Source organism: Siniperca chuatsi, linkage group LG7 (assembly GCF_020085105.1).
Source record: "Siniperca chuatsi isolate FFG_IHB_CAS linkage group LG7, ASM2008510v1, whole genome shotgun sequence".
Lineage (NCBI taxonomy): Eukaryota > Metazoa > Chordata > Actinopteri > Centrarchiformes > Sinipercidae > Siniperca > Siniperca chuatsi.
Window position 1 is genome coordinate 31185753 of NC_058048.1, and position 118749 is coordinate 31304501.

The 118749-nt window shown below is 42.9% G+C and overlaps 2 protein-coding genes and 2 long non-coding RNA genes across 4 annotated transcripts; 1 reads left to right on the forward strand and 3 right to left on the reverse strand.

Annotated features, from left to right (window-relative positions):
• Nucleotides 1-3235: 3235 nt before the first annotated feature.
• Nucleotides 3236-5058, reverse strand: LOC122879252. Its single transcript, XR_006378664.1, has 3 exons — nucleotides 4687-5058; nucleotides 4138-4332; nucleotides 3236-3368 (listed from the first exon to the last, which is right to left on the reverse strand). It is a non-coding gene; the product is annotated as an uncharacterized LOC122879252 (long non-coding RNA).
• On the forward strand, nucleotides 3236-55758 carry col4a4 (collagen, type IV, alpha 4). The gene is made up of 46 exons (XM_044203155.1): nucleotides 3236-3371; nucleotides 6340-6382; nucleotides 12630-12701; nucleotides 20949-21083; nucleotides 21326-21370; nucleotides 21468-21584; nucleotides 22128-22196; nucleotides 22951-22986; nucleotides 23867-23929; nucleotides 24467-24502; nucleotides 25100-25141; nucleotides 25438-25518; nucleotides 25852-25896; nucleotides 26131-26193; nucleotides 26500-26544; nucleotides 27055-27108; nucleotides 27423-27483; nucleotides 28700-28804; nucleotides 29148-29303; nucleotides 29410-29499; nucleotides 30454-30614; nucleotides 30718-30790; nucleotides 31537-31643; nucleotides 32172-32355; nucleotides 32526-32594; nucleotides 32688-32795; nucleotides 32888-32956; nucleotides 34030-34179; nucleotides 34816-34977; nucleotides 35846-36013; nucleotides 36096-36239; nucleotides 36562-36669; nucleotides 37368-37546; nucleotides 37995-38058; nucleotides 38239-38313; nucleotides 38613-38720; nucleotides 39741-39848; nucleotides 43247-43318; nucleotides 44454-44582; nucleotides 44717-44824; nucleotides 44903-45058; nucleotides 46115-46363; nucleotides 46635-46751; nucleotides 47983-48171; nucleotides 49654-49937; nucleotides 50676-55758. The coding sequence occupies exons 1-46, from the start codon at nucleotides 3325-3327 to the stop codon at nucleotides 50913-50915; spliced, it is 4986 nt and encodes a 1661-aa protein (XP_044059090.1). The 5' UTR covers nucleotides 3236-3324; the 3' UTR covers nucleotides 50916-55758.
• Nucleotides 25160-27416, reverse strand: LOC122879251. The gene is made up of 3 exons (XR_006378663.1): nucleotides 27253-27416; nucleotides 25780-25874; nucleotides 25160-25497 (listed from the first exon to the last, which is right to left on the reverse strand). It is a non-coding gene; the product is annotated as an uncharacterized LOC122879251 (long non-coding RNA).
• A 1480-nt stretch (nucleotides 55759-57238) lies between the features above and the next one.
• Nucleotides 57239-104185, reverse strand: LOC122879250 (tumor necrosis factor alpha-induced protein 2-like). The gene is given in 16 exon segments (XM_044203156.1): nucleotides 57239-61459; nucleotides 61462-61585; nucleotides 62780-62901; nucleotides 63039-63194; nucleotides 63726-63848; nucleotides 64703-64838; nucleotides 66117-66233; nucleotides 66321-66421; nucleotides 67531-67641; nucleotides 68287-68401; nucleotides 69621-69739; nucleotides 70392-70658; nucleotides 71001-71278; nucleotides 89204-89442; nucleotides 90802-91313; nucleotides 104011-104185. Coding segments are annotated over 15 exon segments (2670 nt in total). The 5' UTR covers nucleotides 91278-91313; nucleotides 104011-104185; the 3' UTR covers nucleotides 57239-61273.
• Between the last annotated feature and the right edge of the window lie 14564 nt (nucleotides 104186-118749).

The following is a 118749-nucleotide window of genomic DNA, read 5'->3' on the forward strand; positions in this document are numbered from 1 at the left end:
CAACTGTTGACGGTGTTTCATTTAGTTTCATTTCTAATGTGAATGTTTTCATTTATATTTTTTGCCTTTGCTGTCATTGTCTCTTGTGATCATTGTCCTGCCCAGTGAGTCTCCCTGCTGTAAATAAAGGTTCAGTCAGTCAGTCAGTCAGTCAGTCAGTGTCCCTTGGAGAAAACATTGATTGTCCACAGTTTGTATCAAAAGTTCCCAGAAAACCCTGTGACAAACATCTTTCTGAAAAACATTTCCATCAGTATTTCTCTTCTTTCTGCAGAGGCAAGCCGCTTTTATTTTGGAGCAGCCGGGCCTGCGGACCGGAAGTGTGTGTGTGCACCCGCAGGTGTTTGCTGCCGTGTGACAGGTATCGCGTTGCGTGTGCAGCGGAGCGCTGCGGGTCCCGTTCGGCGGATAAAGTTGAGAGTTTTCTGTCTGTGTGTCTCTGACATGAAAACCGCGTGAAGCTTCAGACTGAGCGCGAGACCTTCAGGTAAGGTAAGGTGTCTGTGACTCACCTGAGCTGCTTGTTTTCCTGCTGTGTGATGCTTAAATCAGCTGCTGCAGCTGCTGATGACCTGCTGCTGAATCCTAATCAGCTGTTTAGCCGTTAATTAACTCTTAATTAGCTGTTATTACCTGCTGACGTCAGCAGGTTCACTAACGGTAATGAGCCGCTGATGAAGCTGAAGAGGAGGAGAGAAGTAACGGAGTACTTCAGTCCAGTGTGCTGCTGCTGCTGCTGCAGTGCTTCATCCTGCAGACTTTAAACACTGTAAAAGTTCTGTACAAGTTGTTAGAAGTCAGAAACAGAAACTTTAAATCAAACTTTTCTCAAACAGAAGTGAGTCCTGACAACTTGAAAAGGCTGTTAACTCGTTTATTCAGTCTGAAATGTGATCAAAACTGTTTGAGATCCTTTACTGAAGCTGAACTACCACAGTGTAAAAACACTTCAGTACAAGTAAAAGTCCTGGATACTTAAAGTATCCAAAGTAAAAGTACTTGTCGTGCAGAAAAGAAGGAGTATTCATACTGGTGCATTAACATTTAAGCAGCTGTAACTAGTTTATATACTGTTGGGTTGTTTAATATGAATCATATTGATATAAGTTGACCATGTGTGTACAATCTTAACCTGACAGTAAGTGTAGTGGAGTAGGAGGACAGAGTGGCAGAAAATACCAAAGTAAAAAGTAAAATATCAATACTTTAAAGTTGTTCTTGTGTAGTGCAGTACTGCAGTAAATGTGTGTTCCACCTCAGTCACTGACTCATTAACGCTAATCAGCTTTAATCAGGTCACCTTAAAGTCCACCTCCACTCATGTATTTTACTCTGTGATGTTTGAGCTTCTCTGTGCAGGACGATGTTTGCACAGAGTTTGTTTTCACATTCATCAGCTGAGCGAAGAAAGTTTCCCCCATGCACACCGAGTCACTTCATGCGGATCAAAATTCGAGACGGGCTGAAATCTGATACTGGAGGAGGTTGGAGACTTCAACAGATGTTGAAAAGGTGTAAACGCATCGTCTCTCAGAGGCACATCTGTAATCTTTCCTCCTCCCACGGTGTAACTGAGTCAGTCAGCCATCTGAGGAAACATCCACTCGCTGTCTGACGTTCTTAATGCCTCCAGTCTGTCCTCTGTCCTCGCCATCACAGCCGCTACAGTTTCACTTAACTGAGTCGTTTGTTCTCATTAAAGAAACAACGAAAAACAGCTGCAGACGTGTTACATATACGAGCAAATACAATTTGATCCCTAATCGGTTTAACCACTGAATGATCTGTATGGGTGAGAGAGCGGCGTGAAAATGATAAAACGTTTGTTTCGCTCATAGTTCATAATTTCATTCCTGTGTTAGTGTTAGCATATGGATAGCTGTTAGCTAAACTAAGACGGTGCAGTCCCTCATTCGTCCAGGAGTGTTCTATCATAGAAAAGGTTTCAGTCGTAGTCGTCTGGACACTGTTTTCAGAATCAAGACGTTTCGGCTCCCATCCGGAAGTCATTCTCAATTGTGAAAATGGTCTGAGAACTCAGAAATTTAAGCTACTCTGTGTTACATAAGCCCCGCCCTCAGGAAGGAGTCTTCCTGAGTATCTGCTGTTTACTCTGCCTAGTTTCACCTGAAACTGACCTAATAGTTTCCATGATGGCCCAGTAATCAGTAATCAGGCCTATTGTTTTCTGGCTGCACCTCCCTCATCACTGTTAAGTACCTGATTAGCATGTGATTGGCTTGACCACGGTGTTAATACACTGTGGTAGACTTTGGGCAGATTGAATCTCAGACCACCATTTCTGTTCAAAGAGGGGTTTTCTTTTTTCACAAAAATGGCTTCTTTGACTCCTCTTTCAAACCAGCTCTTCTCTCTACTCAGAATCTCCACCTCGCTGTCTTCAAATGTGCGGTTTGTAGCTTTTAGATGCAAACGCACGGCGCTCTGTAATCCTGAGTTAGCGTGTCGTCTGTGCTGATAAAGTCTTTTGTGAAGCGGCTGTTTGGTCTCACCTATGTACCGTTCTTTGCAGTTTTCCTCACTGCACTGAATGGAGTAAACTACATTGCTCTGTTTCTGTGTGGGTAACTTGTCCTTAGGGTGAACGAGTTTCTGTCTTAAAGTGTTGCCTGGTTTAAAGAAAACAGGAACATCGTGCTGTCTAAAGATCCTTTGTAGTTTTTCAGACAGTCCAGATACATGAGGGATGGAGACATCTTTCCTTCTTGGTTCTGTTTCCCTTTTGTCCTGTTTTTTGGCTCTTTTAACTTTGTTGATAGCCCAAGTAGGATAACCACAGGCTGAGAGAGCTTTCTGGACCTGCCTTTCCTCCTTCTTCTTACCCTCTGAGCCGGTGGGCACTTCTTGGGCTCTATGTTGTAATGTCCGGATTACACCCAGCTTGTGCTGGGTTTTACAGTCAGTTTTAACTAAACTGTTATTGTTCTAACTTAGCCGCTAAAGGTCAGAAGTTCTTCTTCTGGTGTTTTTGTCAGTTGGCAAACAGCTTCAGGTACATCAGCACCTCCTTCTGGCCCGGAGGAGGGTCGGCCCTGATTTACAAGCAGCCAGAAACAGAGACGCAGATATGTTACTCGAATCTTTAATGAGACGTTTGAAGCGACGAGGGGAATGGGGTCTTTTTATGATCTGATGTTGTTTGTTCAGATCGCAATATTGTGTCTTCAGTCTCAGTTTGTCTTTGCGTCTCTGCAGGACGACCACCAGCGTCAGAGTGTCCTCATTGGCTGTGAACCAGCTGGAGGCGGAGTCAGAGTGACAGGGCCGTGTAGTGGGTGGGACTTCCTCTGAGCAGAGGACAAGATGCTGCTGACTTCCTGCTCCACCCCCTGCAGCTACACCTGGCTCTGGTAAACAAAAAATAAAAAAACACATTTACAAACAAACATAATATAAAGTTAAGCTGCTCAGTGTGAAATAATGTCTTCTCATCCCGAAACTATCGTTGGCAAGAAGCAACACGTCAACAACGGAATTCAAAGTTCTGTTGGGAATCTTGTAGGGCAGGTTTGGTTATTAGCAAATATCAAATATGTTTATTAATATTAATACAATTATTAATATCTATAATATTATTAATAAGGATTAATAATTACAGGGCACCACCCTGGGATCAGGGACATATAACCAATCCATGAATACAGTCTCAAAAAAGGGGGTTGTCCACTTAGAAATGCCAATATTTAATAACTATTTTACCATAATAAGGTGGACAGTGAAGGATGAATCCGAGCACAACCAGCTGTTATTATACACAAATAACCACAGGCAGCTGCAGGTACGATATAGTTTATTTAACTTTAGCACCGAGCAATAATCAATAAACTTCAGCCAATAAGCCGCTATTATCTATCAATAAAAGCATACAACAATAAGCAATCATGTGATGCAGGTTCGACAGCAAAGCTGATCCTTGGGAGGAAAACAGCAGCGTCGACAGCGGTTATCCTTTTCTCTGTGAAGAAAACAGTATCTTCCTTCTGCAGGTATGAGATCGCTACAGTGTATAACGATCTCCTTCAGGATCTAATAATGTTTAAACACAAAAACAGTTTCTCTTCCAGCGAGTTAAGACCTTCACCTAGGGAAATTAAAGTTCAATGTTGTTTCACCTACTGTAGCAACTTGCGTCGCAGTGGAATGGCCGTGGCGAAACTGACGCACTGGAGTTTATAGGCTTGGAGACGTCATGCAGTTTCCTGCGTCCAGTAAGAACCCAGGATTTGGATTCAAACTCAAATCTCACACTTAGGTGTTATTACACAGACCGGAGGGGTTTTGTCGCTGTTACTTTGTTTCAGGCTTTCATTTCTACATGTTAAGAGAAGATATGGGGAAACACAAGGTGATATAAAAAGACATAAATGGGATTTTAAAATAACATGCACAATAATAAGCTAAAATGTAATAAAACAGGAGAATAAAGGTCTTAAATAAACGCTGAATAAACTCTTAAGCCTTCGGAGCCGACCAAAAGACCAAAACAAAAAGATAATGAGGACCATTCAGAGTTTAGCAGGTGAGACTAATAATGGGGACGTCCTCTTCCCACGACAGTGACAGATAAATGTCAACATGCAGCGGTGGAAGAAGTATTCACATCATTTACTGAAGTAAATGCAACGTAAAAACACTACAAACTATTTATTAAATAAAGTTACCTACCAAACAAATCCATGAGATGTGAACGATCAGTAACATCAGTGATGTAAGGGAGTGGGAAGTGTATGAAGATGTTAAAAGAAAAGACAAAACAAAGTAACCAAACCAGGCGACGATGGGGGAGCTGAGAGAGAGAGGGGCAGACTGAACTGGCCAGCTTTATAGGCCTGCCAGCTGGTCAGCCCAGGTGAGCCGGCTCACCTCATCTGCTCTGCCTGCCCACTTCCTGCAAGGAGACAAGAAAACACAAGCAGGCCAGGCAAAGCAGAGACCCAGGAGGGGCCGTCAAGGCTTCATGTACTGAAACTATCAAAAGTAAAGGTTTCAGTCGTAGTCATCTGGACACTGTTTTCAGAATCAAGACGTTTCGGCTCCCATCTGGAAGTCATTCTCAATTGTGAAAATGGTCTGAGAACTCAGAAATTTAAGCTACTCTGTGTTGCTTAAGCCCCGCCCTCAGGGAGGAGTCTACCTGAGTGTCTGCTGTTTACTCTGCCTAGTTTCACCTGAAACTGACCTTCTTTTGTTTCCATGATGGCCCAGTAATCAGTAATCAGGCCTATTGTGGCTGCACCTCCCTCATCACTAGTGATGAGAGTGATGGATTTTACACAGATAGCACAGGGAGCACAACATAGGAAGAGCAAGGAACGGCAAATTAAGAAATTTAACATCATTTTGAATAAGAAGAATCTAGGAAAGGACCAGCACAACAGGAGAGCAGGGACTGAACAAAGGGAGACGTGTGTTAACAGAAACAATTGGATCAAAAAGTGATGAGGGAGGTGCAGCCAGAAAACAACAGCCCTGATTACTGATTACTGGGCCATCATGGAAACAAAAGAAGGTCAGTTTCAGGTTAAACTTCAGCAGGGTAAACAGCAGAAACTCAGGTAGACTCCTTACTGAGGGAAGGGATAAGTAACACAGAGTAGCTTAAATTTCTGAGTTCCCAGACCATTTTCACAATTGAAAATGACTTCCGGATGGGAGCCGAAACGTCTTGATTCTGAAACCTTTTCTACGATTAAACATTCCTGGACGAATGAGGGACTACACCGTCCTATCAAAAGTAAAAGTACTCATTATACAGAAAATGACCCCATACTGTTTTACTATTATATATTATACTACTAAATCGTGTGTAGTTGCATTACGTACATATGTAAAATCTTAATCTGCACAGTAACTGCAGCTGTCAGATACATGTAGTGCATATATATCCCTCTGAAATGTAGTAAAGTAGAAGTATGAAATAACAGAAAATAGAAATACTCAAGTAAAGTACAAGTACTTGGTTATTTTCCACCACTGTTGACATGACAAACTCGACCACAGGGAGACGAGGTACTTTAGTCACTGCTGATTGGCTCGAATAAAGTGTTTTTAAACTGATTTTGACCAATTAACTGTGTTTAATGTGGATCAGTCACCTGATCTGTTTAGTAAGGTCAGTACCACGCATCAGTGCATCCCTGATGAACATGTTTACTGTACAAATAAATGCACTTTTTCATTACCATCCTGCAGGATGTGGCCACAGACCCGTCTCAGCTGATCGTTATCACTGATTGATCACTGATCAGTATACTCTGTTGGTCCAGGTGATAAAACAATAACCCGTGCACTGACTCACCTGTCTGCTTCCTCCTCCAGGTGTCTCCTGATGATCCTGACAGCTCCTCCAGCAGCTCTCGGGGTGAGCTCATCTCTCTCTCATTTAATTAAATTAAATTTAATTAAAACAAGGAGTTTTTAACCGATTATGAAGCAGTCCCCCTTTAATCCTGATGCATGTAAATGACCTACATAAGCAAACGAGACCATCAGCGAAATCAGACGAAATGATTTACGGCACGCAGACCGGAAGAGCCTATGTTTACATTTTCCCAGGCAAAGTTTGGTAGTGAGCCGAACGTTAGCCAGTTAAAAGCAAGCGGAAGGAGATTTTTCTTTAGAGAATTGTATTTTTGGTTATGGCTGCTACTAGGTCAGGATCAGCAAAGAGACAAAGGGACAGTGATAGAGCATGGGCAAGAACACGAGTTCACCTTGGTCGGTCATTCAACGGATTTTGTTTTGAGTTGTGGGTTTTGGAAGGATTCAAACTGATCCTGAATTGGCCCTCTTCCTCCGAGACAGGTATGTAATATGTCTTTTTTATTTGGCTGTGTACAGTCCATGGAGGTATCGGTCACGGTGGACATTACTCACTTTATGTTGGCCTTGCTACCGAGCTATATCTTGCTGTTGGTTTATTATAACATAACTAGAGGATGTTGATTTGTTGATTTTCTTACCAAGTAACCGAATCTGTTAGTTACAGGCTGTGTACATGTAACCCAGGTATATGAACGGTGTATACCAAAGAACAACACAGAGCTGTCTCAGGCAAAGAGCAAAGCTTCATTCATAGCCGTCAATCTTTATACACAGTTACACCCGCACATTAGAACGATCTCATTGGTTATGACAAGTCGTACCACTAGAAAGAATAACATATAACACGACTTTTCTGGGAAAACCACCCCATACACATTTTTCACAAGTTCGTGTGCTGAAACACATTACTGTCGTATCTGTCTGCATCCTTGTAGCTTGTACCTTTACACAATGTCAGTATGCTCTGACTGTGTCAGTGTGTTTTCGGTGTTTTTCTACCACAATAGCCACAAACAGATACATGACCTCATCGCTGTGCATCCTGCAAACAGCTGTTTGAAAAAGAAAAATAGTATTAAAAACAAGTTATGTCTTTCTTTCACTCGCTTCCAAAACAAATGCATGCGCTAGCCAGATCAAGATCTTTGGTTTCTTCACTGGACTTTTATTCTGAAGGTGACGAGGTTTCTCTCTTCCTCTGAAAGGCTTCTTCAGTCTGCAGACAGGAAATCCTCGGTATCAATGATCCAGTAGTCCAATGATTTATTTTCAGTCAACAAAAACTAAAGACATGTTTCTCCAGTTTTTGTCAAGCATTTTTGATTTTTGTCTTCTAAGCGTTTTAGGCTACAGCTGACTCCTTTGTTGTGTACAGTTTCCATGGTTACAGCCGTCGTTCTTGTCACAGTTTACTTGTTGACACGCAGTGTCCATGTGACTCTGCAGAGATTCAACAGACTGACTTTCCTCAGTGAATCCAGTTCTCATCACAAACTCTAAAGCCCTCTCTCTCTGTTGTTCCTACTCACCTAGCATTAGCATTAGCATTAGCATTAGCATTAGCACAGCTACCTGTTCTCTCCACTGCAGAGCTGCTGATCGTTCAGAAGCTGATTCACTAAAATACTGTTGACTGTCTGAGTTTAGCATGAGAGGAGAAGCTAAAACGTTGGATAACGTAATGATATTTCTTTAGCGAACATCTAGAGGAAGATTTAGATGTTTGATAAATCAACTTCTGAATATTTCTGATGTTTTGGGTGTCTGAGGAAACATCTGATTCTGCAGATGCATGCAAGTCGTTGAATAAGTTAATTCACATTATTGTTTGGTTTTTATTTGTTGACAATTTTTTTTTTATACATTTCGTAGTCATAGTTCACATTGTCAAAGGTAGTTTTTATTTAGTTTTCGTCTCATTTTCGCCGTGAAAAAAGTTAACAGCAATGAATATTTTTCATCTTAGTTTTCGTTGACGCAAATTAACACTGAAGTAAAGTTTATTTTCAGGTGAAAATGTGACAGTGATCGGACAGGTGATGTATTTTGATGCTGCAGCTGCTGACATGGGTAACAGCCCCAGTTTCATTTCTGCAAACTATACAGTAAATATTATCATATACGGTATAATCTTATCTGATTCTGTTGTTGCTGTTGTTAGCTCCTGCAGCTTTTACCTGCACTATCCAGCAGCTCAAGGCCGATTTGATTATGGGTCAGGTCAGGTCTTATATTAATTGGGTCGGAGGACCAGGATGAACAGATGATGTAGAGATGACCCTGCAGAGGTGTAGAAACTTTTCTCTTCAGTCTCGCCGTTCTGCTGAGGTCGTGAGGTTCAGTCTGTCTGTGAGTAGCAGCGTCGTCGGCCAATCAGCTGCTGCGGCAGCATGGTGTCCCAGATAGAGGCATGATGGAGGGATTGTGGGAGGATGGATGGAAGATTAATGGATGATAGTGGGAGCTGGTGTGAGCGTAGATGGAGGACTGATGGAGGTTGGAGGAGGATGGATGGAGGATGTTGTGAGTTGGATGGAGGATGTCGTGACAGCAGATAGAGCATGATAGAGGATAAATGGAGGACTGATGGAGGGAGGATGGTGTGAGTGCAGACTTTCAGGACAAAGTCGTGACAGCAGATAGAGCGATAGCCACATTCCTGCTGCTGATAGCCACGCCTGACTGATAACCTGGTTTACACAACGCTGCAGGAATGTGGCTGCTACACAAACACTGCTGCATGCTGGGAAACTCACCGTCTGGGGCCCACAGAGAAAAAAAAAGCCACACTCAGTGTATCAACAGGGACACTCAGTGTGGGATATACGAAAGGGGGACAGTCAGTGTCAGGTCCTTTTTTAACAGTGGTTCCCTCCTTGTTTTGTCTGATGTAACCCCACAACACCATCAGATGAACTCCAGTACCTCTTCGTCAACACCACCCATTATGTTCCAAATGTATTCATTTGAACTGATTTGTGTTTAACATTATCACTTACATAAAAGTGGATTATTCTTAGTCATGCAAGACGCAGTGATCTGAAAATGTTATAATTACATGCCGTACATTGTACAGTGCACATGAACAAAGACACGTGTGTTTTGGCCTCAGCTGTAGCAGTCTGTGTTTTGTGTTGAACTGAGTTTAAAGCTCTGATGGTTTGATTCATATCTAACGAACAGAAGCTGCTTCACATCTGTCCTCATTCAGACTGTTCAAAGAGTTTGTGGGTCACAAAAAATGGTGTATGATTGTCACTGACGTTATCTGATACACACACACACACGCACACACACGCACAGTCAGCTGTCTGCTTCCTGAGAATCTCTGAGATGCTTGTCTGTCTCTGCACGGTGTTTACATTCCTCACTGTCTGAACACAGAGAATACACCATAAAAACAAAACACACTGCTGGAGAAAATACACTCGAAAACACAAAACTCACTCTGCTGCAGTCTGAACAAACAGGAGAAAATACACCTGGAAACAGGTCAGCTGCTTTACTGGTCCTGTTCACGATGGCAGCAAACTCAGCAAGGTAGATCATACATCTTTCTCTCTAGCCACATCCTTCAGTTCTTCCTGGAGGATTGTGAGGTGTTCCCTTCAATGTGTTCGTGGTCTGCACATCATTCACAAAAAGCAGAGATGTACCTTCTGATTCTGGTCGTGAAAATCACAATGACAAAAAAAACAACCCTAGTGGAGTCCAGCACCCATTGAGAAAATGTTTGACTTCCTGCTGAGAACACAGCTTTCACTCTGGTTATGTAAGGACAGAATAACTCGTAGAAAGGACCCCAGAACACCATACTCCCACTCCCACAAGATACCACGGGCGACACAGTCATAAACCTTTTCCAACACAAATATAGACTGTATGGATAAACTCCCATGACCTCTCCAGGATCTCTGCAAGAGTAAAGAGCTGGTCCACTGTTCCAGGCCAAAGACAGAAGTCACATCACTCCTCTTGAATCTGAGGTCCACAGAAGCTGCAGTCCTATTGTCTTCCTGATACCTGCCTGCTGCTTCAGGAGTCCAATGGTCAATACAACCTGAAATGACGCCTTCTTGACATTATCTTCTAGGTTGATGTTAGCCTATATGCATAGGCTAACATTTATCGTTACGCACATACACACACACACACACACACACATAACGTTACTATTGTGAAAAGAGGACAGCTATAAGGATAGGCTACACTCACTGAACAGAGCGCATGTGTCGCTGCTATTTCAATTTGCAAACGGTATCTTTATCCAACTAAATTCTCAGATCACTGGCTTATCCTTCATCAACTACCGTTCTCAATTCACTAGTTAGCGAGCTGAACTGAACGTTCAGCCGTGTTTCAGTTCTCAGTGAGCATTTTTCCGGTGAAAAGACGTTCAAAATAGGTTCAAAAGTGAACGTTTTTTTCACCGACTATTTGAAGACATTGATTGAACGTTCACATTTAGACCACATTTCACCAGGATTTGCAATAGTGAAACTCTTCATCCTCTACAACGTGCAAATAATAGCCTATCGTCACTTTGGAGCCTAACTAAGAAACCACATCCAAATTCCTCAGTTGAAAGCCAGTATAAGTATAAAAACTTGCCTCACATGGGACTCAAACCCCAGTCTCCTGAGGGAAGGTCCTGTGTTTAACCTTAAAGCGGATATGGAAATGTTTTCGCTTTTTAATATTACATCACCTGACTTCCTAAGGCCTAACTCCTCCCAATACCCCAAGTCCTGGTTCATATACCTTCGGAGTAGTCAAAGCTGTGACCAATAAGCCTAAGTACTTGAGTTACAGCAGTAAGCGCAAATCTTACATTAACGTACACAACTTCTCCCATTATGATGTCCTGGAAGCTTCTTGTTGGCAGCACACAGCCTGTAGGGTTCCATATTTATGATATTTTATATGAAACATTAAATGCGTTGAAATTACGTCTTCATGTAGACCACATTTCGCCTACCAGTGCAATATGACTTTGGAGAAATACTTTAACACTAATCAATATCGTCTCTGTCAACCTACAACTGAACAATAGAGGACGAAAAGAGGTCTTAGTCGTTCAGACTGAATATCACCTAGTTTTCAACTACAAATCAACGTTCAAATCCCGGTTGGTGCTCAGTGGGTTCGGTGAGTGGGACTACGCAGTCGGAGCTTCGGACAAGCACTGAACGATTCGCTGAACAAATCTTTTTTAATGAATCTCTACAAGATTCTAAGTAGAGAGAAGAGTCGGTTTGAACGGGGAGTCAAGGAAGCCATTTTTGGTAGGTCCCTCTTTGAACAGCAATGGTGGTCTGAGATTCAATCTGCCCAAAGTTTACCACAGTGTATTAGCACCTTGGTCACGCCAATCATATGCTAATCAGGTACTTAACAGTGATGAGGAAGGTGCAGCCAGAAAACAATAGGCCTGATTACTGATTACTGGGCCATCTTGGAAACTATTAGGTCAGTTTCAGGTGAAACTAGCTAATCAACAGATACTCAGGTAGACTCCTTCCTGAGGGCGGGGCTTATGTAACACAGAGTAGCTTAAATTTCTGAGTTCCCGTCCCATTTTTTCACAATTGAGAATGACTTCCAGATGGGAGCCGCAACGTCTTGATTCTGAAAACAGTGTCCAGATGACTGCGACTGAAACCTTTTCTACGATAGAACACTCCTGGACGAATGAGGGACGACACCGGCCTTTTTTAATGAACTGATGCTAATGATTCAGTTTGGCTACACTGGAAAGAACTGCTTTGCCCATCACTATGAAGCAGCAAGAGAGGGTCAGGAAGGGATAGCTGTAGCCAATGAAGAGAGAGATTTAGGAGAGGAGGAGGATGAGTCCAGCTAGGGCAGAAGCAACAGGTGAGATTGACGATGTAGAAGCAGGGCAGGTCAGAAAAGCAGATTTCTCAGGAAAAGGGGCCTCATTTCTTTTCTACATGTACATATGTTGTTATTATAGTGGAGCACCTTATACATGGTATAATTTAATAATTAAATTATATAATTAATAATTTATTTAATAATTCAATTATACCGCCACCATCACAAATAGAATCTAATTCTGTGGGAAACACTGATGTGTTGTTTGTCAAGTGAAGAATTTCCTCTAATGGGACAATAAAGAGCTGAAGTGAAGTGACGTCATGTTGATGAAGTATTCAGGTGTTGTTGTTATGATGATGCAGTGATGTCATGGGAATGTAATGATGATGATGTGATGTCATACCGATGTCATGGTGATGTTTGTGTTCCCTCTTGGTTTCCAGGGTGATAAGACGGAGCCCTGCGCTGGTCGGGACTGCTCCACCTGTCAGTGTTTCCCAGCCAAAGGAGCAAAGGTGAGACCACGCCCCCTCACACACAGCAGCCAATCAGAGCCCAGTTGCATCATGACATCATCACAGCTGCATACACTTTCCTCTGTTAACAGACCTGTGACACCTTCACTGTCGGCTCGTAAACCAGAGCAAAGACACACACGCAAAAACACAGACATAAACACACACACACTCTGTAATAACGAGCTGCTGGATGGAGGAGTGTTGGTGAGGAATGTGTTGGTGTTAAATTAGCAGCTGTTTACCTTAAACTGAGTCAGCAGATTCCACACACACACACACACACACACACACACACACACACACACACAGCAATGTGATGTCACAGTTTTACTCCTCCGCCTCCCTAAACTCTGAGCTTCTGGTTCCAGAAACATCTTTTATATAATGTTAACAGATAAAAACAAAATGATCCAGTGACCCACAGTCCAGAAGGTTGTCATGGTAACACTGTTACTAGTCACAACATGGTCCAGATGTTTCTGTACACAGTCACAGTGTGGTCCAGATGTTTCTGTACACAGTCACAACGTGGTCCAGATGTGTTTGTCCATAGTCACAGTGTGATCCAGATGTGTTTGTCCATAGTCACAGTGTGATCCAGATGTGTTTCTCCATACTCAGTGTGATCCAGATGTTTTGGTCCACAGTCACAGTTTGATCCAGATATTTTGGTCCACAGTCACAGTGTGATCCAGATGTTTCTGTAAGCAGTCACAGTGTGGTCCAGATGTGTTTGTCCATAGTCACAGTGTGATCCAGATGTGTTTGTCCATAGTCACAGTGTGATCCAGATGTTTTGGTCCATACTCACAGTGTGATCCAGATGTTTTGGTCCACAGTCACAGTGTGATCCAGATGTTTTGGTCCACAGTCACAGTGCGATCCAGATGTTTTGGTCCATAGTCACAGTGTGATCCAGATGTTTTGGTCTGTACTCACAGTACGATCCAGATGTTTCTGTACACAGTCACAACATGGTCCAGATGTGTTTGTCCATACTCACAGTGTGATCCAGATGTTTTGGTCCATAGTCACAGTGTGATCCAGATGTTTCTGTACACAGTCACAGTGCGATCCAGATTTTTCTGTACGCAGTCACAACATGGTCCAGATGTGTTTGTCCATAGTCACAGTGTGATCCAGATGTTTTGGTCCACAGTCACAATATAGTCCAGATGTGTTTGTCCATAGTCACAGTGTGATCCAGATGTTTTGGTCCACAGTCAGTGTGATCCAGATGTTTTGGTCCATAGTCACAGTGTGATCCAGATGTTTTGGTCCGTACTCCCAGTGCGATCCAGATGTTTCTGTACACAGTCACAGTGCGATCCAGATGTTTCTGTACGCAGTCACAACATGGTCCAGATGTGTTTGTCCATACTCAGTGTGATCCAGATGTTTTTGTCCATAGTCACAGTGTGGTCCAGATGTGTTTGTCCATACTCACAGTGTGATCCAGATGTTTTTGTCCATACTCACAGCGTGATCCAGATGTTTCTGTACACAGTTACAGTGCGATCCAGATGTTTCTGTACGCAGTCCCAATGTGGTCCAGATGTTTTTGTCCGTACTCACAGTGTGATCCAGATGTTTGGTCCGTACTCACAGTGTGATCCAGATGTTTCTGTACACAGTTACAGTGCGATCCAGATGTTTCTGTACGCAGTCACAATGTGGTCCAGATGTTTTTGTCCGTACTCACAGTGTGATCCAGATGTTTGGTCCGTACTCACAGTGTGATCCAGATGTTTTGGTCCGTACTCACAGTGCGTTCCAGATGTTTCTGTACGCAGTCACAACGTGGTCCAGATGTTTTTGTCCATACTCAGTGTGATCCAGATGTTTCGTCCGTACTCACAGTGTGATCCAGATGTTTCTGTACACAGTTACAGTGCGATCCAGATGTTTCTGTACGCAGTCACAATGTGGTCCAGATGTTTTTGTCCGTACTCACAGTGTGATCCAGATGTTTCTGTACACAGTCACAGTGCGATCCAGATGTTTCTGTACGCAGTCACAACATGGTCCAGATGTGTTTGTCCATACTCAGTGTGATCCAGATGTTTTTGTCCATAGTCACAGTGTGGTCCAGATGTGTTTGTCCATACTCACAGTGTGATCCAGATGTTTTTGTCCATACTCACAGCGTGATCCAGATGTTTCTGTACACAGTTACAGTGCGATCCAGATGTTTCTGTACGCAGTCCCAATGTGGTCCAGATGTTTTTGTCCGTACTCACAGTGTGATCCAGATGTTTGGTCCGTACTCACAGTGTGATCCAGATGTTTCTGTACACAGTTACAGTGCGATCCAGATGTTTCTGTACGCAGTCACAATGTGGTCCAGATGTTTTTGTCCGTACTCACAGTGCGTTCCAGATGTTTCTGTACGCAGTCACAACGTGGTCCAGATGTTTTTGTCCATACTCACAGTGTGATCCAGATGTTTCGTCCGTACTCACAGTGTGATCCAGATGTTTCTGTACACAGTTACAGTGCGATCCAGATGTTTCTGTACGCAGTCACAATGTGGTCCAGATGTTTTTGTCCGTACTCACAGTGTGATCCAGATGTTTTGGTCCGTACTCACAGTGCGATCCAGATGTTTCTGTACACAGTCACAACGTGGTCCAGATGTTTTTGTCCATACTCACAGTGTGGTCCAGATGTTTGAGCTTGCGTTGGAATCAATTTAGTGAAGAACCTAAGTAACGTTCAACATCATTTAATTCAGGAGCCAATCAAAGAGCTCATAAAACATCACATGACAGTCTGCTGTCACTCAATCAGCTGATCAAGTAAACACCAACATTTTTCTGTGCAGACTGTTGTCCAGGCCACAAACAGTATATTTCAGTGTGTGTGTGTGTTTGTTTGTACAGCTGGGGGCAGCAGACAGGCAGAGAGGATTGTGGGAAGGCGTCTGTCTCAGTGATTTCACAGTTCTGTGGTTTCAGAGAAAGAAGGACAGAGAGAGGACTAACAGAGATCACAGCTGTCACATCTCATCACACACACACTCAGCACACACACACACACACACACTAACACACATCTCATCACACACACACTCAGCACACACACACTAACACACTAACACACATCTCATCACACACACACTCAGCACACACACACACACACACTAACACACATCTCATCACACACACACTCAGCACACACACACACACACACACTAACACACATCTCATCACACACACACTCAGCACACACACACACACACTAACACACATCTCATCACACACACACTCAGCACACACACACACACACACTAACACACATCTCATCACACACACACTCAGCACACACACACTAACACACATCTCATCACACACACACTCAGCACACACACACACACACACTAACACACATCTCATCACACACACACACACACACACACTAACACACATCTCATCACACACACACACACACACACTAACACACATCTCATCCCACACACACTCAGCACACACACACACACACACACTAACACACATCTCATCACACACACACACACACACTAACACACATCTCATCACACACACACACTAACACACATCTCATCACACACACACACACACACACACTAACACACATCTCATCACACGCACACACACACACACTAACACACATCTCATCACACGCACACACACACACTAACACACATCTCATCCCACACACACTCAGCACACACACACACACACACACACTAACACACATCTCATCACACACACACTCAGCACACACACACACACTAACACACATCTCATCACACGCACACACACACACTAACACACATCTCATCACACACACACTCAGCACACACACACACACACACACTAACACACATCTCATCACACACACACTCAGCACACACACACACACACACTAACACACATCTCATCACACACACACACACACTAACACACATCTCATCACACACACACTCAGCACACACACACACACACACTAACACACATCTCATCACACACACACTCAGCACACACACACACACACACTAACACACATCTCATCACACACACACACACACACACACTAACACACATCTCATCACACACACACACTAACACACATCTCATCACACACACACTCAGCACACACACACACACACACACTAACACACATCTCATCACACGCACACACACACACTAACACACATCTCATCCCACACACACTCAGCACACACACACACACACTAACACACATCTCATCACACACACACTCAGCACACACACACACACACTAACACACATCTCATCACACGCACACACACACACTAACACACATCTCATCACACACACACTCAGCACACACACACACACACACTAACACACATCTCATCACACGCACACTCAGCACACACACACACACTAACACACATCTCATCACACACACACTCAGCACACACACACACACACACACTAACACACATCTCATCACACACACACACACACACACACTAACACACATCTCATCACACACACACACTAACACACATCTCATCACACACACACACACACACACACTAACACACATCTCATCACACGCACACACACACACACTAACACACATCTCATCACACGCACACACACACACTAACACACATCTCATCCCACACACACTCAGCACACACACACACACACACACTAACACACATCTCATCACACACACACTCAGCACACACACACACACTAACACACATCTCATCACACGCACACACACACACTAACACACATCTCATCACACACACACTCAGCACACACACACACACACACACTAACACACATCTCATCACACACACACACTCAGCACACACACTAACACACATCTCATCACACACACACACTCAGTACACACACACACACACTAACACACATCTCATCACACACACACTCAGTACACACACACTCAGTACTCACACACACTAACACACATCTCATCACACACACACTCAGTACACACACACTCAGTACTCACACACACTAACACACATCTCATCACACACACACTCAGCACACACATCACACACACACTAACACACATCTCATCACACACACACTCAGCACACACACACACACACACTAACACACATCTCATCACACACACACACACACTAACACACACCACACACACTAACACACATCTCATCACACACACACACTAACACACATCACACACACACTAACACACATCACACACACACTAACACACATCTCATCACACACACTAACACACATCACACACACACTAACACACATCACACACACACTAACACACATCTCATCACACACACACACTAACACACATCACACACACACTAACACACATCACACACACACTAACACACATCTCATCACACACACACACTAACACACATCACACACACACTCAGCACACACACACACACTCACTAACACACATCACACACACACTAACACACATCACACACACACTAACATGTGCTAACACACATTAACACTCTCACACTTCACATCACTGATTCACACACCAACACAAGCAGCACTAGAGTCCAGTTAGCCGATCGATATTGATCATCGGTGTTGATTTATCTCACCACAGGTTTATCAATAACAGTCGCCCTTTTTGTCACTTATAATCAGTGCACAAACATGTAATAACTGTAGTTGTGAGGACATTTTCGAGTGTTTATTAATGTATAACTTTATTAATAACCAACTGATAACAGTATCTGCTGTATGTAGCGTTGATGAATAATAACTCATTACAACACGGCCAGTCATATTTAATGATATATGATTACACACATCAAAAAGTTAACTTACTCATTTTCTTCTGGAGGTTTTCAGCCTCATCTCATGGCCTTCATCGCACCTCTGATCCAGGTGTGCGACCCGTGTGTGTGCGTGTCCGCAGGTGCAGTTACTTGATAAAAGTAAAGAGTTTCCCCGCGGGGATCAATAAAGTCTCTGATTCTGAAAACAGTCACATGACGGATCCATCAGAGCCGTGAACACCGTGACGGCCGCTTCATCCTCCAGAACTTTAATTAGTTCGATCACTTTAATCAATCTCGCTTTTTACATAAAACCATCAATTTATTATTGATTATTGGCAAGGAATCTATCTACATTCTCACTTATAGAGGAAGACGTTTTATTTTTTCTTTCTCTCATTTCTTCGTTGTTTGTTTGTTTCTTTAAGACTATATAACTGTGTGTGTGTGTGTGTGTGTCTGTGTGTGTGTGTGTGTGTGTTTGTGTATTCGTGTGTGTGTGTGTGTGTGTGTGTGTGTGTGTGTGTTTTAGTGTAATCTGATGTCGGCTGATTTAAAGGAACTTTCCATCTGATTTAACATCCTGACTGTCTGAGCTGCTGTTCAAACACACTACCTCTGTGTGTGTGTGAGTGTGTGTGTGTGTGTGTGTGTGTGTGTGTGTGTGTGTGTGTGTGTGTGTGTGTGTTGTTGTTGTTGTGTCACACTGCCCTCTTGTGGTCAGATCACAGCATTACATGTCAGAGCATAATATATATCTATATATATATATATATATATATATAGATATATATTACAGTTTTTTACAATCGCTATGACAGTTTTTTTTCGATACATTTAACAATTTTCCTAAACTCTTAACGCACCAACACGCCTAAAACACACAACTGGCAAAATGGTTAATTTCATGCTCAGAATCACACATCGTAAACTAAACCCCCAAAACTGATTTTCAAAATACAATAACAAACTAACACATTATACACCGCGTCTAACAAAACACTGCAAACATGTTTTACAATCAAATAATTATTCCAAACAGTAACACATGTTCTCTTCCAACAGCAACATTTAGTCAATCATAACACAGTGACAGAGAAACACTATCAGCAGCTGAAACGACAGAAACTGCAGTGTTGTGTGAGTCAGGTCTGCCCTGATACAGCAGACAGCTGTTATTGATCACAGATTGAGTTTCTTCTGAAGCCTCTACATCGTTGTTTCGTTGGGTTTAGTAAATGCAGGCATTTTGTTCCTTGTGCTGCAGAAATTCTTTATAAAATAAATAAAAGTGGCTTTATAAAATGTACAGTTTATGTAAAAAAATAAATAAATAAATACAGACAGAGAACTGCTGCAGTGAAGACTTTATTTGCAAAAGGACATTACTGCAAGATATACAAACAGAAAAAGAACCGGAATTATAATAAAAAAACAAAGTAATCTTCTGATCTGCCCACTCTTCTGCATTTGGCCACATGTTCTCATCCACATCACACCTGATGTCTTCTGCAAGGCATCATGGGAAGAATCTGTTGGCGTGCCTTATCCGCCCCGGCAGTGATCAGCTGCGATTTATATATTTGCATAATTGCAATAAGCTGTTTCTCATTAGCAGTGGAATAAAATACAGGGAATATATTTGTGTTTCAGTTCACAGTTTGAACAGCTGTTCGCTTTGACTTTAGCCTATAGAAGTTACGTTCAGAACACGATGTTCTCTGTTCTGACATGCAGCGTGAACGCGTTTGTAAATCTGACTGTAAAGTGTAAAGTTGTTTTGGTCTTGGTCAAGCTCGTGTGTAAAAGAAGTTCAAGCATTTTAAATCGGTGTTAACTGTGTGCATTTTGTATCAAAGCAACAAGACGTGTGTTAATTGTACAGCCTACAAAGACGGATGCTGTGCTAACGCGTTAAGAGTTTAGGAAACTTGTTAAATGTATTGAAAAAACTGTCGTAGCGATTGGAAAAAGGTGAAGCAGCTGAGTCAGGCAGCCATGATGGATCCACCCGTTCTACCATCAGTGTTTGTGATTGGTGAATTTAAAGACCACACATTAAGAAATTAATCAATATGGCCATATGGCAAAGAAATGTATTTTTTTACATATCAGTTGATACAATATATATGATGATATAAAAAACAATATTTCTGTGAGTCTATTTTTCAATACAAAGATTCCCTTAAGATTTAAAATTCACCCCAGTAGTAGATTCAGAACCTGAAAAACGACTGCGAGTTATCTGAGCTGCAAAAAATGTCTCATTTCTGAGTGTTTTCACTCAGTGTTTTATCTGAGGCTTCAGGTGATAAACTGAGTGTGTTGGTTTCTGTCAGGTTTAATCAGGTTCTACCCGTTTTGTATCAGATTCTGTCATATTTGTTTCAGGTTCTAACACATTCGATCAGGCTCTAGTAGTTTCTAGTAGTGTTGTTTGTGTTCTGCAGGGTCCTCCAGGTCCTCTGGGGCAGCAGGGCCCTCCGGGGCCCCCAGGCTTTCCAGGCCCCCAGGGGCCTCCAGGAGAGAAGGGCCAGAGAGGAGACGAGGGGCCAACAGGAGCTGCAGGACCCAAAGGAGAGTCGGTGAATAAACATGGTTCTATAATAAACACGATGGTTTGTTCTTTAACTGTTTTATTCTGACCTGAAGACAAGATGGCCGACACTCTGATGTGTACTGATGGTGTTTGTTTTCCTGTTAAAACGATTAAAGTTATAAAAGTCTTTGTTTCAGGTCTTGCAGTGCCCATGTGGTATATAACCCCGACGTGTAACCCTGTAACTTCAGTTTAACACTTGACGCTGTTTGTGGTTTGTTGTTTCAGGGACTTGTCGGTGTTCCTGGTTTTCCAGGTTTAGAAGGACTCCCGGTAAGAAGCTCCACCCCCTCAACCTCTCAGCTGCTCTGATTGGCCCAGGCGTAGCGAGGTCAAAGGTCAGACTGTGAGCATGTGTTTCTGTGTTCAGGGTCACCCTGGTCCTGCTGGAGGTCCTGGTTTTCCAGGTCTGGACGGATGTAATGGAACCAGAGGGGAGAGAGGGCGTCCTGGACTTCCTGGAGAATTAGGACCTGATGGAGAACCGGTCAGAGACGCTGATCGATCAAGAACATACACTGAATAGAAATGTCTCTGTGTTTCACACAACAACGAATTATTTAAAAATGAAATTATGTGTCAATATCCACACAGTGTTTTCTATGAAAGTGAAATCAGGAGAAACTCTGTAATAGTATTATAAATATTTTATAAAAAGTTAAATAAAATATAAAATAAATACAAATAAATTACATATAAATAGTTTAAAGTTTGTACCGTCATCATGTCATCAGAGCATCAGGTGTGTTTGTTGGAAATATTCAGGTTTTAGCTTCAGGTTTTAAACATTATTATTAAATTTTTAATAGTTCTTCCTTTTTATCCACCAGACTCCATAGGAATTCCTGTTGATTTTAGAACTCTTGTTCTAGAGATAAACACCATCAAAGCATTCATACATAGTAGGAGAGTTTATCTCATGTAACAGTACTGTGTACAGATGTATGAGTGATACAAAGTACACAGTGTACTTTAGTATATGAACTGTAGTATTATGTAATCACCATGGTAACAGTGTTTTATTCTGCAGGGTTTTCCAGGACTGAAGGGATTTCCAGGAGATCCAGCGGTCTACTTCATACAGTACCCTGGAATACCTGTAAGTACACCTGTACTATAAGTATACTTGTTCTGCAAGTACACCTGTACTGTTAATGCACCTGCCTGTGTAGCAGCAGGTAAATATCAGGATTGTGGTAACTCATGTGTAATTATATTTATGTATCACATTAGCAACAGCTAGTTAGCCTCAATAGCTAGTGTCACAGCTCACACTCTCAACAACTATTGGATGAATTGTGTGATGTCACCTGTGATGTCACTTGACAGCAGGGAGAGACAGACCAGATTCAGACTAAAACCTGTAGGACTGCAGTTATGTGAGTTGTAACTACTGTCTCGATAAAGTGATTAAACTTTCACAACGGTGAAAATTGTCCATCTCAGTTTCTCAGAGTTCAAGGTGACGCCTTCAGATGTCTTGTTTTGTCAGACCAACAGTCGAAAACCCATAAATATTCAGTGTACTGAGATAAAACAGTGAAAAACAGAAAATATGAGACTTTGGCAAAACTGAAACTATGGGATGTTTACCATGATTTAGTCAAAAAAATGACTTAAATAATTAATCGATTATTAAAATACTTTATAGACTAATCAACTAACCGTTGCAGCTCCGCACTCCTGCAGTTCGGTGTGTGAGTTATTGTTACAGTCCAGATCATGGGATGATTTGAAGCTCTTAAAGTTTGTTCACCTTTTTTCTGATACCCCTCTCCGTCACAGAGTACATTTACACATCCTACTGATGTTGCTGATGCTCTCAGTGTAATCGTAGTCTTTGTGTCTGACAGGGAGACATCGGGTCCAGAGGACTTCCTGGTCTGCAGGTGAGAACTAACCAGTGTCGGACAAGTTATATATAGTACTTTCTAGTGTTGGGGGTAACGCGACCTATTTCTAAAATATCTTTCTTATCTAAGGTGTTGGAGAAAGTTATTGCCTCTCAACTGATTACCTGTATGAGTGCTAACAGTATTTTCGATAACTTTCAGTGTGGTTTTAGAGCTCTACATAGTACTGAGACGGCCTTAACTAAGGTGTCAAATGCTTGCTGCAGACAAAGGTGAAAGCTCCATTCTGGTTTTGCTAGACCTGAGTGCGGCCTTTGATACAGTAGACCACTCCATCCTTCTACAGCGTCTTGAAACCTGGGTTGGTCTAAAAGGGTCTGCTCTCAACTTACACTCCTGTCTGTCCAACAGAACCTTTTCTGTTGTTTTGGAAATTCCTCATCTTCTGTTTCCCGTTTCACGCATGGGGTTCTTCAAGGGTCAATCCTGGGTCCGTTGCTGTTCTCCATTTATATGCTACCTTTGGGTCAGGTCATTACTAAACATAATGTACAGTACCATCGTTATGCTGACGACACTCAGCTATATGTCCCGTTACAAGCCACAGCCTAACCCAACTTTCGGCCTGCCTTTCAGATATCAACTGCTGCTCAAAACTTCCTCAAACTTAACGATGACAAAACTGAAATTATGCCACACCCAGTGCTTTCAGTCAGATAGTCTGCAACCTTGGACCCCTATCACATAACATTAAGCTAGCTGCAAGAAATTTGGGTGTTTTATTCAATTCTGGCCTTGGTTTTGATGACCAACTATAAAAGGTTGTTTAGTCATGTTTCTTCCAACTTAAGTTGGTTTCAAAAATCAGATCCTTCTTATCCTTTGAGTTTTTCACGTTTTAAGTGTCTGTCTGCAGGGTGAACATGGTCTCCCTGGTCCGAATGGACTTCAGGGTCAAGCAGGACTGGATGGAACCAACGTGAGTCACAACAAACACAGAAAGTAGCCTGATATATAATAATAATAATAATAATGTAATTTACATAGTTAAGACTTGTAGAAGTTACTCTGGGACTAAATCACAAATTTAACTTCTACACAGTTTCAGTTATATAAAGTAAACAGTAACATGCAGGTTAAATACAGGCAACTATATTCATGTAAGTGCATAAACATACACACAATATGCACATATGAACATAAATATCCGCCGTGCAACTTCTGTAAATTCCTTAAAGAAACAACTTCAGATTTGCCTTTTTAATCTGTGTAGTTGTTTGTATTGAATCGTACTGAAAGTTTTATTTTTTATTTAATTTCATTCTATTTCAAACGTTATTCTTGTTGTAGTTTCATGTTTTTGTTTGCCACCAAATAATGTATTTCTTTAAATGTTTTTTTATATATACAGTTTGATGTGAATAACTTTGAGCAACTTTGTATGAATGAAATGTATTATTATTATTATTATTATTATTATTATCTTTTGATAATATCTGTCTCTCTCTCTCTACAGGGTATCCCTGGTCTGCCTGGTTCCAGGGGTCCACCTGTAAGTATTATATATACATATAGAAAGTATAACAGCAGGTATGATTTTATTGTTTGTTCAGGCCTTTATTAGAAACAGGTTTATATCAGAGACAGATTTTTATTTCTAATTTCTCCCGTCTGTTGATGATATTTTAGTAAGAAGTCTGGTTTTAACTAATCTTTTCCTCCATGTTGTCTTGATAAAATCAGTATAATAACAACAGAGTCATGTCATACTCAGCACTCACTCGCTGATGAACTCCAGTAACTTCTACTTTACTGTTCTTCACCAGCCTTTATTTGTTCATCCTGCTAACAGTTTGTGCTATTATTGAAGAGTTGGTCATCATTGGAATACCAGCGTTTATTTTAGAATTGATTATTTCTAATTTAGTTATGAAAATGACAAAAAATTAAAAACACTGATAAAACGCTCAACAAACGTTTTCAGTGTCATCTTCAAACAGCAGACCTTTAATCCACAGTGATTACAGATGTAGACTACTACACAGCCATCAGATTACTGACTATTGATTATAGATCATAGTGTTTGTAACTGATAACATATATAATAACAGGTGAATATCTAACAGTTGTTGATGTGTTTGTGTTTCAGGGAGAAAAAGGTCGATCTCTGCCCGGACAGAAAGGAGACGAGGTACAAATATTCAGAATAATAAACTGTTTTCTTCTGACCACGCCCCTCTCCGTGACATCACTGCAGGGGTTTTACCTCTGACAGCTGCGGGAAAACACCTGCAGTGACATCACTGAAGGGGCGTGGCCAGAAGAACAACAGTCAGGAGACTTTAAAGCTTCCCAGAGCACTTCACTTTAATGTGAGCTTTTTCTGTAGTAGTAGTCCTCTGCTGTACTGTGGCAGTATTGCAGTATTGTATAGTACTGTGTAGTACTGTGCAGTAGTAGTACTGCAGTTCTGTCTGTGGTCCACAGGGGGATCAGGGCCCCCAGGGGCCTCCGGGGCCGTTTGAATATGTCGACCCTCCAGAAGACCTGTACATCAAAGGAGAGCAGGTGGGTGGAGCTTCAGTGTCATACAGCCAAGCAAATGCTTCATACTGTCTAATAGTGTTCTACTGCGGTTCTACTGTAGTTTTATTTTGGTTCTACTGTAGCTGTACTGCGGTACTGCTGTAGTTCTAGTGCGTTTCTACTGCGGTACTGCTGCTGTTCTACTGTGGTTCTATTGTAATTCTACTGTAGTTCTGCTGTAAGTGTCCTGAAACTCTAAACTTGTTCTACTGGAGATGTGATGTTTGTGTGTCCTTGTCCTACCGTACTTAGTCCATGGCTGTGCTGTACTTCTGGTCCTGTTGGTTCTAATGTTGGGTTCTGTTGGTTCTTCAGGGTCCTAAAGGTGCTAAAGGTGCCTGTGGAAGTCAGGGACTGCCGGTAAGTTTAGATATCAGATCAAACCACTAGAACATCTAGCTGAAGGAACACAGGGTTCAGAGCTGTCCGGGCAAACTTCAGTCTGAACGTTTTTGGTTGATAAACTTTGTTCTGCATTTAAACATGACTTGTTGGTTTGTCATCAAATGAGAACAGAATATAATTGATCACATATTGATTATTGTGAATGCTGGACATTAAGAAGGTGGAGGTCATCTGTGTTTGCGGTTTCAGGGTTTGGACGCTCTCCCAGGCATCAAAGGAGAGAAGGGGATTGTGGGATTTCCTGGACCCAGGGTGAGTAACCCCCCTATCTTCACATTATTGATCAGTATTGATCAGAACTATCAGTCTGACTGACTCCCACTAAAATGTTCCCATGAGCACAAAATAAATTGATTACATTAATTTTGTTGTGGTATTAAGAAAGTTATAATTAACAACCGAATCAGTTTACAGGATGAATGTTCATCTTTTGAACAGAGTGTAAACGATTTACAGTAAACTTCACACTCAGAGTTACTCAGGTCATCCTGATTAAAGTGTTTACATGAACCCTTTATGTTCAGACACAAACACGTGTGTGATGTGTGTGTGTTTCAGGGATTATCTGGTAACACTGGGCTTCTCGGAGAGAAAGGCTTCAAGGTGGGTCGACAAAACACAAACTTCCACACTGCAAAAATGTAAAAACTGACAAAATAATAATGAAAAAGAAAATAAGGCAAGGAGTTTACTCAACTTGAGCGTTTTAAAGTAGACAAACTTGCCCATTCCAGTGCTTATCTTTCATCACTAAGTGGTCAAAGCAGGGGAAGTGCAAGTGGTGAAAATTATTCCATTTTACCAAAGATAAACATTGGAATGGACAGACGGACCTTCATTTACAGGACAATGTGTGTGTGTGTGTGTCTGTGTGTGTGCTATATAGTATTTCTGTATGTATTGGGATTTTAATCTGGACTCCTGCTAAAAGAGATCCAAATAAACATTAATACTGAAGCCCAGGGTCAGCAACAATGTCCTGATACAATAAATACTGACTGTGATGGACCTGAAGAAGACCGTCACCTGAATTTTCCTCCTCTGATATACATCTGCCAGCCAATCAGAAACCAGGATTTTCCCAGTTTTAATGGTGTGTGTGTGTGTTTTCAGGGGATTAAAGGAAGTCCAGGTCTCCCAGGTCTGATTGGACGAGAGGGCGCTAAGGTCAGTCTGTTTGTCTGTGATGTAGTGCAGTAAAAACATGCAAGTTCTATCTCTGCTGTGTAACACCATCAGCACTGTGCTGACCAATCACATACAGGTAAATACAGGAACCAGGAAGAATAGCTGTAGCATGTAGTAACTCACCTGTAACTCTGACACCTGAGCTGTTTGACTGCAGTCCTCTAATGTCCTCTAAAACCTGTTTTATTCTCTGGAATGAAACTGACGTGTGTTTAAAGTAAAGGACACCGACCAATGAGAGATGAGCTCCTGTCTGTGTATATACAGTCTGTAATGAGCCTGTCTGTTCCCAGGGCATGATGGGAGACCCAGGTCTTAAAGGCCTCCCTCAGGACGCATACATCACACACACAGGTATGGATCAATACACACTGATCGATCAGCTGAGTGATGATCAAACAAAAGATTCCGTCTTTGTCTGCTTGGTGTGATCTCGTCACTCTGATATGACGTCATCACTGGTCTGATGTCATCACTGTGGTCTGATGTCACCTCTCTCATAGATGACATCAGACCATACACGATGTACACGTAGATCCCTCATTGGTCGCTGCTGTTAATTGCAGCGATGCGTGTATAGAGGCAGGAGATCGATCCAAAACTACAATCATCATAACTCGCCGACTTTTCAACCGATTTTCAAGCTGTTTAGTTTGTTACAAATGCCAGAGATGTATTTATGATACAGGATACCTGGTTAAATAATAAATGCATGTTTTCATACCAAAATACTTTATCTTATGCAAATAGTAACAATAAAATAACTATAATATATAAAAAGAACTTACCCTAAGTAGGCTAATTAGTTTCTAAGTATATTCTTTTTTCTTTCTGCACTGTATAATGGCCATGATCTTATTTTGTTTATATTTTGGAGATAAATAAAAACTTCAATAATAAAAAATACACGATTACAACAAACTCTGAAGTTACAAGATTAAGTACATCGCTGGCAGGCTTCACAGTTCTGTTTTTATGTACATTTATTGTGAAATATTAATATTTTCACACATTTACAAAGATTATGTATACAGTGTATCAGCAGGCCTGTGCAGAGCTGCAGTGTAACAGCTAGCTAAGTTACTTTTGTAGCTACCATTCAGGCACATAAGCTGTAAACCATGAACAGCTGTAAACAAAACTTAGAGTAGATCATTTAGGACTAACATCCTTAACACAATGATCCACAGAGCTGATTGATAATAATGATTGATGTCATTTTGAGCATCTTACTGATACATTACACTAATAAAAATATTCATCTTTTTTTTCTTTTCCTGACATAAATTAGCCTAATTTAGTATCAGGACAGTCACTTAACGTTATGTTGTTTTAAAAGAAGGATCACTTATTGTGATATATCAAATTCAACACAATCGTAACGGTAAAATATTGTAAAATAACTTCTCATCTGTGAAATATTAGTCTGAGGTTTTCTACTATGTGAACTGACCAGAACCTGAGAGGCATCTCACAAGCCGGCTGCAGCATCCAGGTGTATATATCTATGATCTCTGTGGTATGATGTCATCGCTCTGCATGATGTCAGCTAAATGCACCTGTCTTCCAGGTGACGTTGGAGACCCCGGAGCCTCCGGACTGAGTGGCCCTCCCGGAGACATGGGGCTGATGGGAAAGCACGGCCCCCTAGGGGCCCCCGGCAGATCCATACCGGGTCAGTACCTGCAGCCCACGAGCAAGGCAGCGTTATACGTAGTGATAGTTAGTATGATTGATGAACATACAGCAGTGACAGTGAAGGTTCGATTATTTAATCTTATGTGAAAACATAACAAGCCGCTGATGTATAAATGACAGGAACAAGAACATCACAGTTACTATAAGAGAACATACAAACACACATGTTTATAAAATATAACCAGTCCTGTGTTTGTTGTGTTTATTATGGGTTATAAATGCAAAGGACAAAAGTTTTACGTTATTACATTTTACAGTTTTCATGTTATAATCAGATTTAAAGTGGTATGACAATAAAGTTCTCTGTTGTTCCTCTTCAGGACCGGCAGGTGTTGTGGGTCAGAGGGGAGTTCCAGGATCCAAAGGGGACAGAGGTGATCCAGGTCCAAAGTTTAATGACAGACTCACACCTGGAGAACCTGGAAAACCAGGATGCCCCGGACCCAGAGGACAGAAAGGAAAACCGGGGACTCCAGGTACAGAACACTGTTTCTAACTGTTGGTGTTACACCTGTGGTTCTATACCTGTGTGTTCACACCTGTCTTTCAGACACATCATTTCCTGTTGTTGTCCCGCTTCAGGTAGTTACTGTCTTCCCGGGACCCCAGGAGAGTCTGGAGAGCTAGGTGAACAGGGGCCCCTGGGGGCCCAGGGCTTCCCAGGGTTTAAAGGTCAGTGTCTGGACATATTGACTAACACCTTGATTGATCGATTGATGTTTTTATGGACCAATGAAAAACTGAGGGGGTGGTTACATCAGAGCTCACAGCCAGTGATGTCACTGTGATGTCACATCACGGAAGAATCTTTATTTCAGCAACATGTTTCAGTGCAGAGTGTGTAGAAACACATAAATCAACTCTACAAGACACCTCTAACACGGAAACGTCAAAATGGTGGTTACACAGAGGATTATGTCATGGCACAGGTAGTAGTAATAATAATAAAACTTTATTCATATAGCACATTATATCACAAAAAGATGCTTCACAAAACACATAAAAAGACTGATGCAACAAACAAACAAACTAATACAATTTATTGTAAATAAATTGACAGTTAATACTGTAGGTGATGTTAAAATAAAGTAAAAGTTTCTAGGTTGAAAAAATGAGTTTCAAGTTTTGTTTTAAAAGTTGTAAGTGTGGTTCACATTCTCAGACCTATAAAGAGACTGATCCAGACTCAGGGTCCATATGAACTAAGTGCAGCATTACTGTAGGCTGTGGTCCAGGGCCAAGGAACAGTTCATGTGAGAGAGTCAGCAGAACACAGTGATCTGTTAGGAACATAAACTGTGAGGAGGTCACTGATTTAGTCTAGAGAGAGGTGGTGGTAGGTGGTGGTAGTACTGGAGAAATGATTTGTTGATGTTCTGCAATCAAAGGGACAAATTAAAACTTTTGACTGTGACAATTTTGTGGAGGCAAACCACCCTCTTTGCTTTGCATCAAGTGGTTCTAAGCCTCCACGTCATCTATTAGACTCATCGAACAAACAACTTGCCTGGTGTTATCCCTACATCAGGTTTAATAGAAAGAACAGAGGCTCCAGGATGTTTCCCTGAGGAACTCCACGTGTTATTGATTTATATCACTGTTATTAAATCTACCTGTGTGTTTCAGGTAGCCATGGCGACTGTTCTTGTGGCCCCCCAGTTGTTCTGAGGGGTTCCCCCGGCCCTCTGGGTGACCTGGGATCTCCGGGGTTACCAGGGGTCCCAGGGGCCCCGGGGCTGAGAGGAGAGAAAGGTTTACCTGGAGACACAGGAGAGCGCGGACAACAGGTGAGTCACCAGACAACAGGGTCAGAGGTCATATCAGCAGCCAGATGAAGCACGGAGTCAAGAGTTCACTGTTTGCTGTTTTGATTGATTGATTTGTTTGCAGGGTCTTGGTGGATTTCCAGGTGTTAAAGGGTTCAAAGGTCAGAAGGGAGATTTCTTTGTGGTGGATATTAAAGGTGAGTTTAACCATCAAACACTCATCTCTCTTGAACTCTACACACCAGGCAGTACAACAGTTATGTCAAACTCTGCCTCAGTTTTGTGTGTTTTGACCAAGAGTTTGTTTCTTGCATCCTGTAGACCTTCCCTCTTGTTTTCTTGAGTTGGTCTTAATATATAAACGATTTATGCTACAATGATTGATTTTAGTTATTTATTTAATTCAGGTGAAAATTAATTTTTTGGCCCCTTGAATGTAAACTTATTTTGTTTAATTGTACTTTATATACACCTTTACTGTATATGTTTATGTAGTTATTTATTTATTCATATGGTTTTGTTTGTGGTTCGGTCGTAACTACATACAATTTGTTGCAGTTCACATGATCACCTTTACACTGATCATATTACATTTATAAAGCAGTGCGTAGAATCCATACTAAAAGTTAAAAAAGGTCAAAATGAAAATGGTGTATGTCAAAAATAACTATTATTGCACACAGTTTTTTCTTTATAAATCACAATAAATTCAACAAAAATGTGGATGAGCGTCACATCCTTCCTGCTACACTCGCACCATCAATAAGAAACGATCAATTCACACTCCCTTGTAATACTGATATAGAGGTTGATGTGAACTGTAACAACTGACCAAACAGAAACTGAGGTGCTTGTGATCAGGCAGTAGTCAGGAAAATGAATTAATGTGTGTCATGATGTCATGTCAGTCTATCAATGGTTCTGACTGGACTTTTGTCTCCAGGTGACAAAGGAAACAAGGGCCAGCAGGGCCCTGCAGGCAGACAAGGATTCTCCGGGAGAAGAGGACTCGATGGGCCCCCAGGGGCCCCTGGACACCCCGGCCCTCAGGTCAGTCAGACACTCCAGGTGAACTCACAGCAGGTGTAAATGTGCTCCGATGTCGCAGCCATGTGGAAGTAGAACCGGACAGTGTAGTAAACGTATAGAAAGGGTGAAATAAGACTCTCAGGACGGAGGAGTGGGTCTGTCCATCCAGAGTCGGACAGCTGAACTCTGATCCTATCCAGTGATAGCTGTCTGTACATCCATGGGTACACTGCAAACAGGAACTGCTAACAGCTAATTCAGCATAGCTAACTAACTTAAAACATGACAACATTATACTTCCTGTTTACATCCCACATCATGGGAACTGTAGTTACAAAACCTAGAGCATGATTATTCCCCTAATAGAAGTAAGACAAAAAACAAGACTCTAATATAGATAGATAAAACATCAGGATGTTTTGTGTTAGGATTGTAGCTGGTGGAACTCTGCAGCCTGTAGCGGATGTTGGCAGGACTTCACACTGTTACTGTTTTCTGAATGACGTCACCGGTCTCTCATCTATAAGTCACTTTTCTGTTTCTTTTCAGGGTGAAAGTTTCCCCAGTTCTCCTGGAGAAAGAGGCCAACGTGGACTCTCAGGACCAAAGGGATTAGCAGGACCTTCAGGAGCCCCAGGACCAAGTGTAGTTGGAGCAGTAGGAAAGCGTGGGGCCCCTGGGGACCCGGGACCTCCAGGACTCCCTGGCCCCCCAGGGCCAAAGGGGGTTAGAGGTAAAGATCAATCTGAAGCCAACTTTAAATTAAGTAAAATCTACAGAAAACAACTGCAGCAGGGTTAGGGTTCATGATTCTTTCCCTGACTCCTCCATTAAATTCTCTATAGCTCCTCCCATTTCATGTTTGACTCCTCCTCTTCTTTTTGACTCCTCCCCTCCCTGCAGGTGATACTCTGCCCTGTGTACCCAGAAACCCCGGCGCACCTGGACAGAAGGGAGACACTGGAAATACAGGTAAACACCATCTGTAACATACAGTATGTCTGTCTGTTCACCTGTCTGTCTGACTTCCTGCCCACCTGTATGTTCATCTGTCTGTTTCTCCAGGTTACACAGGACTCCCGGGTCCTCCAGGTTTTCGTGGCATCACTGGACCTGATGGACCTAAAGGACACAAAGGACAGTCTGGACTTCCTGGACCGCCTGGACGACAAGGTACCAGAAGTCTCCTGTCACACCTGTACCACACCTGTCCTTTACATTATCTATAGCATTGTCTTTACATGTTTTCTCACCTCCTCCTGCAGGACCTACAGGTTTTGTTGGAGATACCGGAGAAGAAGGACCCGAAGGCTTCAGTTATAGTGGAGAACCAGGTACAGTCACCTGTCTGTCTGTGTGTGATGTGACTCACACTGTCATCGTACTCCTTTTATGAATCAAAAATGGTTACTGTAAACCTGAATCTTATTTCAGTAGTTTTACACATGATCCAAAGGTCCAGATGACACCAAAAACGTCTGTTTTGACCCGTTTCTCTGAACCACTGATTCGACATTAAAACGTGTTTAAGGGTGTTTTGTAACTTGTGTTGTTTAGTCCAGTTGAATGAGACTCTGGTTGGTTTTCCTGTTGGTACGATTGGTTTGAGCAGAGCACAATAATCGCACTCGGACCAAAACAACCGCACAGAGAGCTTTTAGAGGAAGTGGTCTGGGTCCGGTCACAAATAAATTCTGGAGCGGTTCATTTGTGGTGGGAACTTGATCCAAAGTCTGAGTACAGTGCGGTACTGATCTTACATCACTCAAAGAGAACCTGATACCACTTAAACCATTGATGATCTTGAGCCTAAACCATTTATATGAACCTTTTACTTTACTAAAGAATTACCCACAGACTTTACTTTAACTACAAGTTTGTATATTTTGTTTAATCAATGCAAAAGCAAGTAAGCAACAGGAGTAATTACTGAATAATGGAATAAATGCAGATCAAACCAGAAAAAACAAATAAATGCTAATAAGACATCACAACTCAATGACTGGATGACTAGTAAAATTTGGACCATTAATCACTCACTCGATGCAATTAAATGACCAAAACCCAACAACAGCCGAATAGCTGTAGCAAACACCATAGCAGTTCACTCACAGTGAGTAAATCCTTAACAATAATTGACCATTAACCAATCACTTCATGTGTTAAATGTTTAAAACTGGCTTACACTTGAACACCTGCTGGTCTCAGGCAAAGGACAAAAAGAGTCCATAAAAAGTGGAAAAATGGTCAAAATCCTTTAAAGAAAATGTAAAAAGGTAAAAGAAAATTGTCTTCCTCGGATTACGTGAGTAAAACTGAAAACATTTTAAAAATGTAGTCTTCGATCATCTTATCCTTCTGGAATCATCATCATTTCATCGTTTTCTTCCTCCTGTGTCTGTACCAGGCTCTCCGGGACTCCCAGGCTCCTCTGGACTCAGGGGCCTAGCAGGAGACTCTGATGTCGGGCCCTCAGGACCCATCGGCTTTCCAGGGCCACCAGGCTCTCAGGGACCTAAAGGAGTGCCTGGCTCCCCCGGGAACAACGGACAACAAGGTGATTTACTGGACCTGAGATGTAAAGCTAAACGTACCGATCCATGAAAGTCTTGTTAACTTTGCAAAGAAAAATTAATCAGTTCGTCGTCTGCTGGCAGTCATTACATTCTGTTTTCAAGATGGTGAAAGAAAAACTGTTCTCTTTTGGTTTTAGCGCTTTATATTTTGGACAAGTAGAATTGTACTATGCGAGCTTCCTGCGTGGGTGTTAACTCTTCAAATACATGATGTTTCTGTGCTGAAATGTCGTCAGTTTGAGTTCAGTTCTGTTTGAAGCGGCAGGTGGCCCTGCAGAAGGCAGCAACATGAGGGGGTCATTCAGTGTTTCTCAACCGTCATGTCAAGTGTGTTACAGACAGAATCATGTTTAATGAGCGGCAAAGCCAATATGTACCTGTAACACCTTCCAGTTACAACCTGTTGATCTTCTTTAAAATGTGTCAAAATAATAATTAAGATGAATTTGATTTAATTGAATTGAATTCAAAGCTACTTTACCACAAAGGTAAGGGAGAACACAAAGCAGAAGGTGGAAGTAAAGGACTGATTGGGAGAAGCAGTGAATGAGTTCAGGATGTGTTGAACTGCGTTGAATGAAATCAGATTCATATATTTACTTCCTATGTTTGTCCAGGAGTCCCGGGTCTGCCTGGGGGCCCTGGAGCGAAGGGCCAGAGAGGACATTGTGGGGCCCCAGGTATAACTGGCCCCCAGGGGCCCACAGCTGACCTCTGTGATGCAGGACAACCTGGTTCCAGGGGCCTTTTTGGCCCTCAGGGACCCATTGGACCCCCAGGTAAACTTAGTCACTAAGGTAAACCTTACTTTACCTTACTTTACTCATCACCTCACGCAACGTATGCTCGTACAGCGGTTCGTAGATATCTTACGAAAAGTAATGCACCATTTTTCGTGGATAATCCTACGAATGTCCAGCAACCAGCAACAGGCGTACCGGACCTTCGTCGTCATGGTAACAACAAACACGTGGTTAACATTGCGAACTGGTCGTAGTTTGGTTAGGTTTAGGCACCCAAACTTCTCGGTTAGGTTTAGGAAAAGCTCACGGTTACGGTTAAAATAAGTAAGTTACGTTAGTAACTCACAATAAGTCATGTGATGTAAACACGTACGTCACGTGAAGTAAATCATGTGACTTAACTTATGCATGTAACTTAAAATAAATAAGCGTAACTTAAAATAACTCAATGTTGACTTTTGGTTTGGCATGGGACACGAAACCTTGTCTCCCAGGTGAAAGTCCTGTGTTTGACCCATCTGTCCACCTATCTACATGGACTTTAACACTCTTTACACTTCCTCATCTGACTTCCTCCTTTGATCCCGTAATAATTACTGCGGCCGCTAGAGGTTGCCGCCTAATGATAAATGTAACTGCCTCATGGGTTACTGTATATACAAATTATAGTGCATTACTTTTCGTAGGTATAACTACGAAAAATGAATGACAACAGCCTGCTTCACGTCCCTTTACAGTTACATATTACATTATTATATATAAAAGTAGTTATTTGTTGAAATAAAATGCTCTGTATCAGAATAAATTCCTTCTTCTTCTCCGTCTGTAGAAAAATACGTTTTTACCAAAATATCAGCATCTTCCTTTAGTCACCTGACTGTGATGTCATCATATTTCTGTTCAGGTTTTTTGGGGGAGAAAGGTGAGGTCGGGCTGGAGGGTCCTCCAGGTTTTGGCCTAAAAGGCCCTGTAGGTAAAACAGGCTCTCCAGGTTTCCCGGGGTACCAGGGGCCCCAGGGCCCCTCTGGCCCCAGTGGAGACTCAGGACTGCTGGGGTCCGACGGTCAGAAAGGTGAGCTCCTCCCACTAACACATCTGTGTTTAAATGTTTTCTGACGACACAGGTTCACAAAAATACTCATGTTGTGTTTCAGGTCTAAAGGGGCTCCAAGGCCAGAACGGAGCTCCAGGGGCCCCCGGACATACTGGGGCCCCAGGAGCTCCGGGGAGGAGGGGGGAGAGAGGGTTAAACGGACAAGACGGTACTCCAGGATGTGTGGGCCCAAAAGGAAATAAAGGTAAACACTGAGTGATACTACAGTACTGCGTCTCATTAATTACATTTACACTGGTAGTTTATCAAAGTAAAACTGTTATTTAATGTGAAATCTGTCACATTTGAAACATAACAGATGATTTCATGATACATGAAACATGTTGAGATGTTCTGGGTATCACAGATAAACTGATCAAATTAAACCAACAATCAGGTCTCGGTCTGAATATAAACAATATCAGTAACAAAAGTTCTCCTGCTGACACGGAGGTGATTATGCAGCTAAAAATCACTTCAAACTCATTTACTGCTTTTGCTGAAAGCCCCATGTGTGTCCCCTGCAGGCTGTAAAGGGGTCCCGGGGCCTCCAGGAGACACCATGTGTGTCCCCATCAAAGGAGTGAAAGGAAAACAAGGACCCTCTGGCAAGAACGGCTTTCCTGGACCACGAGGTGAGAGCTGTTACCATAGAGACCAGTGTCAGGGTGTGATGTCACACAGGAAGTGGCAGGGTCATGACCTCTTTAGATCAGAGGTTCAGTGTTGCATTCAGGTACTCTGTGAAAGTTGGAAACACCTCTTTGCCTCCACACTGAACACCTGAACACTGTTGTCAAAGGTTTGGACTCATTATTACACCTTCCAGTTCAAGTCTCTACAGTAAATCAACAAATATCTACCAACTCGTAAGTTGTATCATGACAGGAGCAGAAATAAGAAATGACCTGGAGATGATAAAAGTATTAAAATAATTATTAACCCTGACAGGCACTTAATGTTGTCTAACTATCAACCAAACTGCAGTCTCACCAAAGGAGAGTCGAACTGAGTCGAGGTGAGGTGACTCTTGAAAACTTGTATCAGTCAGTCACCACCAGCACTGCTTAAAGCTAAACTTTGTCAGACTCAGAGTGCGAGGCTCTGGCTATTTCCTGGAGGCATCAGTGGTACAAAAGATTAGTTTGTTAATTTTTTTCCAACACTACAACTGGCCCACAAAAGCCAATGATAACAGCCAGCAGAGCCGTGGGACAAACTGTTAATGCTGACGCTTGATTTCCCATGATCCTGTGTGGGTCTCTGTGACACAGTAACCTCAGTGTGATCCTCCAGCGAACCTTTAAACATCAAACACTCTCTGTCTCTACAGGAAGTAAAGGTGTCAAAGGAGCTATTGGTAAGCCAGGGTATCCAGGTATCAACGGACCCCCTGGCATTGTAGGTCTCCCAGGCCCCCCCGGGCCCTATGGCAAACCAGGACTTCCAGGTCCACCTGGATATCCAGGACCTCCAGGATTCATCGGCTTTCCCGGAGAGACCGGAGATCCAGTAAGACAAAAGTTGACTTTTTAATAACTCCCTGTTAGACCTCTGATTAAAAACTGTTAAAAACTTCCACTAACAGAAATCCTAATAGACTTTGGGAGGATTTGGGAGGGGTAGTGCTGTGTAAAATATCCAAAACCATCTCCGATATAGAGCATATGAACTTACAGCTGGAGACCCCAAACTGGAGAACTGAGTCATTGTCTGTAGCCACTTCTGAAACACATAATAGCTTGAAAATGGCTCATAAGAAATTCTCACCAAATTAGGAAAAATCATGAAGATATCAAGCTGATAAAACATTGTTCAGTATGCTTGTTTGAGGTGTAAAGAGGCCTGGAGTCTGCTGGGGCGCACACAGCAGCTTAAACTTTAGAACCAAAGAACCAGAACTTTTGTTTGTTGTTTGTTTTGTTCAGAAATATTGATCTGTCCTTGTTTGTGGTTGCAGGGGGACCCAGGATGTCCAGGGCAACCTGGAAAACCCGGTCCCCAAGGATGTGGTGGACCCAAAGGTAGGAACTAACCCCTAACCCCACCCACCACCACAACTCAGCAGATTTATTTGAATAATTTTTTAATGCCTTTCATACATGAAATACAAAAAGATATGAAGGATTTTATCTCTGATTCCTTCACTGATTCTACTCTTTTACTGCGCAGCTTGCTGTATAAAGTCTGCGTCTGTGTTTCAGGTGATAAAGGAGACTCTGTCGGTTGTTCTGGTCCACCTGGAGACAAGGGGCCTCCTGGAGACTTCGGGCCCTCAGGTGATGATCTGGTTCTGCTTGTGCAGCAGTAACAGAGTCTTTAGGAGAGGAAACAAAGTGAAACAGAAAATAAAGATGATCAGCAGCTGAACATGAATATACAGCCAATAAAATAACAAATGACTCTATTGGTTTAGTGTTTAGTGAAAAGTTATTAAATATTTAAAGTCTGTAAATCCTCAGAAGAGAGAATCTGTTATTGATTATGATCTTTAGTGACTGAGGACATGTGTTGTGATGATTGTTGTATAAACCATCAGGTGAGTTTCTGGATCAATCAGCTGTTTTTTCTCTCTCAGGAACTCCTGGATCTCAGGGAGATCCTGGAGAACCCGGTTTTATCGGGGCTCCCGGACAGAAAGGATGCAAAGGAGATCCAGGCCATCGGGGGGACCTAGGTGAACCAGGTACAAAAGCTCACCTGGACCTCATCAGTCTTTACACCTTCATTCTGTAACATGAGCTAAGTCATGTGACCTGGTACCATCCAAAACCAGTAAAGGCCAGCAGCTGTTCAGTCAGGCTCAGAGCAGAATGGGACAATTGAAGTCTGCATATTGTTAGTAGTGGAAGTGGTCGGGGAAGTGGTCTCTCAGGCTGTCGTCATGATGTCACGCCATCATCAGCGTCCGGGGCCTTTATTTACCTCAGAGAGAACCAGGCCTTTATTTCTGTTATTTCTTCCCAGTTATTTTTCCGCAGCACTAATTCATCAGTACAACAACAGTCATGTCAGACATTCACTTTGCCTTTTTCTCCGATTGATGCTAAACTACCATGAATTAAACTCAACACTTCAGAATTTTCACATTAAAAGTCTTGCAGCCTTCTCTTTATAGGTAGACTTTTAATGTGAAACATACAAGGAAGTGTTAAGTGTTGTTGACGGTAGCTTAACATGGATCAGGAGTACAGCAGAGAAGAAATGACGGGAATTAATGAGAGCATTATTTCTGATAAAAACACAGAAAGCAGAGTAGTGAGTAATACTTGACTCTGTTGTTGTACTGATGGATTAGTGCTGTGGGAATGGACATTATACTGAATTCATTTTAATAGGCTGCAGGTAATTTCACCCCCCCTCAATGTATTTTATTTTTTTACCTGGCCTTTATTTGTTTGTGCTGGCCACAACTCGCGTACTATTGTAGACTCAGTCATTGTTTGATGCAGGCTTTTCTATCGGAGAAGTTACGATAATTTCTATGATAAAGTGGGCCCCCCATTCAGAGTTCAGTCTGATTGAACTTGACCTGTGAAATCCTGAAACTCATCAACATCCAGCCAGTCTGAGAGAGAAGGTGGAGCCGACCGCTGGGTTGGGAAGCAGAGTTTGTTATATTCATGTTTAGAAACTACACGCTGAAATAAAACAAGCTACATACCTGACCCTAACAATATCCGTCTGTCTGTCTGGTTTATTTCAGGTGTGACTGGTCCCTCAGGTCCCAGTGGTTGTTCGGGTCAACCAGGTGTTCCTGGTAAAGCGGGTGCTGATGGTCCTCCGGGACCGCAGGGCTGCCCGGGACTCCAAGGTCAGAACTCAAACCCAGACCTGCTGTCATGTCAGCCGTGGAAGATTATTAGCTTAGCAAGTAACAAAGCTTGTCCAGTAAAGAGAAAAGGTTTAACTCTAATCTTTTTCTTTATTGGAGGAGGGGAAGGTCACTTAGAGTTTATTTTTTATTAAAATTATAACCCCAGGTGGTACAAGCATCATGTAGTCAGGAAAAACTCACAACACATTATAATCAGTTTGGAGCTGGTTCACATTGTGATCAGATCTCAGCCAGATGTAAATGACATCTGGACAGTTTGGTCAACTGACGCACCCTCTTCCTGCTATCTATAGCTGCTCATCAAAATAAAAGCTCCAGATGAGTCATTACTGTGCAGAGGAAAAATAAATCACTTCAGGAGACTCTCCAGGGGCCACTATGACCTGCAAGACCAAGGTCACGTGATTGACAGGTGTAGCTGAACTAGAACTAGTGCTAATTAGGGTGGGGTTATCCTAGAAAAGAACTCAAGTGATTCAACTGTCAGACAGGACGTTCTGATGGAGTATACTGGCAGTTTAAGCCTCTCCACTATCTTCTTACAGTATACTGTAAGTAACGTTAGCCTAGTAGGCAATGCTACAGAAAAGTAGAATCATATACAATAGAATACAACTTTAACTTTTTGTCCACCAGAGTGGAACATTGTCTTGTAACATACAGTGAGTACAGAAAGTATTCAGACCCCTTTAAATTTTTCACTCTTTGTTTCATTGCAGCCATTTGCTAAAATCAAAAAAGTTCATTTTATTTCTCATTAATGTACACTCAGCACCCCATCTTGACAGAAAAAAAAACAATTGTAGAATTTTTTGCAAATTTATTAAAAAAGAAAAACTGAAATATCACATGGTCATCAGTATTCAGACCCTTTGCTCAGTATTGAGTAGAAGCACCCTTTGAGCTAGTACAGCCATGAGTCTTCTTGGGAATGATGCAACAAGTTTTTCACACCTGGATTTGGGGATCCTCTGCCATTCTTCCTTGCAGATCCTTTCCAGTTCCGTCAGGTTGGATGGTGAACGTTGGTGGACAGCCATTTTCAGTCTCTCCAGAGATGCTCAATTGGGTTTAGGTCAGGGCTCTGGCTGGGCCAGTCAAGAATGGTCAGAGTTGTTCCGAAGCCACTCCTTTGTTATTTTAGCTGTGCTTATGGTCATTGTCTTGTTGGAAGGTGAACCTTTGGCCCAATCTGAGGTCCTGAGCACTCTGGAAGAGGTTTTCTTCCAGGATCTCTCTGTACTTGGCCACATTCATCTTTCTTTCAATTGCAACCAGTCGTCCTGTCCCTGCAGCTGAAAAACACCCCCATTGCATGATGCTGCCACCACCATGTTTCACTGTTGGGATTGTATTGGGCAGGTGATGAGCAGTGCCTGGTTTTCTCCACACATACCGCTTAGAATTAACGCCAAAAAGTTCAAGCTTGGTCTCATCAGACCAGAGGATCTTATTTCTCATAGTCTGGGAGTGTTTTTGGCAAACCCTATGTGGGCTTTCATATGTCTTGCAATGAGGAGAGGCTTCCGTTGGGCCACTCTGCCATAAAGCCCTGACTGGTGGAGGGCTGCAGTGATAGTTGACTTTCTGGAACTTTCTCCCATCTCCCTACTGCATCTCTGGAGCTCAGCCACAGTGATCTTTGGGTTCTTCTTTACCTCTCTCACCAAGGCTCTTCTCCCACGATTGCTCGGTTTGGCTGGACAACCAGGTCTAAGAGTTCTGGTCGTCCCACACTTCTTCCATTTAAGGATTATGGAGGGCACTGTGCTCTCAGGAACCTGGAGTGCTGCAGAAATTATTTTGTAACCTTGCCAGATCAGTGCCTTGCCACAATTCTGTCTCTGAGCTCCTTGGGCAGTTCCTTCAACCTCATGATTCTCATTTGCTCTGACATGCACTGTGAGCTGTAAGGTCTTATATAGACAGGTGTGTGCCTTTCCTAATCAAGTCCAATCAGTTGAATTAAACACAGCTGGACTCCAATGAAGGAGTAGAACCATCTCAAGGAGGATCAGAAGAAATGGACAGCATGTGAGTTAAATATGAAGCAAAGGGTCTGAATACTTATGACCATGTGATATTTCAGTTTTTCTTTTTCAATAAATTTGCATAAATATCTACATTTCTGTTTTTTTTCTGTCAAGATGGGGTGCTGAGTGTACATTAATGAGAAATAAAATGAACTTTTTTGATTTTAGCAAATGGCTGCAATGAAACAAAGAGTGAAAAATTTAAAGGGGTCTGAATACTTTCCGTACCCACTGTATACAACAAGTAACATATAGAACAGATGAGGAAACAAGATACCACTGAAACAAAAAAGCCCACTAAAGTATAAAGTACACTACAATATACAAATATAAAATGCAGATAAAATCCCTAAAGCAAAGCATAAAACATTCAACATATCACAAAATACTGTGGAGCAGATTTGTGGCTCAGTTTTTTTGTTTAAAATGCTGATTGAACTCATCTATCTAATGGAATAAAAGACTTCTTTAAACTATCTTTGGTTGTCAGAAGCAGCCTGTAGCGCCTCTCAGATTTCAGTCTCAAACTGAGACAGTAAAGGCTGAGAACTGTCTGTCAGGATGCTTCAGGTTTTATCACTTGTCCTGACGGCATAAAGCTCGCTCAGCTTCATCTGGGGCTTCCCAGTTATTTTGTTGGCAATGCAAAACAATTCCAGCCAGATGACTCCATTGTGTGCATTTTGTGTCCATGAAAATATAGTCAGTATTTTCAGAGAAATGCAATTGGTAGTCCAGGACTGTACCAAGAAACCAGAAACTTTCACCAGTTTAAACAAGTCGGCTGTCAAATACAACAGGCTCGGTTGTAGCCAAGTGACGACTGTCTCCGTCTGTCACATGATGACCCTTGCCATGCATGTCGTAGTGGTCCCTCAAGAGTACCTCGCATCACCAGATGTAAATGTAAAGTCCTGTGATCAAATGTCATTAAGGGTAATACCAGGAGGAGGTGATGTAATCAGGTGTGATGGGAGGGCGGCGTTAAATACTACTAACCAAACCCTCAGGTCTCTCAGTATTTTCAAATGTCACTGATAAATGATTCATCTTAGATCACCTGGCAAATAGACGTTAGCCAACGTGTAACAAAGTGACAAACCCGAACCTAACAACAAAAAAACGAATAATTACAGGAGTAGATTTACTGTAGGAGGTTTCCAGGTGAGATGACAGCAGGGTCGTTGTAGGTGATAATGAATACACTTACATTTACTTTAGATTTTATTAAGTTTTCTATAGTTGTTGGTTGTTTATGTTTTTACTATATTTATCTGACAGATCTGTGAGTTGGTCAAAATAAGTTAACATTTTGCTTTTTATGAATGATTGTTACGTCAGGTCCTCCTGGACCGCTGGGACTTCACGGACTGGATGGACTGAAAGGAGTGAAGGGGGACATGGGGACCAGAGGTCTGAGTCTCACACACACTAAACACACTTAAGTCAATTGCTAACATACAGACATCAAACATGAGATGAAAGACTTGCAAAAGGGGAGCTTGTTAAAATCCCCACTGATTGAGGGAAGGCCACTGCAGTGAGGAAACATTACGAGCTTGTTGTGACCACAGATAAAAAAGCTCCAGCCTTCCTCCACAACTGTTAAAGAGTCTGGTGATGGTGTCTGTACAAAGTTCTGTTCTGGATTATTACTGTTGGGACTGTTGTCTAGTTCAGCTGTAAAGACGTTTGGAGTTCACCAGCCACGTTCATCTGGCTACTGGGTTGATCTACTAACTGGTAAAGCAGATCATTTATTATTTTGAGATGCTGTGGTGTTGCATGCTGGTAGGTGACTGCAGTGTGTGTATTGTCACTAAACCTCTGGATTATCTGCTAGTAGAAGTTCTAGATGTTTTGTGCTGGTGGGCCGATGTGCCGTATTCTGTTGTCAGATTAAGTCTTCCCAAAGCTGCATATAACTTTGTCTTTGAAGAAGAAATAATTAAAATACAGCCTTGGTCTCCGGTCAGGTTTGGGGCTCAAATACCAGGCGGGTTCAGTCGGGTCGCGTCTGAAAGGCGCAGGTACGGGCTGGGTTCAGGTCTCAGTTTCAGGGCCCTTGCAGAACTCTGAACCAAAGGTCCATGCTTCATGTGATGACAGCTGAAGAAACTTCATTCACTGAGGATGAACATGAAATATTGGTGATTCTAAACATTTTTTCTGCAGCTACACAAACATGTAGACCTGCTCCGACCTCCTGCAGAAACAGGTTTCTCCACCTGCGGCAGTTGAATGAAACATTACAGGATGTGATTAAAAACCTTCAACAAAGGGGCGATAATGAAGTGGTGATTTCATTTTGTGTGCGACATATAGATCAGGGTCACGCAGAGGTGGTTTTACAGCAGATTCAAAAATGAATAAAGGTGGAAGCATCCTGTTTGTGTGACAGTAATGAACCTCTAAATTGTCAAAGTTCAGTTAAAGACGTTTATGAGACATCCATTCTTTTATTTAGTTTTTAAAATAAAGTTTTGTTTGGTAGAGTCACTGGGACTGTCATCAGCATCACAATGTTAACGTCTGTCTGTCTGTTTAGGTCTGGGTAAGGAGGGTCCTCTAGGTTGTAAAGGTCTTCCAGGAGATAAGGGTCCTCCAGGTCCTCCGGGACCCAAAGGCCCATCCCAGCCTGGCCCACCAGGAACCAAAGGCTTCCAAGGACCCAAAGGTCTGTAACAGAGTGATTCTCATCAGGGTCAGGATGTGACAGACCTGCAGTGATGTAAATGTCTACCCACAATCTAAAGATCTGACCTTCAGTTTGACTCTCTGTCAGTAATGTGTCTTTTTTTGTTGTTTTAGGACCTACAGGTGGTTGTGGACCTCCAGGTAAACCTGGACCAGACTGTAAAGGTCCAGTCCCAGGGCCTCGTGGAGATAGTGGTTGTCCTGGACCAGACGGAGAGCCAGGTCAGACTTTCGATCAGGTTTAATAAACTTTAACAGAAATCACACTGGATGACCTCTGACCTTTGTTTGTTGTTTCAGGGTGTCCCGGTGACATGGGGGATCCAGGTCAGAACCCTCCAATACCTGGAGATGATGGGGACAACGGAGACACAGGGTGTCAGGGGCCAGAGGGCCCAAAGGGACCTCAGGGGCCTAAAGGACTTCCAGGCATCGCCGGAAATCCAGGAGTGAAAGGTGAGACGCTCTCGATGTATCTGATATATCTATATATGACGTTACCCGACATGTTACTGCTGACAGATCTTCACTCAGAGAAGATTCACTTCACAACTGACAGAACTGAACTGCAGGTGAACTGAAGCTGCACCTGAGCACAATATAAACTCAGTTTTTCAGTCTGAATGTGGTGTTTCTCTTAATGTGAAGCTCTTGAGCTTTCAGCTGCTAGATTCTCAAACTGTTTGAACACTAAAAGGAGATCTTCCTCTGATGAACTGTCTCTGGTAAAGCTTAAATGATGCAGATGCAAATGGTATGCAGAGCACATTTTCTTGAGAAAAGGCAACATTTTAAAATGGATACCACATTCAAAGATGGCACACCATTCATTACTATGAAATTTGCTCACTGACAGCATACGTCGAAAAAATCTCTGTTGGCTTCCTCACGCTTCCGCATTTTTTTGCCCCTAGAGCATGCTCAGTAGAGTGTCCTCGAGCTGATCCAGCTGAGAGCATGCTCAGCAGAAACTTCCGTTGGCCAAGACGTCTGACTTCCTGTTGGCTTCCCACACACATAAATGTGATAAAATAATTTAATCAGATGGCATTTCTAGGTTTTCCTAATGTTATTGGACTGAATGGATCAAATTCTGATAGTAAAAAGAGCCATTTTGTGTTACATGATAATGCTGGAAGTTGCAATACCCCTTGCAGCCACTACGCCAAAATTACTTCACAGCCCAGTGCCGTTCCTTGGGGGTTGGTCTGTACTTAAAATATATTAAGCTGCAGGTAACCATGGCAACAGTACTGATGCTTCAGGCTCCATTAGCAGTTAACTGACCTCTGAAATAAAACTAACCCTGGGTTTAACTGACTACAAACACACTTTAAAACATGGGGCAGGATTTGAACACAGCTGATCGTTGTTCCTTTGGTCAGTGGACATGGTGTAAAAGACACAGAATGGACTCCAAGGTGTCCACATAGAGGCAAAACACACTAATCACAGGAAACACGACTCTGCTTCAAGACTTGGTGTTCTACTTTTGTATTTTTGTATGATCAGGTGCGCAGGGGTCTCCAGGTCTGATTGGAATACCTGGTAATCGGGGTCCTAAAGGTTGTACCGGTCCCAATGGGCTTCCAGGATCAAAGGGATCTGCTGGACAGATGGGTCCAAAGGGGGAGAATGGACGAGTCTTCCCCTGCCCCACTTACCCTAACCCCGTACAGGCCCCCGCAGGAGCCCCTGGCCCCCCCGGTCAGACTGGCGATCCCGGCCTCCAGGGAGAAATTGGCCTACAGGGGAACAAAGGTGAGAAACAGGAGGTGGACCAGGTCATGATGATGATCATGTCCCATTCAAACTGTTTGCTGTTATTTCATACATTATTTGGTCATTCCCATTGCTCAAAAGAACAGATTTCACCACAGTCACCCCAATAAAATAAAATCCAGAACCAGCTCAGGTTAAATTAGTACCTTAATGAGAGACTGGACAGCAGATGAAAAGTCTCATGAAACTAATATCATCAGTTTTAGTCTCAGTGCAGCTGATTATCAAGATGGTTGATAATGTGTTTCAGGCAGTAAGGGGGATATCGGGTCTGAGGGACACATAGGCTGTGCTGGGCCCCCAGGTCCAGATGGAGACCGAGGAGAGAAAGGCCTGCAAGGGGTGTGTGGAGTATTGGGAGACAAAGGTGAGACCTCCAGCTGTCTGTCTCTCTGACTGTCTGTCTTTATCTGCCTGATTGTTTACCACTTATCAGTAGTTTTATTTTGTTTTACTTTATGTTAGTTTACTTTAGTTCAGTGATGTACATAATCACTCTTTCTTACTCTTTTTACATAATTTCCTTCTTCTGTTAATGTTACAACTGATGAACAGTATTTGCTCAGTCAAGTTCCAATTTAGCATGCCAATAAATATGTGACTAAACACAGTCAGCTTCTGTGGAGATACACATAAACGTCTTTGTGAACCTACACAGAGAAAGGTGTTATGGGTAAGTCACACCTCCCAAATTTCAACAACACGTAATATAGACCTTTGCATCAAGCAAGCTGATTGGTTGATCCAACATCCTGTCTGCAGGTTTTCTCAATTTGTTTTTTCAGAGTTTGGTCAAAGTTACATTTCAGCAGAGGACAGCCACATGTGATCTTCTAGCAGAGCAAAGGAAACTAAATTCCTCTTTTAGACACTTCATATGGTCATCCATCCTGTCATCTTCCTGTCCATTTACGTTGATAAATCCAAATTCTTTAATTTCACAGATGTAGTGTACAGTGTCACTGTTTTCTGATTTCTTCTACATGTTGGAGTTAGGGTTAGTGACACCGTTTCCTAGTGGATACATATGTTACACTCCCAATCTGAACAAGTATAAAAGAAACACACTTGACAACATGTTCGAACCACACCTGTGTACATTCACTTACTTGCAGCCCAGAGGAGCAGATGTCCAGCTTAGACTTTAACATCTGCCACAGTGTTACAGCACATAAAAAAAACATTATCAACAAGGCTTACAGAGTCAAACTTGTCAAGTGTCTCTTAAGGTCAAAATAATATGTTGAACTTCCTTCTGAAACTCCAACATTTTTTAAACTTTACAGCAAACTGAGCTGAGCAGCAGCCTGAAGGTAACGTTCATACACACAGGTCCAGTAGAGACAAATGAGTCTCTGAGACCACAATCTGCAGCCCACCAGTCACACAGTAGTATTTACACTGGATCTTAGCATCTAAACATCAACGTGATCCACACAGAACTACACTGACCAATCACACTGCAGTATTTACACTGGATTGTCGTGGCTGTGCCAGTGAATTTGGGGTTCGATTTGGGTTAGAGTTGTTTGTGCAGTTGTTGTGTATCAGCTGTGTGGATTTCCTTCCACTTCCTGTGGTCTCCTGTGGTTTCTCAGGTGATCCTGGTCCAGTCGGTGACTCTGGTCCCCCCGGACCACGTAAAACCTTAAACTCTGGCTTCCTGTTGGTGATGCACAGCCAATCAAAGACGATTCCCAACTGTCCACAAAACATGAATCTCCTGTGGGTTGGATACAGTCTGCTGTACCTGGAGGGTCAAGAGAAGGCTCACACTCAGGACCTGGGTATATACACACACATAAACACACACATACTAAGTTTTCTATGCTTTTCCATGCTCCAGGCCTTTCTAAGAGTTTGGTTTCACAGACAATTCAGTGCCATTGCCAACATCCTCATCAACTAAATCATACTCTAAACCTACGCGATCCCTCCCCTTGACCGCACCCCCCTCCAGGTAAGGCCACAGGGATGGGCACCAGTGCTCCTGATCCAGACCAGATTCTATGATCTTTTTTAACCAAATATCGGGGTCTTTACAAATCCCCATCTGGCTGGGACCTCAGTTGAGACCAATTTGTAAAACAGTATGTATACAATTGGTTAAAGTGCATCAGAGGTTCATTTGATCTCATGATCATATCAAAATTACTGGATTATCAAGCTTTAAGAAGTAAAGGTGTGAAACAACCTTCCAGAAGGGCCTAATGCATGATGTCAGACATCCATCCATTTATTTTCTGCAACTTATCAAAGCAATATCAAAGCGATAGCCCAGACATTCTTCCCCCAGCCATATCCTCCAGCTTCTCCTAGAAGATCTTGAGGTGTTCCCAGGTCTGACAGGATCCTCCAGTGTGTTCTGGGTCTGACCTGGGGTCTCTAAGGCTGAGCCCAGACACCCTACCAAAGAAACTCCTTTCAACTGCTTGGATCCACCATCTCATTCTTTCACTCACTACCCAGAGACCAGGACCACAGCTGAGGACTGGAACAGAGATCCACTGGTTAATCCAGAGCTTCACCTTCAGGATCAGCTCCCTCTGGACCACAGCGTCCACATCATCTGTTGATCTCACGCTCCATCTTACCCTCACTGGTGAACAAGACCGTGAGAACTCCTTCACTTGGGGCAGTGACTCACTCCCAATGTGAAGGGTACAATCCACTGTTTTCCATCAGAGTACCATGACCTCAGACTTGGAGGTGCTGACTCTCATCCCGCTGCTTCATTCTCAGCTGTAATCTGCTTTCCCAGGGAGGCTGAGCAGTGTGATACCCTAATAGTTGGAGCTCACTCTCCGGTCCTGTTTTTTAAAAATGTGAACCACCACCCCGGTCTGCCAGTCCACAGGTACTGTCCACGACCTCCACAAGACACTGAAGAATCAATCAAGACAGCCCAACAGTGTCCAGAGCTTTTAGCATCTCAGGGTGAACCTCATCCACACCTGGTGCCATTGCAGGGCTTTTTGACAATCTCCGTGACCTCTGCCAGAGAAATGGACAAGTCTTCCCCCAAGTCTCCCAGCTCTGCCTCCTCTATGGAGGATGTGTCGGTCGGGTTCAGGAGTTCGTCAGAGTGTTCCCGTTATCCCTGTTGTACATTAATGTTCTCCTGGAGAACCACGTACACACATCCACACACAATAATATGTTCCTTAATGATAATTGATTTAAATAAACCAAATATCTTTGATTTGGTAAAGCGAGCTGTTAAATTTTATTTAGATTTTAATTAATATTTGTACTAATGATATTTTCAGGTCAGGCGGGGTCGTGTATGCGGGTCTTTTCCACCATGCCGTTCTCCTCCTGTAACATGGGAAAATGCTCTCATGCGAATCGTAACGATAAATCCTATTGGCTGTCGACGACGGCAGCTGTCCCCAGTATACCAGTGGACGGAGCCTCCATCGAAGATCACATAAGCCGCTGTGTGGTGTGTGAAGCCCCCTCCTCACCTGTCGCACTGCACAGCCAGACCTCCATCAAGCCAGACTGCCCCCCCAGATGGAAGAGCCTGTGGACCGGATACTCCTTCCTCATGGTGGGTACTGCAATGGTAGAGGTACTACTACTAATACAGTGCTACTACTGCTGATGGTGCGACTGATAATACTACTGCTGCCGTCCTAAAAGTACTACTACTACACTATTACTACTGCTAATGGTACGGTACTACCACTTCTGCTAATACTACTGCTACTACTGCAGATAACGCTGATGCTAATGCTACTGCAAATACTACTGCAGCTAATACGACTGTTGCTAATGCTACTGATAATACTACTGCTAATACTATCACTGCTGTCCTAAAAGTGCTACTACTACTACTATCGGTGCTGCTGCTAATATTACTGATGATACTAATGATGACACTACAAATGCAGTACTACTACTGCTACTGCTAGAGCAGAGAATACTCCTACTACTGAAATTACAACTACTGCTAATACCACTCAATAAGTTCTGCTGCTAACATTTACAAGAGCTATGGAAATACTATTACTACTAATACTACATATGCAAATTGCAAATACCACTACTGCTAATACAACTACAGATTATACTACTGCTACTCCAACTGCTATTAATACAAAAATCTGATACTAAATACTAATAATACCAAAAATAAATAATTAATGCTACCAATAAAAACTAGATGATAATAAAATACTGGTACTAATACCATGATAATACTACAGTTACTGTAACTGTTACTGCTGCTAACTCTCTGCTAAGGAAGTCAACGCCTGATGATGATTTCATTTCCTGTGTGTTGCAGCATACAGGTGCAGGTGATGAGGGCGGCGGCCAGTCTCTGACATCATCAGGTAGCTGTCTGGTGAACTTCAGGGCCCAGCCCTTCGTGGAGTGTCAGGGGCCTCGAGGAACCTGCCACTACTTCGCCAACATGTACAGTTTCTGGCTGACCACCCCGCTGGAGACAACCACCTCCACGCTGACCGAGGACTCGCAGCAGAGGAAGAACATCGGGAGGTGCAACGTCTGCATGAAGGAGTGAGGAGATGCTTCACCTCCTCCTCCTGCAGAGTCTGAGAGGACAGACAGGACGAGACTCGTTTGTTTGTCTCTATGAGTAGAGACTGTCATGTTAAAGATAACGCTGCCAATCAATCAATCAGTCCTGTTCAGATCAAGAGGAGTGACTCAAACTGGTTTATTTTGTCTACTGTATTTCGGCAGACAGATGTTTGAACTGGGATTGTCTGATGTTAGTTTTTAATTTTAGGTTTCACAACAGAGTCATGATGTTTGAGCTCCATCTGGATGTCAAAGATTCATCAATAAATCGGCCCTCAGATAAAAACTCACCAGTTGTAGGAATTCCGGGCTTGAATTAACTTTTGGAATCAGCAGGTAAAACTTAGATTTTAATATTAACATAATTTCCACTGGAAAAAACTGTTTTCTTACGCCCCATTCAGACTGGATTTATGTCTCTAGGGGAGGTGTGGTGATTTTTCACCTGTGCTGGTCAGTGATTTTAATCCCGTCCGGAGCTCTGCAACAACGACCTCCTGTGTTTTTATGAACTGGCTGGTCCTCCTGTAATTTAAATCCCGTCCAGAGCGACGTCCTTGTATTCTAAAGTGGATCTCTGAGTTTTGTTTTTTATCAACTCAGTGTGAAATTTGACTTATGTATGAAAATGGAGGAATCATCATTTTTGTTAATCTGATAGATGAACATATAAGCCTATTTGGGCACCAATATGACAATAGAAAAAATTCAAGCCTTTAGGAGAGCAAGACCCCTGTAAAAGCTTATCACATGTGCTGGGGTTTTTTTTGCCTTTTTTTAGCCTATGTTTCCATTTAGTCAAATTGTCCCCATTAAAGCAGCCGAAGCAGCAGTCAGCAGCTCCTGTCTGCAGTGGACCCGTGGACGGACAGACAGCTGTCTCTGGATCACTGTGAGACTGAAGGAAACTTAGAAACAGCAGGATTCTCAGGCAGGTTCTGCAGCATCTTTTTTCTCTGGTGTCTAAGTGGATTTCTGGAGGTTTATTCTGGACGGACATCAGAGATAATGATCTCCTCTGGAAGTGAGAGTCACACTGAATGATTCAATATGTTTTTCATGTCTGTGTGTTCAGATCTGACTGAGTTATGACTCTGAGAAGGATTTTTGGCTCAAATTCACCTCACTGAGTATCTTTGCCTCCCCTTCAGCTCTCCGGCGCCCCCCTGGGGAGGCTTTTGGGTTTCTCTTTTGTCTTTGTCCTGCTGAATGTCCATGTCTGTTACAGACCAGATCCTCTATTTTCCTGATGGTTAATATGACGTCCGGAACTATGAGTTAAATTACTGAGAAGCACAGTGAATTTTTTGTTCCCCACCTCCCCCTGTAATGTTAATCCCGTCTGAATGGGGCTTTAGAATAAATCAAGAGTTACTGATCCACTTTTTATTTAAAAAAAGTTTCAGTGAGTTTATCGGCATTTCTTAGACAGATGCAGTGAAATATTTTTTTGAATCAGAGTGAACATTACCACCCAGCAGACGGTGGACTACAGTCCAGTATAGTTCAGTAAACACTTTGGTTAAACATTCTGATGGAAACAATACTGCCAACAATTTCTAAAAACCGTCATGACTGTGATTATCACCATTTTCACCATGAACACAGCACAGCGCTTCTGTCTTCATTAGCTTCATTAGCTGACTTGCTATGCTAACATTAGCTAGTCGATCGAGGCTAGTTTATGGGTGTTAAACTTTTAGCTCAAGTTCTCTTGACGTACTCACACTGACGTGTCTTTGCCTCAAATCACATCGCACTGGGCAAATTCACGTCTACTCGCGTCTTTCCAATTGACTTCATATGCAATCGCACCACCTATAAAATTCACTAAAATTCTCTCCAAACCACACAGTTATAGACAGGTGTGTCAGATCATAAATTGAATTTCATCAGGTCTTAGGATGCAGGTAAATAAAGTGATTGACAGCATGCAGGATTGTTTTGGTTCCTTCACAACTACTAACAGCCAAAAGAAATCATGAATGAAAACATGAATGGGCTCATGGAATGTAAACGAGCCGCATTCAAACTTTACTTTCAGTCAACTGTATTAACACAACATAAACAAAAGCAGGTTGGTTGTTAAAAGTTCAGGTGTATGTGATGTACAACTACTTTATGAGGTGATAACATGTCAGATGTCCAGTTTACAGACTGTTCTGCTGAAAACAAGTGAATACAAATATTTAAAAACAATCAATCAATTCAGTCTTTTTATTCGGCCAGCTGTAATCAAACTTTAACCATTGAGGTGTCAGATCAGAAAACGCTCTTTTTTCGCACACTTTTTAAGTCATTTGGGTTGTTTTTGGCACTGACAACTTGTTTTTCATTTTCAGTAGGTGCACCTGTGTGTGTGAGAGTATTAACACAAGACAGGTCTGATGGTTTATGGGGAAATAAATTGGCATGTTATATATTAGCATGTAAACTAAAAATATAAAGGACCAATAATAGAACCCTGAGGAATCCCATAAGTAATTACTGACTGCTGGTTTGATCACATTTTAGACACTACTGCTGTATGTGATAACTCAACACACTGTCGTGGAGTTGTTTTTAATAATCCAGTTAAATGATTATCATGTTTCCAATTATTCTTGTGAAAATGAGACTATCCTGGTGAAATGTGGTGCACCACTAGGAGGCGCTAAAGTCAGAAATATGAAAATCCTACACATCAGAGCAAGTCTCCAGCAGAGTCACGGAAACAAGTGAGATGTAAAACAAAAACTACAGGCTGAGCTGTTTTGGATAAAGCAGGTCTGAGGCCACTTATTGATTTATGATAATGCTGATCATTTAGCCGGTGCGATGTCAAGAGCTGTTCAGGAGCTGATATTCAATTTTAGTGATCACCCTTCGTTTGTATTTGATCTTAACTCTTCAAAGAACCCAAATAAAATCAAGCTGTGCGTCAGTGTTTTGGCCGCGGCAGGAGTATTTTAACAGCGACCTGTTAAACACACAACTGTGACAAAAATATACATGTTTATTGATAATTTTGTCCAAACTAATGAATGTGTGTGCTGTTGATTCGCTCAGTAAATCAGACTGGTTTTATCTGGATGACATTTGTTTCATTTTATTACAACTCGCAGCTCACATGTCATCAGTCAGCTGATTGCAAAGAATTAAATCGATGCTGCAAGGTTTTGACTCCACATGTTAGAGAGAGAGCTGATGTCACATCCTGTGATGCAGCAGCTGATTGGTTGGTGGCGTTGACATGACGTTCTCCCCTCAGCAGAGAGAACAACAACAAACACCTGAGTGAACTTTAACCCCGCCTCCAGACCCGCCCACAGCTCAAACAGAACTGCACTGAATATGCATTCTGATTGGTCAACTGAAAATGCATTCTGATTGGTCAGCTGAGAGGCAGTGACTGCGTGTCATTGGTCAGTCAGTATTTTGTTAATAAGTAGGGGAAGAATCGTGTGAGAAGCTGTGAATATATTTGACATTAAACCTTGAAACATGTTTTTGTTCCAGTTTTCTTTCAGATCCGACGTGTTCGGGCTCCTCCCTCAGCTCAACTCCTTCTTTATTCATGTTTTTGAGTTTCAGTGTAAAAACAAAGAGAGCAGCAGTCAGATTTTAACACAGAAATGATTCAACTCAAAGTTCCTTTAACACCTTAGTAGTGACAATCTGTCCTGTTACTCTGAGTCGAACATGAGCTGCAGCACAGAACCAGAACCAGGACAGTTTCAGAACCAGAAGCTGATGTTGTGTTTTTTTAATTAGTCGTCTTCTTGTTGTTATAAATAAAGATCACTTGAATATTTATCTGTTTAATAAAAAAAGTCTGTAGTCGTTGTCACAAAACAAATGTTTTAATATTTAAAAAGTAAACAGGATGAACTGCTGAAAACTGTAGTTTAATTTAGAAATCAAGTGACTTCCTGTTACTCTTTTTTTGATTTAGTTAAAATATTTTGTGAAATCTGTAGTGGAGGTTTTGTGTTTTTTGTCTTTCAGCTTTCATTTCTGGTCCTGTTTAGGTTTCTGGTTCTGGTCCTGGTTCTGGCTCTGGTTCTGGTTCTGTATTATCTTTCTGTGATTTGTAAATATGTTTGAACTCAACCGTTTTATATTTTTACTGTAAATGTGATCAGAGTATTTATTTAGCCTGAAATTCATGTTGATTTGATGTTTCATTTGTTCATTCTTATTTTATTTTGGTAAGTGACGACACAGTGAAAACCCGCCCCTTTCCTCCCTCCTACAAAATAAAATTCACAACACATTAACGTGTTAATGACTTGAAAATGTATCAGGATGTAATTTAAATTTAAAACAATCAGAAAAAAGGATCATCATGTCAGAGTTTCAGCAGTTTGTTTCTTCTTCGGTGGAAATTGGTAAAACCTCTGAGGATCATTAAGCCCCGCCCCCTCGAGCACACACTGTGTGATGTCATAAACGGTGATGTCATAGTTCATTTTATCCGATTTCATTCAAACATGAAACACGTTTCTGATGGTTTCTGTTCACACTTTTTTAGATGAATGAGTTTCTGAAACTATTTCAATATAAAACAAACACATGATTTAACTACAGCTCCCATGATGCTTTGAGAGGAGGCCTGTGTGTAATACTGACGACCAAACACTCATTAATCTGAAACTCCAGGTTCTGACAGAATAAAACTACCTGAGGAGGAGGAGGAGCGGGAGCGGTCACTGTGTCGTCATTGTGTTTTCATTGTATTTAAATCTGTCGGTGATATTTTAATCTCTGTAGGAGGAAACTTCTCACTAACACTTTACTCTCTGTGGACGGACGACTCTTCAATAAATCGCATCAAAGTTTCACTCTGAGTCTTTATTTTAGTCCAGAAGTTTACGCAGATTGTGAGAAATCAGTTTGTTCTGAAGAAAATCTTGTGATTTCTATCAAAGTAAATCATTAAGTAAATGTATTATACTTTTAACTGATTTATCACGTTATTCTACTAAAACTTGTCTCTGTTTCTCGCACTGCTTTATTGGCTGATTGTTCTGCTTTCATTAGACAGGAAACGTGAAGATAAAGAGGTTTGACCTGCAATAAAGGTCTGAGGCCGGAATCAAACTGGCGACGTTGTCATCGCATTGTACGCATCGTAACCACCAAACCAGAGGTTTTCAAACTGTGACCCGCTTCCCCAGGTCCTTCTCGACAAAAGATCAGTAAAATATCCGGAAAAATATTAGTAAATCATAACCTATCAACAAAAAAAACCTGTAAAATAATGGAAAATATTAGTACAAAACCTATTATAACCTAACCTAAAATTAGTATAACAATCATTAGTAAGATATCCAAAAAATATAAGTAAAGTATCTGAAAATCATTAGCAAAATATCTGAAATTTTTGGTAAAATATACAAGACATAGTACTATAATGTCAGGAAAATGTTTGTAAAATATCAGAAAAAAATGGTAATATATCTGAAATTGTTGTGCATATGACAATAAAGAACTTGAACAAAATAAAAATTATTAATTATAATAAATAGACAAATAAGTAAAAAAAGAAACATTTTAATAAAAACACATACAGACTTGAAATAATGTTTGGCAGGATTATTTCCACGTGACACTTCTGACCTTTTCTTCTGGTTTCCTTCCTAGTGGCTGTAATGACATCATAAGAAAAAGGAGGATATAAAAAGTTTTATTTACGTCAATAACAATATAATCCGACGATTTGTGGCCTGGGAGGATTACAGTCAAAGCAAACAACACCGTCTTTTAACCGCATGCTGTCATTTAAATTGAGTTTAGATTCAGTGATCGTTGCATTGTAAGTACACTACGTTGTATTTTGTGTCTGCCTTCACACTGAGAGAGAGTTATAATCATGGAGCGGCGTTTCTAAATAAATTATATTAGACGACGTATTAAACATCGATTGGCTTTCCATACTGTGATGTTGTGCTCGAACCAGATGATGATGATGATTGAGGTTAATGCAGAGAAGTGCAGTAGTTATTTAAAATATGATGATGAAGCAAACGCTGTCATCTATGTGTAAAATGTGTTTGTAAATAAGAAAGGTGAAAATAAAAATTGGATGGATAACTTTATGTTATCGATGCCCTGAAAAAGTCATGAATACATTTTGCAAATGTCTCTAGTTAGACCTTTAAAACCGCATCTGCTAAAAAAGACAACAACCTTAAACTCAAGTTCAACTGAATTAAAACTACGCAAATTTAAAAAACATACCAGCATTATCGTAATTTCAGACTTAAGAATCCCAAATCAAACCCTGCAGGAGAGATTGATCTATTGCACAAATCAAAGAAGTCAGCGATCGGATCTGTTTTATTGTCATTAAAAGCTGATCTCTGTACAGAAAGATTCATTTCATACATCCACATTTACAAGAGACGGAGAACAGAATAGAAAAGCGTTTCTAATCTGAGGTGCATCTCAGCTGAAAAATGGAAATTAAAAACAACATGGGAGGAGTGATGTGTGTACGCTGGCCTCCGGTGGGCAGAGTGTGTAACTACACCTTTCTATTTTAAAAGTTTCACTAATAAAGTGTTCGTATGCTGATGAGACTGCCTTTACACTTGGTACAGTCGATATGTGAGGGAGATCTCAAACGTCAGAGCCTCCTTGAGATATTTCAAAAGAGTCTCGTGAAAACAAAACTTTGAACAAAAAAAAATTATTTTAATACAAATTAAGTGGCCGCCTGTAAGGAATATAATCAAGTAAAAAAATTTTGGATGGTTTGGAAAATGATTATCAGGAATTTAAATGTTTGTAGTTAAAAGCTAAAACATATAAATCTATTACATGTGGAAGTGAGGAAACGCAGAATAAACCATTAAAATATGAGAAGACGTTTAATCCCAATTAGTCCTCAGTCTGTGTCCGTCTGTAGTTCTGTCCCTCAAATGTCAACAGAGTGAGCCCTCTCCTTTTATTTCTCTACATCTAACTGTTGGTTTAACACTTTGAATCAACACAAAAAAATATTCTGCAGTAAAAGTGAGCAAAAAAAAAATCTCTATTTATCTCTGAATCCCACATATATAATAAACCTCATCACACCAAAGAGCTTGAGCTAGAATCACTGCTTTAAATACATCATCAGCATGATAGAAACTCAGATCATCGTCTAGTACCTTTGATTAAAAGTTGTCTTTTTTTTTTCCTTTTATCATGTGCAACAATAAAACTACATCTCCCATGAAGCTTCTCCATGTCCTGGGATTATAAACTAAACTCCACATTTATAAAAGCACAAACAAGACCCTCTGAAACTCTGAAGGGTCAGAAATCCCCAAAACAAATCCTGAATTTCATCCAAAACCCAGACTACAGCGTGAGGAGGAGTTTCGGCAGGTCCTCTGGTTACCTGTACAGGTCAAAGACTGTATATGAAGATGGATGACGTGTCAGCTCCCCAAAAGTGAAGCCAGAACATCTGGATCGCCCCCTAGTGGCGGGCTGCAGTACAGCTCATAAACCCCGCCCCCTCCATGTTAGCGGACAGGACCTGAGCCAAACTAAAAACTCAAAGCACACGTTAAATACATTTTTGTCATTTTAGGTAGTTCTTGTCACGCTGATGTGTGTTCAAGTGTTCGTTTTTTTCTGATAAGTTGTTTGATGCTATAAAAACGGGGTTTCACATCATGATTGAATGCCGGGTGTGTGTGATCACTACTGCGCAGACTCTGGCTCCAAACGACGCAAGATGGCAGCTCCCGTATCCGGTACAGTGGGAGGAAGTGGATACGCATCATCCATCTTTATTTACAGTCCATAGTGCAGGTCCTCATGTGGTTTTAGTCCACTGATCTACAGCTGCTGGTTCTCAGTCCAGGGTCCAGTTTATTGATCCTGACTATACAGACATTAAGAGTCAGAAGTCCTGATTATCTGATGAATTCAGTCTGGTTCAGTCCTCCTGTTCTGGTCTTTGTCCCATAATGCACTTCAGTCCAGAGAACTGGTTTCCTTTTATTGATTCTCTATAAAGTGCCTTTCAGTCCAGAAATCCTGCAGGAAAATGTCGGGACAGTTTGTTCTGATGTCAAACAGTGACGCAGCCAAACTCTACACCATATGAACAAAACAAACCTTGAAAGTCGTGTGGTGATTTGGTACAAACACGAAATGTAATCCTGTTAAATGTGTCAAAACCAACATGGGACGAACCCGCCTGTGACACACTACAGTGACTGTATATTATTAAGGCCTGGTCACAGCAGGTGTATCAGAGTTTTCATGTAGAGTTTAAATTAGTTTCGTCCGCTCTGCCACAGCAGCTCTGAACACAACACCCCTTTGATCACAGGAACTCACCTCGCCATTTTTCTATTTGTTGTTTTTGGCATATGTATGGGAGTAGCCTACTTGGAAGGACTTGGTTTATTGTGGGCTTTGGTGAAGGGTCCAACTGTGGAGGGGTCTGAGAGCCAATGAAAAAAGGGTTGGGTCTCGTGACCAGATTTGAAAACGCTCTTCTTTCTCTGCTCAGCACTTTAAATAGTGTTAATGTAATGTCAGGTAAAAAACTACCTAAATATTCTTCTTGTAGTGTGTTAGCAGTGAAAGAAATACTTTGCTTTATTAGCTAAAAAATATAAACATGGTTGACATTACAAAAGTGCAGGTGATGTTAGCCTGTTGGAGAAGCTAACGTTGATGTTAGCCAGTTGGAGAAGCTAATGTTGATATTAGGTCTATAAAACCATGTGAAACAGATTACAGTATAATATCTCCTCTGGAATCAAACTGAAAACATAAACCTCTCTTGTAATGTTAGTGTCAGTGTTTGATTTCTGTTAGCGTCTCATTCAAAGACAAAATGAGTTAAATTAACCGTAAAAGTTTGCTTTTATACTTTTGTGGCAGAAAATGTAGTGATGCATGTATGGGGGCCGTAAGGAGTTCCCCAGAAGTGACGTCCGCAGTTGGACCCTCTTGGAACGGAGAGCTGGAGAGTCCAAAATGGAGGAAGCTATCCTGGCTTATTAGCTGTGTGTGACCATCCGGTTTTACCGAAGCTCCTCTGTCAGAGTATAAACTGCTCCACAACAGAGACCTGGTTCACACACAGTTAGGAGACAGATAGACATCATACTAACATGTCTCTTGAATAAACATTTTGTTTAACTTATTAGCCAGCTCACTTACTCACTGCCAGTTAGCAAACAAGCTAGCTTGGAGAAGTTTGGATAGTGCTAGCATGTTGCCAGGCTTTGTTTTGTTTTGTTTTTAATTTCAGCTTTTTGTGAACAATGCAAACACTCTTATGACTGCTTGGATCATCATCAATAAAAATTAGGATGTGGTTAGCCTAGCTTAGCACAAAGACTGGAAGCGGGGGGAAACTGCTACTTAGCTGGCTACCTAACTTTATCAAACAAGAAAAACCTTCCAACAACTCCAAGTCTGCCTGATTTTTGCTTGGTTATTGAACAGGTGTAGAAATAGAAATGTAAAAATTTGACATTTTGGTTTTAGCAGCAGTTAGCGTTGGAGCTATTTGTTGTTGTTTTTTAGTGTATTCATCCAGTGAGCAACTTTCATCTTTGATCACACTATCCAGTGCTCTCTTTCTTTTTGGGTTCGCCAAATTTCTGATGTGACCAGGCCTTAACCCTGAAGCTCCTTTTCCCCCACAGGTGAAATAAATGATTTTCCAGTGCAATTTCATATCTGACAAAAGTTTCTGACTTCGAATCAATTTATCATGTTTCAATGAAGAGAAATGGTTGGAGAATTGATTATTTTCTCCTGTCGGGGAGAGGCTGACAAGAGTCAAGTCTTGATGCCTCTGTGATCAAAATGTTCACCCATCCATCGTCTGCACACCGGCCGAGTCGAGAACTGATTTTTCAGTCCAGGTTTGTCCTCAGTTCTTGCCGTCACGTCCTCTAATCATCGTCACTCCTCGTCCACCAGGGACTTCTCTCCTCTTTTTTCTTTCCCATGTGACTGTTTTTCCCCTCAGCACTGAGAGCTTAGATTATTTTTTATCAGGATCCTAGAAAGGAAATGTGTAAATGTTGCACTTTTTAAAGAAATTGAAATCAGAGAGTCAAAATGATTAAAAGTTAATCTCAAAGTCTCCGCTGGACATTTAAACCACTTTTACACCATTCCTTCTTTTTTTCATTACAAACTTCTCCAGAGTCTCCCAGAAAGAAAAGAAACAATCACAGTGTTGGCAGATTCCTTTAAGGCGGCAGCCTGATGGAAAGATTCAGTAAGTTGTAGTTTAGTTGGTAATAATCATGACTGCTGAAGAAGAAAGTGGAGTTAAATTAGTAATAAAAACCACCACAGCAGGCTGAGCAGGATGACCTCGGCTGTTCACAGAACATCGTCAGGGTTTTCCTGGACTTGTGTTCGGGTTTTGCGTCGGCGCGGTCGCAGCGTGGTGAAGCAGGACGAGGCAGTGAGGGCGATGCGGCTCAGCCCCACATTCAGGCAGTGGACCTCGGAGGTGACCGGCACCTCGGAGAAGAGGGCGCGATCCCGGGACAACCGAGCCAACCCGCCCCGCCGCCGCCGCCGCCGCCACCGTCGCTGCTCTCGATGTCTTTGACGATGTTGAGGATCTCCTGACGCTCCGCCTGCCGAGTCATCCCCCGGATGTTCAAAATGGCCGACACGTGCTTCTTCCTGAACACAGGGAGGAAAGGAAGGATTGAACAGGAAGTGTCACTCCATGTGTTTTCACAGATCTTCAACAGAGGAAACATGCGGTTTGAGCAATCAAACGGCATTTAATGATCTTTGTGCGTCTGGCAGAGCCCTAAAAGGCACAACTACACACAATACAGCATTTTTCACCAGCTCAAGTCTTCTTACCTTTTTGCTTTCAAGTCTCAAGTCAAGTCTCATAGCAGACAAGTCCAAGTCAAGTCGGAAGTCCTCATTTTTGCAACTTGAGTCCAAGTCTCAAGTCTAAAGCTCTGAAATGTTCCCTGATATGACTGAATGCAAATTTTTTTATCTACTTATTAACAAAAATTCATATATACCCAAGAGACATTATTAGAGGAAATATAAAACACATTTTCAAACATGTATACGTGCTGTTTATTAATATCTGAAGTTAATTATATGTTTCTGCTCCTTTTAAAGGGTTAAAAGAGGGTTCGGGTATTATTGTAGTTTCCAGACTTTACAGAGACGTCTCACAGGACTCAGTGTGGCGGTAAATATAATCCATACAGCTAATAGGAGAACAATAACAAGAGTGCCGGACTTACTATAGAACACACACACACAGAGGCTGAGTGGGTTAAAGGTGACATTTCAGAGCAGGAATGTAACGATCACAGAGGAAGGAAAGTGTTTATGTGTTAAAGCTTTGTCTTTAGTTTTCTCTCTCTCTCACACACACACACACACACACACACAGAGGTAGATTTTATTTGCTGACGAAAAATGTAAAACATTTCATCATAGTTCCCATTATCAGATGTTACTTTTTATTTAGTTTTAATCTCGTTTTTTTGTCATGAAATGAAATTCGTCAACGAATATGTTTCATCATAGTTTTCTGTTGAGGAAATTAACACTGACGGGCAGAGAGCTTCTTTTAAAGTGTGCCAGCTAAACCACTGGAGCTAGGAAACCAGTTTGTCTTGTGCTTTTCACCAGCAGAGCTCCCAGTCCAGCAGAGCTCCCAGTCCGTCAGTCCGTCAGTCTGTCAGTCCGTCACTGAGACGTTTGTTGAGGTTTTGTTTAAACTGTGAAATGAGCCTCTGTGTTGTCCCTGAACACACTGCACGGTTGAAGAAGAAGAAGAAGAAGAAGAAGAAGAAGAAGAAGAAGAAGAAGAGGTGTATTTGTTGGATTTGTTCGTACCTGACGTCTGGAAACTCTCGGACCAGAACTCCGACCTCCATCTGGATGGAGGGGACGTCTTCCAGCTGGATGATCTCTGAGATGTGAGACAGCGCGCTGTCCAACCAGCTGGACGGAGACTCCTGGCAGACAGACATCAGATATACCATCATACGTGATCATGAATCCACGAACTGTAATCTATGAACTACAGATTTCCCAAATAAAAGCTCATTAATAACTATTGGCTTATTTAACTATTGACAAAACTCGCTCTGACCAGGTCTTTGAAGAGGACTTTGATCTGTTTGCCTTCTTCTCTGAGCCGGCCGGCCATCCTCTTCCTCATCTTCATAGAGGTACAGATGATTCTGCCTCGCATGACCGAGCGAAGGTACTCCATCACCACCCGCCGGTGGACCTCCGCCACCAGCAGCTGAGGGCGAGAGAGGGATGGTATCACGACAAACAAACTATCTGCTTTTCCCAGTTTGGTGTGAAACAGCACGACTGGTCCGCCACCAGGGGGCGTCAGGGCCGTGCCATCATACATTACAGGTGTGTGTGTTAGAGGCTGTGCCCATCACATTCACTGCTTTGCCCCCCTTTAAACTGCTCTCCACGTCATCACGCAGTTCCAGTTCAAGTTTTCCTCAGAGGAAACTTTCTGCAGAGTTTTCTGTGCGTAACAGTGCTGTTAAATACCACCGTGCTGTCATGATTAAAATGAAAATGGAATCAAAAATGTGGTCTCGTTTTTTCTATGTTGTATTTTTTCATTCAAGTTTAATTCAGTAAGACTTTACAGTTTTCATGCAAAAATAATTCATATTGCGACATAAACATGAAATTGCGCAGCTCCAGCGGACACTTCGGCCAGACCTGTTAAAAAGAAGAAAGAAGCGTGCGCAGTTGTTGCCGCGGTTACCCAGTGTTTCGCCAGATAAATGGATATGAGTGTGCGTACCTGGTAAGGAGGACTGTCCATCCGGTGATATTTCTTGAAGTGTTCTTTGATGAGAGCTTCGATCTGCTCGTACGGCTCCGCGTTGCTCAGCCACTTCCTCTTCACGAGCCGCTCAAAGAACGGCTGACACACACAGAGAAAGACGGATTATTTTATAGCATTTTATTTTTATGATTTCTACTGGGGGGGGGGAGGGGCACCTTTATTGTTTCAGGCTTATTAAAACCTCTCTGAACATTTTTCTCTGACTGTCGAGCTGCAACAGTCCAGATGAGAGAAGATCTGAGTTGATAAAAATGGTGATACATCTGAGTCTCCTTCAGTTATTAACATGCGCTGATAGCAGTTCACTTATCTACCCACTAGTTGAGCTCATTGCTCAAGCTCAATGAGCGGTGCAGTGCCCCAGGTTCTGCCTCTCAGGCTGCATACAGGCTGCCCAACCTCGTTGGTGGAGGTTGTTTGGGCTGTATGCAGTCTGAATGGAATACCTGCAGGCAACACCCAGGGCTGAAAAAGTGCCCTCCACTTCCTCTTCATGTTTTTCGACACACACACACACACACATATACAAACACACATAATATCTTAAATATCTAACTCTGAATTGTCTTGTTGAAAGGTGCTACAAAAATAAACTTACCTTGCTCAACACCAAACTAAACTAATCTAAACCAAACTAAACTTTAATCTACACTAATCTAATCTGAACAAACCAGTCTAGTCTGAATTATAAACTAGACTAAAGTCAACAAGGGTTTTTAGTGTTTCAACATTCCCAGAATAAATAAAGGTTAAAAATTCAAATTCAAACAGCTTTATTGATACAGAGACAACTCAGAGAAAAGAGAAGGTGAACTGAAAGTAAGACAAACACTCTCACTCAAGTGTTAACAGCCACAGATCATAGTCATAAAGATATTGACCCATTGTTGGCATGTTTCTGTGTGTGTGTGTGTGTGTGTGTGTATATGTACCCTGATGTGCAGGTAGAGGCGTTCGGACAGCACTCTGACTCCCTGCTGGACGATGTGATCCAGAGCTTTGTTGGCTCGACGCAGAGAGTCCTCACTGACTGACGGATCACACTGAGCACAGCGCTGCACGAACCCCCTGCACACACACACACCAACACACACACACACACACACACACACACACACACACACATTAATAAACGGGGACCATGATCGTATACCTACCAAGTGAGGACCGCAGTCTATGAACATTAAAAAAAACTAAAATAAAAAATGGGGAGTGAAACTGAAGTTGAATCCTTTCTAACAGCAAACATTTTGAACTGTCAAACACAGGTGGAACCAATAACATCATTAATTGCCGCGTGACATTGCAATAACTGCTGGAACATCATTAATGCTACATGTCAAAATGTGAAAAAGCTCTGATTCATTCAGGAACAATAAAGAAACAAGAGTGCTCTGATCCTGGAGAGCCTTTCAAGAATCTATCGTGTTTAACACGTAAGAGGTGGAGGAAGTATTCAGACCTTCTGCCTCGGTAAAAGTACTAATAGCACGCTGTGGAAATACTCAATTAAAAGGTTTTGCATTGAAAACGTAACTTAAGTAAAAGTCTTTAAGTATTATCAGTTAAAATTAATTAAAGTATCAAAAGTACTCAATGCAGAAAATGACCCAATGTGAGGTTTATATTATTATATATTATATCATTGGATTATTACAGTAAAATGCTGCTTACACATTAATGCATCAGATTAATGTGTAAGCAGCATTTTACTGTTGTAGCTGGTCATTTTTAACCATTTTACAAACGTTGGTTAGTTAAATCTATAACAATGCATCATATCTTATAAGCTTATATGTTTTATGTAAAGTCTGAAAAGTAACTGTCAAATAAATGGAGTGGAGTAAAAAGTACATTATTTCCCTATGAAGTGTAGTGGAGTAGAAGTATAAACTAGCATGAAAAGTACTTAAGTACAAGTACCTTCAATTTACTTTTTACTTGAGTAAATGTGCCTAGTTAAATTCCACCACTGTGTAAGAGGGTCAGAGTTTAAGAAGGTATGAAGAAGGAAAAACTGATGATGCTCAACGATGAAATGCTTCAGTAAAGCATAAAATCTAAAGTCTGCTTCGCTCACATGTTCACTATCAGTGTAGCATTTGCACAACAGAAACTGATGAGAAACACGTAAAAAGAAACATAAAGTTCATGAAAATATTATTTTTCTCCTTTTGTCTCCATAAAGTTACCAGCTGATAAAAATGCAATGAAATTTCTTTTGACATGACAGAAAAGCGTTTGGGGGCCACTGTCCTCTGTGAAGCTCATTACAGCAGTTTATTCACAGATTCAGCAGTTTGTCGATGAAGCAGATCTCTTAACAGTTCTTCTGTTTGTTTGTACCTGAATGGAGGGCAGCAGTTGACCAAGGCGATGGTTTTGGACACGTATCCGTCCTCGTTGTCTCCAAACATGCCGCTCTGCATCCCTTCATGAAACATCTCAACTTTGCGCTGGAAACTAAAACAAGAGTTACAAACACAAGCATCGTAATCCCGATCATCGTTAACCTCTGCAGCTCTGTCTTATCAAAAGCTGTGCGTGTACCTGTACAGGAAGTCGGCCAGGCCGTTGAGGTTGCACTGAGCCACTCTGGAGCCCAGACTCCTGTTGATGGAGGCAGAACGCTCCAGATCGACCTGCAGCCTCTGAACCAACAAACGCAGAGTCAGTGTGATTTATTTTATAGGTGGTGAACATTCGTGTTTTAGTTCCACAGTTATTATCTGACGTCCAAAAAGACCCAGAATGTACAGAATGCAGAGACTGCAGGAGCCTTAAAAGACCACGGAGGTGAGATTTAGCTTCAAGTTGTAACCCGTTAAATACAAGTAACAGTAAAATATTTACTGAGCTGACTAATGCCACATATCACAGCATTTATAGACTGAAGCGTTTGGAAAAATATTCAAACCATAAATTGTAATAGCCAGTATTCACTAATACTGTTACTACTACTGTCAGTGACACTCAACACTGCTTGCAGAGATGTTTTACATTAAAAGGAAACCAGGAAAGGGAAGCATGATGTCTGCTGAGCTTATGGAAAGCTTTTAATATGAAACATCTGTGCAGGATGTGTTGCGTTAATTGAGCGAAGTTTGCTTTTGCAATATTACTCAGTATTTTTACATTTTAAATGGGAATCATAGGACCGACATATTTTATTTTAGAAATGTGTTGTCCATGAATTAGATTTTTTTAATCCAGTTTATTCTAATTTATTTTCCAGAGTCTGTGTCAAAGCTTTCCCTCCAGGCAGCCGCTGGTTTCGGTTCATTTCTATGAAAATCAACCTGCAGAGACCTCAAACTTGCTGCAGACAGAAAATTCACCACAGTCAACATGAAACTGACTTCTTGTCAAAGTGGCTTGAGATCAGGAACTGTTCTCAGAGAGTTCTCCCTGCTGGTGCGTTCAAGGACCTTCAAATTGTCCCTGTCTGAGCTTGTTCTTCTTGTTATGCTTTCTTTGGCCACTAGAGGACAGCAGCTGGTTCAGTGGAAGTGAAGGATGTTAAAGTGTGTGTGTGTGTGTGAGATCAGGAAGTGCTTGGTGTTGACTTTGGCTGCAGTTGAAGGAAAGACTCAGAAAACAATCAGTGTACAAAACACAGCAGAATCCACCTTTATGTAACACTTCACTCTGATTCAACAACCTTTATTTAAACAGACAAGAAACACTGGACAGAGCTGCTGGCTGGTGTTTGGATCCATCGGCTCAGACACACACCTGCAGTAACCGTGGTAACATGTACCTGAATGACGGTCTTGGCCAGAGTGATCTGATACTCCTCGATGTGCAGCGACTCCATCCATCTTTTCTCCTCCTCGTCCAGGACCTGGCTCAGCTCTGTGGTCACTTTAGCCTGCACAGGGAGGAGCCGGGGTTCAAAACAAACGCACCTCACATTTAACCTCAAGCTGCAGGACGTTCTTAGGCAGCAACAGATCGTCAACGGCACTGCAGCAGAATAATGAAGCCCGCTTAAATAAATCCTGCCTCAACTTTTGCTGTAGCGTCACCTGGTAACATACTGTACTGCATCGGCCGATCAAAAACATGCAGGGGCAGATATACCTGGTAGTGTGTAGCTCGTAGCATTGTGCTAACTCAAGTTTACCTGGTTCCAGACCTCTGAATCACGGCCCACCACTCTGATTTGTTCAGCGAGTCAAATATGTCAACCTGGAGAAGCAGCGTTCAGTTTTTATGGAACAAACTCCCAGAAAACTGGAGGTCTGCTGCAACTCTCAGGTCATATAAATCAAGACTGAAGACTTTTCTGTTTGCCGCTGCCTTTTATTAAATCAAATAGTGATTAATTTCTTACACTGTAACTTATACTCTACTGTTTCATCTTGTTTTTATTTTCTATTTAACTCTTTAAGTGTTTTTAAATGCCTTTCTATTTTGCCCTGTGTTGCTTTTATGTTTTATGTAAAGCACTTTGAATTCTTGCCTTGAGTTTGAAGCACTATATAAATAATGTTGAGTTGTGTGTGTGTCTCACCCTGACGGAGTTGAGACAGTCCTGCTCCAGTCTGTCCACCGTCTCCGAAGGCAGCAGAGGGCTGAGCTGAGAGCGGCTGAACGGACTCGTGATACACACCGTCCCCAGAACGTCTCTGAAACAACACACACACACAGGCAACGTGATGTCTGAACAAACACATATTCACGCAGAAACTCTCCGAGGGGACCAAGAACCTTTTGAGGAACTCAGGAACCAAACCTGCGTTTTGACCAGAGGAACCGGGGGATCAAGTTAGTTTAGTTCCAGGTGTAGAAGAAGTCCCTGCTCCATTGCTTGTACTTTCTAACAGTTTCTTCTTGTAGTGCTAACGGTTTTCAGGGCTGATAGGTCAAACACAGACACACTGGGTGCAACAAGTTTTAATATTAGGACGAGATAGGGACATTTCTTGTTCTTAATTAACGTTTTAAAAAAAGCTTTGTTGTCGGCTTCCCGACTCGTTCGAAAAAGAGCGAGATAAAGAAAGATGGCCGAGAGAGCTAGAGTGTCAATGAAGAAGATATAAAACTTAATAGTTTCATGGCAGTTATGTTCCAAAGCTAAATCCATAACCTCTAAAATCTAAATAAATACAAACAACCACAGTGGAGACTGAAAGGTCATGAAAACATTATGCTGAAGCTTTTTGTAAATGACTTGGCCCGCTGATCGTTTGTGTGCAAAAGCTAACAGAGGTTTTTTTGGTGAGAGAGCGAGCGGGAGCCTCCTTTGTTGATTTCTGTTGTGGAGATTCATATTGTTCAACGTGAAAATTGAAAGCAAAGAGGGAAACAAAACCCAACAAGTTAGGCTACTCAGTCATTCAAAAATAACACGATAAGATCAAATTAAATATCCAGAGCACTATATCTCAGCTATTTTAAATTATTTCTCCGACTTAATGTTTGTTTTATAGTAAGATATGTAGGCCAACAGTCTGTGCGCCACGTTGCACTGGTCGTTGAGCTTGTGTGATGAAATTAGGGCCCAAAATGTTATATTCCTGTATCACCTATATGTTTGTTGTTACGTTCGCTATATATTCATATGTCAGTGCGTGTGGCAAACACAATAACCTTAATGTTTGATATTTTAGCCTCCCCAACAATGATGTGCTGGTGTCGCCTATGCAAACAACAACAAGATGATTCTGTGTTGTTGTTTCTTCATACTTTAATCGATCTAATTCGTCTAATTTACATCGCTCTTCGGGAGATGTGGAAACGTACAGAAGGGACTTTTAGTTCCTAGTTTAGTTGCTCTGATTCAGCAGTTCTTGGAACTACTTTGTGCTAATTCAGCGGATTCCAACATGTTTAACGTGTGTGTACCTGTTGTATATGTTGTGCAGCCAGTCCAGCAGGGAGTAGATGTCAGTGATCTCCAGCTGGTTGTCGGTGATGGCCTGCAGTCGCCTAGCAACCGCCTGGTGGTAGCTCTGCACGTACACCTGACAGGTCAAAGGTCAAAGGTTAAAGTGCATCATAAAGTGAACATTTAGCCCTCAGTGCGGCGCTGGATGAAGTCAGAGGAGCACCAAAGTTTGAAGGACACAGTAGTTAGATGAGACGTTTCACCGACTGCTAACGCGGCAGAAAGTTTCAGATAATCAATAACAAAGAAGAAAAAGCTGCGGAGGCTCACAGGTTCTAAGAGTGAAATTACTGAAGTCCCAAATTATAATGAGTAAATGAATACAGTGTAATATAACATAAAACACGATGATGGTTGTGAGTTAATCTTACTTTGGGACAGAACAAATACACGTAATCACTTATCATACTGTATTTTCATCCAAGTTCAATATTTATCTGCAGATCCATCCATGTTGGGCTGCTGTGCTTTTAACTCTGAGACATCATCTCTACAATCACGAACAAACTAAACATCCTGAGGCGTAAAGTAGCTCCCAAGTGTCTGAAAATAATGTTTGTGTCAGTCTGAACTTTACGACTCCTGAGTTTTTCAGAGTAATTAAGTATTTCAGCTGGAAAGGTTTCTGGTCGGTCTGACAGAAGCTGGAGGTCCAGAGGACTCCTGAGTCACTGAGAGCTGCTGCAGGTGATGAGCCTCATCACGTCAGTGTCCAGGTGTTTGCTCACCTGGAAGGGCTGGTACTCTTCGGGGTAAATGGACACCACGTTCCTGTTGGAGGCCCCCAGGTCCTCCACCACCCGGGCTCGGAGCCGGTCCAGGTATCCGTCGAGCTCTCCGGCTGTGAACTCTGCTCTCTGAGGCAGAGAGCCGTCAGCGGCCTCCTCCACCGCCTCCCTCCACCTCTGCTTCAGACGGCGAGGCCTCGGGCCCCCGGGGGCCGCGGCCTCACTGAGGGCCCAGTCTTTATCGACCTGCTCCTCCTGCTGCAGCACCTGCACACACAGACAGACAGGTGAGGTCAGCACTGATCCCTGTTTCCCGCTAAATTACATCCGCTCTCTTTACTGTAACAGTCGTTTATCGGGTGCTTTTGTTGCCGCATGTTTCCTGTCTGTCTCTGAAACCGTCAGTCATTAACTGTCAGTCGTTTGTGTTCAACTGTCTGAGTTTCTGGTTAATTCTAGAGGCCACACAGAGGACGGCAGATGTGTATTTATGACTGATGATCAGTTGTGTGAACAGGCTGCGAAGTGGCGTCTACAGAAAAGGAAGTTATTGTTGGGTTTGGATTTCTTTCATTTGATAGTTCTATCAAAATGTACTCCGTCCCTCACCTGAACCACCAGGCCCAGGTTTGGCCCGGCTGTCGGGGAGCGCAGAGACTCCCTGACCACGGCCCACAGCTCCTTCTGCAGCTCCTCGTACAGCAGCTCCACGTCCTTCGCCTTCCTCCGCCCGCCGTCTTTGACGCTCGGGCTGGTGGCGTCCTCCGCCTGCGGCGCAGCGCCCCGGTCGGCCGCGGCGGACTCATTGCACTCCTGCTCCAGCTCCAGGATGTGAGTGTCGGCCAACAAGAGGTCCCGCTTCTTCACCAGCTGCAGGATCTCCAGCACTGACGGAAACAGGGAGACGGGCGACATAAACATTTGTTCAGCTGATATTAAGTTTTAACGTTTAAGGGACTGAAAATAAATCTCATGAACATGGGAAAATTAACAGGATAGGAAAAGAAGAATGAAACAGTTCTGCAGCGCAATAATCTCTTGGCTTTTTTGTGTGAATTAGAGTGAATTTTAACAATAATCTGAGAATGAAAAAATACTCTTTGGTTGAATTGGTCACATCCTGTGGATGAATCAACCTGTGACGAAAACTCATAAGTCATTGCTTCATTTTTAAGAAATGTTTCTCACTGACTTATAAACCAAGTTTTGTTTAAAAAAAGGAAAATAAAGCGTTCAAAATGCTGCAGCTGGTTATTACTTATTATTATTACTGGTATTTATGAATGCATTTTGTATAACAGGGGCTATTTAGTTTGTAAAGGCTGAGTTCAAGCTTCATCCATTATGAGTTCATGAGAAGCACATTAAAACACCACATTACATCCATTTACAGCAATTTATATGTTTGTATTTTTCTAAATAGAGTTTCCTTTTAAAGGCATAATATGTAACACTTCTGCTTTCAAATGTCTAAAAACAACTAGACCTATGTTATATATTTTGTTGAGTTGTGTACATTATCCCAAATGTTTCCAACGAACCCAGAGAAATCCGTACTGTTATTCAAGGTAAAGGTGCGTTTCATTTGGTCGCCTGTTGATGGCCCTTTGCCCCCTCTGGTTGCTGTAACTTCCGGGGAAACACAGGAAGCACCAGGCGAACGTGACTAAACGTAACGTGAATACAACTTTAATACGTTACCTCGTCCGTGAACATGATGTCACGTCACGTCAGAACAACTCCCATGATCCTATGCTACTTCACGGTGTCACGAAACTACGTCTTTTCTTCTTGTTTTGGTGTGAGAGACGCCTAGCGGCAGAAATGACATACCGTGCTTTTAATTAATATTAAAATATTGTGAAACATAATATGTAAAGCTTCTCCTGCTGGTACTTTTGCTACTAGTATATGTTGATGCTAATGCTTTTGTACTTTGACTTAAGTAAAAGTAAAAGCAGGACTTTTACTTGTTGTTTCTACACTGTGGTATCACTTCTTCCAGCGCTGGCAGCAGCACATTCAGGTCACTGTTGTTGTTACAGCGCTGACGTGTTTTGGCTGCAGATTTTTCTGTTTTTTAACTCCAGTTTCTTTATAAAAGACCTTAAAGGTCAGATACTCACAATGAAACCCCTTTATTCCGACTGATTAGCATTAACAGCTGTTCATCAAGAGGCAAACATCAGCGCCATCACCACACACACACTCAGCTGTGTGTGTCCCTGACTCTGCAGCACTCTGGAGGTGGGTTCGTTTGATTTGAACATCAAAGCAGCCCTCGGGGAGCCGGAGGGACGGAGCCGGAGGTTCCCACAGAAACTCTGATCAGGTTTCTCCTCGACTGTCAACGCTTTTTAAAATGCCGAGCTTTCTGGGAGGTTTCATCACAGTGTGGAGAGTCTTTCTGGACCTTGGGGAAACATATCTGTGGAACATTTTCTGAACGCAAGCTCCACAGCTGTTGACCATTTCACCCGGTTGAAAGCTACAAGAAGAGCTCAGTAAGCGGACCTCGTGACAAACATTTACCGCAGATACTAGCCGCTCCTCTGCTCTATCAGTATTACTTTATTGACCACATGTTCAAAATCTAAACAGTTCATTTCCTCAAAACTACATTTGGTTGTAAATCAGCTTAAAACTGTGGTTTTGGCTGTCCACCGAGACAAAAGGAAGAGACACTTTTTTATTCCCGCTGACCTTTACGATGATTACGCAGAACACCAATAAACTCGGCTTGATTTGACTTTTCGAGCAAACAGCCGGACTACAGCGGGGTGTTGATGGGAAAAATCCTGCGTCTCAGTGAGTCCTCCCTGACGGACAGTAGGCTGACTCTGTGATCCTCCAGAGACGGCAGGGCTGGTCTGAGGTCAGCGTTTACTGTCTGTCACCGTGAAGTCGTTCGGGGAGGATCCTCTCAGACTGTCAGGGCTGTGACGTCAGCAGATGATGTCACAGCAGCACTGTGATGACATCATCCAGACTGTGCAGAGACGGCAGGCTGAGATCACAGAGCTGTCAGAGGAGTCTCCACTAATTCAGACCAATCTGACAAATCTCTTAATCTACATTCAGACTGGATCTCTGTCTGTAGGAGAGGTGACGTGACTTTAACATCACCTGTGCTGGTCACTGATTTAATCCCGTCCTGAGCTCGTATGTGGGTTGTTGCCCCCCCCCCGAGTAATAATTAACACCCTTGTATTTTAAAGTGGAATGCTGAGTTTTTTTCCTCCTGCTGCATTTTATCAGCTCAGTTTGAAATTTGACTTTAGTGTGAAAATGAAGGAAGTCAAAAATGGTGTTGCTAATGTGATAGATGCTGACGTGCTAACACCAACATACAGGCCTGTTCGGGAACCAATCAGACGACAGAAACAATTAAAGCCATCAGGAGAGCGGGACCCTGTTGTGATGTCAGCTGCAGGTCGATGCTGCTGTTCGCTTTGAGCCCCGTGTGTTTGTGACCCGTATCTGTTCACATGTAGTCAAACCGTCCCATCAGAGCAGCCGAACCAGCAGTCAGCAGCTCCTGTCTGCAGTGGACCCGTGGACGGACAGACAGCTGTCTCTGGATCACTGTGAGACTGAAGGAAACTTAGAAACAGCAGGATTCTCAGGCAGGTTCTGCAGCGGCTCTTTTCTATTCTGTTATGGAGGTTTATTCTGGACGGACGTCAGAGATAATGATCTCCTCTGGACGTGCGAGTCACACTGAATGATTCAATATGTGTTTTTTCGTCTGTGAGTTCAGATCTGAACCCATTTCATTTGAAGAAGATCAACATCAGCGTGATAAAGCTTCCACTAACCAGAAACAGACATGATGCAGGATAATTAGAGAGGAAATATGACTCAGTTATTCATCCCACCACAATACTGCAGCGGCCAGATAATACACACACTCACATCAGGAAGTACACACACACACACACACACATACACACACACTTGGACAGGAAGTGATGTCATCTCCTGCTTCAACTGCTGCATCAGAGGAGAGCGTTTCTCCAGGGCTACTCTTTCAAAATAAAAGTCTTCTGTGGGGCACACACGGCAGTTAATGTGAGGATGTGAGGCCTCCAGATGTTGCCTCGTTCGTCCACCTCAGTGCCAACAGAGGAAGACACACACACACACACACACACACACACACACACACACACAGTGAGAGCCCAGGGGAAGATCATCTCTATAACCAAACAATGTGAGGGGAACATCTCGGCTTTGAAGTCACATTTTAGTATTTTATGTTACTTGTTTGGTTCAGCGGTAGAATAAAGTTTGGTTCCTGCAGCAGTGAGGAGGTCAGAGGTCACGCTGTTAAAGCCTGTAACATCCTCACAGCCCAGGTTCAGGTCCACGTGAGCTGGCTTTGTTGTGAAAGCTGCTGTAGCTTCCTGTAAACTGTCAGGAGGTGTGTGTTCATCCTCTACCTGAGGAGCGGAAGACTCTCCGTTTGTCCTCGTTCTCGTCAGCTAGTTTCTTCTCATTTAAACTGTCTGATTTCGGAGAATCGTTCACGTCAGACAGCACTGTTTCCTCTCACACCGAGCCAAAGTCCTGCCCCCTTTTTAAACTCCCAACCCAGTCGCCAGAGTAAAATGTCGCCATTTTACATTTCTGCAAACCACGGAGACGTTGAATCTGTACATTAGTTCAAAGGTTGAATCTCTACGTTTCAAACGCTGTGGTTAAGGTCTGGTAAGGTTTAGGCACAAAAACCACTTGGTTAGACTTATTTGGGTTAAAAAACAAATGTCCCAACGACACGTTAAGAACAGCCGGTTTTGTCGGTTGAAACAGGAAGCTAACTGTGGTCTCTGCTGCTTTTGCAACTCCAGCCATCTGATCCCGCCACCATCCGACCCTCCTCCTCCTCCAAGGATGAAATCTTGCTTTTAAAAGTTAACTACGTCACTTCCAAGAAATGTTGATATGATATGTATTATATATATATAATGTAAAGATTCAGCGAATCCGTGGTTTGCAGATGCCTACATTTTATTCTGCTGACTAGGCTGAAACTCCTCTCTGTGGATTATCTCAGTTGTACCATCCGACTTTCTGAAGAGCGGAAACATGTTCCTGGAGCTCCTCCACACAATGGAAGTTTTCACATTACACTGTTAGAGCAGCTAGCGAAACCGGGGCTAGACAGGAAGTGACGTCAGGTCTATGCGTCTCGCCCTGTTCCTCATAGAATTAAATGTGGAGTGAAATCCAATGTGACCACCGCTTCAATTTATTTTAGGACGAGGATGTGTGAGTACAACTTTCTTCCAACTGGATGTTTTTAAAACATGACCATGTGTGTCCAGACTGCTAGTTAAAGAGTGGAGGTCGGTTTTAATAAGACCACTGGGGAGAGGTAACCACACACACACACTGACAGGGTGTGACCACTGTAAGGTGATATGTCAGCACTTGGAGTAGCTTTAAACCAGACGACACTGGAGCTTGTAAAACACAGCTATAACAACACACACACACACACACCTACTACCCATATACATCATGTCAGTGTGCCCGTCCACACAGAAACACAGCTCTTACTGTTCAGCCTTCAGAGGAAATCTGTTCCAGCTGGATGGATGAAGCCCCACCCTCTTCCACATACCACCACCAACACCATCAGCAACACTTGTAAACAATCCGGGGATGTTCTGCTGAGGCAGGTGAAGAGAGAATTACAAACGTCGAGGCGGGATGAGATGAAAGTGTAAATTATCATCTCCATCTGCACTTGAGACACGTAAAACAGGAACGAGTCAAACACTTGACACGTTGGTCCAGAATCAGAGCCTGGTCCATAGTGACACCTAGATTTTGTAGGGAGGATTTAAGGCTGGAGTTCGGGACTTTTACATATATATGAACGTGGACGCAGCAGGAGTTTTCTTTCTTCTTTGAGGTGACACATGCTGGACCTTTTTCTCTGGTTCATGGAACACGACGGGTTTGTGTCACACAGAGGTATTATTTGTACAGATAACCAATGCAAAGAGTAGACGGACGAGTGAATATTTGTGAAAGGAACTTTAACTATGCCCTTGTTGCCAAACGAGTTCACACAGTGCTGATTAATATCACCACCAATAATATCACTTTTTAAATCTGGTGTCTGTGGCGACATTCCTGCGCTGGCGGACCGGTAATGATGCGCTTTACATCAACCAGAAAGGACTGGTTTGATTGAACAGAGTTGATGCAACTCTCTCTCTACACGGCTCTGGAGCAACCGCAGCGACGCAGTGGCCTGCGGCCGCTGGGAGCACAACCTAACAAGCTCCAAGAAAAGTGTCTGATGCGGCAGATAAAAAAGAAACTCAGCGTTCAGACGAAGGATTACTGTCAAAACAAGGAAGGGATCGACGGCGAGGGCCAACAGGGATAACCGTTGGTGATCGCACGTGATAGACGCAACCTCAGGAGGTTTAAAGAGAAGTATGTTGCTGAATATGTTTGAATGCATTCATCCTTTTTCTGGCTCCAGCGATGGTGGTGAACTCTATTCTCAGCATATTTCGGACAACATAGGTTTATCCTGAAGGTGCATTCATTGATTGATTTCTGGGCCCTGAGGTGCAGAATAACTCCAACAAGCCGTAAACACAACATCTGACATATTGTCATCCTATACAGCGTTGGTGTCGAACATGTGATCAACCAGCTGCCTGCTTCCTCAGCCAGGAAGGGGCAACGTGATCATCCCATCGGAGTCGTGTCTGTGATGGATGAAGTGCAATATTCACTCTCCTTTCAGCTCTGAAGGAAATATCTGGCTCTTTAGCTTGAGTTTACACAGATGTGAAAACTCTTCAACAAGTCTCATTCAGCTTTGTGTTGATCTGACGTCTGACATTTCAGACACACAGAAAATACCTGCTGCCTTTTGTTGGTTGAAGCAGAACAGTGAACTCTGTGACTCTGTGTGAAACTGAAGAAGCCGAAGCTGCTGAGTCAGAAAATCTCAGATTGTACCTGTTCAGATACACCTGGAGGAAAGGAAGGCTTTTATAAGTGCATCTGCGTGCTGTTGATCTAAGTACCTTTAATATACGTACTCAACATGTGTGTGTGTGAACAGTAGCAGTATTGTGTGAGTGTGTGCAGACTGTAATCTGAGCTCTGCTTTCACATTTTTCTCCTCTCTGGTCGTCTGCCGGTTCACTCAGAGGAGAGCTGCTCCTCCTTCACTGTCACTAAAGACACTCGACTCAGCAGCTTCACATCTAAACTTTGTTCATGCAAAGCTGAGAGTTGTGTTTCTCCTGCAGGTCTTTGTAGTTTTGATTTCAGTTGTAAAGCATGAGAGTACATGAGGAGATAAAACTTCACAGCAGAGGTGGAGGAAGTCCTCAGATCCTGTACTGCAGTAAAAGTACTAATAAATGCTGTGAAAATACTCTGGTACAAGTAAAGGTCTGTGAGTGTGATCAGGAAAAAGCCCTTAAAGCATTAAAGCAGTGCAGCGTCCCTGTGGCTGCTGTGCTGTTATATATTCTATCATCAGGTTATTATTCCTCGTGCATTAATGTAAAGCAGGATGTTGCTGCTGCAGCTGGTGGAGCTGGAGCTCATGTTGAACCGGTTTGTATCGGACTGCAGCTGACGATGCTTTTCATTCTGGATCCATCTGCCGATTCTTTTCTCCGTCGATCCATCGATCGATCGGTTTGGAAAACTGGTGAAAACGGTGAGAAACGCCGTCACGACGACCCAGAGCCCAAAGCGACGCCTTCACCGCGTCATCGTGTCCGACCGACAGTCCAAAGCTCGACGTTATTAACAAACATTACAGTTATTACAGTCGTTCAGAGGAAAAGCAGCAGATCTGCACATCTATCAGAGAAATGTAGGTAAGTAAAAGTAGCATGAAAAGAAAAGACAAGTATCTCACATTTGTACTTCAGTAAATGTACTTAGTTACATTCCACCACTGATTCACAGTCAGATGGATCACAATAATATAAAATAAAGTTTATATATTAAAAAGTGAATTTAGGAGACAGTCCCTGATTCTGTTACGTAACACATTTTCAGATTTCAGTATTTGAGAGTTATTACAGCCTCTAACAGCCAAAATACATCTTGCAAGCAGTTTTGTCAAAGTGGTTAAAGACTAAATTCAGCCTCGATACAAATCAACCAATCTAGGGCTGCTATATTTTCATATTCATTCACCTTTTTGCTAAACTGATTAATCCTTTAGTCTATAAAACGTCCGTAGTAGTGGCAGAAAGTAGTGATAAAGGTCAACCAAACTTTCCTAAAGTCCAAGGTGATGTCTTCAAATGTCCCCAGCCCCCTCCCCCCCCCCTCCCTCCCTCTTATATTTAATAAGTAGAAGATTGTCCGGCTCATTCCCTGCAGGCACAGCTGGGTGAAATATGTTTCCTCTGACATTTCAATCTTCTTTCTTTGTAGGATTTTTTCCTTCAGGTTTAATTCTTCATCTGCTTACATATACAGAACCATAATAAACTGGGGCATAGCTGCAGTTACTCCAGCTTCTTCTAAGGAAGCATATCTTTCACTTCAACGTTCAGGACAAATTCAGTACTTTTCTATCATACATATGAAGTTTAAGAGCCTCTGGTGGTTTTTTCAAATGTACTTGGTATAAAAGCAAAAGGTGGATTTGACGTTGTGCAGAGACAGAATTATACAGTAGAAGATTATATTTAGGGCATACACTACACCAGTCTAAAATGGATAATAATCATCTATTTCTATTGGTTTAACTGATAATAGAGGTACGTACAATATACGTTCCTTCCTCTTGTTTGACTTTATTGGTGGCTGGTGTGGTGTTGCGAGTTTGTATTGTATTGTGTGTTAATTAAACAATTGCAACTTATTGCAAAGGCTTGCAAAGCAGCATTCAGATACAACATCAAGTTAAATTTTGAGGTTTAACCAATGGATGCAGGGTCAATAGAGACACACAAACATGCAGATTTACCGCAGAAGAGGCAAACTTGTGTAAAAATATGACTGTTTAAGTAAAACTTAGGGATTTATGAAACACTGGTTCATGTAAAAAAGATTAAATTTCAATCATCAGCATCACATCAGAAACACTCCATGAATATACAAAATTTAAAACCTTGAAGAAGCCATGTTCGGAGAAGTTATTTCTCTCTGGAAGTTTGTAATAGAGTTGGGTGTATTTCTGTCTGTGTGAAGCTACTTTAAACGTGTCAGATAAATAATTATCAGCAGAGAGAAGAGTCTGCTGTGGTCTCTGACAGGAAGTTGGCTAGTTGGTCAGTAACAGTTTTATGGCTGTCCAGACCTCCATCAGCTGTGGAAGGACATGCTAATCATTGACTGGTCCTGACAGGCCTGAACATGAGCCTCTTATCAACACTGAGGCTGACTGGAGTTATGCAACGCTGGAGCTGAAAACAAACTCTTCAACAATTCCTCAAGCTGTCCTCACTGTGAGATGTTAAGAGGAGAGTCTGTTTGTACCTTACACTAATGTAATGGTCGGAAAAGAGCAGTGTGGGGGCCAAATCTGGCCCCACTATAAAGATTTGGCCCCCAAATGACATCTGAAATGTTCTCTTATTGGTTGTTTCAAGTTTTTTGTCTTTTTGCAGTCTTGAGTGAGATTTTTGTTGCAGCATTTTCTTTTTAGACACTAGTATTAGATTTTGATGCTTGTATTCAATTCAATTCAATTTTATTTATATAGCACCAATTCATAAAAGAAGTGATCTCATTGCACTTTTCTTTCTCTTTATAATATTATTTACAGATACAGAGACCCAACAATTCCCACCATGAGCTTGTATGAAAAGTTTTGAGAACACAAACTTTTGGAGCATGCATTTGCTGTTTGTGTCACATATTCTTAAAATCTGGCTTCGCTGCATTAAAACAACGGAGAAAAGCTGTAATGCAGCCAACCTGAGAATGTGTATCTGACATGTGATATGTATCCGACACCTTAATGTTCACCAGCTACGATTAAGCTGATCAGCTGATCAGTTATTGATCTGAATGAATGAAGAAACTGATGTGAGGCGATCAGTGGAGCTTCTTTGTCTAACAAACGATCTTTGGTCGGATACAGATACCAGCTTCCACAGATGGAGAAGCTGCTAACATTACTGAATATGGTAAATTAAATGAAACTTTTTGTCTGCACAACCAGGAGCATGTAAACCTGAGTGTGGTGTGTTTGGAGGTTTTAAGAGTCTTTAAAGTGGACTTCCTGTTTCATATTTCACCTTCTACCAGAAACCTGCAGCAACACGCCGACAAACAACCTGCAGAGCTGCTGGTGGTGGTCTGAACCGACAGGACTCTGTGGTAATATGACCGTGGATTAATGATGCACACACACACATTCCACAGTGTATATCAGTTGTGTGTGTGTAAAGAACATTAAGCCTGTCTTTCATCACTCCCGTCCTTCTCTTCACCTCAAACATAAGCTCTACCTGGAGAGAATCTCAAGGTCAAAGTGAGTCCATCCATCCATCCATTTATCTGCTGTACTTGACCTATACTTTTCCAGTCTGTGTGAAATGTCTGGTGCTTCACTGGACAAGCTTCAAATGACTCAACGCCATATGACACTGCCAATGTGTGTTGCAGTAAACTCGAATGGGTGGAGATTCATAATTTTGGATTTGTTTCTATGCAGATGATGACGTTCTGCAGGCTTCATTAGATCATGACTTCCTGTGTGCACTATGTTGGTTTGCAGCTGAGTGTGAAGCCAGCTGGATGAAAATCAGATTGAAGTGCAACACATCATACAGACAGTAGAAGAAGTCTGGGTACTTTAGGCGGGTAGGGTAGATCCGTGTGAATGTGATGAAATCCCCCCCAATGTTTGCATTTATTAGAAATTGGATAACTGTTGAACTGAACATCTAAGTCAAAGTAATAAATACCTAAATAAACATCAAACTGTAAACAATCAAGGTGGGAGCGATTTTAATAAAAATAAAGAGAAGCCTGATATTATAATGGGATGCAAAACGGTGATGTACTGTAGTGGTTTGACAGGGAGCCAGGGCGCCAAAGATAATATTTTTAGTTATATACCAGTCAACCCCACAAAGGAGCCATGTCTTTCAATACATGGTCGGTGCTCAATACAAAACCCACAGTTCAACTACTGAATGAGTCCTTATCTCAACAACAAAACACCTCTTCGGGATCCCAGGAAGCAAACAAAAATACTCAGTGTGAGACTCAATTCAACCGCTGGTCAACCAAAATAAGCCCAAGTGATGCCTCTGGCATCTAATAGTCAAACTTAGTGATTCTATCTCCCGTAGTCCGGCCACTGCTGCTGTCGGCTCCAAGGAATGGCCGGCCTGGGAGCTGGGCGGTTTGATGGTGGGTCCACAGAGTTGAGGATGGAGTTGGAGAATAATCTGATTCTGTAGAATGGGTGAACTATGAATTACGGACTTTTTGGCTCGTTGGCATCGGCCAAAACAAATCAGTCGCCCTCTGCTGGGAAGTCAACGCTGGGAAAAAGGACAGTGTTGTATCCTGACAAGCTGACACATGTCATCATGGCCACCGATGTAGTAGTATGGAGTATGCGGGCTGACCATATGACCGTGATAATGAAATGGTTGATACAAGCAGCTGAAATGAGTTTCCTCGGTGTCTGGCCTAAGCGCTGACGGTGCTTTCAGATAGCGAGTGGTCACCACCGCCGCCTCCAATGTTCAAAGTAAACACGACAAGCAGAGAGCAAGCCTATTTGCCGCTGATGTCACCGCATATGCCGTGGTTCACCATGCAACTGCTCAACGTCTGACTTTTAGAGACAGAGTGAGGAGCTCAGACATCTGGGAGGAGCTCAGAGAACCATTCTGGAGGTACAGTACACACGGATTATATATCTGACCCGGGAACATCTTGAGATACCCCAGGAGGAGCTGGGATGTATACCTTGCTGCCACTACCACCTGGATAAGTTGCAGAATACAGACAGATGGATAATTTTCAGTTCATTGCCCAATCCTAAATTGAGCCCTGAAACCCTGAAGGAAACTCCAATTGTATTTTTTGGTCACTACCCGGAGCTTATGACCTTCAGGAGCTTTGTCTTCAGATGCTGCACAAATCTGTCTGTGAAACTCCATTAAATCCAGTCTGAGTCAGGACTAGTTCTTCCTTCAGTTTAGATAACAGACCGGTACTTGAGTCTCTCTGATATCTGTTTCATCAAATTAAATCAGAGGTGAGTCGATTTAGAAAGTGTTTGACTCTCGGCCTGTGTAGTGTACTGGTACAAAGACACATTAACTATCAGACACACAAACACAGAGGTCAGATGGAGAGTTTTCTCTAAACAAAACCTCGGGCAAATATTTGATTTCATAATAACTCTCTTCTTCTCTACATGGGTTTTCGAAACCACAAAACATCCCAGCTGTTTCAAACACACACACACACACACACACACACACACAGAGGTTTATTACAACTTGGGCCATCATCTTTCTATTGGTTATTTGGATACATTCGAATTTTTTTCCTACATCAGACTGTCAGCGATACAGCAAAAGACTTATTTTCCATCATTGTCCCTGTCCACCAACAGTCTTTGTTGTCAAGATGGAAACAGGCATTCATTGTCTGATTTAAAACATATTGGATAAAAAATAAGATCTGGGCATGTCTTTAGGTGTAAATATGGCTTTCATGCACAGGTAACAAATTTCACACCAGTGAGGATGAATAACATATCAAGAGATAAGTCTACAAAATGTCCCTGATCAAAAATTTGTATCATCTACATAAACAGAAGTTGTTTTTGGAAATCTATTTTTGCTTCCAACATATCAATGTTAGACTGATGTTAACTTTGTTTATATCATTTAAATGCGGTCTGATCTTATTCTAGATAATAGAAAATGTAGAATATTAATCATGTTTAAGTATATACATAATACAAATGTATTCTCTTACAATGAAAGAACTCCTACATTTGAACTGTTCCTTGACCAATTACCACAACTCTTACCACCAGAGAAATTAACTCAGGCGAGGCAAAATTGTTCATATCTGGAAAGAATTTAGTTGTAAGAACTCGTAGATTGTAGGCAGATTTTATTCAAGGGTACATGAGTTGCAGCCTTATTGTCCAATGCCAATGTTTTTAAAAATGTCACTTTCTACAGTACCTGCACATGACAACTATTGTATGGTTAAGATTAGGGAAAGATTGTGGCTCTGCTATTATAAAGGCAAACATTGCAGGAAGTCACACTCGCTACACGCCCATCCACCACCCTGACCTCCACAATATGGATATAATTCCTAGAAATCTGGGCAGACAAGACAAGGAACACGAGCAGTTAGCCGATCAGAGAGGTTGGAACCAAACCAACAGTTTATCAAGATTATCTAAACCACTTTTTTTGAAGGTCAAACTGAAAGTGAGCGCACCTGAAATGTTGGTATTGTTTGTTTATGTTATGTTTTCTCTTCAAAATAAGTTTGACTTATTTGATGTTTGTTTTCAACCTGTGGCATCGTCTGCCTGCTGGTGTTTCTTCATTATTTCCAAGGATTTTTTAAAAACATATTCTTGAATGAAAATAATCTGGCACCTATGTCCCATGACTGTCCATCACTGTGTGTATTCTGATGCAGATTAAACATTTCTAAACACGTTTTGAGGATTTTCACCCCTGGTGGAGTTAAAGTACGAGCCGTCTGAGTTCTTTAGTTTTTCATTATTTGATATTTTGAAAATAACTCTGGCCCGACATGGACTTGTACCCCTGTATTGAGTTTTAAAGACGGCATAGATCACATGATCGTCTCCTGATAATCATCATAATGCGCAAGAGGAACATAGGACCTATCTTCATCCATCACTCATGTAGAACGGAGCGTGGAGATGGTTGTGTTGATGGTTGATGCTCTACTGCATATGTTTTGTGATGTGTATCTGTCAGCTCAGGTCTCAGCTCTGCACGCCAACATAAGAAGCCAGAATGCATAAAGATAATAATCAGTCAAACTGAGGTCAGATGCACTGATGTACCTGAACTCACCACAGGAAGTATGTTAAACAACAGGTCGGACAGCGGTGGTGGAAAGTAGCAAGTATATTTACTCAAAATAAACTTTACTTGAGTTTTCCCCATTTTATGCTACTTTCCACTACATTTCAGTGGGAGAATATTGTACTTTTTACTCTACTACTGCAATTACTTTACAGCATGGAAAATGTTACTTAAGTAAAAGTACAAAAGCATTAGCATCAAAATATATTTAAAGTACCAAAAGTAAAAGTACTCATTATGCAGAATAATATATATTTTATTATAGGATTATAATTATTGATGCACTGATGTGTTCATCGCTTTAATGTTGCAGCTGATGAAGGTGGAACTCATTTTAATGACTTCATATACTGCTGGGTAGCTAGTGAATTTTCCCGTCTTAATCTATTTTATATTATTAATCTGAATCTGCAAAGTAAAGTTATCAAATTAATGTAGTGGCGTAGAAGTGTAAAGTAACATAAAATGGAAATACCCAAGTAAAGTACCTCAAAACTTCACTTAAGTACAGTAGTTGAGTAAATATACTTAGTTACTTTGTGAATAATTGTGAATTACTCTCAGACCAAAAACTGGGGAGTCTTACCGTTCGGACTGACACAAACAGTATTATTAGGAGTTTCTCCAAACTCGGCCAGTTAGCAGCTACTTTTAGCTTCAGGATGTTTAGTGAATACTCCTGTCCTACCTGACCTGGCCTACCTGATCTCACCTGGGTCAGATCTTTTGAAATGCGTTGTTTTTTTGTTTTTTTTAAAGTAGTTCAAAAAACATCAATCATCTGCCAGTAATCCAGCACCCTGACCTGCAGGCCTGTGTGTGTGTAAATGGTACATAACAGCGATGCAGGTACAAACAGCTGACTCCTTTACTCCTGTTTAGCAATGACACAAAAGACACACACACACACACACACACACATCTAATCTGCTGATATGGTGGTTTAGCAGCATCTGAAAACAAGCCCTCACCTGAACATCCAGAACTTTCTCTGCATTTCACAGTCGAACACTGAACTGAGACTTTGTGCTGCCGTTATATTAGAAACAGCAGTGTACGTTTATGTTAATTAGATTCAGGACTCTGGTCCCTGGTGAGGTCTGAGCAAACCAAGCGGACCTGTGAAGACCTCTGATTCAGGGTCCACCTTTTCCCTTTAACTAAATGCTGAGACATTATAAGGCTGAGTGGATTCCAGTGTGGGTGTGATTACAGTAAGAACAGCTGAGTGTGACAGTCATGCAACATGTTAGGCTGCTTTCCCTTTAATCACAGCTGTACACTACTACTGAATCTGACCTGCCAGTTTCATATAGTAATTTCTGGATGGGGATGGACGATATCGATTTGTTAACGTTTATTTTTACATATCTGGATCATAACTGTCAAATTACCACATCTAAGGATCCTTATCAAAACTGTTTATGTCCCAGAAAGTGGTTTCCGAGCTCTTTCTGTCAGGCCACACTTCTGCGGATAACGTCACAGTTTTAGTGTCGGGTCTTCCTGAAGATCCGCTAATGTCAGAAGAAATTATTACATTACAGCAAAGAGCAGATGCTACATCACACTGCACAGGCCACATAGTTAATGAGTGAGTTATCTAGTAACACTGATTGGGAGATGAGACGTAAGAGATAATACCTGACAGGTTTTTGTGGTTTATCTGTTTATCTTGTTATTTATCCTCTTGGTGGTTACACTAATAACATTAGCTCCAAGCTGTTTAGCTAAGCCTCACTGTTGCTATCTTTACCTACCAGTTAATACTGCCGCATTCATTTAGATCTACAAACAAACACATGCATCACAGGTGTCCAGTGTAATCCACCCCCTCCAACCAATCAGAAGTAAGAATTCTCAGCAGCCATGTTATAAACATCATGAGCTGTCTGATTCAGGTCAGCAGGTACCAATGTTTGATAAATTGATCACATCGTTCGCTTCGCAGTAATTACTGTCAGAAGTCCTTATCAGAAATGTATGTTAACTCTAACTCTCAAATACTGGTATCAGCCTCAAAAACCCAGAATCAGTTGGGCTCAAATATATACAATATAATGGTTAGGCGACAGAAATTCACTGACAACAATTTTCTTCATCAATTAATTATTTTGAGTCGTTATTTAATGAACCAAATTCTCTGGCTACAGCTTCTAAACGTGAATATTTGCTGATTTCTTTTGACTTTTCTAAACTTCGGCAGATTGTGATGAGCATTTTTCAGTTCCAGTGGCTCATTCTCATCAGGTCGCCCTGGTTCCCCAGCACCTGACACGGACCCTGCTGACCCGGGCGACGTCCGAGCCGGTCCCTGATCACCTGTACCAAAGTCAGTGGCGTTAACCACTCAAATAACCAGAAGCTAACTAATGACCGAGCTAAGATCCTGTGGGACTTCCAGATCCAGACTGACAAACTGGTGACGGCTAACCAACCAGACATCGTGTTGATCCACAAACAGCAGAAGAAGGCAGCGGTGACGGCAACATCAAGAAGAAGGAACACGACAAGCTCGAAAAATACCAAGGGCTGAAAGAGGAGCTAGAAAAGATGTGGAGGGTAAAAGCAACAGTGGAGCCAGTGGTAATGGGAGCACTGGGGGCTGTGACCCCCAAACTGGGAGAGTGGCTCCAGCAGATTCCAGGTACAACATCTGTCCAGAAGAGTGCAGTCCTAGGAACAGCTGAGATACTGCAGAACCCTCAAACTCCTCAAAGGCCGAGATCTATATCTATATAGATATAGATATATGTATATTCTGTCACAGTTTGACACAGTGGGAGTTATACAGCAGAGTAACTGTTTTAACATGTAAACAAGGGTGTGGAGGAACTGAGAACACACACACACACACACACTTGAATCATTCATTACTAAACAGAGTAAACAGGGTGCAATAAACAATAGACGCCCTTAGAAAGTTTCCAGGACAGGCCCAATACTTATATCACACACACACACACACACACACACACACACTTCCCAGACACATTCCAGTGTCCTTGTGGAAACTACCGGAGAATCACAGCATCTCAGTGTAAACCAGCTGGACTTGAGGTCACCTTCACTAACCTGTTTGTCTGGTCAAAACTCTCCCTCTCTCTCTCTCTCTGTCTCTATGTCTCTCTCTCTCTCTTTCCACCGGTCATTGTCGGTGTCTAAAATAGCCCGCAGACTGTCGGCAGACGCTGATAAGATCAGTCAGGGTGGTATGAAAATAAACTGGATGACAATTTTAACAGAGTTAGAGAGAGAGACACCGCCTATATGAGAACATGTGGAGAGTGAGCGAGCATATCTCCGTCTGCTGTGAAATCCAGCAGCACTTAAACCTCATTGTCTGATTTAAGATCCAAACAGCTGGAGTGCAGTGACAACACATCTGTCCTCTCCGACCGCACTTTATCTCAAGATTACAAAATAATTTATTCGTCATTTGCTCAAATAACACAAAACCATCACAAACATCCTTTTAGGCCTTTTACAGTAGAAGTATTCAGAGATTAATCGCAAATCATAGTTTCTTATCTCCATCATCACGTTTGTGAACCAGCTCAGATGCAAAAAAGTTTCAGAGGCAATGAAATCCACCGAAAACACAACACAATGTAACAAAATAATCTAAGCTCGAAGGTCCACTTTCATCACGTTTCTCTACTGTAAATGTGGAATTGACATGACATAATGTGGTTTTGTATGAGGGGAGATCGTAACTAGGGGTCTTCACAGGTCCAAACTGCCGGACCCGATCTGAAACTGAGCCGGTGAAACCCACCCAAACCTGACGTGCAAAAATACAGTTTCACTAAGGAGCAACACGATTTGAAAAGATCCGAGGATAACTGGACCTGATACAAAATGTGGTTGACCTGATCCAGTGAGATCCACTCAGGTATTAGACATATTGATCCCATTAGACTGAGTATAATTTGAACCCGGTCCAACTCTCAGTTCCTCAGAACCCGAGTGGACCCAGGAAGAAATCTAATCGTAACTCCGGGTTCGGTTCAAGGATGGTCTTTGATGAGGGCATGATGCTTTGTTAGAGCACAAAAATGATTGGCTACATGATTAAAAACCACACAACCATCATCCTCAAACCCTAAAAGTTACCTCTGATAGAAGATCAACAAGAACATTCCTGACCAAACATAATCTGACAGATTCTAATATTTACAGGAAAGAGGCAACACAGCTGACATGATTTCATGTGGAAAAGTAGAGAAGAGCTACACAAATAAGTAAAATTATAATATTAGTTTTGTATTGTGCATCAAAACTAAAACAAAGTCTGCAAGCTACTTCAACAACACTTGCTCCTCCCTCATTACCACCACTGATGTACCCTTGACCCCTAGCTACTACCCTGAGCAGCTTCAGCTATAAACTGTGGAGCTGTATGACTATTGCTGCCACACTGCTCACCTGAAAGCTACGCAGTCACTGCTGCTACTGTTCATTTAACTCTTCAAAAGCCCATCTGTAGCCCAGCCATCTGTAGTCTCGGAGTCTACGTTTTCCCAGGGAGGAAGATATTATCGTCACTTGCCACCCCCTGCTGTACTGAGCTGGGGTTTTCTTGTGGCAAGCGAAGAGGTGAAACAGTAGACACCAAATATCAGCTCTCTACATTCACACAATAATCCATTTCATGTGAGCTGGCTGACAGGAACTACTCTGCTTAATGAGAAAACCCAGTGTCTCGTCATCTGTGAGTTATGTCCTCTTGGTTTTTCTTACCTGACAGTGGTTCTCTAGGTTTGACCTCCTCTACCGCCTCCTCCTGCACCGGCTGCTCCTCAGGGCCCTGGGACGAGTGGTCGGCCATGGACTCCTTCTTTAGCTTCCCCAGGCCCACCATCTTCATGAAGGACAGGCGGCGGCTGGTGGAGTCGCACTCGCTCTCCGAACAGTTCAGCTCGCCGTTGTTGAAAGACTCCTTACGGGAGCCGAGGGTGTCGCGATATTTCCCCGCAAACCTGGGGGGGACATGAAGGAAGAAATGACAGCGTATTTTATCTCGACAAACTTCCCTCGTCCATCTTTACCTTAAAAAACTCCCATCGGCCCGCTTCATCTCAACGCATTTCCCTCATTCTTATACTCATTATCAACCTACTTTACCTAAACAAAGTACCTGTGTCACGCTAAACCTCCAGAATCTCCCGCTTACCTTGTCCCTGTTTTGTTTGTAATCAAATTTTATTCAGTATCGTTATCAAAGAGGTCAGCTTTGTGTATAGTATACAATGTATATAACTGCTGGCTATTGTTCATCATTTTGTTATCCCTTACCGACCCCATCCCCCCAAATAGATCTCTATAAACACAAAAAAAGAAAGAAAAAAGATTCAGGGTTAGACTTTTTCAGTCTCTTAGAGTGTTTCAGAGTTATAGCCATGATTGTAGATTGTGAGATAAAGGTCTTCAAATAGCAATCTGTGAATTAGAGTAATTGTCTCTTTAACACAGTCACTCACCATTAAAGTTAAGGAATGTAAAACAACCACAAAACAGAGCAAACACAAATAAAAAATTAGCATTCAGTTGTTGGTCAGTGTAGGTTAGATATCTTTATGTTGTGCACTTTGGCTACAGAAAGCTCCATATTAATTACCTCAAGGTAAGTATTAATCCACTGTGAAGTTTTAAGCACATGTAGAGGTTGCAACAAATTCCCATCATACCTTTGTACCTCAACAAACCACCCTTGTTTCTTTTCATCTCGACAAAGTTCAATCATCCCTTTTTACTTTAAAAAAGTTCCCTGATCTCTCTTTTCTATGAAAAACTCCCATTGTCCCTCTTAACCTCTACAAATTCCGAACATCCCTCTTTACCTTCGACAAACCCCCCCAATCATACCTCTGTACCTCAACAAACCACCCTTTTCATCTCGACAGACTCCCATCATCCCTCTTTACCTCAACAAACTTTGCTCATCCCTCTTTTCCGCAACAAACTTCTGTCAAACCTCTTTTCCTCACCCCTCTTTACCTTACCAAACCCCCCTCATCGCTTGTACCTTTAAAAAGCCCCTGTTCCCTCTTTACCTTAACAAACTCCCATTGTACTCCGAACTTAGACAAACTCTCACTTTTTACCTCAAACTCTCATCACCCCACTTTATCTCAACAAAGTACTCTTGGCCATGTCAACCTCAACAAGCCCCGATCATCTCTCTTTACCTCAACAAACTCCTCTAATCTGTCTTCCTCTCGTTCCACCTTAGCTTGACAGATGTTATCTCTCTTAACCTTAACAAACTCCCACCATCCCACTTTACGTCAACAAACAGCTTTTATCCTTTTACTTTTACAGCTTTCAACCCTGTTTACCTCAACAAACTTCCTTCAGAGCTCCTCCTGCCCCTCTTCTTCTTCTCTGCAGGGGAAGGCGTTCCTTGCAGCGACCCCTGTGGGGAGGGAGAGGCACTTCCTTTGCTCTTCCCCGACATTCTCAGGTTCTTCCCCAGCTTTCCCAGAGTCTTCAGCGGGGACGTGAACTTGAATGATCCCTTCCCTGAACCTCCGCTTCCACCTCCACTTCCCTTTTTCCCCTCATTGGCCTCGTTCTCGTCCTCCTCATCCTCAAACGGGTTGCGGTCCCTTGGGCCATCGCCGTCAAGGAGCGAGCTGCCGGGTGACCAGTGGTTGCCATGGCCGCCATTGCCATGGATGCTGTCGTCATCGTTGTCGAAGGGGTTGTGATGGTGGGGGGTGATGTTGAGGCTCATCCTGCGCAGGATCAAAGCGTTGTGTAGAGTCGGACCACCGCCTTTCAGGCGCACTGGGAGGTTTTTGAGGATGGGCATGATGGAGCTGGGGGAGGGGGGACAGGAGGGAAGAACCTGGAGAAGTAGGGGAGAGAGATCAATCAAAGAGCTGAAACTGACTTACTCAAGTAATGTTACTGGACACTTTGACAAGACTATTTCTACTGGACAGGCTGAGGTTTCCAAACCACACCACAATGGGAAAAGATCAAACGGAGACATCATGGATCCACAAACATTAAAAGAGTTTCCAAAAAATAAAGATGCTGTTGTGTTTTCTTACAGACAAAAATCAGCATTAATAACTGCGCCAAGATATTTGTAATCATCCCTCTTCCTGCACCTGTAAGAAGCTGGCAATCACTGTATCATCAGCAAATCTTTCAATGCGCCGATTTTCATGCATTCGTTAGTGTACAAGAACAAACAGCAACCCTGCAGAGAGCCACTGCAGCAGATCCACAGGCTGCACTAAAAATGAACCAGAAGTAAGCCAAAAAAAACAAAAACAAAAAATAAAGTTAGGAGCTGCTGACCAATCCAAACAAAACAACCTGTTACCTTTTTTATCACCCCGCTCTTAATGTCAGAATTCAGTTAAATTATCCAAAAAAAACAGAGTAATAATTTATCATTGTACCCTAAACCAAACTGCGCATTCTTTAACTTAGAAGTCTTGACCTCAGTGAGATGCTACATACTGGTCCAACGCGTCAATCAACTTCCATGAGTAAGACTTCTAACATTTTTAGTTGTATTCTGTTGCCAACTTATTTCAAAGTAAACAAAATTTTATAAGTGATTATGGATCTTTATTTCTTTTCATATTCTGTTTTATTCATTTTGTTTTTTAAATTGGAATTCAGTTAATAATTTAATTTCCCTTTTGATGTATTATACATTAAATTGTTTTAGCATTGTTTTATCCTGTATCCTACTCCTACATTTATTTGTTATAGTCTCTTATTTTAGCACATTTTTACTGTGTTGTTTTACTGTAAAGCACTTTTAACTTAACTTTTAGAAAAACTATATGAATAAAATTATGAACAGTTATTACTTTTCATACTGTGCTCTCAGTGCAGGTAGAAACGTTATCTCCTTTACATGACACACCTGAAGAACACACCTGTTGTGTTCAGACTTTGGGGGAAGTTTTTAATAACTCTACTGATAAGACTCCACCCTCACTGGGACAGTCAGTTATACTTTATGACAGCCTGTCAGGTAACGCAGAGGTCAGAACTGAAGCACACACTGTGGTGACGTACGGTCACCATGGCTACACATCCGTCTCCTCCTCCTCCTCCACTTCCTGAAAGATGCCCGGTTCAGTTTAGGACGAGGACAGAGGAGGTGAAACAGAAGTGAGGGATTTAAATCAAATCCTTTAGATGTGTTTGGATCACTCAAAAAAGGGGCGTGGCTTAGCGAATACACCCACATGTCCCTCAGCCGCATTTAGATCAGTATGAGGTGGGTATGGGTTAAATGAATGAAGTCGACCTCAATCACTTTCTCTGGAAATGTGAATCACGTTTTTGCCAGCTGGAATCCAAACATTCACCTCCTGCTAAGTTATTGCTCTGCTAGCTACCCACGCTAGCTAACGGTCAAGTGCGGTTTTATATGATGGGTGGGGGTCAGCTGGTCACCCCAAATCTCACCTTTGATTGGATACACATTTATGTAACTGAGTCATTACAATATTTTTACATTCTACAGGAAAAGAAAAGAGGGCTTTTTCGACATATTTAGCTCGTAACAAGAGATAAATGAATAATCAACGAGGCATTTGGAAAAGGTATTGTTCATTCCGCTTTGTCTTTAACAGTCGTGATAACATTTAACCTACCAGTGACATCACTATCACCTTATAGTCCAATGATCTAAACCGCTGGTTTGGAAGTTAAAACTAAAGTTCAACACCAGTTAGCGTTGTCGTGGTAGCATCACACAGACAGAGGAAGCACTCAGTAGATCTGAATGTGATCAAACTGCTGCTTTGACAGATTATGAAGCGCATCAAGACACCACAGCTGTCGACTTACACAACAGACGATGTGTGCCGGTGTTTTAACGTGCATCACGCTGCCAGTGTGAACACACCCAATCTGACCCTTAAAATTGTCCACGTTATTGTGAAACTACTGTAAGCCCAGAGGGTAAAGTTTAACCAGGAAACTGCGCTGCAATTAAATACATAACTAAATGCCATGGCAACAGAAAATGCTCATTTCTGCTTGGCTGCCGACCGCATGTGTTCACCTCAGCGGTAGTACTGATGCTTCAGGCTCTGTTAACAGCCTACTCACTCAAGGACAACTGGGACACCTTCAAGGACTCCTTGAGGAGGTTGAATTAGTCCTTAAAAGTCTTCAAAGGACCCTTGAGATGTTGCCAGGGGTAACTGATGAGGTTTCAAGGGTCCTTTGAAGACGTTTAAGGACTAATTCAACCTCCTCAAGGACTCCCACAATAGTCAGACTCTAAACTGAACAAAGAAAATCTTGCTCTCCGATTGGCTGGCAGGTAATAATACATGTGGACACCTCAAACTTATTTAAGGTCTACAGTTTAACCTCAGGGTGTATTAAACTGCAGGTAACCATGGCAACAGTGCAGATGCTTCAGTTAGCAGTTAAGTAAGCCGACCATGATGTTAAACTGACTACAAACACACTTTAACACATGCAGGAGGATTTAATTGTTCCTGTGACGTACGATGACAGGTTTGTCATTGACACAGCCGCTCCTCAGTGAGCAGGTCAACAGGAAGCAGATCCCGCCCAGTTAGAAAGCAGCTAATGTCACATGTTCCCACAGCGATAAACCATTAAGACATAAACTCATCAAACATTAACAGACGGGTGGTTTTTACTGAGCAGCGATCAGCTCTGTGCCACAGTCTGCTCTCTGCAATGATTCGTGGAAAACTTCTTCATGTTTAAATAGAAATCCGTAACTCTTATCATCATACGAATACTGATAAACATGAAATACTCAGCGACTAAATGACTTGCAGTGGTGGGCACAGTCTTATCTGACAGCTTTAGGTCAAAAATGTTATCTGGGAGGATTTCTGAAACTACCAGTGGGGGCAGATTGTTGCGGCCAGACAGGCGGAAACATGTCACACAGATTATTAAAACTTCCCCATAGGGACTATAAGTGAGTCCTGAGAAGATTTTTAAAAAATGTCAGTTGATCTAATTGAAAAGGGTAAATTATTCAAAGATTTGAGCCAAGTCTGGGAACATCCAGTCGACACTGGTTAGCTGAGAAACTTTAAACATGCAGTAACAGTTTTTTTTTCAGCAGAAACAGAACAAACAGCTGCTTATTTCCACGTCCAGCAGCTACAGAGTCACATGACGCTTCATCAGGAGGCGAGTTTGTGTCTCCTGATGGACGTCGGTCCGGTCTTCTCTCTGTCAGCTCTGTGTTTGGTCTCCAGCAGCTGCTGAGTGAAACATCTGGCTCTTTAGCAGCTAGATGCTCCGCTATGTTCAGCAGCTGCTGAGGGAAACATCTGGCTCTTTAGCAGCTAGATGCTCCGCTATGTTCAGCAGCTGCTGAGTGAAACATCTGGCTCTTTAGCAGCTAGATGCTCCGCTATGTTCAGCAGCTGCTGAGGGAAACATCTGGCTCTTTAGCAGCTAGATGCTCCGCTATGTTCAGCAGCTTCATCTGCAGCTGCTGATGCTCCGCTATGTTCAGCAGCTGCTGAGGGAAACATCTGGCTCTTTAGCAGCTAGATGCTCCGCTATGTTCAGCAGCTGCTCTCTGACTGCGTCTGTCTGCTGTTTGCTGCTGAGCAGCTCGAGTTCAGAGGCTTTTTACAGCTTCTTCTTCTCTGGAAACGACGAGAGCGAACCAGGACAGTAACAGCTAAACAACAAGCTGAAAGTCTCTATAAAGCTCTGTAAAGCCGAGCGGAGCTGCAGAGTCAGCTGATGACTCACCACCAACGCACACTGTGCTGCCGCCAAGGGGCCCAAAACACCAGGTTTTAAACACAGTGGAAACAAGAAGAACCTGGTACCAAAGGCTCACATGGTGCTTTAGCGTTCAGGGTATGAGAGGAACCAGGTTACAGACCTAACTGTTGCCATGGTGGGTGTGTGTGTGTGTGTGTGTGTGTGTGTCGGACTGGGATCGGATGTTGTTCATGTTGTTGGTTTTTCAGTCTCACCAGCTCAGGACACACTGCTGCTGCCAGGAATAGACACACACAGAGGAACATACCATAAAAGTGAACATGTAAGGGAAAGCACCGCACACACACACATGAACACTGAGGAAGCCACACACACACACACTCGGGCTCAGCGAGCAGGGCGAAGTGGGAAGTGATTCAGTGGCGTTGGTTCCATAAATACCCAGCATCCCCGGCGGCAGGCTCAGGAAACCCACGCGGAGCACACACACAACCTGTTTTCTTCAAGAGGGTCGCAGGGCATCGCGGAAGCTTCTGGACACAAACAATGGGAGCGGAAAGGACAGCGATAGTGTGACGGACAGAAGCGAGGACTCCTGGGTCTCTGCTGCTCACCGCTGGGTGTGGTCCGGTCACAACCTCCACAATACCAGAACCAGGGTGGCGGGCAGACCAGGCGCGTTCTCTTTAAAGCTGAAACATACAAAGTCTGGACCAGAGGTTTTCAAACTGTGAGGGGGGGGGACTAGAGGTAAACATACTGCGTGAGGTGAAAGGGACAGGTGCATGCAGGTGTTAAGGTAGTTACGTCGGTTTGACGGCTCACCAACACAGTCAGCAGGTGGCGCTTTAAAACAGATTGCCGCAATTTGCGTTAATAAAATCGCACTTCTCTGAGTCATAACTCACAGACAGGAAGCGCATAGTTTTAGATTCTGTGACTTACACTTCCCGAGGATATCGTTATCTCTGCCAGTCGCCAAAAAATGTCCATCAATCCGCTCAGAAATCAAAAATCAGTCAAAGAAGACGCTGCCTCTAACTGCAGAACCTGCCTGAGAATCCTGCTGTTTCTAAGTCTCCTTCAGTCTCAAATCAGAGACAACCGTCAGACAGGAGCTGCTGACTGCTGGTTCGGCCCAGGGACAGTTTGCCTACATGTGAACACATACAGGCTAAAAACAGAACTCAAGTTGTAGCCCAGAGCTAGCTAACAGAATCCATGGCTACACTATACTTCCTGTTTACATCCTCAGATTATGGGAGCTGATTATCCCCCAAACAGAAGCAAGGCAAAGAATGATGACAGGGGTGACTAAATCCATTAATATGGTTTTTTAACGCTATGAATATTTTTTGACATTGCTGAGGTGCAAAATGTCGATATTGTCGGCCCATCGACATCATTAGGGTGGGGGTGGTGTTGGGGGGGCGCAGCTGTCTTGTCTTTATTTTGTCTGATGGCCACTTCTGACCGAACGCGCTGCTTTCAGTCAGTCGCCACCGTCGACGGGCCAAACACAGCTAAAGTTACTTCTGTTGGGACAAGCTACGTTACCGCAGGATCTGCACGACTCGCACAGGAGCCGTATATTTCGCTAAAACCTTCGGTGTGTTTGCAGGTCAGTGACCGTGACCAGTAACCAGGAAACTGAACTTCAAAGTACCAGGTGCAAACAGCTGATGAACAGCAGGGTGTCCATGACTGCCACACTCCTGCAGGAGAGCTGCAATACTGTCTTCATTCCCAACCCGTGGGTCGGGGCCCTCACACGGGCGCACAAGACAAATCTAAGGGCTCCCGACATGTTTGACACGATGGGAAGCAGAAAAAACAATTCTGCTGTTTGTTTCTCAGACTCAGATTCAAATATGACACAAAAAAAGCTTCTTTAGACATAATTATTGATGACGAGCGGCTGCAAGTAGACGAAGCTTTGTTTTAACTGGTCGCAAGCCAAGAAAGGTCGGGACCCACTGCTGAAGAAGACGTTTAGAAATGATTTATTGATTCATCACTTTACTGTTGGAGAACAAACAATCTGCACTCAGTTTCCGTGTTCAGGCTGAACATTTCGAAAAGCAAACACAGAGAGGCAGCCATGTTTGAGAGCCGTCCCCCATTCGTCCTAAACCAGAGCTCTGTTGAGTCGCTGGTGTAGCCGCTTCCAGTTTAACTGCACACCGCACGGACCTCAGGACGGTCTTAATACAACGCATCACCAGAGCTCCACCATTTAAAAAGGATCTGTTCGTTATTTTAAACCTAATATTCTTCAGCCTGCAGCTCACACAACGAGCGGCAGTTCTTCAATGGGAAAATACGTCCATGTTTAATAAAGAATCCACCACACAGATGTCTCTGGAAGACACGGCACACTGTCCAACCGTCATCAGGCCCGTGCATCATCACACGCTGTTAGCATCTGTTAGCTTCACGTGGACGTGTTCAACGTGACAAGGCCGGTTTATCTGTATCGCACGATACAAAGAGCTTTACGGAAAACACGAAGCAGCATAGGGCAATAAAACATTTAAACACACTTAAAAAGAGCTGAACATCATGTGAAGCCTTGGCGGAAGAGCGGGTCGTCCAGTCTAAAGGTCGGCGGTTCGATCCCGGCTCCCACATGTGGAAGTGTCCTTGGGCAAAGAGCCGCCGAGGGCTGTGAGTCTGTGCGCGTGAACGTCGTGTGAAGCGCTTTGAGCGGTGAAGACTAGAAAGGCGTTGCACGAGTGCAGTCCGTTCACCACGTGAAGGTGAAGAGGTCGCGACCTTTCGACGTCACAAAACACCAACAGGAAACCAGGAAGAGAAGCAGATATCCAATCAGACGGAGGCACAAACCTCAGCCTTGACCTTCAGTATGGAGAGTCAGGGTGTGTGACTAATGGCTGTATAGATAATCAGCTGATGTATGTGTGCTGAAGGAAACAGTGAGAACAGTCAGTTCGTTCAAAAATAAAAACAGGAATCATTTAATGAAACTAGTGATCACTGACTTCCTGCTCAGACTCCCAACACGTCTCTGTCCATTACAGAACTGACTAACTGGCTTCTGCTCAAACATATAAGAACTACTGTGCCAGAGAAACGCATTTCACAGAGAGACAACTAAAGCTGAAGCAGCAGAACTGTATCAAGTGAAAACCAGCTGGGGAGATTTATACAAGTACAGCTGAAACAATTAATCGATTAATCGATTAGTCGGTTGATGTTTGAAGTCGTTTCTCCTGTAAATCCCTTCCTGGCTGCAGCTCCTCAGATGTGCAGATCTGCTGCTTTTCCTCTGAACGACTGTAATAACTGTGATGTTTGTTAATAACGTCGAGCTTCGGACTGTCGGTCGACACGGCGACACGCTGAAGGCGTCGCCTTTGGGCTCTGGGTCGTCGTGACGGCGTTTCTCACCGTTTTCACCAGTTTTCCAAACCGATCGATCGATCGACGGATCGACGGAGAAAAGAATCGGCAGATGGATCCAGAATGAAAAGCATCATCAGCTGCAGTCCGATACAAACCGGTTCAACATGAGCTCCAGCTCCACCAGCTGCAGCAGCAACATCCTGCTTTACATTAATGCACGAGGAATAATAACCTGATGATAGAATATATAACAGCACAGCAGCCACAGGGACGCTGCACTGCTTTAATGCTTTAAGGGCTTTTTCCTGATCACACTCTCACACTTTCACTGCAGCAGAGGGTTTCACAGAGTGTGTGTCAGTGCTTTTTCTGCAGTAACGGGTCTGAGTGCTTCCTGCACCTCTGGCTAAAACTAAATTCACCTACAGGTCTCTGCTGTAATCTGTAAGTGAAATATTCACTTTGATGAAGCAACATCTCGGTGAGTTTGTTTCACATAACTAAAGAGGCAGAATTCAGTCCTAAAAACACCAATCTGAACCTGCTAAAGCTAACTAGCATAGCAGGTTAGCAGTAGCTGCCATCTCAACTTTTGACTCGTGTGATTTGTTTCCACACACACACACACACACACAGATCATCTGTGTTGTGTTTACACACAGTCTGTCTGAGAGGAGACGTGGAATCTGCTGGTAAATTTCCTGGAATGATAAGTGGACAGTTTGAAGTAGAAACATGTCTCTGAATGTCAGCGTGGACGAACAGAGGACGGCTCTGACGGACAGTCAGCTGACAACTCATCGGCTCTGCTGCCGTCTCCTCCCAGAGGCCCCGTCGGTTAAAGGAAGTCATTTCCAGTGAGTCACTTCCACAGAGATGTTGGACGGACAGGTGGAGACATCCTGACTTATAGTCCAAGAACACTGGATCCTACATTTCCCACAATGCAACTGAGTAGTGTCTTTCATTAGAGCCTCCCTGCCATGTTTTATATAAACTCAGGGATCATAAACTACTCACAGAGAGTCATATGGACAGATATATATCAGTCTCATATCTGTGTGTTCAGTACGGAGCTGGAGTCAGGACATGGTTAGCCTAGCTTAGCATAAAGACTGGAAACAGGGGGAAACAGCTAGCCTGGCCCTGACTCCAAAAGTTCAAACACACACATACCAGCAGCTGTACAGCTCGCTGAGTAACGCGCTGCGTCTCGTTTGTTTAATCTGAACGAGTTCGTCCAGCACTGCGTCTCTGCACGGGCGCGATGCTAACACTTGTCGAAATGTCGAACTGTTACTTTAACTAAAATCTGGCGAGGCAGGAAGAAGAAGATGGAATCTGACGTAATGATATGATCCTTGAATTTATCGAAATAAAAGCAGATGTCACAAGAACTCCACGTCCAATAATACGCAAAGATATACTGCGACCAAACTCAGCTAATTTCAAAATAAGAGCACAATACAGACAAAGATAATTATCTATATATAAATATATATCATTTTGACGCAGAACTGTAATTCTCCTGCAGACTGCAGCCGCTTAGCTTGTTTAACAAGACATCAATAAAACAGCAAGTGATGTTGAAGACTTTCCAGCCATAAACTGATCAGAGATCAGACTGCGTTTCTAGAGCAGAACCATCAGAGTAGATGATTGATGAGAGCCGAGCTGCTCTGATAAAAAGAGCCTGAGTGGCTCCAAAGTCCCATCAGCCACCTCTGCGTGCCGTCTCGTCTCCGGCCGGCTGGGTGGAGCTGGGTGGAGCTGGGTGGAGCTGATCCGCGATGACTGATTGTGTGTTTTAAATCACGGCCGGGAGCAGCAGCTGGGACGGAGGAGGAGGAGGACTGTGAAGTCTGTTTTGCATTAAGCACAATACGAATAAACAGCATTAAAATCACTGGTGGAACTGGTGAATCACGAGTATTTACAACCTGCTGCGACGCAAGTTTAAGAAAGCTCCTCCATTAAGTCGATCAAATGTCGCGGCATGAAAGAAGCAGCGAACAGTGAGGCAGTGTGTGCTGATGGATCAGCCTGGCGACACTAAACACTGATCGGAGTCAGCTCCACAGCACAAGGGGGCAACAGGTTTCCTTTGGGGTAGATGTGCAAATCAAACCTACAATATACTCTGTTTACAGCAGGCAGCGCAATATTAATCATTTAATATCTACTGAGATTAACGCGCCAACAAACAGACCGCTGTTCATCCCACACGCCTTCGTCTTCAGCTGCGAGAACAATGTTTCATCCAGATCATAAACGCGTCAGCCGTCGCATTGTAATTAGTTTCACAAATTCAAATTTAACGGTATTTGGTTCAGGTGAAAACGAAGATGTGCCTTTCCTACCACCCGGGGCTGATGGGTACCACTAACCTGTAGGGGGGCCGGCTGACCAGAGCTGGATTTTTCCATTTTGTTTGACTTGTTGTACAAACTCAATCTAAACAGGACTGTTGTCATTAGCTAGTTAGCCTAGCCGGCCTCTGAAGATCACACATTTAGCTCCTACATTATAGGACGGTGTAGTCCCTCATTCGTCCAGGAGTGTTCTATCGTAGAGAAGGTTTCAGTCAATGCAGTGAGGAAAACTGCAAAGAGCGGTACATAGATGAGACTAAACAGCCACTTCACAAAAGACTTTATCAGCACAGACGACACGCTAACTCAGGATTGCAGAGCGCCGTGCGTTTGCATCTAAAAGCTACAAACCGCACATTTGAAGACAGCGAGGTGAAGAGTCTAAGTAGAGAGAAGAGTTGGTTTGAAAGACGAGTCAAAGAAGCCATTTTGTGAAAAAAGAAAACCCCTCTTTGAACAGAAATGGTGGTCTGAGATTCAACTGTTTACCACAGTGTATTAACACCGTGGTCAAGCCAATCACATGCTAATCAGGTACTTAACAGTGATGAGGGAGGTGCAGCCAGAAAACAATAGGCCTGATTACTGATTACTGGGCCATCATGGAAACTATTAGGTCAGTTTCAGGTGAAACTAGCTTTTAACAGATACTCAGGTAGACTCCCTCCTGAGGGCGGGGCTTAAGCAACACAGAGTAGCTTAAATTTCTGAGTTCCTGTCCCATTTTTTTCACAATTGAGAATGACTTCCGGATGGGAGCCGAAACGTCTTGATTCTGAAAACAGCGTCCAGACGACTACGACTGGAACCTTTTCTACGACTCCTACGTTATAAACACCAGTCGGGACGGACCGCAGGTTTTTGCCATTTGTATTTTGATCCGAGTTCTTTGCCGGTCGGACATGCAGAGAGTTAACAGTCGGGACCCAGAGGACAGACTTCACTGTGGAGTCCAGCAATAACAACAGCAGGTTGCGTAAGTCTGCCTGCAGGCAGAGGACGAGCGACGTGGACGCCAGCAGAATAGCTGAGCACACCCTGACGGACGGCGTCCACAACACGATGATCAAACTCTCTCTTCAGGTATTGAACGCTCCCCTGAGCGAGGTCACCGTTACCCACGCTGCATCTGCTCTTCGTTAAGTAAAAACTGTCCTCTCAGCATCTTGTGTGTGTTGCGTCACAACAGCTGTTGAGAAAAATGCAATATTGTCTTTTCCCCTGACGAAAAGGAATGTGTTGAGTAAATGGCTCCGTGGTGAACTGCAGCTGGGACACCGAGAGGCCCCCGAGGCCCCGAGGCCCCCGACACGCGAGCAGAAAACAGAGGGACGGGCTGTGTTAGTTTGGGCCCAGAAGAAACTGAAAATCCAGTCTGAAGTCATTAATCACGGCGCTCTGCTCTGTGTGCTGCCGCTCGTCAGCCAGCTGGACTTCACATTCGTCGATTCGTGTTTATACAACGTCAGCAAATAATGAAAGACCCCAAACAACCAAAGCCAAACACGTTCACTTTGCTTTCATTGGTGGCGAAGGAAAGGATCAAATCCTCACGTCGGAGCAGCTGGAACAGCTGTTCTTTATTTTATAATAATAATAATAATAATTTGCGTGATACATGAAATATTGCATCAGAGGGTCAGAGCTGAAGCTCCGTCTGTTTTATTTTACTTTCATTCTACAAAACAATCGAAATTATTACCTGGACCTCGAGCGACAGCTAAGACCGCTCGAACTAATCAGATGACTTTAACGACGTCCAAGCCGTCCCCACATGAACTGATGTGACACCTGATGTGACACCTGACGCAGGTTCCAAAGTATTCTCATTTAAAATCAAATCGTTTTTTCCCGCTGAAACTGAAAGTTTCGTTTGTTTCTAATTAGTTTAGTTCGAACGGTTCAGGTCTGGTTGAAGTTCGGAAACTGAAGCTTTAAGTTTGTAGAAACCAGAAGAAGAGGAAGGCCGGTTTCCTGTTTCTGTCTCTCAGCTGCTAGAAGAAGAAGAGGAGCAGGAGAGGAGGAAGAAGAAGAGGAGCAGGAGGAGGAGGAGGAGCCTCGCTGCCATGGCCGCGATTAACCTCTCGGGGCCGCGGGGCCCCTGCTGACCCCCCCACCGCACAAGCACCAAGAGACCAACCGGAACTATAAAGCTGAAACGATCAGCTGATTAATCGATCAGCTGATTAATCGATCAGTCGATTGACAACCTTTGGATCGTCTTTAGCATTTAAGTCGGTTTTTTTAAGCCGATCGTCTCCGGCAGCAGCTCAAACGCCAACATTTGATTATTGTTTCAGATTTCTCCGGGCCCCCGGGGGCCGACGCCGATGGGTGGCGGCGGCCTCGCGACACCTGATTCAAAACAGAAAACTTTATCGATCCGAGCGGCCGGACGTCCGGCTGCTTCAGTATTAAAGACAGATTTTGGGTTAATTATATCAAATATATCGTAAAGTCAGTGATCGAGAAACTGAAAAAGTTCTGCCCGGCCTTCGCCAGGTGGATCAGGTGAGTCCACCTGAGCGGAGAACGGTCCCAGACAGATACAGGGACAGCACGAGACAGATCGAAGTCTTCATCTACACTCTGAATCCACTCCGGACGTCCTGCCCTGATTTATGAGCCAACAGTCGGTTAATCAGTGACATTTCCCGCAGCCTCAAACGCACCGTGTCCCTCCGCTGAGGACTCAGAGACGAAGCTCCGCAGAGTCAGCGTTTCTTAAAAGCTGTCTGCAGGACAGCTCTGACCTCTGACCTCTGACCTCCGCAGCTCTAACGAGGCACAGAGAGTCCACAGACTGAACCCAGACCTGCAGCAGATCACGAACCAGGCATCTGGTCCACTCAGGACGCAGACCCGAACAGTCCAGTACTTTAATATTCCCTTTTTCAAATGTGCAGTTCCAGGTTTATTACTGCTGATGCGGAACATTTCAACACTTGTTTCTTACATTTCATAAACTATTAATGGAGAAAATAATCTGGAGTCATCAATAATGAGAATAAGTGTCCTGCTCTGCCTCCTCAAGACAACTAAAAGCTCCGTTTCAGAGTTTCAGAGCCCCGCAGCCCGACTTCATTTACTCACAGCTGGGAGTCATTGTGGCGGATCGGCGGCTCAAGCTGTCGTCAGAACCCGGGCTGCAGCGTGAGGAGCGGCGGGCACAGGGTCGGGTCTTCGCGGAGAGACGCGGAGCTCCGAGCAGCCAGGAGCGCACTGATCAGCTGCGGCAGCGCAGCGCAGGCGACGTGCCGTGCTGCCTTCAGGCGCGGTCGGAAATGTCGAAATCACAGAGTGGAGTTTAAGGTGGTTCGGCTAGAGTTGGACATTTCAGCTTTTCCTTGTTCGACTAGATAGCACCGGTGCAATTATGTTTTAAACCCCGATCAAAATAAAACTTTATTGATAGGGAGGAATTACAACAAAGGTGTGATTCGTTACGTTGAATTTAAGTAGAGGCCATTTCCAAATTCATGTGACCATAAAAAAACATAAAGGGTTCATCAGCGTATATTCACACTTCACTGAAGCTGTTCCAGCAATGTTCTATAATATCTTGTACATTTTAATGCGCTAATGGACAAGGTGGACGAAGAAGCGTCCTGGTGTCAGACCTGAGGACGCCGGTTCGAGTCGGTTCGATTCTGTCGGGTTACGGACGTTTTTAAATGCAAAAGAAATGAACTGAACGATTCGTCTGAGAGACTGATCGTGACTCTAAAGTCCGACACGATAAAAAGCTCTCGCTTGGCTTTTATTTGTTACCGAACTCTCTGCGACACCAGCGCTCCGCAGACTCGCTGCCCGCCGTACTTCCTGCACTGCCAGATCCGTCCACGCCCCGAAGTCACACCGCAGCCTCGGTGCCTGTTAGCCTGTTAGCTTGTTAGCTTGTTAGCCTGTTAGCTTGTTAGCCTGTGGATATAATTCGAGTCTGGCTGCTGTTAGTTTTAATAATTGTCACGATGCAACAAACATACGAGGTGGTAGATTTTTGTTTATTTGCTGTAAAAATGAGACACGTCAACATATTTAAAGTAAAACTCGGCGCTGTCCTCTGGGAGGACAAGCTTTCAGCTGAGGCAGTCGTTGTGATGTCACATCTGCTCAACCAATCATCCTCAGTCACCTGAACGTGGGCGTCTCCTGAGCGGAGCGGAGAGGAACCGGCGACAGCGAGGACGCGTTTCAGAAAAGGCTCAAACTGGGCTGCGTTCAACCCAATGCGCTGTTTTCAGTTCAGCAGTTCGGCATCATTTCAAACATGTAGGTTGGATTAAAGACCTGTCCGGTCCTGGACACCTGAGACTGCTTTATGGCCATTTACCTACAGAAAGAACAGGGTCCCCCGTGGGTCCAGGTCTGCTTAAAGTCACACCCTCACTTTCCATTTCAATGTCAAACTACCTTCTTGTTTCATAATCTCTGTCCCGATCATTTCCCCGAGCAGGAGGGAATCTGTCGCTTTTCATTCAACGAGGACGTTATTACAACGTGTGTGTGTGTGTGTGTGTGTGTGTGTGCGTGTGTGTGTGTGTGTGTGTGTGTGTGTGTGTGTGTACATTCCTGTAGCTGGGAGTCATCAGTCAGTCTGCTGGTAAACACACACACACCTCACAAAAGAGCTGACACAATACTCATTAACCCTCCTTTCAACACAGGTCACCACACACACACACACTCACACACACACTCTCACACACACAGTAACACACACACACACACACACACACACACACACACACACACACCCCTGTCACTTTGCTCTGAGTCACAGACGGCCATGAAGGACGACCCGAGGTCGGTTTCAGCAGGACGACATCACCGGTCCGTGACTTGTGCCGACTCTGCGGTGAAGGTCTGGTCGGGTCTGATGAACCCCAACGAGACCACATGGTCCATAAAAAAGCAGAAGCACAGGCCTGCAGGTCCAACGCCAACAGCCGACCGACTTCAGTGACGTCACAGTCTGCTTTTACGCGCTCAGGTGTTTAAAGGCAGCGACGCTCCTTTAATCAAAGACACAAAACATCCCGAGCTTTCCCCTGGTCACAGAGCGGACAGCAGCCGGAGAGGACAACATGGCGGCCGGGGCGACACGCAAGACTCATCGTGTCCGTGAGTCGCAGAGGACGCGTGGAGGACTTTGTGTGTGTGTGTGTGCGTCCTGTGTCCTGTGGACAGACATCCGATACCTTTATCTCACAGCAATCTTTCCACTGTCGCTCACTTTCCCTCCTCCTGTCTGATCCCAGGTCAGGTCCTCGACACACACACACACACACACACACACACACACACACACACACACACACACTGTAAATCGCTCGTTTCAGCCTGATGAAGCTGATCGTTGGCGAGATTGACATATTTCTGACATTATTTTCATTTAAGAGAAGCGTATCGACACCGTTATTCTCACTTCCTGTCTGTACAGGAAGCGTGAATGCGTCGCGTTGTGTAGAGCGACGTCTGCTGCTTGTGATCGGCTTCGCCTTCATTTGATCAAATATAAATAACATTGATCACTAGATCAGTTCTCCTGCCCATCTTGCTGTTATAATCGTCATGGCGACTGGCTGGAGCTCATGTTGAACCGGTTTGTGTCGGACTGCAGCTGATGATGCTTTTCTCCGTCGATCGATCGATCGATCGGTTTGGAAAACTCGTGAAAACAGTGAGAAACGCCGTCCGACCGCCAGTCCAAAGCTCGACGTTATTAACAAACATCACAGTTATTACAGTCGTTCAGAGGAAAAGCAGCAGATCTGCACATCTGAGGAGCTGCAGCCAGGAAGGGATTTACAGGAGAAACGAAAAATAGTACTGATCGTTTCAGCTGAACTCGTATAAACTGTTTGATTTATAGCAAAACATCAGATTTCATAAACTCTGTTTGTAAAAATCTGACTCAGTAAAGTAACTAAAGCCGTCAGAGAAATGTAGTGAAGTAAAAAGTCCAGTATTTATTACTTAAATACAGTCCTTGAGGACTCGAATGGGACGCGATCAGAGTGATCGAGTGCTGAACGTCTCAGTGGCGCCCATCACACGCACACAGTGAACACAACATTTACATTATGTTTTATTTAGTTTACTCCTAATTCATTCAGATGATGGCATTAATGAACAAAACGAGCTGGTTTTCCATCTGAGAAGAGTGAACAGAAACATTTAATCAAAGCACAACGTAATTCAATTAAAGGCTCTAAAATTTAGAGATATTATTAGATAATATATAACTTGCTGGATTTCAGTACAAATCATGTATATAATATGAAAGTAGCAAATACTTTGTGTATATTTTCAGATATCAAGTTGTGTAAAAAGCTCCAGAGTTCATCTTTTCAATCAGCTGCATCGTTTTCCACTGCGGTTTGGTTGTTTTTGTGTAATTACTTACAAACTGAAAAAGACGTAGTTTCCATAATCGCAAAAGGCCGAAATCTGGAACTGGTTCTAGTTTGCTCGAGTTGTGAAAGTGTTCAGATAAATGTGTGTCGAGAGAAAGTTGCGTGGCTGAGTCAGCACATTGAAAGAGAGTGTTTGTGGTTTCATCGGGTCATCGGGTCAAAAAAACAGAAGTCAGAAGTCTGACTGCGGCGTTTATTATGATGCTGTCGCTGGTTTGATGAGCTTCCACATGCAGGCGGCTCAGAGCCAGAAACGAAACACAAAACTCTGAATGCGTCGGAAAAGAGAGTCGTTATTGTGTAAATAATTGTGTCCGTTCTTATTTTAACAGCACTGATAAGACATATTTACTCAGTCTGCTTCTCTTCTTTGTCTTTAACCACACAGTTTGTCTCTCACATGTTGAGCTTATCTTTATTTCTTTATTTATTTTAAGTAAGGAACGTATCACTAGGGATCCCCGTCTCTATAAAACAGAATCTCTAACCGTTAAATTCCATTAATTTACACATTAACACTGATGGTAGTACAACAACAAAAAGAAGTCCCATTTAAACCTCTGAACTGTAACCCTACTTCAAATCCTTTTTAGTTTCATTTACAGATACCTGATGTTTTCATCTTTACTACAAAGAGCTCCGAGCTTTCCCGTCACATTGACAGATGTTCAGTTCTACTGTGTTTTTAGTAAAATATTAATTGTTAACTAAAATATTGCCAGAAAAATAAATGACTGTGCTTGTACCTTTCTTTTCAACCCTGAGTAGTGTCTGCAGGAGATCCTTTCAGGCTGCTAATACCGTAGCCCCGACAACCTTCTCCAGTAAGGTAGCTGTATATAGCCTGAGAGGCAAGACCCAGGACAAAAAAGTCCCCAATATATACGCCACCACTCCCTGTAGTGCACAGCAGAGTTCAGTAAGGAAACGCAGTAGAGTCCAGTAAACAGTCAATAGAGTACTGTAAAGAAACGCAGTAGAGTGCAGTAAAGAAACGCAGTAGAGTGCAGTAAAGAAACGCAGTAGAGTGCAGTAAAGAAACGCAGTAGAGTGCAGTAAAGAAACGCAGTAGAGTCCAGTAAACAGTCAATAGAGTACTGTAAAGAAACGCAGTAGAGTGCAGTAAAGAAACGCAGTAGAGTGCAGTAAAGAAACGCAGTAGAGTGCAGTAAAGAAACGCAGTAGAGTCCAGTAAACAGTCAATAGAGTACTGTAAAGAAACGCAGTAGAGTGCAGTAAAGTAACGCAGTAGAGTCCAGTAAACAGTCAATAGAGTACTGTAAAGAAACGCAGTAGAGTGCAGTAAAGAAACGCAGTAGAGTGCAGTAAAGAAACGCAGTAGAGTGCAGTAAAGAAACGCAGTAGAGTGCAGTAAAGAAACGCAGTAGAGTCCAGTAAACAGTCAATAGAGTACTGTAAAGAAACGCAGTAGAGTGCAGTAAAGAAACGCAGTAGAGTGCAGTAAAGAAACGCAGTAGAGTGCAGTAAAGAAACGCAGTAGAGTGCAGTAAAGAAACGCAGTAGAGTGCAGTAAAGAAACGCAGTAGAGTCCAGTAAACAGTCAATAGAGTACTGTAAAGAAACGCAGTAGAGTGCAGTAAAGAAACGCAGTAGAGTGCAGAAAAGAAACGCAGTAGAGTGCAGTAAAGAAACGCAGTAGAGTGCAGTAAAGAAACGCAGTAGAGTGCAGAAAAGAAACGCAGTAGAGTGCAGTAAAGAAACGCAGTAGAGTCCAGTAAACAGTCAATAGAGTACTGTAAAGAAACGCAGTAGAGTGCAGTAAAGAAACGCAGTAGAGTGCAGTAAAGAAACGCAGTAGAGTGCAGTAAAGAAACGCAGTAGAGTGCAGTAAAGAAACGCAGTAGAGTCCAGTAAACAGTCAATAGAGTACTGTAAAGAAACGCAGTAGAGTGCAGTAAAGAAACGCAGTAGAGTGCAGTAAAGAAACGCAGTAGAGTGCAGTAAAGAAACGCAGTAGAGTGCAGTAAAGAAACGCAGTAGAGTCCAGTAAACAGTCAATAGAGTACTGTAAAGAAACGCAGTAGAGTGCAGTAAAGAAACGCAGTAGAGTGCAGTAAAGAAACGCAGTAGAGTGCAGTAAAGAAACGCAGTAGAGTGCAGTAAAGAAACGCAGTAGAGTCCAGTAAACAGTCGATAGAGTACTGTAAAGAAACGCAGTAGAGTGCAGTAAAGAAACGCAGTAGAGTCCAGTAAACAGTCAATAGAGTACTGTAAAGAAACGCAGTAGAGTGCAGTAAAGAAACGCAGTAGAGTGCAGTAAAGAAACGCAGTAGAGTGCAGTAAAGAAACGCAGTAGAGTGCAGTAAAGAAACGCAGTAGAGTCCAGTAAACAGTCAATAGAGTACTGTAAAGAAACGCAGTAGAGTGCAGTAAAGAAACGCAGTAGAGTGCAGTAAAGAAACGCAGTAGAGTGCAGTAAAGAAACGCAGTAGAGTCCAGTAAAGAAACGCAGTAGAGTCCAGTAAACAGTCAATAGAGTACTGTAAAGAAACGCAGTAGAGTGCAGTAAAGAAACGCAGTAGAGTCCAGTAAACAGTCAATAGAGTGCAGTAAAGAAACGCAGTAGAGTGCAGTAAAGAAACGCAGTAGAGTGCAGTAAAGAAACGCAGTAGAGTGCAGTAAAGAAACGCAGTAGAGTCCAGTAAACAGTCAATAGAGTACTGTAAAGAAACGCAGTAGAGTGCAGTAAAGAAACGCAGTAGAGTGCAGAAAAGAAACGCAGTAGAGTGCAGTAAAGAAACGCAGTAGAGTGCAGTAAAGAAACGCAGTAGAGTGCAGAAAAGAAACGCAGTAGAGTGCAGTAAAGAAACGCAGTAGAGTGCAGTAAAGAAACGCAGTAGAGTGCAGAAAAGAAACGCAGTAGAGTGCAGTAAAGAAACGCAGTAGAGTGCAGTAAAGAAATCAGAATCAGAAATACTTTATTGATCCCTGAGGGGAAACTCTTTGTTACAGCAGCTCACTGTCACGTCAGCGCACACAGGAACAGAAGCACTAAGCAAATCAAATATAATACACTATAATACAGGTCAGAAAATAAATGAAGTACCAGGTGGGTATAAGTATAAGATAAAATAAGTGTGAAGTACAAAGTGGGTTTACCGGTTGATGATAATAATACGGTATTAAGTAATAGTGCATGAACTGCCAAGTGTAGCTTATTTAAAATGAGACGGAGGATATTGCACAGCAGCAATAGAGGTATGAGTAATATCAATATCAATAAATAGGGTTTAAGTATATTACCCAGGAGTATTAAACACAGAATATTGCACAATATTTCAAGTATTGCAGAGATGTTAATGATCAATGTCCAGTTTAGTGACTTCGGGTCATACAGACTGACACTTAGAGGGAGGAGTTAAAGAGTCTGACGGCCACAGGCAGGAATGACTTCCTGTGGCGCTCTGTGGTGCATTGTGGGGGGATGAGTCTTCCGCTGAAGGCGCTCCTTTGTTTGACCAGCGCGTCATGGAGCGGGTGGGAGACGCTGTCCAAGATGGCGTGTAGTTTACCCAGCATCCTCCTCTCTGACACCACCGCCAGAGAGTCCAGCTCCACCCCCACAATGTCACCGGCCTTACGGATCAGTTTGTTGAGTCTGTTGGCGGCCGCTACCCTCAGCCTGCTGCCCTCAGCCTGCTGCCCTCAGCCTGCTGCCCTCAGCCTGCTGCCCCAGCATGCAACAGCATACAGGACAGCACTGGCCAGTGCAGTGGAGTGCAATAATAAAACGCAGTAGAGTCATTTACCCCTCACAGATGAGACTGATGTTATGATCCTGAAACAGGAAGTGGGTTCTGACTGCATCGTTAACATCATAATTACTTCCTCCCAGCATGCACTGGGGCTCACCTTGGCAGGAGTCCCCAGTAGCACAACAGAAAATCAAGGTTTGGACGTGGCTTGTACTGAGTGATCAGGTAGTATTGATGACCTGGACTCAACCCTGACTGCATCAATCTGTCATCTCACACACACACACACACACACACACACACACACACACACACACACACACACAGCTTTTCGTAGAGGAAGGTGTCCGTCAGCGCACACACCCAGCTGAGGAAACACACTCGGTGCTGAGCAGAAGTAACAGGAGAGACTTGAACGCACTGAGCAGGATGTCACACTGCTGTTTAAAAGAAAGCTTGTTGTTCAGACGTTTCAGATGGATATCAGCTTCATCTGTGTGTGTCCAGGACAGAGAGAGGTCTGGTTAGCCTAGCTTAGCACAAAGACTGGGAGTCGGGGGAAACTGCTAGCCTAGCTCCATCAAAAGAGAAAAAAAAGGCTGAAATCTGGAATTTGTTCTTGGAAAACTTTAAGTTTCAAGTTGTGAATGTGTTCGGATAAATGTGTGTCGAGCGAAAGTTGCGTGGCTGAGTCAGCACATTGAAAGAGAGTGTTTGTGGTTTCATCGGGTCATCGGGTCAAAAAAAGAGAAGTCAGAAGTCTGACTGCGGCGTTTATTATGATGCTGTCGCTGGTTTGATGAGCTTCCACATGCAGGCGGCTCAGAGCCAGAAACGAAACACAAAACTCTGAATGCGTCGGAAAAGAGAATCGTTATTGTGTAAATAATTGTGTCCGTTCTTATTTTAACAGCACTGATAAGACATATTTACTCAGTCTGCTTCTCTTCTCTTTCTTTAACCACACAGTTAGAGTACAGTACATAAATGCAGTAGAGTTCAGTAAAGAGACTGATGTTATGATCCTGAAACAGGAAGTGGGTTCTGACTGCATCGTTAACATCATAATTACTTCCTCCCAGCATGCACTGGGGCTCACCTTGGCAGGAGTCCCCAGTAGCACAACAGAAAATCAAGGCTTGGACGTGGCTTGTACTGAGTGATCAGGTAGTATTGATGACCTGGACTCAACCCTGACTGCATCAATCTGTCATCTCACACACACACACACACACACACACACACACACTCACACACACACACACACAGCTTTTCGTAGAGGAAGGTGTCCGTCAGCGCACACACCCAGCTGAGGAAACACACTCGGCGCTGAGCAGAAGTAACAGGAGAGACTTGAACGCACTGAGCAGGATGTCCAGGACAGAGAGAGGTCTGGTTAGCCTAGCTTAGCACAAAGACTGGGAGCCGGGGGAAACTGCTAGCCTAGCTCCATCAAAAGAGAGAACATACACCCTCCAATAAGTCCAAAGCTTGCGTACAGGTGAACATACAGGTGGACACCTGATGGTGTCACTGCAGGCAGCCTTAGCAGGTCTTTTCCATCCGTTGTGGCTCGTGCATGTCCGCAGCAGATTTCGTGGAAAATGAGTGCAGACGTTGCTGAAGTTTGTTTCTGTGACAGGCTCCACAAAGTCCAATGCAAAATCATTTCAAGAAAATAGTCGATAGTGTTTTAAAACTCTTAAACCAGTGTGTGAAATTACCTCAATTCACACTTTGAACCTGCTTGAAAAACGTCAAAATTGAACCGATGATCTCAAAAGTTAACCAGCTGTTTTGTGTTTTTATTATTCCGATGTTTGACCTCTGTGCTGTGAGGCACTTTGGATCTACTATGTTGTTTGCAATGCTGCATAAATAAAGAGTCTAAACAAGTTAAACAGTATGTTTCGTAGAACAATTGCTCTTTTGTCTCCGAGGTATACAGACAGACGGACAACGGTGATATCGGATGATTCTGAAAAACCTGGATTACACTCTTTTCGTCCACTGACAATGTTATTAAAATTATTTCCTTCCCTATTCAACGACCTGCAATCACCGCAGAATCACTCTACACAGACACACGAGCACATGCGAGCTAAAACTCCCAGAATCCCACGTGTACTTTCTTAGAAAACGCGACCAGAGTTTGGTGAGAATTCCCGAATTCCTGGTTTTCAGCTCGAGTGCAGATGGAGACACCGGACGGCCCGGGAATCCCTCCGTGCCGGTCTGAACATGAATTACGCTTTATGATGTGAAAGCCGTTACAAAGACAAAATATGATCGCATCAAAATCCGCAGTTTGACCCGCAGGACTCGTCTCAGTGCGAGTTCAGCTGCCTAAACGCTGAGCGACGGTCAGGAAACACACATTCACTTCCAGCATGAACTAACACACACCTGTTTCCGTCACTTACGACGACGTCGCGTTGACTTACATTCATTCCCCGGAGGCTCATCTTAAGTCTTAACCCTAACATTTAACAGCGTGACCTGCTTTTTGGGGGGCGAATGTGGATGTGTTCAGATTCGTCACTTGTTTTATTCAGCTCCTGCATGGAGACTGTACACCGATACAACAACAACTTAATAATAATAAATCTCATAAATATGCTGGAGATTAGATGGAACAGAAGTTTCTTACTCGTTTCTTTATTTTAAATTTAAATAAATTAGACTGGTTCTGTTTGTAACAACTGGGATCATCAGCAAACTACAGCGTTTGATGAATGAGTCTTGTTTATTGACTCGATATCGGATTTGTCTGCTCCGTTTGTTGTGTGAATGAATACGGTCTCAACATTTTATTAGAGCGTTTTACTGATTTCTGTCCCGCTAACGAATCTCATGCCACCGTTTCTGGATCATTAGCTTCTTCTCTGGAGATGTAGTTCTGGTAAATACGCTCCTTCGCTCCCGCACCGATGCAGGCCCGCCATCAGGAGCCCACGGACACTTGGACGTGCGGACAGGAGGAGCTGGGGATCGAACCGCCGACCCTAAGATCAGTGGACGACCCGCTGCGCCACAGCCGCCACAGTTCTGATGATACTTCGTATAAAACAAAGTTGTTCTTCACACTTAACCAAGTTTAAATTACTCTCTGTTCAGTGATCTGATATTTATATATATATATTTATATATATATCTGGCCGCTGTATTCGCTGCATGTGCAAATAAATAAACTAAATGACGTTTTCCTCACTGCTCTTCTCTGTTTTAAGGGTTTCTCTTGAAATAAAATGAATGAAAAAGGCTGCACAACATGAGTAATCACACACACACAAAGAAGCAGCTCTTACCTTCTTCTTCTTCTGTTTTTGTAGAATAAGAAAATAATCCAGGACTCCTCAAGACTGTGACATCTCTGCCGCAGTGTGTGTGTTTCAGTAAGTCCGGGTCAGGAGCCGGTCTGCCGGTTGTTTGTACTCCGCAGTGAGTTTTGGTTCTGCTGTGGTTCTGCTGTGGTTCTCTTCCTCCTGGTGTCCTCACCTCTGTTTACTGCTCTTCTGCTGCAGGTTCCCTCCTCCTCTGCTCTGTGAGACGGGTTCTGCCGGGTTCTGCCGGGTTCTGCTGGTCCTCTGCCTGCTGGGTTCCCCTCCCCGTGGTCCTGCTGGTCTCCACTCGCTCCTCGTTGAGCTCTGGGAGTTCTGCTCCTTGTTTCCTGTTTGTTTTATTTTCTAGCTGCAGCAGGAAATGGTCATCTTTTCCTCTTCCTCCCCCCCCCCTCCACCGTCAACCCCCAGCACACACACACACACACACACACACACACACACACACACTGGACTTAATGACTGGTTGGGTCGCCGGCACTATAACAGCAGCGCCCCCTGGTGGAGTTTTAGGGTTTGCTGCCTTGCTCAAAGGCACTTCGACAGCGTTTGTTATCATCTGCTGCATGTAAACCAAGCACACACACACACACACACACACACAGCTACGACGACACACCGACAGGCCGGTTGTTTCCAGCAGCAGATGTTTGGGTGAAAGCTCTGCAGGTAGACGGCCCCGCAGATCCCGCCAGAACGCCAACTGTTGTTCTTGTACCAAAACAAACATGGCCGCCAACCAGCAGCTTGAATAATCGCTAACGGCGATTTAAAGACTCGACAGATCTGGGTTCTTCTTTGTTTTCTGTTTGCTTTCTCAGATTTCTGATATTTTTCATTGCTGAGAGACAATTTAGAAACGTTTCGGGTGTGCGTGTACGACGTCCCGCCAAACCTCTTCGTCCTGGTACTCTCCCTTTGAATGACGCCATCGTAGGAAAAGTGTTTTTTATCAGAACCATCAGACATTCAGATACTTCCCTTAGTACACTGTGAACGCTGTGTACTTACTTGCGCAGCGCTTGAGCTTTGACGGGGTCGTGTTGTCTCATATCGAACACGGATGTTGTTACTGTTTCTTCTTCTTCTTCTTTAATGGCGACTCGCAACCGTTCATTACAGACTGCTAAATTAACCCAATAAACATGCTGATGGTGCGTAGTGGTGAATAAACCACATGTATAACTTACATTTGTGTAGCGCTGCGTTCAGGAATCTCCATGGACTGTGATGTTTGCGGATGACATTGTGATCTGTAGTGAGAGCAGGTGGAGCAGGTGGAGGAAAATCTAGAGAGATGGAGGTCTGCTCTGGAAAACAGAGGAATGAAGCTCAGCCGCAGTAAGACAGAATACAGGTGCGTCAATGAGAGGGACCCAGGTGGGACGGTGAGGTCACAGGGAGCAGAGGTGAAGAAGGTGCAGGACTTTAAGTACTTAGGGTCAGCGGTTCAGAGCGATGGAGACTGTGGAGAAGAGGTGAAGAGGCGAGTGCGAGCAGGTTGGAGCGGGTGGAGGAAAGTGTCAGGTGTGTTGTGTGATAAAAGAGTCTCAGCAAGAATGAAAGGACAGGTGTTGGAGACGGCGGTGAGACCAGCGATGTTGGACAGCTTAGAGACAGCGGCGCTGAAGGAAAGACAAGAGGCAGAGCTGGAGGCAGCAGAGCTTAAGATGCTGAGGTCCTCTTTGGGAGGGATGAGGACGGACAGGATCAGGAACGAGGACATCAGAGGGACGAGGACGGACAGGATCAGGAACGAGGACATCAGAGGGACGAGGACGGACAGGATCAGGAACGAGGACATCAGAGGGACGAGGACGGACAGGATCAGGAACGAGGACATCAGAGGGACGAGGACGGACAGGATCAGGAACGAGGACATCAGAGGGACAGCTCATGTTAGATGTTTCGGAGATAAAGTCAGAGAGGCCAGATCGAGGTGGTTTGGACGTGTTCAGAGGAGAGACTGTGAATATATTGGTAGAAGGATGCTGAGGTTGGAGCTGCCAGGCAGGAGGTCTGGAGGAAGACCAGAGAGGAGGTTTATGGATGTAGTGAGAGAGGACATGAAGCTAACTGGTGCGAGTGAAGAGGACGCAGAGGACAGGGTTAGATGGAGGCACGTGATTCGCTGTGGCGACCCCTGAAAGGAAAAGAAGAAGAAGATAGCGCGGCGTTCACCGGAGCAACCGCTCCCCTTCTGCTGCGTAGCCGAGATGGCGACCATCGAGGGTGCGTCCAGCAGACTTTGTCTTCATGACACTTGATCACAAACGTTTCAAACGTCTTCATCGACAAAGACAAAGTCTCTTTCCGTGGACTTGATGGTGAAACAACCACACGCCTGTTTTGGAGACTCTGTTGTCTTCTGTGAAAGAATGTAATGTGCATTAATATATTCGCTGTAACATCTCTGTTCGTTTCTCTTGACTACACGAAGACGTGCCGTTTGGTTTTTATGATTTCTGCAGAACAGAATATTATAAACCTTTTAAAACCTGTTTAAAATGCAACAGCATTTACAAACTATTCAGCACTCTACTCTCTCTTAAGATATAGAAATTATATTGTCTGAACTGCTGAACTTTTCTTTTCGGAGGAGTTCCTCACAGTTGCAGCAAAGAGTTTGTTTAAGGTCCCATGAAAATAGAAAAATGTCTTTTTCAGCCAGTTACATTTATTACAGGCTGTATTTCTGCCAACAGTGAATTTTCATGTATTTTTATATTTATAAGTCTCTTTCCTCTCCCCTCTCAGGGTGTCGCCGGTGTACGATTTCCCCTCATTAAAATGTGACGACGGATTTTGGGGTCACCTGCCTCCCCCTCACATAAAACCTGCAGCTCTGCTCGCCAACAGGCCGGGACGTTTTTCGTTTATTGGACATAAAACATGAAAGAAGACAAATCATCCAACTGTTTCCTTTAAAATATGATCAGAAAGGTTTTAGCTTCCAGACAGTATCGTCTTTTTACAACATTTTCACTTCCTTTCTTGATTAATGCCTTCGCTTGTTGCTGTAAAAAAGAATATATATGGTATATATATATATGTATGGTGGCCCAAAGGGAACAGGGGAAATAAATATTATGTGTAATTAAATAAATGTACATAGTAAATAAGAAATATTCATTTTTTCTTTCTTTATTGGTTGATTAATGTATTTGCACATTTATTTTGTCCATTTAATTGTGAAATTATTTATTTTCCTATTTACTTATTTCCATTTTACATTTATTTCTTGCTAGACTAATTAATTAATTAATTAATCAATTTATTTATTGCTGTTATTATTTATTCCTTTTTGGCAAAATGTAAATGTATTGATCTATTTTCAATTCAAGCACATTTATGTGTTTTTGTATTAATTTCGTGTGTCCCTCCTGGGCCGCCATACAGGTCAGAGTTGAAGCTAATTTAATACGCTTTCGTCATCGTCATGGTTACTGAATTGATCCCAAAGCTGATTCAGAATCAGGAAGTTGGAAAAATCACCGGTATTAACATGTGCCGACGAGAACGCATGCGATTATATGAACGGAGCAAAAATGAAATAGTTCGGAGTTTGTCTTTAAACCGCTGAATGTTTAATCAGGTTTCTCCGGCTGCGTCTCAAATGTCTCGCTCTGTAACAGACACTCAGCGAGCGGTAAATTCAGATTTTGGTACTGATCATCATCATTTTGCATCATAACTGACAGCTGTCGAGTCGCACAACTGTAATATTTAGCAGAAAGTAGCGTACATGTCATGGACTCTATAAAGTGGAGGCATTTACACATTCGAATAAAATGGCGGACAGTACATGTTTTGAGCAACATATCACTCAGCTCGTCCAATCATGTTTCTATCACCTCAGAAACATCGCAACAATCCGATCTATTTTAAATCTTTGTGATGCAGAAACTGTTGCACGTGCTTTTATCTCCTCACGCCTCGATTACTGTAACAGCCCGTTCACTCGTCTTAATCTAAAAACTCTGACAGACTGCAGACTGTACAGGACTCAGCTGCTCGGCTGTAAACCAGGACCCAGAGGTGCGACCACGTCACACCTGGTTCAGCCTCTTTACATCGGCTCCCTGTTGGTTTCAGGACTGATTTTAAGATCTTGTTGATTCCTTTTAAGGCTCTTCATGGCTCCAGACTATATCTTAGACCTTGTAATCCCTTATGAACCTTCACGTAGTCTGAGATCTTCGGGCAGGGGTCTCCTGTCTGATCCTGAGTCCAGGATGGAAACTAAGGGGGACAGAGCTTTGGCCATCAGGGCCCCGAGGCTCTGGATCAACCTGCCCGAAGACATCAGGCTGTCTGAGTCAGAGTCTTCTTTAAGTCTCGTCTCAAAACACATTT

What these genes read in the sequence shown, in the direction of transcription:
- col4a4 (XM_044203155.1), top strand. Translation starts at nt 3,325, where the DNA reads ATGCTGCTGACTTCCTGCTCCACCCCCTGCAGCTACACCTGGCTCTG. An exon ending in TCCCAGCCAAAGGAGCAAAG is followed by an intron (nt 12,702 to 20,948) that starts GTGAGACCACGC and finishes TGTGTTCTGCAG; the next exon opens with GGTCCTCCAGGTCCTCTGGG. An exon ending in CAGGTTTAGAAGGACTCCCG is followed by an intron (nt 21,371 to 21,467) that starts GTAAGAAGCTCC and finishes TTCTGTGTTCAG; the next exon opens with GGTCACCCTGGTCCTGCTGG.